Source organism: Manihot esculenta, chromosome 14 (genome assembly GCF_001659605.2).
Source record: "Manihot esculenta cultivar AM560-2 chromosome 14, M.esculenta_v8, whole genome shotgun sequence".
Taxonomy (NCBI): domain Eukaryota; kingdom Viridiplantae; phylum Streptophyta; class Magnoliopsida; order Malpighiales; family Euphorbiaceae; genus Manihot; species Manihot esculenta.
The window spans coordinates 10,938,831-11,083,009 of record NC_035174.2 but is presented as its reverse complement, the minus strand read 5'-3'; the positions used below and the strand labels follow the sequence as shown (position 1 = coordinate 11,083,009).

General features: G+C 32.5%; 8 protein-coding genes, 3 long non-coding RNA genes and 1 pseudogene across 15 annotated transcripts; 6 read left to right on the top strand and 6 right to left on the bottom strand.

Annotated features, from left to right (window-relative positions):
* Window positions 1-426: 426 nt before the first annotated feature.
* Window positions 427-15,182, top strand: LOC110599922 (putative clathrin assembly protein At5g35200). Of its 2 annotated transcripts, none has more exons than XM_021736543.2 (16): window positions 427-597; window positions 1,198-1,322; window positions 1,419-1,488; window positions 1,630-1,727; window positions 2,526-2,667; window positions 2,763-2,863; window positions 9,407-9,490; window positions 9,660-9,710; window positions 9,817-9,882; window positions 9,970-10,035; window positions 10,146-10,226; window positions 10,312-10,389; window positions 13,421-13,576; window positions 13,690-13,765; window positions 14,040-14,152; window positions 14,315-15,182. In XM_021736543.2, the coding sequence occupies exons 2-16, from the start codon at window positions 1,224-1,226 to the stop codon at window positions 14,687-14,689; spliced, it is 1,656 nt and encodes a 551-aa protein (XP_021592235.1). In that variant the 5' UTR covers window positions 427-597; window positions 1,198-1,223; the 3' UTR covers window positions 14,690-15,182. The 2 variants fall into 2 exon arrangements, with proteins under 2 accessions (XP_021592235.1, XP_021592236.1); XM_021736544.2 differs by having other exon boundaries at window positions 1,176-1,322.
* A 3,146-nt stretch (window positions 15,183-18,328) lies between these two features.
* LOC110600424 lies at window positions 18,329-23,588 on the top strand. The gene is made up of 3 exons (XM_043950530.1): window positions 18,329-18,998; window positions 19,581-19,765; window positions 22,742-23,588. The coding sequence occupies exons 1-3, from the start codon at window positions 18,461-18,463 to the stop codon at window positions 23,258-23,260; spliced, it is 1,242 nt and encodes a 413-aa protein (XP_043806465.1). The 5' UTR covers window positions 18,329-18,460; the 3' UTR covers window positions 23,261-23,588.
* A 32,514-nt stretch (window positions 23,589-56,102) lies between these two features.
* LOC110630923 (36.4 kDa proline-rich protein) lies at window positions 56,103-57,811 on the top strand. Its single transcript, XM_021778573.1, has 2 exons — window positions 56,103-56,741; window positions 57,565-57,811. Exon 1 carries the CDS (start codon window positions 56,168-56,170, stop codon window positions 56,729-56,731), a length of 564 nt encoding a protein of 187 aa, XP_021634265.1. The 5' UTR covers window positions 56,103-56,167; the 3' UTR covers window positions 56,732-56,741; window positions 57,565-57,811.
* A 1,977-nt stretch (window positions 57,812-59,788) lies between these two features.
* On the top strand, window positions 59,789-70,398 carry LOC110600489 (annotated as a pseudogene).
* LOC122721710 lies at window positions 62,374-64,890 on the bottom strand. 2 transcript variants are annotated; one of them, XR_006348436.1, is made up of 3 exons: window positions 64,072-64,890; window positions 62,776-63,999; window positions 62,374-62,691 (listed from the first exon to the last, which is right to left on the bottom strand). XR_006348436.1 is itself a non-coding variant. In XM_043950228.1 (3 exons), the coding sequence occupies exon 2, from the start codon at window positions 63,451-63,453 to the stop codon at window positions 62,779-62,781; it is 675 nt and encodes a 224-aa protein (XP_043806163.1). In that variant the 5' UTR covers window positions 63,454-63,999; window positions 64,072-64,607; the 3' UTR covers window positions 62,374-62,691; window positions 62,776-62,778. The 2 variants fall into 2 exon arrangements, 1 of the variants encoding a protein (XP_043806163.1); XM_043950228.1 differs by having other exon boundaries at window positions 64,072-64,607.
* Window positions 70,399-73,459: 3,061 nt separating the features above from the next.
* LOC110599729 (CCR4-NOT transcription complex subunit 10) lies at window positions 73,460-82,417 on the bottom strand. 2 transcript variants are annotated; one of them, XM_021736289.2, is made up of 6 exons: window positions 81,893-82,417; window positions 80,936-81,022; window positions 79,848-80,030; window positions 79,675-79,761; window positions 79,526-79,597; window positions 73,460-75,696 (listed from the first exon to the last, which is right to left on the bottom strand). In XM_021736289.2, the coding sequence occupies exons 1-6, from the start codon at window positions 82,106-82,108 to the stop codon at window positions 73,747-73,749; spliced, it is 2,595 nt and encodes an 864-aa protein (XP_021591981.1). In that variant the 5' UTR covers window positions 82,109-82,417; the 3' UTR covers window positions 73,460-73,746. The 2 variants fall into 2 exon arrangements, with proteins under 2 accessions (XP_021591981.1, XP_021591982.1); XM_021736290.2 differs by having other exon boundaries at window positions 79,848-80,027.
* An 18,074-nt stretch (window positions 82,418-100,491) lies between these two features.
* On the top strand, window positions 100,492-103,295 carry LOC110600651. Of its 2 annotated transcripts, XR_002485712.2 has the most exons (4): window positions 100,492-102,269; window positions 102,634-102,791; window positions 102,860-103,000; window positions 103,192-103,295. It is a non-coding gene; the product is annotated as an uncharacterized LOC110600651 (long non-coding RNA). The 2 variants fall into 2 exon arrangements; XR_006348437.1 differs by having other exon boundaries at window positions 102,634-103,000.
* LOC110600650 (serine/threonine-protein kinase PBL35) lies at window positions 102,869-106,114 on the bottom strand. Its single transcript, XM_021737525.2, has 6 exons — window positions 105,626-106,114; window positions 104,878-105,197; window positions 104,629-104,764; window positions 104,103-104,236; window positions 103,896-104,019; window positions 102,869-103,681 (listed from the first exon to the last, which is right to left on the bottom strand). Exons 1-6 carry the CDS (start codon window positions 105,744-105,746, stop codon window positions 103,227-103,229), a joined length of 1,290 nt encoding a protein of 429 aa, XP_021593217.1. The 5' UTR covers window positions 105,747-106,114; the 3' UTR covers window positions 102,869-103,226.
* Window positions 106,115-115,377: 9,263 nt separating this feature from the next.
* On the bottom strand, window positions 115,378-118,633 carry LOC122721711 (zinc finger MYM-type protein 1-like). Its single transcript, XM_043950229.1, has 2 exons — window positions 116,146-118,633; window positions 115,378-116,061 (listed from the first exon to the last, which is right to left on the bottom strand). Exons 1-2 carry the CDS (start codon window positions 117,970-117,972, stop codon window positions 115,495-115,497), a joined length of 2,394 nt encoding a protein of 797 aa, XP_043806164.1. The 5' UTR covers window positions 117,973-118,633; the 3' UTR covers window positions 115,378-115,494.
* Window positions 118,634-121,305: 2,672 nt separating this feature from the next.
* On the bottom strand, window positions 121,306-122,623 carry LOC110630759 (calmodulin-like protein 3). Its single transcript, XM_021778326.2, has one exon. It carries the CDS (start codon window positions 122,536-122,538, stop codon window positions 121,828-121,830), a length of 711 nt encoding a protein of 236 aa, XP_021634018.1. The 5' UTR covers window positions 122,539-122,623; the 3' UTR covers window positions 121,306-121,827.
* Window positions 122,624-136,175: 13,552 nt separating this feature from the next.
* On the top strand, window positions 136,176-138,588 carry LOC110600202. The gene is made up of 2 exons (XR_002485658.2): window positions 136,176-136,759; window positions 137,777-138,588. It is a non-coding gene; the product is annotated as an uncharacterized LOC110600202 (long non-coding RNA).
* A 2,709-nt stretch (window positions 138,589-141,297) lies between these two features.
* Window positions 141,298-142,174, bottom strand: LOC110600203. Its single transcript, XR_002485659.2, has 2 exons — window positions 141,757-142,174; window positions 141,298-141,399 (listed from the first exon to the last, which is right to left on the bottom strand). It is a non-coding gene; the product is annotated as an uncharacterized LOC110600203 (long non-coding RNA).
* Between the last annotated feature and the right edge of the window lie 2,005 nt (window positions 142,175-144,179).

The window sequence follows — 144,179 nt, the reverse complement described above, 5'->3', positions numbered from 1 at the left end:
AAATGTGATAAATCAAACTTTACTTATTATAGATAATGATAAGGTATTACCTTTTTCTTTATTTTTTTTTTGGAGGAAGAAGTTATTACCTTATAAATAAAAGGAATTGTTGTTTTAATTGTTTTAAATAAATTAATCGATTAAGTTATAAATTAAATTTTTGGAAAAAAAATTTACGAAAAATAAATTTAAATTTAAAATTTTTTAACAGATGAGAGATTATAGTGACGTGGCAAAAGAAGAAGAAAGGAGGAGTAGAAATTTAAAATGGGAGAGAATGTAGAGAAGCAAATGCCGGTCATTTTCACCCCTTTGAGGAGGCAATGCAGCTTCTTACAGAGCCGTATTCTGATTTCTGACACCTAAAAAATTAAGAAATTATTATTATTAATTATTATTATTTAAATAAAAAAACATAAAGAAAAGAATATAATTTGCCAACGACGCCGACGACCCAACCAAACCGAGCTCTCTCAACTCAATTTGGTCGACTTTTCTCTGGTTTCATTTCTTCTCTCCTTCACTGCCACCGACCGACCACTTCCCTCTTACACCATCATCTTCTTCTTTCTTCTTCTCTATTGAATCCACTCTCAGGTAATAGAAGCTCGCTGATCTTTATCTTTCTTTTTATGGGAGTGCTTAATGCAATCCTTCAATTGCTGAGGTTCTTATTCTTGTTCCTTTAAAAAAAAAAAATTATGTGGGTCGTTTTGGTTAGATCTTTTGGTGATTTGTGAAAGGTTTTATATGGGTTTTAATGGTGGTTGTTATGTTAGATGGAATTTTAGTGTTATTTAGTTATGGTATTTTTTACTTGCTTGTTAACGTTGTTTGCTTTGATGTGTAATTTCGTGGTTGATTTTATGTTTTTTCCGATAGGATAATTATGTGTGCTTTTATCTGTCTTATTTCACTTCAATTTGCTGGAAATTGGTTAAGTTTAGAGCTCATTTATTGATTTGATTTTTTTTATTATTTTTAATCACTCGATAATCCGTTTTTTTCTTTTTAGTGTTGATGTTAATGAGTTTTATGAATGGCTAGCTGATTCGATCTATATTAATGTCATGAAAAATCCCAATAGTGAGCTTAAGGTCAAAAGGCTTAAACCATGTAAAGGGTGAATTATGTTGTTCTTGGGGACTTGATAGTTTTTAAACAAACAGATGTAGATTGTTTGATGGGTGTTTGCAGGATTTTGTGATTGAAAGGGAGAGAGAATGTCAGGAGGCGGTACTCAGAAAAGCTTAAGGAAAGCACTAGGGGCCCTTAAGGACACAACCACTGTTTCATTGGCCAAAGTCAATAGTGATTACAAGGTAGGCTTAATCATGAGTGATTATTTACTTATGCCTAAGGACAGTACAACTTTGTTTTTATGTTTTCATCCTTTTGGGTGGTTTTCAATTTTTCAGGACTTGGACATTGCTATAGTTAAGGCCACAAATCACGTTGAGCGGCCTGCAAAGGAAAGACACATTAGAGGTGGATGTTCTCTTCCCCTCTGTTGCTCTTCTCAAAGATAAAAACCTTCTTATGTACCGAGCCCATAATAATTTTGGTGCAGTATATGGACAATTGAAGAATGGGGGAGCTTACGTTCTTGTTATATTTTTCATTTTGCAGCTGTTTTTTCTGCCATTTCAGCCACTAGGCCTCGGGCTGATGTTGCTTATTGCATCCATGCTCTTGCCAGAAGATTATCGAAAACGCATAACTGGGCGGTATGTGCATCACATTGATAATAGTCTATGAATTAACGACTATGATTATAATGACATGAAGGAAATGAAAGCTTTTTTGATGCAGATTCTCATCACTTTGGCTTGGAAATTAGGATCCCATGAATCCATTTTAGTACTTTCATGTTCCAAAATCAAAATACTCAAACTTTTATCCTCATTGCTTTTTACGCTGGAATAACATTATAGTGAATGCATAAATGGTTACAAGTGGTCAGACTTTTTCTCATTCGTAAATTTAACATGTTCATGTTCATCATGAACCTACATGGACAGTCACTGGAATGCTAAAGGAACCTCTCTAATAATTTGAGTGACTTTTTTGTATAACCGGCTAGAGAGATTGATGTAAATGAAAATACCAATTGAATTTCATGTGAAATTTTGATTCTTGCTAGCAATGAACAGAAAGATTCCTCCCTTTTCAAATGAAGAACAAATGAAGAATTTGGTGATCTGTTATATCAAATTTGCAAGTGAAATTGGTTATATTTCTTCCATCTGCCACTATGTCCATCTTGCTCTAAAACTTTATTTGAGGATTATAGTCGGGAAACTTTGAACACTTCAGATCATCTCAGCTGTGGTTTATTTCCACTTACTTTTAAGTCCTGTGATTAACTAATGAAAACCCATGTATCATTGGATGATTGCCAGTTATTTTTTAATTTTTAGAGATTAATGCTCCAATAAGTCTTATGATCATATGATCATGTAAGTATGCACATTGTCCTTGTGTCTCTCTGTAATATGCATGACTGACTGTTGGCTAGTTCATAGGTTGCACTGAAAACCTTAATTGTCATCCATCGTGCTTTGAGAGAAGTGGACCCCACATTTCACGAGGAACTCATTAATTATGGAAGAAGCAGGAGTCATATGCTTAACATGTCTCATTTCAAAGATGATTCTAGTCCAAATGGTATTCCTCTTCTCTTTTATAATTTTTTCTGTTCTCTTTGAATGGATTATTTATGTTAAATGATTGTTTAACATCTAGTGTTGTGTCCTGGGCAGCATGGGATTATTCTGCCTGGGTGCGCACTTATGCCTTATTTTTGGAGGAGAGGCTGGAATGCTTCCGTGTTCTTAAGTATGATGTTGAGACAGATCGACCTGTAAGAACTTTAATTTTCCTTTTTACTGGTACCTCTATTATCTTTTCTTTCAATTTGTTTTAATGTTCACGGAGAACTAATTGATGTTTTCATCTCATAATTTGATGATGTGATGTGAGCTATATGGATTTTCAATCTCCTGGATATTAGTTTATGGTCTGGTAAAAAAGAGAGACCCCATGGTAGGGATAAGCCAATATGAAGTGCACCCTCTAGATATGAATTTGTATATAACGAGCCTTTCATTGGATTATTACTTGGATGCATATTTATGAGATAGATTGCCTTATTTCTAAAGCAATTGTTATGTTATCTATCCCTGCTATGTGATGGATTTAATTTTATATTATAGCATCGTAAACCATTAAAATTTTGTCTGGATGGCCCACTTGTAACCTTTCATTTGCTACAGTTGCATATTTCAATAATTGTTTCTTTCACTTTTGAATTTTATCATATGTACTTATTTACATACAAAAGCACATATTTATAAGTTGGGAAATTTTGGTTTATCGAGCTGAGATGTAATTATTGCAACTTGATAAGCGGTTGTCGAAGCCGTAAAAAATAAACCTATTAAACAATCAACAATAAACTTGTAGATAGTGGCAATAGGGTCGAACCACAGGGAATTGACACCAATGATTTTCCTAATAATGACTAGGTCAAGTAAATAACAAGTAATTAAAAGAGGGGGGTTTGATTTGATGAATTAAAACTAAATAGCAAAAGAAAGCAATAATTTAAAGATGAGTAAATCAATAAGAGAAAAGCTTCTAGTTGAAGTATGGATCTATTTCAGATTGTTTAGAATTGATCATTGATTTTTTAACACTCCTATTTATTCCAATAAATTAGTTTAGGATGTGGAAGACGCTTCTCACAATCCAAATTCCTCCTTAGTTCTAGTTTGATTAGGAAATGTTCGCTAATCAAACACTAGTTAACAAGTTGCCAAGGAACGTCCTTGGGGCCTTTGGCATCAAACAACTGTCAACTGCATTAAGACTTAGAGAAACCTAATTCTATCCTTGCCAACCGCATGGTCAAGTTTAGATTATGCAATTTGATTTAATGTGTATTTGAACAACCTAAGCAATTACGGACCTAAATCATCCAAACAATATTACTTAAGCAATTTAAAAGCAATGGGCCCTTATTGATTCTAAAAGCAAAGTAATAATTATGGAAAGCTCAAATTGCATAAATATTGAAAATAAATAGAAGTTTAACAATGGAGATTTAAATCTCCCAATTCATCACAAAAATCTGAAATTCACCAACTTCAACTAGAAAAGAAGGAATTTAGCCACTCATGGTGGACTAAATACACAAAAAGATGAAAAGAAAAGAAAAGAAAGAAGAAAAGAGGCGGCAGAGTTTCTGGCGAGGTGAGAAGATGCTGAGTAGCTGATCAGAAGATGCCCCTTGCTGGTTTGGAGGCTGCCCTTTTATAGCTGAAGAATTCCATCCTTCTAGGGTTTTGAAATCCCTTTTTAATTTGGCTTGTGATTCCTCTTTTGATGTTGAATTTAATTGCAACTGGAATTCCTTAGGTGAAAAACTCTTTCGTGGCTCTTGGAATTGTGTTGGTAGTGATTGAGTTGGATTTGGGCTTCTGAAAATTCGAAATTTGGTTCCCTGCTGTTTTCCCGCCTCTGCTGTCAATTTTTGCTGTCAAGGTGATTTGGGCAGTTTCTGCGAGTGATTTGAGCAAATCACTTGCCCAATCTGCCCCAATCGCTCTCTGGGATTCAGTCCAGTTTCTGTCTCTGTCTCTGCGAGTGATTTGACCAGTTTCTACGAGTGATTTGGGCAAATCACTGACCCAATCACTTTTCTGTCTGTTGCCTCCAGGTTTCTGCTTCAGCTTGATCTGGGCAGTGATTTGCCCAGATCGTTGCCCCAATCACTGTCTGTGAGTTAATCCCAGTTTTCTGCTCCAGTTTGATTTGGGCAAATCACTGACCCAATCACTTTTCTGTCATTTTCTGCACTTTTTCTCCATTTTTCCAATTTCTTCCTTTTCTGTAAAAACAAGGTAAAAACCATAAATTAAGCTAAAAAATGTGTAAATAAGCAATGATAAACATAATAAAAATGTGGCTAAATTATACTTGATCAAATACCCCCACACCTAACTTTTTGCTTGTCCTCAAGCAACAAATAACTTAGTCAATCAATCTCTTTTTTCTTTTGAGCCTAAATACCACTTAATCAGCCCCCCTAGACTCCTAATTTGAAACACTACAGTGTAGGATGCATGTACTAAAGTTGTCCCCTTCTTTCCTTGTTTCCTATCACTCACCATGGCCAAGGGAAAGTTTTTGATTTGATCATGCTTATTATTTTATATTAGGTTTAATGCAATCCCTTAAGAGTGACTTGCCCTATTTTAAGCATTTTTAATTACCAGCACTTTTTATCCTTGCCTGAAAAAATCACCAACCTTTTTACGCGATGGTGCATATGGGTGATACACCCCCGGTTACTCAGTTGGTCACTTGTCCAAGTGGCTACTAGCTCTGTTCATAATCTTAGACCATCGAAACTTTATTTTTATGCTTGAAAAGTCACCAACCTTTTTACGCGACGGTGCACATGGGTAATACACCTCTGGTTACTCAGTTGGTCACTTGTCCAAGTGACTATTAGCTCAGTTCATAGCCTTAGATCATAGGAACAGGTTGTGCTTTTTGATTTGCTGAGTTTTTCTTTTTCTTTTTCCTTTTTATATCAATTTGGGCAAATCAACTCAAAGAGAATTACACTAACTTTTATTGCATGTATTTTATTTTCCTTTCCTATTGGCCACAGCAGTTTCAAGAACTCAATTCAAGAAGAAAAACTTCCTAAGTAAAGGCTACACACTGTGCATGATTCAATTTAGATTTAAAGGGTTGGATAATCAATGGAGTCATGAGATATGAAGCTCTTTTAACCTTGTTATCTATGCTGAGTAGAGCAAAAGCTAAGTCAAAATTCTGTGTGTGTGTGTGAAAAAAAATGTGTGAAAAAAGAAAAAATTTCGGTGTGTGTTTATGGGGCAAAAAGATGCAAAATGAAACAAAAAAGAAAGCAAAAATATAATGTAATCAATGCAAAAATATAACCTAGCAGTAAATACCCCCACACCTATCCCAAACATTGTCCTCAATGTTTAAACATAAATATGAAAGAATTAATAAGGAGAAGGAAAGAGACTGCCTGGGATGTGGGTGATTAGGCCAAGTGATTTGGGCAAATCACTGGTCAAATCACTGTCGTGGTTGGTCTGTGGGCAGAAAAATGTTGAACCAGCAGCTGCAACATGCTTTCCATGTGCTGCATCCTGTCTTGAGCCTCCACCGAATGGTCTTGAGGTGCCTTTTATGTCCTCCAAGGTCCACCTAATTGCTTTCTTGTGCTTCCTCAACACATCAAGGAGTTTTTCCTCTTCTTCTTGGCTGAGCTGGTTAGAAATAATTACTGGAAGTGTATTTCCAGCCTCCAAGTATGCATATTTGAGGTGGCTGGGTAAGGGCTTCAGATCTGGTGTATCTGCTGTCTGCTCTGATTTCTGCTGTTTGCTGTCTGATTTGGCTAGTGATTTGGGCAAATCACTGGTCAAATCACTCTCTGTCAAGTCTGTCTGCTCACTGATTTGGGCAGATTGTCTGGGTGATTTGGGCAAATCACTGCCCTGATCACTTTCTGGCAGATTTTTTTCCATGGCCTGTTTTTGCAATTTTTCAGCCCTACTGTCTTGCAGCTCTTTTCCACTCCTCAATGTGATGGCACTAGCATTTTGCCTTGGATTTATCTCAGTTTGGGAAGGTAGCTTTCCTTGTGATTCAAGCTTACTCAAGGATGAAGCCATTTGTCCCACTTGTTGCTTCTTTGCTGGCTGTTCAGGAGCTGTTTGAGTGGTGTATGTTGCTGGTTCAGCGAGTGCAACAACTTCTGGTTCAGTGGTGTCAATTTCTGAGGTTGCTGGTGTTTGGACAGCAACAAGGGATGTAATGGTGGCAGATTCAGCACTTGCTGATTTTTGGACAGCAGGTTCAGCAATTGCTGATGTAATTGTAGAATTTTCAGCAGGTGGACAGCAACTGCTGTCTCTATTTGCAGTAGGTTGGACAGCAGCAAAGTCTGAATTTTTTACAGTAGTTGCTGTCTCTTGGATGACAGAAGCTTCAACAAGTGTTGTTTGGGCAGTAGCTGGTTCAGATTCAAGTGTAGTGGTGATTTGTGCAGCAGACTCAACAGCTCGGTCTGTCTCTTCGTCATCGTCCCATAGATCTTGAAGCTCTTCCTCTCTTCTTAATATGTATGCGTCCACTGAGTTGACCGCTTGATCCACTTGCTGTTGGAGGATTTTCCCAGAAATTTCTAACCTCTTCACCATCTCTTCAAGTTCCATATTGGAGTTTTGAGGTGTTGCTTGGGCTTGATAGTTTTGGTAGTAGTCAGCCCTTGCATAGCCATAATTCGGATTGTCCCCCCAACATGGATTATATTGCAGATCTCTTTGGTAGTCATGGTAGTGGTCTGTCCTTGTATAGCCATAGCTCAGATTGTCTCCCCAACTTGTATTGTATGTGTCAAGGTAGGGATTATGTCTTGGCTGTCCATAGAATCCTTCAAATGCATGTGCTTGTTGAAGTTGTTGGGCTTGACCTATACCATAATTTCTCACCATAGAGGTTAGTTCAGAAATTTGAGAAGAGAGAAAAGACATACTTACCGTAGCCATGCTTGTAAGGTCTTGGCAGTGCGTTCAATTTCTGGATCGTAAAGAAGAGTTTCTTTACGATCAGCCCTGGTCATAAAAGGAAAATACGTTAGTTAGATCAAATCCCCGGCAACGGTGCCAATTTTTGATAAGCGGTTGTCGAAGCCGTCAAAAATAAACCTATTAAACAATCAACAATAAACTTGTAGATAGTGGCAATAGGGTCGAACCACAGGGAATTGACACCAATGATTTTCCTAATAATGACTAGGTCAAGTAAATAACAAGTAATTAAAAGAGGGGGGTTTGATTTGATGAATTAAAACTAAATAGCAAAAGAAAGCAATAATTTAAAGATGAGTAAATCAATAAGAGAAAAGCTTCTAGTTGAAGTATGGATCTATTTCAGATTGTTTAGAATTGATCATTGATTTTTTAACACTCCTATTTATTCCAATAAATTAGTTTAGGATGTGGAAGACGCTTCTCACAATCCAAATTCCTCCTTAGTTCTAGTTTGATTAGGAAATGTTCGCTAATCAAACACTAGTTAACAAGTTGCCAAGGAATGTCCTTGGGGCCTTTGGCATCGAACAACTGTCAACTGCATTAAGACTTAGAGAAACCTAATTCTATCCTTGCCAACCGCGTGGTCAAGTTTAGATTATGCAATTTAATTAAATGTGTATTTGAACAACCTAAGCAATTACGGATCTAAATCATTCAAACAATTTAAAAGCAATGGGCCCTTATTGATTCTAAAAGCAAAGTAATAATTATGAAAAGCTCAAATTGCATAAATATTGAAAATAAATAGAAGTTTAACAATGGAGATTTAAATCTCCCAATTCATCACAAAAATATGAAATTTACCAACTTCAACTAGAAAAGAAGGAATTTAACCACTCATGGTGGACTAAATACACAAAAAGATGAAAAGAAAAGAAAAGAAAGAAGAAAAGAGGCGGCAGAGTTTCTGGCGAGGTGAGAAGATGCTGAGTAGCTGATCAGAAGATGCCCCTTGCTGGTTTGGAGGCTGCCCTTTTATAGCTGAAGAATTCCATCCTTCTAGGGTTTTGAAATCCCTTTTTAATTTGGCTTGTGATTCCTCTTTTGATGTTGAATTTAATTGCAACTGCAATTCCTTAGGTGAGAAACTCTTTCGTGGCTCTTGGAATTGTGTTGGTAGTGATTGAGTTGGATTTGGGCTTCTGAAAATTCGAAATTTGGTTCCCTGTTGTTTTCCCGCCTCTGCTGTCAATTTTTGCTGTCAAGGTGATTTGGGCAGTTTCTGCGAGTGATTTGGGCAAATCACTTGCCCAATCTGCCCCAATCGCTCTCTGGGATTCAGTCCAGTCTCTGTCTCTGCGAGTGATTTGACCAGTTTCTACGAGTGATTTGGACAAATCACTGACCCAATCACTTTTCTGTCTGTTGCCTTCAGGTTTCTGCTTCAGCTTGATCTGGACAGTGATTTGCCCAGATCGTTGCCCCAATCACTGTCTGTGAGTTAATCCCAGTTTTCTGCTCCAGTTTGATTTGGGCAGTGATTTGGGCAAATCACTGACCCAATCACTTTTCTGTCATTTTCTGCACTTTTTCTCCATTTTTCCAATTTCTTCCTTTTCTGTAAAAACAAGGTAAAAACCATAAATTAAGCTAAAAAATGTGTAAATAAGCAATGATAAACATAATAAAAATGTGGCTAAATTATACTTGATCACAACTTTATTCAGTTCCTGTTTAACAAATTTGTTTGTCTGGTAGCCCTAAAGTTTTGTTGAATACAAAGGTTCTCTGGATATATATTGATAATAACTTTGATGCAGAGGATTAAGGATCTGGATACTGCTGAGTTGCTGGAGCAGCTACCAGCTTTGCAACAACTTCTTTTCCGTGTTCTTTGTTGTCAGGTAATCTGAATATGCACAAATGGTGGATTTATATGATAGTCGTATCTCAACGTTAAATGGAAATAGTGGGCCACATCATGACTAAACTTAAGCTTCAGGTCTCCATCAGTTATTTTATTTTATCTATTTTTAATTTTTTTTATAAGGAGTTCTTGTATCTTCTGTGTAGCCACAAGGGGCAGCAGTTAACAATTTTGTTATTCAGTTAGCACTTTCATTGGTAAGTGGGATTTGTATTATTGCTTTTCCTGCATGCTAGCTGGATTAATGTGGAGATTTTACTCATTTGTTATGTAATTTGTCCTACCATCATCTGTAAATAACAGGTTGCTTCTGAAAGCGTAAGAATCTATCAAACTATAAGTGATGGTATAGCCAATTTGGTTGACAAGGTAATCATTAATCAATCAACTTGGTCTTTAAGATAAGAATCTAGAACCATTAGGAAAATCATCTACTTGCTACATTACCTATGGCAGTTCTTTGAGATGCAACGCCATGATGCCTCGAGGGCTTTGGATATATATAGAAGAGCTTGTCAGCAGGTAATTTTTGGGGATAGCTGTGCAATGAACTAATGACTGTAAATAATCTGTTATTGTTGGTTAAAAAATCTATTTTCATGGGCATGCTTTTGAACTGTCTATGCGTTCAGGCGGAGAGACTTTCAGAATTTTATGAGATATGTAAAAGTATGGATATTGGACGTGGAGACAAATTTATGAAGATTGAGCAGGTTCATATTCTCACTCCTGGATTAATGCTTCTTAAATTATTCTATAAAAACATTTCTTATATACTTTTTTTTTATGCTGTTGAAGCCTCCTGCATCATTCCTACAAACAATGGAAGAGTATGTGCGAGAAGCTCCACGGATGTCCACAGTTCGCAAAGACCAGGTACAGAGAACTCTCTGTTTAATTAGTTTGTGTTGGATGGGAAAATCAGAGCAGCAAAATAACACCAGATGTGTTTATCATTGGATGCTATATAAATTGTTCAAAATAGCTTGTGGTCATATATAAAAAAAGCCTTTTCTAATTGGTTCATTGGTGTTAAATTCAGAGAGAGTGCTGGACAAATTATAGTTTAATCCTTTAACATGGGCTTATATAAATTCTTAAATTGTTTTGCACATCAAAACGACTGCTATTTTGTAATTCAACCATATATATTTACTCTTTTATTTTTATTATTTCCATTGTGGGATTTTTTCTCCCCAATACCCCTTGAATTGAAGTACAACCACATGGTTAGCACTTGACAATTAATTAGTATTAACTCCATATGTGCCCAATCATGCACTCTTATGGGCGGCTGAAACCAATAACTCTAACTGGGCTCTAATGCAACTTATTGGGGAAAATTCTTCTTGATAGGCAATGTGAAAGAAAACACTCATGGGCTTTACATTGCATGCGACCCAAATCTTTAAGGCAATAGGTTTTTTTTGGTTCTTTCTGCTTATATGCTTTTCACATTCTCTCTCTTTTTAATGTGAGAATTCTAATACTTGCATATTCCAACAATCTCCCTCTCAAATGTGAATTTCGTCAGCATTTTGTTTACTAACTCGAGTATTATGGCATTACTAAGAGCTCAATTACTCCACTGAGCCCATCTGAGTATGCACATTTAGAAGACACACTAGTCATTGCATGTACTGCTGTTCTTTAGAAAAGTGTCTTACTACTCCATTGGGCCTACTAGGGTCTTCTTTCTCTTCCATCTATGTGGCAGAGCACCATGGCAGTTACTGACTGCCTCTCCATAGTCCATACTTGTCCTTGACAACCATCGACTCTGATATCATGTTTAACTTGAATAATGCTAGTCAGATTACAATTTAATTAATTTTAATATGGGCTTATATAAATGAAGTTGCTTTACAAATCAAACTAGGCTAATTTTCATCTATAGTCCCTTAACTTTAGGTGTGTTTTCAATTCAGTTTCTCAATTTTAATTTCTTTCTTGAAACTCCTTCAACTTTAATTTAGACGACAAAAAACTTCTTTTTAACTGTTTTCTGTCATAAGGTCAGGCTATGCGATGACATGGACAACCCATGTGTATTTTTTAATTTAAATAGAAGTTTCTCTCCTACTGTCCTTAACCAGCTGCTAGTTCTGCCTTCACAAACCCACTTGAAGGAAACTCTTTCTCACCATCAACCTACATGCACAAAACTAGCTCCATCTCTTCCTTCTCGACACACACTGGTTGACATTACATCACTTCTACCGTTTTTCATCTCTTTGGTCAAACCTGTTCAGGTAACCACAATTCCTGCTTATCTCCTTCTCAATAAGAGGTACTCCATCTTGTTCCTTCAAAAAATCCAGCAAAGAACCATGCTTCCAAGAGAAACAAACCCATTTCCATTTCCTCAATTTGTATCAAAATGTTGCAACCGAATTAGAAACTCTCTGTTCCTTTGGGGGGCTTATTCTTGTATGATCTATTATATTGTCGTGCCAGAACCTCATTGAGTATAGTGATTCCTGGCATATAAATGAAGGAGTCATTGAAGAAACATATTGGAAGCTATCTGGGCTAAGCAACTCAATGTAGGGGATGTGATTTGTACTAAAATAAACTAAAATATAATGTATTAGATTACAAGCTTTATCGATAGGAAAATTACTTCTCTTGCTGTCTGAAGTAAAATTTTCAATACATATATATATTTGATGTACTTCCAAGGCGATAAACTAATTTGTCCTTCAATGTATTGCATACTTCAGATTCAATATTTCGAAGAGTAGTTTTTAAGAAGTTCAACTTCTTTCCCCTTCATGTCTTTTAGATCCTTCAAAGAGAATATAGAACTAAAAAAATCTGTTTTATTCACTAACCTTTCAAGCTCAAAGGTGCCAAGCCCATTTAAGAAACCCATAAAGCCATAACTTCCTTTCAGGATGAACTTCTTTTATACACAAGCAAAAAGACAAAGCGAGAACGTACTCAGGCTCTAGGAAGCAAAATGGATTATAGTATCACTTACTAAAATCTGCATTTTTGAACCTCCATAAAATAAGGTAGATTTTCATCGAAGGAATAAAAAAGACAGAGGGATAAAGCAAATAGAATTCATGGAACTTGGAAAGCAATATAAGTTATAACTTAATTAGCAGAAACAACATTATCTTTAATAAACAGGGGTTGGCCAGAAGTGGGTCTGGTTCAAGGAGCCGGATGGAAGGGATGGGCAAGTTACAAAGAAGAGAAAATGGGATGGAGTATTCTTGGGAGATGAAAAAAAAATGAGGGGAGGACAATATTTGACTGTGTATGCAAAACAAAATTCTTCTCTTTTTAGCACTTATATAAAATAATTAATTAAATTATAAAAACCACATGCTTACAAAATAAGTTTTTTATTTCTGAAAGGCCACATGGCATCACCGTGTTATCGAATTGCCGAAGCTTTTATCAGAAGATGGCTAAATGGAGCTTTTTCTTGTCCAGATTAAAGTTGAATGAGTTTTAAGAAAGAAATTAAAATTAATTAACCAAATTGAGAGCACACTCAAAGTTAAGCTTGAGAGGCTATGGTTGAAAATTAGCCCAATAAAATGACTAGCCAATTCCGTGCTATAACTCAACCATTCATATTTACCCTTTCATTTTCAATTGTTCCTGATGTGGGATATTTTTTGTTCCCAATAATTGGTACTGTGATCGAATATATTAAAAGAGTGAGCTACTGTTTTTATTGGTCTTATGCACAAGATGTTCTAATATTGTCATGAATGTGATGTGACTCGCTTTCCAAGGCATCATTTTATCAAATCTGTACTTTGGATATGTGCCATTCCTTGTAATAATTTGTGGTCTTATTTCCTATCCAGAGATAGCATATGTATTAGCAGTTCTGCCTAGCTTTCACAATAACTTTTGCTTGACAATATAATTTTACTCAAAGCAGGTTGCTGACAATAAAATTGCTGCCCCAAAAGAAATCTTAGCTATAGAGTACAAAAAGGAACCAGATGTGACGGTGAAGGAGGAACGCCCACCATCGCCGCCTCCACCTGAACCAGTAAAAGTTGAAGAGCCAGTTGTTGAACCTCCTGATTTGGTGGTAAATTTATTTACCTTTTCCTGGAATGCAGTGTAATTCTCTTGTCAGAACATCCATCCTGCACATTCTGTAGTTTCCTTACTTGCTTCTCTTTCCTCTCTTTTGCCTGGTAGACCTTGGATGATCCTGTTCCAGCCGCTTCAGAACTGGATGAAAAGAATGCCCTGGCTCTAGCTATTGTTCCCGTTTGTAAGTTATTTCAGTACATATCTCTCTGTTTCACATGTTGAAATATGGCCTAAATTCAGAACTCATCTCAGTGAATTCAACATGATAAAAGCAGCATGTATAATTTTTCTCGAGGAATATGTTGAAATTTAATGTTAGGAAGAGCAAATCTTCTAAATGTTAAGAAACAAAAGAAACTAAGAGCATGTAATAAGATTTGATAGGATTTAACTACATTAATAGTTTGTTTACAGCTGAAAAAGTACCCTAATTTTCGGTGGTTCTGCTATTGCAGCTGACCAACAAAGTACAACTATTGCAAATCATGCAAATGGTACAACGGGATGGGAACTTGCGCTTGTTACAGCTCCAAGCTCGAATGACAATGCTGCAGCTGCTAGCAAACTGGTACTGCTGCTACTAGTTATTCCTATTGCTTAATGTTCTTAGTAGAACAATATCAGTTAGATGTTAACTATTATAGACTTTTAAGTGCTTATATGCAGAAAAAATGTGGTTGTGTTTTTGTGATTGATGTTGGCTAACACAAATTTACTTCCATTTGACAAGGCGGGAGGGCTAGATAAACTCACATTAGACAGCCTATACGATGATGCAATTAGACGAAACAATCAGCCAGTGAGCTACAATCCTTGGGAGCCAGCCCCAATGGTTAATAATCCTATGATGCAAACAACTGCACATGATCCTTTCTTTGCCTCCAATGCAGTAGCTGCACCACATTCAGTACAGATGGCAGCAATGACCAATCAACAGCAGGCTTTCATGTTGCATCAGCAGCAGCAGCAGCAGCAGATGATGATGATGGGACCTCAACAACAGTCTTCAAATCCCTTTGCCAATCCTTATGGAGCTAGTTTCCATCCATATGGCTCAGGCATGCCAACTGCTCAAGCCTACAATCCCTATTCAGGCTTTAGATAGGTGATTTGTAAGCGAGACACATTCTTTATCCGGAAACATGGAGAAGAAAGAAGATCGGAATCAATGGACCCTCAGATTTTGAGATTGGGAAGACAAGAGATTTGTGTACAATATGCTTTGTGTATGTGCAGTAATCAATCAGAATGAGATTCTTCTTCAATAATTAGCAGGAGGAAAGCTTTGGATTAGTGATTATCACATTGATGAAGGTTAGTAATAATGCTTTTCAGACTATTATAGTTTCATCAACCTGCTTTATTGTTGATTAAACTTGAGCAGGAATTATATCTTGTTATTCTTTTTCCCTTATTAAGGTTTTCTCATAGATGATAGAAATCATTTGTAATCTTTGTGAGTATTACCACATTTATGTAATGAAGAGACAAACAGGTTTGATTTGTGGCTCTGGGATACCTTTTGGTATCTGTAACAATGTTCTTCACGTTTGGCTTTCATCTCCAATTTATTTGTTTTCCCATTAAGTTAATTCAAATTTCTTTGCATCCCAATTAATTTCAGCATATTAGATAGCAGAAGTTCAGTCTCTTTTTGCCTTGTTCATTATGTGGATGAAGTCTTTTGCCCACCTGAAAGGGATTATTAATATATAGACTGTTTGATTTATTAAGATATTCTGCTCAGTTAAAGCTTTTTCCTCTGAGCACTGTTTAAAAGTTGTTATTTCTTTATTTTTAATTTATTTTAGTATAATATATTGTGAAAAATGGGATATTTATATTAATGATTTGGCCTTTTGTATTTTAAAATTTTGATTATTTAGTCTATTAATTTTGCTTTGATAAATGTTTAAACATTGTTATTATTTAGGGTTCTATTTTTCAATTTTGTTTTTAGTTACAATTCTGCCCTTATATTAAAATGTTCATTTCTTTAACTCTTTGCATCTTTCCTTCTACCTATGTCTCTTTGGGAGGGGAGGGGAGGGGAGATAAAACGGTAAAATTAATAATTGAAATTATAAATAATTGTAAAATTAATTATCATTTTGTTTTATTTTCATGATTTTATAATTTTTTGGAAAGTTATTTTCCTTTACAACTTTAAATTACTTTCCTTCTAATTTTATCTTTTTTATTTTTTTTTACTTTTAATTTTATCTTTTTTTATAACTAAATATTTAAATGAAAATTAGTAGGAAATTTAAATGTTATATTTATTAGTAGATAATAATATATTAAAATTTTTATAAATTATATATATTTAAATAAAGAAAGATTAAATATAAATATTTTTTATATTTTATGATAATTTTTATTATTATTATAAAAAAATTATATATTGAGGATTATGAGAGTTTGAATATTTACTTTTTAGAAGTTGTTTTTTATTAAATTGAATGTTATATTTTAAATATTATATATATATATATATATTTAGAGTAGGAGTATTTATGTAATTTTTATAGTTACTTTTTATTTATTTTTTGAAAACTTAGCATACTAATTAAATATATTTAAATTATATTTTTTATATTTTTTAAAAAATAACTTCTCAGAAAATTAGCTTGTCTGAAAAAAAGTCATTTTGAACTTTAATAAATTCCTAAGTAGGCTGTACTTCTTTATTTCTCAGAAAATACACCTCCAAAAAGTTTTAAAATAAACTCTATAGTGGATCTAGTGTTGGGAAATTTATTATGAGATCTTTGAATTTTAATAAAATTCATTAGTTAATTTTTATAATTTTTTAACTCTAATTAAAATATTTTTCATGCTTTCAAAATACAATTATTATATTTTTATGTTAATAACGGTTAAGATATTTCATTAAATACATATAAAAAATTTTAAATACTCTTATCTAATTTTTAATACATAAATCATATTTTTTATCTCGCCTTCTCATTCAATCTAAAAGAATTATCGTTTTGATTCTCTCATCTCACGTACGTTGTGCTGGAGTCGATGGGCACTAAATCGACCGATAAAGAAGGCTTATTGAGTATTGAGCTAGTTAGTTTATTGATGGTTGTCGATTTTGCTGATTTAAAGTAGAAGGAGGATTATAATGGAATAAAAAGTATCGATATTATCTATCGAGATGAAAAGTGATTTTATTTTGGTTCAATTTAGAAAAATTGAGACGGAGAGTGGTTTTGTTTTGTTTCAATTTAGAAAATTGAGGAAGGTGGAAAGGTTGTGCAAGTGAGAGGTGAGTGATTTGAGGAAGAAGAGATGACATGGTGATAGAAAATGAGTTTTGAAATACTTAGAGATGTGGAGAATGAATGAGGGGTATTAAAATTAAATTTGCAAGGTTAATAACTTAATTTTATAATTTTTAAATATTTTCTTTTATTCAGACCGTCAAATTTTTTCATTTAACTATTAAAATTATTAATAGAAGGTGTAATTGTTGTATTTTGAAAATATGAAAAATATTTTAATTGAAATTAAAAATTAAATAATAAATTTAATTAAAATTCAAGAACCTATAATAATTTTCCCATAGTATTTACAGATTGTATAGTAATCTATTTTAAAATAATAACAAACAAATTAAATAAGATTATTTTCAAGATTGGTGATCAATTTGTTATTACTCGAGTGTATGGTAGAAATAAAATTATTTTCAGAATTAGTGGCTAAATTATTATTAATGATAAAATTTAAGGATTAAGTTAGTAAATTTGGAGAAAATAATCACTGCTACGGCACGGCACCATGAAATTATTAGAAGCGATGCTGACACGGTATCGTATTTGCCAAAGAAAATTAATTTAGTTCTTTTTTTTTAATAACTTGATTCCATTTTAATCACAGAAAATTGTTAATTGATATTTTAGTAACAATATTTTTATTTTATATTTTAATAATATTAAAATATTATATTTATGAATACTTTCATTACATTGTAAATATAATATATTTGTTAGGTATTAAAATTTCTTCTTTTTAATTTTATTAATTTTAATAATTTATTTAATAAGGAATTATACATATAAATCTTATATAACTATATAATAACATATGAAAATATTTCTTTTATGTAAATTCTTAAGTCAATGTTTGGAAGTCTACAATATCTGTTCCTTCTATATAGTTTTGTAACATTTTTCCTTTGTATAATTTCTTTGATTTGTTTATTCTTCAAAGTGCTTTATTTTGTTTTGGGTAAGAATAACTCTTCCTACTATTTTTCTTGCTGGCTATCCTCTATCAATGATGGATTGTTGATGGAGGTGTTTGGCTATGATTGTCCTATATTGATGGTGGTGTGTCAGTGTCTATCCTCTATTGAGTTATCCCCTTTTATCCTGCAAATTCCAATATATTACATTGTTCACATGTAATATATGATTTTATCTATCATATGTATCACTTTTAAAAGTATTTTCATATGATATTTATTTTCATTCATATTTTTCCTTTTATATATATATACATTAAAAAACCTTAATCCTATAAATTTACATATATAATATAACAATCTAATTATTAAATTTAAAATTTGTGTTTTATATAAATAGACAAATGATTAAAAGAAAAACTCGTATTAAGCAGTGATGATGCGGCAGGAGCAAGCCACCCTGGGAATGTAAAAGTAAATTTTAAAAAAAAAATCTCAATGATTGTTAAATGAGAATTAAAAAAGAAACTGAGCAAAGCAGAGCATGAAACCAAAAAAAAAAAATTCCAATACAGTAAAGGCTTCAGCTTCAAGTACCTAATCTCTCTCTCTCTCTCTCTCTCTCTCTCTCTGTCTGTCTAATGTCCTCTCTCGCAAATCCCTAATTCTGTTCCACCTAAAATGTCTTGGCTCTTCAAGCCTTTCCAATCCGAAGATCCAGATTCTTCTCCTTCTCCTCCGTCATCACCAGCAGCAGCTCCTCAACAGCAGCCCCATGATAGCCCCAACAATCATGGCGGCGGAGTTAAAGAGGACTTTTCCGTTATCGGCGAGTCCATCGGCCGCCAATTGCGTGGTGTCGCCAACTTTCTTGCTCCGCCTCCGTCACCACCGTCCTCCTCTACTTTAGATAATCCACTTCCGTCGGATGATCCTTCTTCTCCATCCTCTCAGTCTCAAGCTCTCCTTGGGATCCGGAATGATCTTGCTGAAATAGGAGGTAGCTTGAGGAGTGGTCTGTCTTTACTCTCCAGTAATAAAGCGGTTAGTGAGATCTCCAAATTTACCTCCAGCTTTTTGCAATTCCAAGGTGATGATAATGAGGAAAGCGATGAAGATGATTATGTGCCGGGGATTACAGAGGAGGTTATTGGTTTCGTTCAGGAGATTTCCACGAGACCTGAATGCTGGACTGATTTTCCGTTGTCACTAGAAAATGGTATTTTTTTTGTTTATTTAATTCACCTACATGTTTATAGAATCATTTAACTTGTTGCTACTTCAGAATAACATAACAATTCTCCAGGTTTGTCAATAACAGAATTCAGTAATGCGTGTGGGTAGTGCATCGCAGTTAAGTAATATAATATACTTTTTATTCCTGGGTGCTGGTGGTGGTTTCTTTTTTTTTTTGGGGGGGGGGGGGTGCGGGTGGGGTGGGGTGGGAGAAGATGCTTATCTAGGAAGGATTATGGAACTTTCCTTATTTTTTGCCCAGGGCTGCTGGTTCATCTTGCCGTTAGTAATACCTTATATGCATTATTTCTATGACCATGAATATGGGCATTTGTGCATTCTGTAAAACAAACAAGTGAATGAATTAAATGTAGCTTTTGAGATTGTGTCTGTGGATATAAGTTATCTAGCCAAATTACGCAGTTTTACTTTTTTATTGGGGGGAAGCACGTTTCCTGATACCTTTGATCATTGACCAAAAAAAGGAAAAAGAAAACAGCAGCAGCAGCAGCAGCAGAAGAAAGAACAGTTGAATGACCTTGAATCTGGTTTTATTTTATTGCAGATTTCAGAATGTCTGATGCTCAGAGAGAACATGCTTCAGCTGTTGAGCATATTGTTCCTGGTTTGACAGCACTTAGAGCTAACATTCATAGTTATTTGGAGGATGATCAATTCTGGATGATATATTTTATATTGTTACTGCCAAGATTGAATGAACATGACTTTGAGATTCTATCAACTCCCCAGGCAAGAGTTCTATTTTTATATTTTTTTCTCATTATTTTATTGTTGTTGTTGTTATTATTATTATTTACTACTTTAATGTATTGGTACGTTATATTGTTCCTCCAAAATTGTTGTGTGTACTGTGTAGTGAAAGCCTATGAACAATCTGCTATTGGCTAAAAATGATCACGTGGATCTCATCAAAGATTATTATTTTCTCCAAGTAAAAATAACAGCAGCTTGTTAAGCTTCACTGACCATAATGTGAATTAGACAATGATTGATGCTTGTTAGATTTGAATTGTGGAATATGATAATCTCCTATACAAATTATCAATACAGCTTGTTGATTTTGCTGTCTGTTATTTATTAAACTTACCACTTAAGTTTTGTTCTGCCAAGCATAAAGAAATAGTACATTAGTTAATTGCATGCAGTCTTTAGCTGCAACCAAGAGAAACTTATTAGGAGGTTGATGATTTCCGATTGTTATGTGTTTGTACTTTGTATGCTCACATATTTGAATGTCTGAGCTATCACATTTAAGGATTATGATGTTGATCTCCTTTAGGCCTGGCCTGATGATTGAAAATGTGTTTGATTAATGGTGAGCATTCGAACTGAACAGAAAATGAAAAATCGGAAAACTGATTCCTTGAAAAATGCCAACTGAAAATGAATCAAAAGAATAATGAACCAAATTGACCCCAACCGAATCGGTCTAGTTCGTTAGTTAGCAAATGAAACTAACTTTTTTTTTTTGGATACTTTACTACAACGGAGGAGAAATAAATTTTATTTCATAATACAGTTATTTAATTGCCATGAGTTGTGATTTTGTTTTTATATGATATTAAGAGTATGTAATTTTAATATAAATGGTATGAGACTATCCTGATTTCCCTCCATTCTCTGCAAATTGAAGAAAAATGTTTTAGGTTAATGAAGTGAATTTCGGAACTTTCTTCTCCTTTCTCCTCTTTTCTCTCCTCTATTTATTGTCCAAACAAGAGAAAGGCTAGTAATTCAATTTCTCTCTTCTCTCTATTTCTCTGAATCCAAACAAGGGGTAAAGGTTTTCACAATTTCACTTCCCTCTACAACCTTCAATAACCTAGTAGGCTAGTACCCAACACTAATTGTACTTGAAATCCAATTCACAAACTGCCGAACAACAAATTCATAAGATTTAAACAAATTATTACAGACAGAATCCTGAAACAAATCTAAATTTGAAATCCTCACAAGATTTCAACATTCAACAAATTAACTCGATATCCAGCACCATGTATTGCAGATTAAGAGTTGAAGATGCATGCATAGCATTTTAGAGGAGTTGAAGATATGCCTCGGATCAGAAGCCAAATGGAATAGAACACACCTGCATTCTAGCCAAGAGGAGTTGAAGAATCACCCCAACTATGGGGACAATGTGTTCAAAAGCATCAAGCATGAAGGAGGGATCCCAGGAAGAGCAGCGACTCTCGACGATGGGGAAAGACTTGATGATGGCCTATGGGTGAGTATAGTCGACGATGGAGTTGAAGGCGCATCACAGCTTTCATTCTTCAAAAGTGACAACAGCTGCACAGGAGTGGCTGAGACAAGAGAAAGAGGCTACCTACAGGGGCATGCGAAGGTTGGCTGGCTGGTTTGACTGAGATTGCTGATTGAAGAAGAAATGAATAAAATACAAGCAGAATGTTGGGGGGGGGGGGGAGAATGGAGAAGTGAGTTTATGGATTTTAATTTCAGGTGGCAGGTGGGTCATGGATGGGGGCTTGGCTCAGTTCAATCCCGGGCTTGAAGCACTAATTTACTAATGGCATATACTCTGTCCCAAAAAACTATAGTAACATATAAATTGAATAGTATAACCCTATTAATTTTGTCTTATTTCTAAGAAACCTTCTAAAATATCTCTTAGTATTTAATAAAGTTTAATGTATTTAAAATGGATATAATTGGGAAGTTAATAAAAAAATTATATTTCTTAATACGTGTGAAAAAGCAAGATGGATAAAAAATTATGGGACGGAGGAAGTAGATTTTAAGGGAGAAAGCTTAAGAGTTTCAGTTAACTCAGTTTCTGATTATTTAACACAAATGTACCAAACTGAAAACCAAACTTCTAGGAAATAGCTAATTGTAATCTGTAACAAACTGCATAAGCTGAAAAACCGAACTGATTGAACTGGTTTGTTTTGGTTTGGTTTTTGGGTTTAAACTGATAAGTGCTCTCCATCAGTATTGACTAGTCTTCTTTGGTGCCACTTACAAACTTAGAGATAATTAGAACGTGAAATCTGTTTCTATTGTTAAAGGGACTAGATTAATTCTCAACATTGTGTATGTTAAGTTATAACTGAAGGTCTTGACGGTTTAGAGGGCAAAAAAAGGAAAAAGAAAGAAAAAAGAATAGGGGAGATCGAGGGAAGGTTATGTCGGGGAATTTTAGCACACATATTTGGTGGCTTGGTCAATTGGACAATCGTGGTTTGGTTGAATGAATCTAAACTCAGCCCTGGTAAAGGCAAGATTTCCAAATTTATATCACAGAAGTTTTCTTTCTTTTTAGGGGGCTTTCTTTTGGTGTTCTCTATTCTTCATGATGGAATTGGGGTTTACTGTTTGTTTTATGTTTCCTCTAAAATTTGCTAAATGGTAATTTACTTAACAATTTCTTGAGTGCCACAATGATAATTTCTTGACAGGATCTAGGTAAGCTAGTCTGTCAAGCACACTCACAAGTGCTGTTAAATGCTGGTTTTATAGATGTTCATTTTTCATTTTTACAAGACTTGCAAGTTCTAAATGCCTGTTGTGGTGAATCAATGGACTGTTGATTGGATTCTTCATTTGAATATGTATCAGGGAACTTGAAATTAATTCATATGAAAAATATATATTCGAATTTCCACAAGGTTCCTTTGTGCAGTAGATTCACCATCTGATAATGTGGACTAAAAATGTTTTGATGACAATGTTGGCTTGCAGTTAGTTGAAACAAGAAATGTACTTCTGCAGCAGCTACAAAACAAGAGAAAAGCGGCGCCGGAGAGCTTTGAGAATTCTGCTACACATGATACATCTCAAGCGGGCATCAAAGTCAGCGAGAGACAAGAAGAGAACATCCAATCTAGAGAAAAAGGGGTAACTGACATTGTAAATGCAACTGGAAGGTTAGAAATTGACAATGATGAGAATGTGGATCAGTGGTTGAAAGAGACCGAGATTGATACCTGCAAAACCCTGGATAGACAGAAAAAGCTTGAACATGAAGAGGATGTGTCATTCAGTGATCTAGAGGATGATGATAATGATCTATCGAGTAGGCTATCCAGTTCTAGGCAAGCACAGGGCATTATCAGGGCTCCTTCATCCACTGATTGGGTCCAGCTGAATGAAAGTTCTGAAGTTGGAAGTGATCCGCAGAAAGCAAGGCAGTCCATCTCCCGTGAAAGAGATTCGGATGTTGAGTCCAATGATTGGCTTAAAGTTGACGACTTCGATTGAGGAATCCATCCACTGTTTATTACCGATTTATTGTAAAGTTTTCTCAATCTTTCTTCTTTACAATGTTTGGTTTCTGTCTGTATTTATGGAATTCAACCTGTTGCATAAGCATATGTTTAAACTGATACTTCAGTCCTTGCGAAGCCACTCTTAGTGAAGGATCATGGTGGCGGAGAGCTGTGTGCATGCGTCGGAAAACAGATGTTGCATGCTTGTATGCTTGTGTAAGTGGAACTCTCTGTCCTTGTAAATATTGAAAATTACCGGGAAAAAAATGTATGTTACTGCTTAAATATTCGAATAAAAATTTATTATGAACAAAGTTTAATTGATGGATCCAAATTACTTTCCTATTCTACAGATTGGCAAAAAAGGGGGGGAATTTCATGCTTCAAATACGGAAACAGCATGAATTCGCATTTTTTTAGATATAAATTATACAGTTGAATTTACCTATTAAATATATAATTAGCAAAAATATCAAATAAACCTTTTTTTTTTAAAAAAAAAGGAGAAATATTATTAATTCAAAGCGATCAAAGAAACTATATGAGAAGGGATATGAACCCAAATTTCTTGACCTGATTCAAAATGAGCCGATGTTGATAGAACATGAGTGACATCATTTGCAGACCTGTGAATAAAATCACATTTTGCTTCTTCATAACTGGATAGAAGCAATTTACAATCTTGAATCAAAAAATCAAAAGGTGATAAATCATCTAACGAATCATTGTTAATGGACACAACAAGAACCACAATCTTGAACCAAAAGACCAAAAGGTGATAAATCATCTAACGAAGCATTGTTAATAGACACAACAAGAACCTGAGCATCCGATTCGAAAAGAATTGGATCCCATCCGCACTCTTTAATCCAGCTCAACGCCTCTCGAAAAGCCATTGACTCAGTACACTTAACATCTATCTGACTGCAAAAACAGCCTGCTTTAGCCGCAATAAATCTACTATTAGCATCTCAGACTATACAGGCGAAGTCTAGTGAACTTCGTTGCGAGTTTAAAGAGGCACCAATATTAACCTTAATCCAACCTTGCGGTGGAGGAGACCAGACAGTCAAAGCCGACACAACATTGGTGCAGCTGGTAGAATCAGAGCAGGCCCCCTCCATTGCTGCAAAAAATTCAGTGCCATGAAGAACACACCACTCGCAGTTCGACCCTGAGCTTTCCAAACAATATTATTTCTGTTATGCCACAAAGCCCAACATATCATTAAAAGAAGGGAAGCATTCTCACAACGGACACATCAAATCAACCGGAACTCTCCTGGACTGAAGCAAAGAGAGGTAAGGAACAACATTAACTAAAGCACGCCAGCAGAAATTAAGCACTTTAGGAGGCACCTTTGTCTTCCAAAAACGAGTCCATATCTCACTACCTTCCTTGTGTCGAAACCCAGCAACCAGAGATCTGTAAGCACTCTTGACAGAATAGTGACCCTTAGACGCAAACTTTCAGCACCACGCATCTGGGTGCGAAGAAAGACTTAGAGGAATGTTCAAAATACAACTCCTATCTCTGTCATTGAACAACTGAGCTATTAAACTCTCATTCCATCTATAGCCGATCATAAGATCTGCAACAACAGAAAGAGTACAATTCGGAGGAGGGGGAGTAGAAACCAATGAGTCGGGCGCCTCTTTCAACCAGGGGTGAGACCAAATATAAACTGACCTGCCATTCCCAATTCTCCAATAAGCACCAGCTTTAACCAGACTTCGAGTCGCCCATATACTACGCCACAAAAAGCTAAGATTGTGGTCTAAAGAAGCTTCAAAAAAAGACGTTGTCGGAAAATAACGAGCCTTAAGAACGCGGGCCACTAAAGAATGAGGCCTGGTAATAATGTTCCAACGCTGCTTGCCAAGCATGGCTAAGTTAAACTCATGGAGCAATTTAAACCCCAACCCTGCCGTCCAATCTGTGCTTCGCCATTCTATGCCAACCCAGCCAGTGAATACCACGATTTTGATCAGCACCCTTACTCCACCAATACCGGGTCATCATACGCTGCAAATCAGCACATAAAGTCCGAGGCAGTAAAAACAAACTCATAACATAGTTTGGCAAAGCTTGGAAGACTGTTTTCAAGAGAACCTCTTTACCTGCTTGGGACAGCGCACGATGCTTCCATGAATTCAACCGCTTCCACAAACGGTCCTTAACAAAACTGAACACTTCCCTCTTGTTACTACCAACATGAGAAGGGAGTCCCAAATAATTACCCAAATCCGGCTTCTCCTCAACATGAAGCACTGAACAGATAGAATCCTGAAGAGCCACAGGAGTATACTTGCTGAAAGAAATAGATAATTTTTGAAAATTAACCAATTGCCCAGATGCGTTCTCATAGATGCGAAGAATACGCTTGAACTCCAACGCCTCTTGAACATTTGCTCTGAAGAAAATCAAGCTATCGTCTGCGAAAAAAAGGTGGGAGATCTGCGATGATTAAACCTCTTAATTTCTCATCGATGATTAAATCATTTTAATTTTTTATCGAATGTGTATGCGATCTAAATAAGATTTGATCAAATTAAACATTATGTTTTGTAATTTTTAAATATTAAAAATTATATATTTATTAAAAAATCTAAAAATGTATTATATTATTGAATTAAAAAAAAATGAAAAATAAAAGAAAATCTACTCCAAAATTTAAGAATTCAAAGCCCAAAAATTCCAAGAATTAAATAATAAGTATGTAATTTCAAGAAAATAACTTAAGATGTTTAAGATTCAAATCCACAAAATTACACAAATTCAAAACCTAGTCGAACACTAAATCATTTGCTATAATTTCAAGCAGAATAAAACCTGAACAATCACCTATTTTTCAAATTTCAACCAAATCTCTAAATCTAAAAGAAAATAATAAAAAAACAACGAAACATATAGAGAAAAGGGTTTTTGTATTATTTACTGAACGTATTACAGAAATTTATATAATACAAGTCTAAATACAAGATAAGTATACAGCTATAACTCAAATACTAAAAATAAGTATACAGCTATAACTCAAATACTAAAAATAGATAAAACTGTTATAGTTAGTCTTTATCCTTAATATCTACAACTAACTAAATACAAGATAAGTATACAGCTATAACTCAAATACTAAAAATAGATAAAACTGTTATAGTTAGTCTTTATCCTTAATACGCCCCCGCAAGATTGAGGCGCCATTGGAGACTCCAATCTTGGTTCTAAAGTAACAAAACTGAGTTCTTCCCAAAGCCTTTGTAAGCACATCAGCAACTTGATCTTTTGAACTTATGTGAAGAACCCTTAACTGTCCAGTATTAATTTTCTCGCGAACAAAATGGTAATCCAGTGCAAGATGCTTCATCCTAGTATGATAGATTGGATTGGCGCAGAAGTAAGTCGCACCAAGATTATCACAATGAAGGACTGGTGGTTGTGATATTGGTGCTCCCAAATCTTATAATAAACTTTGAATCCAAAATACCTCTGCTGCAGCATTGGCTAAGGCTTTGTACTCAGCCTCTGTAGAAGATCGTGAGACAGTCTTTTGCCGACTAGATTTCCAAGAGATAATATTAGAACCAAGATATAGAACATAAGCAGTTGTAGACTGCCCATTATCAAGGACACCACCCCAATCAGAATCAGAGAAGGCAGACAGAGTATGAGTGGAATTTCGATTGAGAAATAAACCATAATGTATGGTTCCTTTGAGATATCACAAAACACGTTTCAGTGCTTGAAGATGAGTTTGCGTCGGTGCATGCATAAACTGTGACAGCCGATTCACTGCAAAAGAAACATCAGGACGCGTAATTGCCAAATATTGAAGAGATCCAATAATTTGGCGATATACGGTGGAATCAGTCGAACTAGAACCATCATTTAAGATCAGCTTGTCTCCTGTAGACATAGGAGTATTCACCTCTTTAGCTCCAGCCATATCAAATCGGTCTAACAAATTAGCAATATGTCGATGTTGCGAAAGAAATAATCCTGCAGCTGTAGAAATTATTTCAACCCCCAAAAAATGATTTAATATTCCCAAATCTTTGATAGAGAACTGAGCAGATAGCTTCTGTACACAGGTATTCAGAAAATGATTGTTATTACCTGTAAGTACAATATCATCAACATATACTAGAAAATATGCAATAATCCCATTGGAGGGAAAAATAAATAAGGACGCATCAGCATTTGATTTGCGAAAACCAAGTTTGAGGAAAAAAGAAGTAAGTTCAAGATACCAAGCTCGTGGAGCCTGTTTCAAACCATAAAGAGACTTCTTCAGTTTGCAAACATAATCAGAAAACTCAGGTTGCACATATCCTGGAGGTTGCTGCATGTAGACATCTTCATAAAGTGTGCCATGTAAAAAGGCATTATTTACATCCAATTGCCTTAACTGCCATCCTTTAGAAATTGCAAGAGTAAGAACTACCCGAATTGTGACCGGTTTTGTAACCGGACTAAATGTATCAAAATAATCACGCCCAAGTTCCTGAAAAAATCCTTTGGCAACCAAACGTGCCTTGTACTTATCAATAGTACCATCCGGTTTACGCTTAATCCGAAACACCCATTTGCAACTAATAAGATGATATTTGTCTCTCGGAACCAACTCCCAAGTTTTATTTTGCAAAAGAGCATTGTACTCTGAATCCATCGCCTGCCGCCAAAGTGAACTTGCCAGAGCTTGTTTAACTGTTCTTGGCTCGAGTGTATCCTGTAAAGGATATTTAGTTGTAAGATTAACAAAAGAAGAATTAAAATACTTTGAGTTAGGCTTCCTTTGTCGCTGCTGCCATTGTATAGGAGCTGGAACTGAGTCTTGTGAAACAATCGGTAGTGGCAAATCTAAATCAGCAGTAGAAGATTCAGTCATCAAAGATTCAACTTGTTGAGTCTCAGTACTAATTAATGGCATGGCAGATTGATCAGATTCTGCTGATAATGCTGTAATAGATTCTGAACCAGTACTCGAAACCAACAAATCAAAATCACTTGGAATAGAAATTGCCAATGGAACTGAAGCAACTGCAGTTGGTGCAACAGGTGATGAATTTTGTTGTTGTGCCGAACCTGTACAAGAAGCATCTCGAAAATAATCTGTAAATTGATGAGAACTAGTGCAAGTTTCAGATGGAAAAATATGCTCAACAAATTGAACATGACGAGACAAATACAAACGATTAGCCTTTGGATCGTAACATTTGTATGCAGATTGAGTTGGAGAATATCCAAGAAAAATATAAGGCAATGAACGACACTGAAGTTTAGAATTATTATATGGCCTTAGCCATGGAAAACAAAGACAACCAAAAGATTTCAATCTCTTAAAATTATGAGACATACCAAACAATCTAGAGAAAGGTGTTTGAAACGAAATAGCGGACGAAGGCAACCGATTGAGCAAATAAACAGCAGCCTGGAAAGCATGAGACCAATAATTAGAAGGTAAAGACGAAAATTGTAACATAGCAAGACCTGTTTCAACTATTGAGCGATGACGACGTTCAGCAGTACCATTATGCTCTGGCGTATGTGGAGGTGTTGTATAATGTGAAATACCACAAGACAAAAAATGATGCTTAAGCTTTTGATACTCCCCACCATTATCAGTGAACACAGAAACAATTTTAGTGTGAAAATAATTTTCAACCAATTTCTGAAAGTGGATAAACAAATCATGAGTATCAGATTTCTTCTTCATGGGATATAGCCAAACATACTTAGAATAGTGATCAATAAATGTAACGTAATACTCATAGCCATCAATAGATTTTTGTGTAGGACCCCAAACATCGGAATAAACAAGTTGCAAAGGCTTATTACTAATAAGAGAATTCTCAGAAAACGGTAATTTATGACTCTTGCTCATAGAGCAGGAAGTACAATGAAAACTAGAAACATAGTTAGACATAGACTGAAGACCAATATTTCGAAGTACTAACAAAAAGACTTTATTGTTGGGATGACCAAGCTTGTGATGCCATTTAGAAAGCAAAGACAGACACCGAGTAGTAACATTCAGCTGAGGACGTTGAGAATTAACTCTGGAAAAACTTGCACAGTAGATATCATCAATGTTCTCTCCCCGTAGCAGAGACGCCCCCGTGTACAGATCCTTCACAACAAAATAAGATGGAAAAAATTCCACAGAAACATGATTAGTGCGACATAACTTAGCAATTGAAACCAAATTCTTGCGCAGATTAGGCACACATAACACATTAGGCAATGATAAATTCTTAGAGTAAGCAGGAATTTGCACAAAACCAGTATGTGATACAGCAAGCGTTTTACCATCACCAAGTTGTACTTCCTCAGGACCTCCATAGTCAGAATAGCTTTGCAAAGAAGCTGGATTCGACACAACATGATGAGAAGCTCCGCTATCAAACAACCATTGTTGTGGAGAAGAAGCAGCCATAGCAGAAGTAACATTAACTGCAGCTATCGGTGCTAAAGAATGAGAGGTATCAGTCTTCAAAGACATATTATTCTCCTTAAGAAAGCGAGCCAATTTGCGACATTCGGCAGTAGTATGCCTAGTATATTCACAAAATTGACATACCACATCAGGTCGATAAGAACCTCGACCTCGACCACCAGAGTAAGAACCATGACCACCACGTCGATTTCCAGAATAATTGTAGTTTTGTGGAGATCGATTATAATTGCCATTCTAATTTTGTGAACGCCCTCTAGAACGTTGAGTGTAATTGACAGTAGCAATCACTTGTGACGTAGCTGAAACAGTTGTGGAATCTTTTTCTTGTAAGGATCGTTCATGTTCAGTAAGTTTTTCAAAGAGATCAGAAAAGGTTATTGGGGTTTCACGAACTTTTAACGCAGCAACTATGGGACTGTAATCATCTTCCAATCGCGTGATAATATAAATAATTAAATCATCATCACTCACCGGATTCTGGGTAAGAGCAAGCTCATCTGCAATAGCCCTCATCTCATTGAGAAAAACAACAATCGGTTTGGTTCCCTTAGAGTTCTGTGCTAATTTAGTCTTTAAGGACAAAATTCTAGAACGAGAAACATTAGCAAAACTCTGGTGAAGCCGATCCCATGCTTCTTTGGCAGTATTGGCTGAAGAAATCTGTAATACCCGGCTCGAGTCCGGCATCGAAATTCCTGTAGTCCGGTGGAATCTCGGGTGTTGGAACCCTCGAGAAGGGCAATGCATATGTTTTCCAAGGTAGTTTCACTTGTTTTCATGTTTTGACGTGTTAAAAGCATTGAGTTTTGAAAGAAAAGCAACAAGGGAGAAATGCAAAGGTTCGGCCGCCGAAGGTCACTTTCGGTCGCCGAACATTGCATGGTTGCGGCTTCACGTTCGGTTGCCGAAGGTGGTCTGGCCAGCCACCTATAAAAGGGCCAAGGGTCGGTGGAAGGAGGTTATTTCTCCTCCACTTGCAGCCAGAGGTGAGTTTCAGCCTCTCCCACGTTGACTTTCATGTTTTCCATGATTTTCATCAAATCTTTCAAGAGTTTTAAGAGTTTTGGTGACTTATGAAGGTTTTGAGCAAAAGAACCAAGGTTTGAAGCTTGGAGCGTTGGAAGAGCTTTTCTTCATATCTCCACGTTAGGATCCTTCATCCTCAAGTTGTGTAAGAGGTAAGTGAAGATCCTGAGCTTCTTTGATGATTTTGAACGGTTTTAGGAAGTTTGTATGGGTAGTATGCATGTGTAGGTTTAGGAGAGGTTTTTGGTGATTTGTGGTGTTCAAACATGTTTTTATGTGCTATGTTTGTTTGGGGTTTTAGGGTAGTTTAGACCCCTTTGTGCATATATATGTGTATATGCTAGTTGGGAGTAGTTGATATGCATGTTTGTAGGTTTTTGGGCAAAGTTTGCATGAAACAGAGCAGGGTTCTGCCCTTCGGGCAAAACCAGGTTCGGCCGCCGAAGGAAGGTTCGGCCGCCGAACCCCTTGTGGAGGCAGTTTCGGCTGCCAAAGGTTGCCCCCGAAAGCTAGGCTTTCGGTTTAGACAGAGACTTTCGGCCGCCGAAAGAGGGAGTTCGGCCGCCGAAAGTGTGTGAGTTTCGTCTCTGGACGAGACCTTCGGCCGCCGAAGGTGCCGCCGAACATGCATGAGTTTCATCTCTGGAGAGGGGTTTCGGCCGCCGAACTTGCCGCCGAAAGTGCCCTGTCCAGCTTTCTTTAGCATGTTTTATGTGATGGTTTTAGGATTGTTTAGAGGGGTTTTGGGGAGTTTCTGAGAGATATTCTTGAGTGAGTTTGGTCCCTCATTTGAGTCCACCTGTGTAGGTACGGACCAGAGGAATCAGGGAGGTCAGCAGTGAGTCCAGTGTCTGAACCTGCAGAGTCAGTTCAGAGATAACTACAGGTGAGTGGAACTTAACTTAAGGTTTTAATATGAGAACTGAATCTTTTATCATGCTTCATGCATCATGCATATGCTATAGGGTGAGTGCATTAGTGTACACAAAGCTGATGCATTGCATTTATCCTTGTACTTGGCACTGCTCCTTGTACATTGTTTCTATGAGACGGCACGGACTTCGTGAGGATTCATTAGCTCTCAGAGGAAAGACCTGGAACAGCCCTACGGGGATCAGGCACATGGTACTCCGGTACCCCAGATGAGATAGAGGGAGTTTTGGTCCGTCCGGCCGAGGTGATGTGATTATGTGTTGCATTCCATGAGAGCATATTTTAGCACCTGTGATTTTCTTACTATTCTACTCACTGGGCTATAGTAGCTCATCTCTCTCCCCTAACTCCAGTTGTGCAGGTTCAGAGGTCAAAGAGAATTCAGCAGGGTACAGGAAGAGTACCGAGTAGTGTAACAGCTAGTGTGGACATGTAAATGTAAATGTAAATGTATAGAGATAGTGTATATGGACAGTGTATAGAATAGTGCTTGACTTATAAGAGTTGTAATCCCTTTGTGGAGTCACATGATCAGTTTATGTATGTTTCTTTATTGTTGTATGTTACCAGGCTTAACATTATGAGTTTGATCCGCCTAGAGCCATGAGGAGCTCTAGTAGGGATTAGTAGAGAACAGAGAGAGTGCATGCACAGGTTAAGCCTTGGAATGAAGTTTTATGTTTTTACAGAAAATGTATGATCATGTATGGGATTTCACAGGTATACAGACAGGATAGCAGGCTTACTACGGGTCTCGGCGACCTTAAGTCGATCTGGATCCTAGTGCCGGTGGCAGTTCGGTTTCCGGGCTGTTACAGATTGGTATCAGAGCCCTAGGTTCACATGGTCGGACCTATGAGAGAGAGTTGGGCTCATAGAGAGGTTTATCAGGTCAAGCACCATAGGAAAAACATGTCCACGAGGATAGGATGTTATGTTATGCATGTGCATGTTTTTGATGTGTTGCTGATGTGTTATGTGATTTGTTGTTTTCCAGAGAGGGAAGATGCGAGGAACTCGTCGATCCGCGAGATTGACTGGAGTCCCACCTGTAAGTGAGGGTACAGCTGCTCGTCCACCTGCCTTGCCAAGGGCAAGATCTCACAGGTCAAGCAGGGAAGGAACGTCACGAGACCCTAGAAGGTCTTTTGACGAGAGCAGGAGAGGAGTAAGCAGAGGGGGAAGGTCAGTAGAAAGAGGTGTGCTGGAAGAGGATCAGAGTAGAGATGTAAGCATGGGTGTAGGAAGGTCAGAAGAAGGTATGGGGGAGTCCCAGGGAGGCGTTCAGGCCTCGGGGTTTGGCTATCCACCCTTTCCTCAGGGCCCAGAGTATCCGATGGGAGGCACGTCGGATTACTCCAGCTTTGCCCCATATCCACCCTACATGCCATATATGCCCTATCCTTCCTTTTATCCACCATATCACATGTATCCACCCCCACCTGGTCATCCAAGTCCAGTACAGCCTGTAGTGAGGGAACCAGTGCCTCCACCACCACCTTCTGAACCAGTAGCCCCTGTTGTGGAAGCACAGCAACCCAGTTCTTTAGGGGGAAGTAAGGTGAAGATGACCGAGTACTTAAAGTTGGATGCTCCTAAATTCAATACAGGAGATGATCCCTTTGAGTATCTCAGTGCAGTCAGAATGATAACAAGTGAGTTGGGAGCAGATGACGGTAGAGCCATTGAGATGGCAGGGTTCACTTTAAAGTGCAAGAAAGCTAGAGAATGGTTCAAGAACTATGTGGACCCGAGACTTGAGAGTATGACATGGGAAGAGTTCGCCAACGAATTTGCTGGATGGGCTTTTCCTGACAGTTCCAGGGAACTAAAGGTTGTGGAGTTTGAGCAGTTGAGACAGACGGAGGAGATGAGTGTTGATGAATATACAGATAAGTTCCTGGAATTGTTGCCCTATGTCGGTCAGGCATATGATACAGATCAGAAGAAGGCAAAGAGATATGCCACAAGGCTTCATCCCAGGTATTTCTCTTTGATTCTTCATGCGGAGAAGGAAAGTTTCCACTCTATTGTGGATGCTGCTAGAAAGATGGAGGCCAGTGCCATAAGTCAAGGGGTAGTCAAGGCACAGTCTTCTGGTGTTAAACCAGGTTCCTCCTCACAGAGTACAGCAAGTGCAAGTAAGAAGAGATGGGAGAAATTCAGAGGAAAGAGAGGCAAGTTTTGGAACAGGCTTAAGTCGGGTCTGGGAATGAGTAGTGGCTCCAGTTCTGGCGCAGATTTTCCAGTGTGCAAGAGGTGTGGCAAACAGCATAGAGGAGCTTGTCAGTTGGGATCCACAGCCTGCTATAGATGTGGGCAGGAGGGACATTATGCACGGGAATGTCCTCAGGCGACTTTGGTTGCACCCTCTCAGCAGATGAGTGCAGGCAGTGTAGTACAGCCCGTAGCTTCAGCCATACCACCAAGCAGTGGCAGAGGAAGAGGAAGAGGGGCAGCCTCTTCATCAGGGATGGGTTCCCGAGGTGCAGGTCCGTCAGCCCCAGCACGGATTTTCACCCTGACTTAGCAGGAGGCAGACACGTCGAACACGGTGGTGTCAGGTACTCTCATCATTGGGTGTTCAGAGGTGTATGCTTTAATGGACCCCGGTGCTTCTCACTCTTTCATTTCTTCTCGAGCTGCAGAGAGGTTGGGTCTGAGGGTGTCTGAGTTAGAGTGTCCTCTATGGGTCAGTGGACCCAAATGTGATCCATCTTTGGCAGAGTCAGTCTGTCGGTTCAGTCCAGTGTGCATAGAGGGTAGATACCTTCCAGCTGACCTGGTGGTTCTAGAGTTGACAGATTTTGATGTCATTCTAGGGATGGACTGGTTATCTACGTATGATGCAACCCTGAACTGCAGAGACAAGGTAGTCAGTGTCAGAGACCAGGATGGGTCAGAGTGTGTGTTCAGAGGAGATAGGAGAGGGACACCTAGGGGTTTGATATCAGCCCTCCAGGCTCGTAGGATGTTAAGGAAGGGGTGTCAGGGGTTCCTAGCTTATGTGAGAGAGCTAGACAGTCAGGTTAGGGAACCATCCTCAGTACCAGTTGTTAGAGACTTCCCAGACGTGTTTCCTGAAGAGCTTCCAGGACTACCACCGGAGAGGGAAATAGAGTTCGCAATTGAGTTGATGCCCAATGCCAGACCGATCTCTATTCCTCCCTACAGGATGGCACCAGCAGAGTTGCGAGAGTTGAAAGAGCAGTTACAGGATTTGGTAGCTAAGGGTTTCATCCGCCCGAGTACCTCACCCTGGGGTGCTCCAGTATTATTTGTCAGAAAGAAGGATGGACCTCTGAGACTTTGTGTCGACTACAGACAGTTGAACAAAGTCACTATAAAAAACAAGTATCCTTTACCCAGGATCGATGATCTATTCGACCAGCTGGCAGGAGCAGGTTGTTTTTCTAAAATAGATCTGAGATCCGGATACCATCAGTTGAAGATCAGGGAAGGAGATGTATCCAAGACTGCTTTCAGAACCAGATATGGGCATTATGAGTTCCTTGTGATGCCGTTCGGGTTGACTAACGCCCCTGCAGCATTCATGGATCTCATGAACAGGATTTTCAGGGAGTACTTGGATCGTTTTGTGATCGTCTTTATTGATGATATCTTGGTGTACTCCAGGAATGCAGAGGACCATGCCCAGCATCTGCGGATAGTGCTGCAAACCTTGAGAGAGCATGGCTTGTATGCCAAGTTCTCCAAGTGCGAGTTCTGGCTAAGGAGCATTTCTTTTTTGGGACATGTTGTATCAGAGGAAGGCATAGCAGTAGATCCCAAAAAGGTAGAGGCAGTAGCCAACTGGCTTACACCCACTACAGTGACAGAAATCAAGAGTTTTCTGGGTTTGGCAGGCTACTATCGGAGGTTTGTTCAGGACTTCTCGAAGATAGCTGCTCCTATGACCAGACTGACCAGAAAGAATCAGAAGTTTGTGTGGTCAGAGGAATGTGAGGAGAGTTTTGCAGAGTTGAAGAGACGGTTAACTTCAGCACCGGTGTTAGCGCTGCCGATCAGTGATGAAGATTTCACAGTGTTCTGTGATGCATCCCGAGTGGGATTAGGTTGTGTGTTGATGCAGAATGACAGAGTGATAGCTTATGCTTCTAGACAGCTGAAGAAGCACGAGCGCAATTACCCGACACACGATCTGGAGATGGCAGCTGTTATCTTTGCACTTAAGATGTGGAGGCATTACCTCTATGGGGTAAAGTGTGAGATCTATACAGATCATAAGAGCCTGCAGCACATCTTAAGTCAGAGAGAGTTAAACTTGAGGCAGAGACGGTGGGTAGAATTGCTCAGTGATTACGATTGTAAGATCCAGTATCATCCGGGCAAGGCTAATGTTGTCGCTGATGCCTTAAGCCGAAAGTCACTTGGCAGTTTATCCCACATTGCAGTAGAGAGAAGACCGGTGGTGAAGGAGTTTTACAAGCTCGTGGAAGAAGGGTTACAGTTGCAGTTATCTGGTACAGGTGCTTTGATCGCACAGATGAGAGTGACACCAGTGTTTCTAGAGCAAGTGGCTCTGAAACAGCACGAAGACCCCGAGTTAGTGAAGATTGCCAGGACTGTTCAGTCTGGCAACAGTGCAGAGTTCAGATTTGACGGTGAGGGGATTCTTCGGTTCGGTAAGAGGTTATGTGTACCAGATGATAGCAGTTTGAAGGCAGACATTATGAGGGAAGCTCATAATGCGCGGTATAGCATTCACCCGGGAGCCACCAAGATGTATCAAGATCTGAGAAGGGTGTATTGGTGGCCAGCAATGAAGAGAGAAGTGGCACAGTTCGTGTCAGCCTGCGAGACATGTCAAAGGGTGAAGCTAGAGCACCAGAAGCCGGCTGGAATGCTTAACCCACTGCCAATTCCAGAATGGAAATGGGAGAACATAGCGATGGATTTTGTAGTGGGGTTACCGGCGACGTCTAACAGATTAGACTCCATCTGGGTGATTGTGGATAGACTCACTAAATCTGCTCACTTCATTCCAGTCAGGAGTAACTACTCTGTGGACAAGTTGGCGCAGGTGTATGTAGACGAGGTAGTAAGGTTGCATGGAGTTCCAGTGTCGATAGTATCAGATCGAGGACCTCAGTTCACCTCCAGGTTTTGGCGGAGTCTGCAAAATGAAATGGGCACAAGGTTGGATTTCAGCACTGCTTTCCATCCACAGACAGACGGTCAGTCAGAGAGAACCATCCAGACCATTGAAGATATGCTGAGAATGTGTGTGTTAGACTTTGGCGGTTCTTGGAGGCAGCATCTACCGCTGGTGGAGTTTGCCTACAACAACAGCCATCATGCTAGCATAGGGATGGCCCCTTATGAAGCTTTGTATGGGAGGAAGTGCCGAACACCTGTTTGCTGGGAAGAGGTAGGAGAGAAAACTCTTGCAGGGCCAGAGTTAGTTGAGCTAACCAGCAAGTTAGTGCCTATCATCAGAGAGCGGATCAGAACAGCTGTAAGCAGACAGAAAAGCTATGCAGACATCCGTAGGAAGCAGATAGCATTCCAGGAGGGGGATATGGTATTGCTCAAGGTGTCTCCGATGAAGGGCGTGGTTCGGTTTGGAAAGAAGGGTAAACTGGCCCCACGGTACATTGGTCCCTTTGAGATCTTGCAGAAGATCGGGCCTGTGTCGTATAAGCTAGATTTACCGGCTTCTATGGAAAGAATTCACCCGGTATTCCATGTTTCTATGTTGAGAAAGTTTGTGTCAGATCCAGAGAAGGTTCTTAGTGAACCTGAGGTGGAAATCTTAAGTGATCTCACCTATGTAGAGCAGCCAGTGCAGATCCTTGACACCCAGATCAGAAAGCTGAGAAACAAGGAGATACCAATGGTGAAAGTGCTGTGGAACCACCACAACCTAGAAGAGTGCACTTGGGAGACTCGGGAGTCCATGCTCCAGCAATACCCATATCTGTTTTAAGGTTAGTTTTTCCCCTTTTCTATGTGTTTATGTTGTATTAGGGACATTCGGGGACGAATGTTCTTAAGGGGGGGAGAATGTAATACCCGGCTCGAGTCCGGCATCGGAATTCCTGTAGTCCGGTGGAATCTCGGGTGTTGGAACCCTCGAGAAGGGCAATGCATATGTTTTCCAAGGTAGTTTCACTTGTTTTCATGTTTTGACGTGTTAAAAGCATTGAGTTTTGAAAGAAAAGCAACAAGGGAGAAATGCAAAGGTTCGGCCGCCGAAGGTCACTTTCGGCCGCCGAACATTGCATGGTTGCGGCTTCACGTTCGGCTGCCGAAGGTGGTCTGGCCAGCCACCTATAAAAGGGCCAAGGGTCGGTGGAAGGAGGTTATTTCTCCTCCACTTGCAGCCAGAGGTGAGTTTCAGCCTCTCCCACGTTGACTTTCATGTTTTCCATGATTTTCATCAAATCTTTCAAGAGTTTTAAGAGTTTTGGTGACTTATGAAGGTTTTGAGCAAAAGAACCAAGGTTTGAAGCTTGGAGCGTTGGAAGAGCTTTTCTTCATATCTCCACATTAGGATCCTTCATCCTCAAGTTGTGTAAGAGGTAAGTGAAGATCCTGAGCTTCTTTGATGATTTTGAACGGTTTTAGGAAGTTTGTATGGGTAGTATGCATGTGTAGGTTTAGGGGAGGTTTTTGGTGATTTGTGGTGTTCAAACATGTTTTTATGTGCTATGTTTGTTTGGGGTTTTAGGGTAGTTTAGACCCCTTTGTGCATATATATGTGTATATGCTAGTTGGGAGTAGTTGATATGCATGTTTGTAGGTTTTTGGGCAAAGTTTGCATGAAACAGAGTAGGGTTCTGCCCTTCGGGCAAAACCAGGTTCGGCCGCCGAAGGAAGGTTCGGCCGCCGAACCCCTTGTGGAGGCAGTTTCGGCTGCCAAAGGTTGCCCCCGAAAGCTAGGCTTTCGGTTTAGACAGAGACTTTCGGCCGCCGAAAGAGGGAGTTCGGCCGCCGAAAGAGTGTGAGTTTCGTCTCTGGACGAGACCTTCGGCCGCCGAAGGTGCCGCCGAACATGCATGAGTTTCGTCTCTGGAGAGGGGTTTCGGCCGCCGAACTTGCCGCCGAAAGTGCCCTGTCCAGCTTTCTTTAGCATGTTTTATGTGATGGTTTTAGGATTGTTTAGAGGGGTTTTGGGGAGTTTCTGAGAGATATTCTTGAGTGAGTTTGGTCCCTCATTTGAGTCCACCTGTGTAGGTACGGACCAGAGGAATCAGGGAGGTCAGCAGTGAGTCCAGTGTCTGAACCTGCAGAGTCAGTTCAGAGATAACTACAGGTGAGTGGAACTTAACTTAAGGTTTTAATATGAGAACTGAATCTTTTATCATGCTTCATGCATCATGCATATGCTATAGGGTGAGTGCATTAGTGTACACAAAGCTGATGCATTGCATTTATCCTTGTACTTGGCACTGCTCCTTGTACATTGTTTCTATGAGACGGCACGGACTTCGTGAGGATTCATTAGCCCTCAGAGGAAAGACCTGGAACAGCCCTACGGGGACCAGGCACAAAGACCTGGAACAGCCCTACGGGGACCAGGCACATGGTACTCCGGTACCCCAGATGAGATAGAGGGAGTTTTGGTCCGTCCGGCCGAGGTGATGTGATTATGTGTTGCATTCCATGAGAGCATATTTTAGCACCTGTGATTTTCTTACTATTCTACTCACTGGGCTATAGTAGCTCATCCCTCTCCCCTAACTCCAGTTGTGCAGGTTCAGAGGTCAAAGAGAATTCAGCAGGGTACAGGAAGAGTACCGAGTAGTGTAACAGCTAGTGTGGACATGTAAATGTAAATGTAAATGTATAGAGATAGTGTATATGGACAGTGTATAGAATAGTGCTTGACTTATAAGAGTTGTAATCCCTTTGTGGAGTCACATGATCAGTTTATGTATGTTTCTTTATTGTTGTATGTTACCAGGCTTAACATTATGAGTTTGATCCGCCTAGAGCCATGAGGAGCTCTAGTAGGGATTAGTAGAGAACAGAGAGAGTGCATGCACAGGTTAAGCCTTGGAATGAAGTTTTATGTTTTTACAGAAAATGTATGATCATGTATGGGATTTCACAGGTATACAGACAGGATAGCAGGCTTACTACGGGTCTCGGCGACCTTAAGTCGATCTGGATCCTAGTGCCGGTGGCAGTTCGGTTTCCGGGCTGTTACAAAATCAAGGGTTGAATAGTATCGGAACAACTTCCTAAAAGAGCACTGATCAAGATTTGATCTTGTCGAAACCATAAGGCAAAAGCTGGGTTGGCTGTTTTGTCTTTTTCAGAAAGAAATTGTGATGGTGCAACCCATGAACCATCAATAAAATCAAGTAAATCAAGACCAATTAAGGTTGATTGGATCTGTTTTCTCCAAACAGGAAAATTCTCGTGAGTAAGTTTAATAGGAAAATGCGTTGGAGCATTTAATTGAATAACAGTAATAGATGACAAAGCCATTAATTAAAGTTTAAGAAAATTGGATCAGAAAACTCGTGAGAGCAGATTGCGGCTCTGATACCATATAGAGAAAAGGGTTTTTGTATTATTTACTGAACGTATTACAGAAACTTATATAATACAAGTCTAAATACAAGATAAGTATACAGCTATAACTCAAATACTAAAAATAGATAAAACTGTTATAGTTAGTCTTTATCCTTAATAAAACAATCCTAACACGACAACACAAAATATCAACGAAACGATTTTGCATGACAGTATAAAATATAAGTCAATGCTAAAAAGAAGGGGAATCAAGATTAATATACAGTGAAAATAGTGGAGACGAAACGATCTTAATATAACAGTACAAAATATAAGTCAATGCTAAAGAGCAGGGAAGACCAGATTAATACAGTGAAAATAGTAGAGAGAAAACTTGAGAAAAAGCGACATAGATAAAAAGAGCAAATGAGAGTCAGAATCTCGCCGATAGCGTTAGACTTTTCTTCCATTGGATTGAGCTCGTTTGTTATCGTCGGTTTGTATAATTTCTTTGGTTATTTCATTTTTTGTTTGTTGTTTTGTTTAGAAGAAAGTTTTTTAGAATTTTGGTATTGGTTTGTCGATTTGGTTTTTTGGTTTGGATTTGTGATGATATTTTTACAAAAACAGTATTTTATGCATTGAGAGATTTTTCACGGCTTTAATTCGGCATCTCGAGGATCGCATTACTGCGTCTGGTGATAAATACTCCCGTCAGTCTTTTAGCGGTCATGAGCTCCGTCGAGCTGCCTCTCTATGCATGAGTTTATCGAAATTCAAAGGCTTATGTTGCTGGATTTGGGTTGTGCAAGGTCTTGGTTCTTCTACTCATATATCATTTTTCTGGTCCTATTGGTTTTACATGCCCTTATTCTTCTTTAAGTGTTGATTTTTTGGACATGCGATTGTTCACTTGAATTTCGATGGTTTCTACAGTAGTTGAAATGGAAAGCTTGATTTTTTATTTTTTTTTTGCAGTAGTTGTCTGGTTTGCTTTTCAGAGAAATGGAGTGGGCTGAATTTAGATGAGGTGTTTTGTTGGCTTAGGTTTAGATCCTTGGTCTTTTGTTTTTGTAGTTGGTTGCCCTATAAACTTTTAGCGCAAATTATTGTATGATAATATTAAATATAAAGAGAACTAAAATTTAATAGTTATTAGAATAAATAAAACTTTATTAAATAAAATTCAAAATCTCAACAAATATACAAAACTAATTATTTAAAAAAAATAGAAAATTTGAAATATGGACCACTAATCAGTCTTTTTGGGAATTTTATTACAATACATCCTTAAAATAAGAAAAGTTTGCAATATAACCATTTCAATACTGGGTTCATTCTGATTTATCATTCACAACCTCTACATATCATAAAAATAAAAAAAAACTATATATATATATATTGTCAATTGCTCCCTTATATAAATCTATTGATAAAGAAGAAGAAGATAAAGAGAAAAGACATATTAAAAAAATAAATTTATTTTATTATGGTTATTGTTAATATTATTTTATTTTAAATTTAATGTTTTATTGTTACACAACAATTATTTTAAAAAAAATCAAGGCATTATATATATTTGTTTTTGTAGAAAGAAGAAATTGGGGGAAGCCACGATCCCGCTGCGGACAAAATACGAGGAGGGGCGAGACATGAAGTGACAACAATGAGGCCCGATTGAAAGTTCCGATCTGGAAATTTTTAATTTTTTTTTATTTACATTAGACAATTATTCAAATAATTTAATAGTATAATTATAATATGATAAAATAATGAATATATAAAAACTGGCAGCAGAGAATAGAATCATTCTGTTTTCACGTGAAATCCATGTGCAATGACTGTGATCGTATCATTACCCATTTCTACATGAGTCCACAAGGTCTAGATTAGTGGCATCACACTAATGATTAGTCAAGTATTTTTTTTAACCCCTAAATATTATTAATAAATTATAATTTACTCATATTTATATATTAATTTCAATATTTTTAAATTTAACATTTAAATTTTTATTTAAAATTAATCTTTATATTTTTTTTATAAATTCATCTCTAAACATTATAATCACTAATGACTTTTTATATTTATAAATTTATTTCTTTATTTATTAAATTTTAATATTTTATATATGAAATAATAAAATAAATACTTTTAGTCTCATTAAATAAAAAAATCTCTAAAAAGAAAAAAAGTTATAAAAAAATTATTCAAACTTACATCTAAATGAAAATTTTTTCTAAGATGTTAAAATTTAATAAGCATATGGAAAATTATTTTGTAAAAAATTTTAAATATTTATAAGTAATTATAATATCTATAGATTAATTTAAAATATATATAGAAATAAATTATAATTAAAGGAAAATTTTATTAATACAATAAAATTAATAAAAATATATAGATTAAATTATATATTTTATTAAATTTTAATAATTAAAATGTAATAACATTTATTTTTAATTGATTTTAGGACTGCTAAAAGAAAACGTTAAACCAGGGTAGAATTTTTATTATCCCAAAAAAAAAATAACTTCAACAAAGCATAGCCACAAGATCACAGCCGACGCAGATCTGATAAACAGCGAACAGGACATCAATCAGTCATTCATGTCCGACAGAATATCTCAACCTTTGGATTTTGCTTTTCTATCTTTTGTTCGGATAGCACCGGTTGGATATTATTTGAATAATTATAATTAAATTTTAAATGGATTTGATTTTAAAAATTAATATTTAATATTTATATATTTTTATTTAAAAATTAATTTTTTTTAAAAATAATTTAAATAAAAATATTTTATTATATAAATTATTAATTAAAATATATAAAATTCGACAAATTCAGATTTTACTCCCGTGGCAATAATCGAATTTAATAGATTTAAATAATTTAAAAATAAATTTAAATATCGATAATATAATCCTTTGGTGGGAGTTAGAATAGAGAATTTTTCGCATGTGGCCGTTTACATCCTACCGAAATTCCGACATGCACTCATGTGTCACGTGGTAAATATAAAAAGGCCTCCGGCTGACAGTTTTGTTAATAAATCAATAATTATAATATTTTAATTACAAATATTTAACGTGAAGCAATTATTTTGCATCAACTTTCAATTTGGATAATTTCAATTGATTTTGTTAAATTTATAAAATTTTATTTTAAATTTTAAATTTTATTAGTTATAATTTTATTATAAAAAATTTTAAAAGTATATTTTAATGTGAAATTTCTAATTTCTCAAAAAATAATAATATACCAATAATTATTAAAATTTTAATTCCTATTACTATTTTTTTATAATAAAATTTTTATTTTTTAATTGCTGCATTCTTATAAATTATTTGTAGTTAGTTCAAATTCTTCAATCTACATATTTAGATATTTCTGAAGTGAATTTGATTTTGAAATTTTTATTGAACTCTAAAATTAATATTTTTATTATGTTGGATCGTCGTCATGCCATTCTAACTACTCATACTTTAACTAGAGAATATATTAGGTATTTTTTTTTATTTGATAAAATTTTATTAATACAACCAGTAGTTTTGTTTTATAAAAATAACATTAATTAATACTTTTATAAATTTTAATAATATATAATTAATATCTAAATAATGTTAAAAATGTAAGATTATGATATTTATGTAAATTGTTAGATACTCTATAATAGTATTTAAATATTTAATGATAATTTTTATTAACTGATATCACATAATTCACAGACCGATAACTATAATTATTAATGCTTTGTTTGATTTAAAATAATTTACTTTTAAGCTTTTTTTATTTTATAAAAATATATTTTAAATATATTTTAATATTTGAAAAAAATTAGTTAGTAACAAAATTTTTCTAATTAAAAACAATTTAAGTCATTTGCTATATTTTTCAAATTTTTCTAATACTATTATATATAAATTTGTTAATTTTTTATTTTTTAAATTAAAATTAAGTAATAAAAATAAATTATTTTATTAAAAAATATTTTTTATATAAAATATTTTTAAAATATAAATTATTTTCTGTAAATAGTTTGATGGTAAATTTTTATATTTTTGTATAACCGAGTAGAGGTTTAATATTATAAATTTTTTTAATTTATGAAGAGGTTTGATATTGATAATTCTTGATAGATTTTGAAATAGTTAGAAATTTATAAAATAAAATAAAAAAATTAATTTTTAATTTATTAATAAATTTTAAATTTTTTTTATAATTATTAAAAAAATTAAAATTTGTTAATAATTTATGAGAAAAAATATTTAGTATTTAATTTATTTCAAAATTTGTCGATAATAAATTTCATGTGAAAAATCACACATTTTTTAATTTCAGAATTTATTTCTTTTTTATTATTATTTTTCCTACGTTTTTCATGTCTTTTTTTTTTTATTTTCTCTTGATTTCTTCACTTTTTCTCATGTTTCCTAATTTTGTCTCCTTTCTCTATTTTTTTCTATAATTATTTTATTTATTTTTTTTTTTTGAAAAGGAGGGATAGAGCCCTTTAATTTATTATACGATCATGAAAAATATTCATACAGTCAGCATCCAAGAGGAGCTTAATACTAGATGAAGGCAAATCAATAAGACTCATACCAAAAACTTCACCATGCGCACTATTCGCAAGATAACCAGCTACCATATTAACTTTCCTATATATTTGCACGACCTTAACCTTCCATTCCCGCCGGATAAGAGCTCTGCAATTAATAACTAAAGACTGCAGTCTATAAACACCACTGCCTTGACCTTGAAGAAGCTGAACAGCAATTTGAGAATCAGTTTGAATAATAATTTTCCGCCATCCCCTACTCCAAGCCACATTCAAAGCATGATATATGGCCCATAATTCTGCCTCAACCACACCACAAACTCCCAACACACAACGAAAACCAAGTAGCCATTTACCAAAACTGTCTCGAAAAGAACCCGCACAGGTTGCAGCTCCTGAATTTTGATGCACACTACCATCTGTGTTGATTGTAATCCACCCTATAGCTGCTGGTGTCCAGGCCACTCTAATCACTCGACATTGACGTTGAATAGAAGAAGGAAAATAACCATTCCATGCTTGATATATTTCCTTAGCCTTGCCCAAGATTAGTGGGCGAGAAACTGATCTTTGGACTCCAAGATTGAAGGACCGTTCATTGCGAAATTTCCAAGCCCACCAAACTGTAACCATAAAAACTACAGGCCAGGGAAGCTCACCAATACAAAAAGAGCTTTTAAGACACCAAGACAACCATTCTCGGATATCAACGAAGCCAAAAAAAGGTTTAGACTTCACTAGCAGGTAATAAATTAAGCCAGCAACTCTTAATAAAGTTGCAATCTCTTAAAACATGTAGCACCGATTCAGACTGAGTACCACAGCTCATACACAAGTCTGAATTAATCCATCCTCTTCGAAATCGCTGAACATTGACCATAATTTTCTCATGGGCAACTTCCCATAGAAAAACCCGCATCCTCTGTGTGCCAGGTGCTTTCCAAATAAGCTTTCATAATGGTAAGGCAACTGGTAAACCACATTTCTCCACTAGAAGAGAGTATCCCGTTTTAACTGAATACTGTCCACTAATGGAATGTCTCCATATTATTCCATCCCTTGAGTTAGCATCATTATGTAGGCAAATGGGGAGTAAAAATGCTAAAACGAAATCAGGTAGCCATAAAGACAACCGATTCCAATCCCATCCATATCCAGGGATCCAATAATATCTCACAACCACCTCTAATTCCAAAGGATCAATAGGAGCAGAAACCAATCGGAAAAGAGGTCCAACCGAAAGCCAATCATCTTGCCAAAACTTAACATCAGTACCACTACGAACGTCAATAGAAACACCATTAGAAACTAATTGGAGGCCCCAGCATAAAGCCTTCCAATTCATAGAGGCACCAGGAGGTACTCGAAGATTCCAAGAAATTCTACCATTATTATATTTCCAAAGAAGACATGAGATCCATAAGTCAGATGGGTTCATAAATGCCCGCCAACATAATTTACCCATCATAGCTTGATTCATTAATCCAAAATTTCGAATGCCCAACCCACCATTTTGCTTTGGATATAGCAAAGTTTGCCAATTAATCAGATGAACAGCAGAATCCCCACTGTTACCATGCCAAATAAAATTACGACAAAGCCGCTCCATTTCCTTACAAATAGACACCGGCAATTTAATAGATTGCATAGTATAAATAGGAATAGAGTTCAAGACTGATTGGACCAGCGTTATTCTCCCTGCTCTAGAAAGTGCACCCGCCTTCCAACCAGCAAGCCGGCTTCGCATATCATCAATCAATCCACGAAATTGTACCTGAGATACTCTACCATGAAGAGATGGTACACCCAAATAACGCCCAAGGTCAGAGACCAAAGGAATTTCTGATTTAGAGGATAAACGAGAGATTGTAGATGTACTCACATTCGGAGAAACAAAAAGGCTTGACTTTAAAAAATTCACCTTTTGTCCAGAAGCATTACAAAAGACAGTTAAACAATTAATAATAACATCCAGCTGTTCTTCCGTAGCTTCAGCAAACAACACCATATCGTCGGCGAACATGAGATGTGAAATCAACGGACCATTGTTGGAAATAGGAAGTGGATGCCACTCCCCTTGTTCCACCGAATGTTTAATAATATTGGAAAGTTGCTCCACACAAAGCACAAAAAGATAGGATGATAAAGGGTCGCCTTGCCGAACCCCACGAGTGGGCAAAAAAGACTCCAACTTCTCATTGTTCCAAAGAACTGACATAGTAGCAGAATGAACACAATGTCTCACATTCGTTCTCCATAAACTGGAAAAATTAGCTTTCTCCAAGCTCCAATCAATAAAGCTCCATTCCAGCCTATCATAGGCTTTTTCTAAATCAATTTTCAAAGCCATAAATCCATTGCCACCGTTCATTTTTCCCATAGTGTGAAGAGCCTCTTGGTAAATGACTACATTATCCGTGATTTGCCGACCCGGAACAAAACTATTCTGCTCTGGTCCAATTAATGAAGTAAGGACTTGTTGTAACCTGTTCACCAAGACCTTCGTAATAAGCTTATAAAGCACATTACAGAGGCTAATTGGCCGAAATTGAGTAATAAATTCAGGGGTAGCCACCTTCGGTATCAATACCAAAACCGTCTCATTAATCATGCTTGGGAGCTCATTGCCTTGTAAACAAAAAAGAACAAAATCAATCACCTGAGTCCCAACTATTGGCCAAGCCTTCTTATAAAATTCAACAGTAAAACCATCGTCGCCAGCCGCTTTACCACTCGCCATCTAGTCCAATGCTAGCTTAACCTCCTCTGGAGAAAATGGTCTATCAAGTTTTGTAATTTGTGTCGTGGAGAGTACAGGATGGGCATATTGGAAAGGAATATCCAAAAGCTCACCCAAATCAGAAGTATACAAATTGCGGAAAAAATTGATGGCCATACCTTTAAGAACCGACGGATCAGTAACAACCTCCCCCAAATCATTCTTTAAAGCAGAAATACAGAATTTTTTCCGTTTGATAGTAGCTGCTAGATGATAGAAATGAGTATTCCGTTCGCCATTCGCTATCCATTCCTCTTTTGATTTCTGAAACCAGTACATCTCCTCTTGGCGTAGAATCTCTTCCAATCTGCGTTTCAATTTAAATTCAAGCTTTACAAGGCTCCTTGTCCGGCTTTCAGCAAGATCTCTCTGAACACCACCTAACCTGCGTAAAAGCCTTCTCTTGTTAGCAAAGATATTACCGAACTGAGTCCTATTCCACTATCCAAGCTGAATTTTTAATGTGCTCAGATTATGAATTAGGGAACGATTTGGATCCCAAGAGCATGCAACTACTTGATCAAACTGAGCATGTAGTGTCCAAGCTGTTAAAAACCGAAAAGGACGAACTCCAAAAGCTAGAACCCCTTGACATTTAATCACAATTGGGACATGATCTGAATGCAATTTAGGTGGATGTTCAACAATAGCATCAACATAATCCAGTCTCCAATCAGTAGATACAAAACATCGATCTAACCGAGCAGCTTGATAGGGGACATTTTCGCCACTTCTCTGCCATGTGAAACCACTCCCAACAAACCCCAGATCAATAAGAGAGTGCTTGAAAATCCAGTCTGAAAAATCCTGAGCTCCTGGAGGATTAGAAGAAGAATATCCACTTTGTTCAGATGAGTCCACTACAGAATTAAAATCACCCGCGACAATCCATTTAGAAATGGATAGACTATTTTCTCCAGAAAGAGATTGCCAAAGCTTCCTCCTTAAATAAATATCAGGGCTTGCATAAACTACACTAAACAACCATTTCTCTCCAGTAGAAAAATTAATTGCTACCGTAATGAATTGAGGATCGGTAACAACTAATTCAATTCGAAAACCATCTTCTGACCAAAGCAACCAAATACCACCACTAAATCCGACTGCCTCAACACGGATCCAATTTTCATACCCCAACAAACCACAAACTTCATCAGCCGCTTCTCCAGAAATACGAGGTTCCACTAAACAAAAGATGTTAGGATGATATAGCCTCTTGTATTCCTGAAAAGCGTTGCGAAAAGTAGATGATGCTGCACCATGACAATTCCAGGTTATAATTATCATTAAAATAAATATTAAAAAGAGCATCATCAGATTAATCTCACAAGGGTATCACATACGCTGTTGGTGCTCCAAAGGAGCAACCAAACTAGCAGAATTCGCCTTATTCAACTCATTCAAAATTGTCCCAGCCACAATCAATGTGACATCATCCTCACTCCCATTGACTGTCTTCTGTCCAGGGACAATATTCGGGCTAGACGGATGAGGGAAAGATGGGTTACGAAAACCTGGTGGATTTGGAGGCACATGATTCAAGACACTCAACCCCACCTGATCTTCAGAAGAAACAACCCAAGATTCTACCCTCTCCTTCCCATTACCAACAACTACAGTATGCTCAACCTCTGCCGCTGCTTTCCTTGATAATCCAATTCTAGTATTAGGTCGTACTTCCCTAGAAGTCGTAGCAGAGGATGGAATTATCTCGACATTAGCATTATTAGCCACAGCCTGACCTCCTCGTCCTCCACGAAACAACCCTCTACCACCACGACTCCCTCTCTGGATTCCACCTCCCCTAGATACTACATTATTTGCCCGGTTGCTAGGACGCTCATCATGGACAGCCATGTGAATCTCCTGAGTGCCCAAACTACCATTATTATGCTCCTCTGGTATGACCTCATCCTCTAAATTAAGTAAAGAGTCAAAACGATTTCCCGTAGACCCATCTGCAACTACCCTTCGAACCTCATCTCTGTCAACTCTCTTAGGCCCAGGCCTGATACTTTGACGATTATCCCTACGTCGATCCCTCCGAACCAACATCCAATCCCCAAAATCCTCAGTAGCAGCGGGATTGACAGGCAAACTCTCAGGCATTTTGTAAGTCTCACGGTTCAGCTCATGACCAACAACAGCACCTTGCTGATTAACAGAATAAGGCTGATTAACCTGCATTGGTTTTATACTAGGACAATTTTCCTTCATATGCCCATACTTACCACACTCAAAGCACACCATATGCAAACCCTCATATTCAATCCGGCGAACTCTACGGTGTAGCTTGAATTTAGATAGAAGGGGCTTAGTCAAATCCAATTCCACACAAACTCTGGCAAAATGTCCTCGAGTCACAAGGCTAGTATTAGAGTCAACTTTAATAGGCTCACCTATTTTACGGGCAATGCGTAACAAAAGTTCCTCATCATAATATTCAATAGGCAAGCAAGGGAAACGAACCCATACAGTTAAACGTTCTAACACATCCTGAAAAGGGTCAAACTCCGGGCACCATTGACGAATAGTCAAGTAGTGGTCAGCAATAATCCAGGGTCCCTCCGATCTAGCAAAGTCCAAGTCCCCAGAATTAGCGAAACGGACCAAAAAGAAATTGTTATCCAAAGCAATAACATCCATTGGAGCAGAAGGTTTCCAGAGTTCTTTCAATCGTCTACACAAATATGTATAGCCTATTGAACGTCCAAAAAGTTTCACAATAAGGGAATTTTTCCAAGGTTGACACAATCGACGTTTATCCACACTCGAAAGTCTAATCACAGGGCAACGATCATCCTCATCATCCTCCTCACCATCCGAAACAAAATGAAACTCATCGTCTTCAGGAGCCATGTCACTCCCAGAAGCTCCCTGCAGTCCTGGACCGTTTCTATTCGTCACTACATCCTTAAAAGAAGGTCCATTAACAAAACCAAGGTTCACAGGATTATTCTCAGTCTCTATCATCGGATGGTCAGCTGAAGAATCAGGATCATCACAAATCTCATTCAATGAAACACCCATCTCACCATCTTTACGTTTCCTGCGTACACTACGCTGGAGAAGATCATCCTCTTCCATCGAAGTCATTATCCTCTAGCTCGCGAACGACAGAGCAGCAAGCGATTGCGGCTGGGTGCGGCGTGCGGCGTGCGGCGTGCGGCAAACAAATGGAATTTGATTCCTAAATCAATATTTTTTAGTTTAATATTTCATAAAGTAAAAATAAAAAATAAAAAGAATTTCAAAGTTTGGTGAGGTTTTCCGTGTGCTTCAGTGAGCAACGATTGTGACAAAAAAAAAAAAAATTAATTTCTTTTTCCGTTTCCGTGTGCTTCACATCAATTCTTTTCTTTTTCTCTCATTTTCTTGTTTTTCTTTTTATTTTATTTTATCTTCAATCATTTCCTTCATTTTATAGTTTTTTTTCTTCTCCATTTTAATTTCTACCATTTATTTTCCATTTTTATTATTATAATTTTATCCCATTTAATTTCTTCATCTTTATTTTTTTCCTAAATATCATGTGTAATCATAAAAATAAAACATTTTTATAATGCACAGAAAAAATTAATCTAAAAATGATAAAATTTATTATTTAATTGAAATAATTTTTAAATTATTAATAAATTTTAAAATCCATTAGTAATTTCAATGAAAAATTCCGTAAAGTAAATATTTCAGAATAAATATTTAGAAAAAAAAATTATTTGTCTCAGTGATTTTTATGATATCTTAAAATATAAATAATAAAAATATAATAATAATAATAATAAAAAGTCTCTCTCTCAATAATGGATATATATGATTGGTGTCCTTGAAAGAGAGAACAGTGATTTAAATAATGAGAAGATGAAAGGGAGAGAGAGAGAGAGAGAGAGAAAGAACAATCACGTCAAGGTGAGGAATGCAAAATCACGGATGCACAACAAGACAAAACAATCCAGCCTCTCATTCATATGATCACACTCCACAGCTTTCTCTCTTCTCACATGCTTGCCTTAGCTGTAATTGCCTCCTCTCTCTCTCTCTTTTCTTTTCTTTTCTTTTCTTTTCTTTTCTTTTCTTTCTGTTGAGACATCTATATATTTGTCTTCAATTATCTATCCCCACACTCCATCATAATGAGGATCTCTACCAACAATTGAAACCCTAATTTATCAATCTATGATACATCCCATATGCTCAATCTCATATATTCATTACTTAGTTTCTTCATTATACAAATACAATATTAATATTTATATTTATATTTATATTTATATTTAACGAGTTAAAATATTTATTAACATAATATTTATATCGAATACGAATAAAATATAAAATTAATATAATTACGATTAAACTGATTATAATTTAATTTTTATTTAATTAAATCAATATAAAATTAACTTTCTACTACTTTTTTTTTTTTAAATAAGAGCAGTTAAACGTAACAATATATTAAAAATAAATTCACATTTAATTTACTTTAAAATTTCAAAGGGAGAATGACTATCCCACTTGCCTCTTCTTTTAGGTCCATCACTTTTAATGCTAAAATGCTATATTAGATCTTTTGTGGTTGATATTTTATATATAAATAATTTTTATAAATATGTCACTATTGCACTCCCAGACTTAGCCTGATGGTAAGTGTATCCGGTTAAACCTGATAGATCTCATGTTCGAATCCCCCATTCCCCATTTCAAAAAAAAAAAAAATGTAATTACAAATAAATAACAAATAAATAGTACGTGATCTTTTGAGTTAAAATGAATAAATAATAATTTTTATATTTTAATTTATCTTACACGATTATTTAGTTTATGAATAACAAATAAAGATAAATAGAATATATTAAAAACTGTTATTTATGTAATTGCAATAAAATTCATTTAAATTAAGAAATATTTTATTTATTCTAGGCTAGTATCCCGAAATTTTTGTGTAAGTAAAATGAAATTAACAAATGAGATTTGAAATTTCATTTAATCAATTAATGCTAATAGATAAGAATTAATATAATTTAATATTACATATATTTTTATATTTTAAGTGTTAAATCAGGATATTTGTGATTAAAAAATATTACTTATCACTTCTGACTTTTTGAATATTTGAATAGTTTTAATATGTTGATGGATAATGTGCTTAACCTTTAAATTAATTAATTAATTAATTATATTTATTATCAATATATTTAAAATTTAATGAATTATCCACATAAAAAATTATATGGAAAAATTAAAACAATAAGTTAAATAAGTGGAATTTATTTGAATATAAATTGATATTAGAATAAAATTATAATTTAAAAAAATTATGATTTTTATCTAATTAATTAAGTAGAGATAATTAAAATTATCTAAAATTTATATGACCTATTTATCAAAATGCTATACTATAATTATAATTTATTTAATTAATTAAATAAATATTATTATACTAAAATTTGAAATTATACTTCTTAACAGAAAAATATTTTTGAGAGTCTAGAATTTATGGAAAAGATAGAAAGTTAGTATTCAAAATATTTTTTTCTCTCAAATCATTAGAACGATTTAAAAATTTTCAATTGTCATTCGATGTGAATATCATATAAATATTTAGACGGTTTATAATTTATCACAATTCAATCAAAATGATCACCGTAAGAAAATAAAAAATATTTATTTTTTTAATATTATTATTATTTTTATTTAAACGTGATTAATAAAAAATTTTATATTTTTATTTTTTTTTACATTCAATCCGATTGAAATGTCAAAAAATATTAAATAAAAAAAATTAGTGTGTTAACTAAATAAAAACCAAATTTTGATAAATATATATTAGATTCCATTTAACCAAATTATACAATTTCAATTAAACATAAGATAATGTGTAGTCATATTTCAGAAAGCCAACATATTGATATGTCTTCTTTTATGTGGACCCACATATTTTTTTAAAAGGAAGTATAGGATTCCTCAATTTCAAATTTGATAATCTAATCCTGGCATTAAAAATGCTTAGCCTATAGCTTCACAGCTTGACATGTGGTGGCTCCATTATTTTAAACTCAAAAATAGATAAGCTTGAAAAAAAATATTATTATTTAATTATATATTATATAAAAAATTAATATTAATTTATTTTTTAATAATAATTTTTTTTTTGAAAAAAAAAATTACCGTCTCCTATTAATTTCTCCATGAGTATGTCAAAAACAAATGGACAACAGGCCTCCATGCTGTGATAGGTTTGATAGTGAAAGTTTGACAAAAATTATGTATTGAAGGGAGGAAGAACTAAGGTTTCCTGTCAGGGAAAGTTGCTCGATATTTAAATTAAAAATTAATTTTAATTTTAATTTATTGATACCGTAATTGTCTCCGTATCTACGAGATCTTGAGTATGAATTTCACTAAAAAATCAATTATAAAATTAATTTAATTTTAATTAAAATTAAAATTTTATAATTTTATAATATTTGTTTTAAAAGCAGAAATTTTATCATATTAAAAATAACTTTAAATAATGATACTTATAAGATAAATCTTAATTAAAAATTAAAAAAATAAAAATTAAAAATTTTTAAATTTATTCAAACAGACTCACCACCACTCTTTGAGTTTATTAAATTTGAAACTTTATCAGTCATAATTAATTTTCATATATACGCTTCTAATATGACTAATGATCAATGTGAACATTTTGTAAAGAAATAATTCAAACTGCGTATATTTTAGAAATTATTCCATACACACATGCACACGGTACTGTAAAATTTGCTGCCATTGTTTATTGCAAGCGAAGCACCTGGGCCTGAAATGTTTTGTGGTTTGAAAGATCAGAAGAAAGCAAAAAGTGAAATGCAACTTGGATTTGGATTGAAATTTCCTGTTTGTCTTGTGATGCTGCACATAGTGATGGTACATGTATCACTTTATTTTTTGAATAAAGTAAAATTTACTTTATGTTTATGACCCATAAATTAAAAAAAAAATCTGATTTTATATTCAAAAAGCAAAAGCAAAAATAAAAATATTTCAATCGAATAACACCATAAGACCCCATATGATAATTTTTTGAAACAAAAAGTTATTTTTGAATAAATCATTACAACTATTTTGAACATATCCTCCAAACTCCAAAGAGCATGGTCATTGCATCTTATTACAGTGGGCAAGGATCCTATGAGCCCCATCCTGTGATGTTCCAAGATTGTTCTTAATCTCAATCTCATCCTTTCTTGGTAAATCATCTGTCTCAATCTTTCAATGGAGCATCTATTTTATATTTGTGAGTTGAGAGTGACTTTAAATTTAAAATCAAACCTATGACAAATACCTTATAAAGAAACATTGTAAGAGTTTTATAATGCAATGTAGAAGAATTTTCTCTTGTCAGTAAAAAGAGCACACTTAATGCTAGTGTTTAATATTATGAGATTTAGAAAATAGAATTTACAGTAGTTGTGTAAATTTAGATGGAGAGAAAAACGTTTTTTCCCTTTTATTCTTTTCCCTTTTGTCCTCTGGTGATATCTAACTGCCTCTCTATGATGACGCCACTTGTCTTTACCACTCAGGTCCGTACGTACAGATGTGTTAGAGTCTCTCTACACGCCAGGCGGCCATTTAATTCCTTTCAGCGCGCATGCAAGCAGGGTTGCGAAGTGACTGAGTCTACCCTCCCTACCTCCTGTCACGTCACCGGACTAGGCTTTTAGAGGATGGAACTGTGCATATGCCTAATTCGGCCTGTTTCATGTTATCGGATTAGAGCGCTCCGTGTGATTTGATTTGTTTATGAGAAAAGTTTGATGGGTCTTTGAGCCTGAGTTTTCTCCTAAGGCTTGGCTTTGCCGTCAGGAGTAGGATGCCCAGCGATCATCAGTGTTTATGCAACTGCTTGAATAATCATCAGTATTTATGCCAACTGCTTGAATTATAATTTTTAACAGCAAGTTAAAATTGACGCAAAATTTTAAAATTAGACTAGAATTAATAAAAATAAAAAGATTATAATTAAAAAAAAAAGGTTAAAGTTGGACTTCTCTTAGCATTTGACCTTTGGAAACTTTCAAAATGATTACAATGAAACTAAATAGTAGTGAGATTAACTAAGGTGAACTTAATCAGTCAGAAAATAAGAATTAATCACTTATTATTAAGACATATAAGTACAATTTCAACACTTGAGCTAAAATTTCTGTCCTATTGTTATAAAGTGATAGCATATATATTATAAGTGGTTAGTCAATAGTTTATATATGCTTAACTACATTTATACAAAATTTTCTAGGTATCCAATCAGAAAACATTCTACCTAGCTATAGCTTTTTTAATTAACTTGGTGTGTTTCACCAATCCCATAATTAACTAATCCTAGTAAAACATAAATAAATTAAGAATAATGGGTCTGATATGGATTCATGTATTATTATTTGTAAGGTAGTTGCCAACTTGCAAATTTTGGCAGCTGCCTTCTAAGCCTAGCCATCGTTCACGTGGTGTGCTCTAGGGTTTTTTTTTTTTTCTTTTTTCTTTTTCTTTTTGTTTTCTTCTACTCCTCAGTCCTCGCTATTGTTTAATTTGCTATATAACACTCAACTCTAACTCCATTATCACTCACTCTCTCTTCTACTTCTTCTTTGCTTTCAATAGAAAAAGCAAGAAGAAGATATGGACTCCTCCAAGATCTCAGCTCTTCTCCTCATTTGCATTCTTTGCATTTCCTCCGCCACCCCAATTTTTGGCTGTGGTTATTGCGGCAAGTATCCACCAAAACATAAGGGCCACAAGGGAAAATCTCCTAAAGGTCCCATTACTATTCCTCCCATTGTTAATCCTCCAATCAACTTGCCACCAGTTATTCCTCCTATTATCAAACCACCAATCACTATCCCTCCTATTGTGAACCCGCCGGTGATCACTAACCCACCAAAGGGAGGTAGCACTCCATGCCCACCACCACCAGGTGCTAAGGCTACATGCCCAATTGATACTCTGAAACTGGGTGCCTGTGTGGATCTTCTTGGTGGGTTGGTGCACATTGGTCTTGGTGACCCAGTTGTGAACGAGTGCTGCCCAGTTCTTCAAGGACTTGTGGAGCTTGAAGCTGCAGTCTGCTTGTGCACCACTCTCAAGCTCAAGCTTCTCAATCTTAACATCTATGTCCCCATTGCTCTTCAACTCCTGGTTACCTGTGGCAAGACACCTCCTCCTGGTTACACCTGCTCTCTTTAGACGACCCAAGTTAAGTGTTTCAACCTAATTTTCTTTTTTATTTTTTAATTTTTATTTTCCTTTTTGGATTTAACACCAACTTTCATTACTTTATTTATAAATCCAAGAATATAACTAGTCTTTAATAATTTGGTTCAAATATAGACTATAGTTATATAATGAGCCACCTAATTGCATAAGCCTATTTAGTAATATCAAATTTTTCTTGGAAGGAAAAGAACTAGATTACGAAATTTAAAGTGACTACTACAGAGTCTCACATGTCCAAAGTTACCAAGAGATTTCCACACCTAGATTCTTGGAAGTTAGAATTTCAGTCCAAGCTAATTATATAAAAAATAAATAATTTTTACTAAAAATTTTTTTAAAAAAATTAAAAATTAATACTGTCATCAAATAAATCAGGCATAGACAAAGTCATGAGGTCAATGCATTATGTAAGCTGGTACTGCTAAATGGTCGAAATATTAATATTAAAATTATTAATAAAATATTTTACATCGATATTTATTTTGATATTATATTAATTAATATATAATAACAATATAAATAATTGTTGTTAAGTCAACATAAAAATATATAGTAACACCTAAAGTTATAAATATTACTAAAAATTAGTTTTTAGTGATAATATTAATTAATATTATTATAATTATAATTTTATAATAATAACATGTAATAATTATATTTTGCTGCTATTTATAATCGCCATTATTAGTTAATATAGTAATAAAATTAATATTATAAATTATAATTAATTATAATATTTATCGTACTGGTAATTTAAGAATTTAAATATTAATTTTATTTTTTTATTTAATTTCTGTATGCAGGTTGGCAGAAATGATTGAAGGACATCGAAATCGACATGAGAGGATGTCGATCGAGCCTTTTTTTTCTTTATCTTTTTTGTTTTTTTCTTGATCGGTAATGGTGAAGATGGATGCTTTGGTATATTAATTTGTAAAACATTTAATTTTTAAAAAATTGTTGCATGTGTGGTTTGTCAGCTTAGACAAGGATGTAATCAAGAGATTTTTATCTCTTATCAGTATTAGATTGCCTTTTGATTTGAGAACCTTTTTCTTTCTTATGCATGTGAACTCCTAAATACCCTTTATATCATAATTAATCATTATTTAAATTAAAATTTTCATTAATAATTCATTCGTATCGAAAATAGCATATAATTCTTGGTTGTACTGTATTTTTAAGTGTGTTTAATTGAGCTGGGATATATAATTAAGTTCATTATCCATAGTTAATCTCATTCAAATTCAAATCCCAGTTGGGGAAAAATCCACCAAAACATGCATGAGAGAGAGAGAGGGTGGTGGTTTTTGGAATTCCAGTGGGCTATGATTGGTGTCCTGTGAAATAGAGCTTTTATGAATGAGAAGAAACATTGTGAGAATTGTGTGGGTGAAGAGTGGAGACCAACCTTAAATTTGTGTAGAACAGCTTTACCACAAATAGTGAGTGATGGAGACATTGAAGCAGCAGCTTTCAAATTATTTGAGAGAGAAATTTCCCAATAGGTTTCAAGAAATTTCTATATCAATACTGTACACTTTCAATCCCCACCCACTGGTTTAATGGAATCTTGTCTGGACATCTTGCCCTGTCACTCTCATTGGACACTCTATTTTATCCTTATCATGATCTAGACTTACCGTAAACCCACTCCCAAATTCACTTTAACCATTTAACAGTATCTCCTCACTGCAAAATAAAAAATAAAATTTGATAATTTAATTACTAATATTTTAAATCTCGGATAATATATTTATTTAAAATTTAATCGATAAATTTTATTTTTATTTTTATTTTTTGATAATACTTCTCTTTTGTTCACTCATTTACAATTTAATTTAATACATTTATTATTAAATTAAATTTATAAAATAATTTTTAATTTAATTCACTTAATGCGAAACTAAAACCTCTATTAGTGCAAATTAGCTTATTAGTATGATATCATAATTAAACAGACTTATTATCATGTACTAATTAAAATACTATTGCTTTACCAAAAAGCTATTAGATCTATTGTGGTTTTCTCCTGAAATAATTGCAGCATTATCTAATTAAGTTGATGAAATCAAGCCAATCTCCCCATGTGTGATGTGGGCCCATCACATTACCATAAGGACTCACTCACAGTCCATTCATCTTCAAGAACACGCGATTACAAACTTAACCAAATGTTAAATATATTTAAGTGGGAGTATTCTAACGGTTTGATTTAAAATCGAATCAAATAAATTGAAAATTAAAATTTTAATATTTATAATAATCAAATTGAATCAATTTTGATTAGAAATCAAATCAATTTAATTCGATTTGATTTGATTGATTTAAATTTTTAATAAATTTTTTTACTTTTTAAATTTTATTTTTAATATTTTAAAATTTAATTAGAATATTTTAATATGATCTAATTTCTAAATATTATTAAAAATAATCATTAATTAGATCAGTTTATTTTTTTTAATTTTTTTCTAATCAAAATTAAATTGAATTGAAATAACTGAAATTTTTAAAATTAAAAATTGAATTAAATTGAAATAAATAAAAATTAAACTAAAATTTTAAATTAATTCGATTTTATCAATTTTTACGATTTAAACTAATACTACTCACTCCTAAATATATTTAAATAAATCTGATAAATCTCAAATTATACTCCAAAAGTTATAAACTCTAGTAAAAAAAAAACTTTGAAAACACAAATTGCTCGACTTAATAATTAAGCCACTAACAATTACACATATATCTTTTTATTTTTTATAAATTTATATATTTATTAATAATTTTTATTATAATTTTATATTTAACTGCTAATTTAATATTTATTTTATAATAAATACTTTTTTTAACCGTTGTTAGCTACTAATAAGCTAATATATAATTATTAACAGCTATTATAATAAGCAATGACTATTCAAATCGCTAATAAACCGAACCAGACTATAATTAGATTTATCATTTTTAAAATTTTTATTTTAATTTTTAAAGTAAAAGTTTTGAAATCTTCACTAACCTAATCTCCATAACCATTCTTTCATCGTCTTCATGGCAAGCATTGTAGCTTTAGCCATTTTCACATTTTGTCTCTTTTGTTTAGTCTCCATTGATGCTGCTTCTGAACCGGGAAATGGCTTTAGTGTAGAACTGATTAACAGAGATTCACCAACGTCTCCCTTTTACAGACCTGAAGAAACTCATACTCAACGCTTCGCTAATGCTTTTCGTATATCAATAGGTCGTGTCCATCATTTTAACCAAGAGAGTTCTTCGGTCTTTCCCACGATGGCGGAGTCTAAGGTATTCAATAATCAGGGGGAGTATCTAATGAAAATTTCACTTGGCACACCAGCTTTTGAAATTTTAGCCATAGCTGACACGGGCAGCGACCCTATATGGACAAAGTGTCTCCCCTGTATCGAATGTTATCAACAAGATGCTCCTATTTTTAATCCAAAATCTTCATCAACTTATAGAGACCTTTCCTGCTCCACTCGTCAATGTCGAAGCCTATCTGAAAGAAAATGCAAAAGGAATCAATGTCATTACTCATATTCTTATGGAGATGGCTCCTTCACTGTTGGAAATCTTGCTGCTGAAACTATTACCTTGGGTTCTACAAGTGGCCGCCCTGTGGCTCTCGCTAAATCTGTATTTGGCTGTGGACATAACAATAATCACTACAAAAATTTACCGGATTAGTAACGGAAATTTCCGTTACTAATTATTAAAAAACCGTTACTAAAATTATTTTGTAACGGATTTGTAACGGAAATTTTCCGTTACAGTGAACCTCGTTGCTAATGCATTAGTAACGGATTTTCTAATCCGTTACTAAATTAGTAACGGATTTGTAACGGAAATTCCGTTACTAAATTTGGTTCCCTTTTGATTGGTCTTAGTAACGAATTTTTTTAGTAACGGATTTTTCCGTTACAGAAATCCGTTACTAATTATGAAAACGTATTAACGGATTTTTCCGTTACTAATCCGTTACTATTTATAAAATTATAATAAAATATTATAAATTATATAATCTAATGAGATAATTTAACCTGTAAATACACTCACATATTACAACTCATCTCAATAACAAAATGTAAAAACCAAATGTCATGAATGAACTCAAATCCAATATCATGTATTATGTAAATCAAATCAAACATATATCCAAACATATATCCAAACATCAAGTTGTGCAATTTTAAACTAAAAAAATTAACAAATTATTTATTATCCTAGTACATATGTGTAATGAAAAAAGAAACTATAAATGAGTAGTGTCATCGTCCTCGTCCTCATCACTAGTTTCATCTGCTTGATCAGGAGGCTGTGCAGGCTGTGCAGAAGTTCCCTCACCGGGAGCTGAAGGCTGGTTCCCTTGTCTTTCACTCACAAGCTGCATAAGTAAATCCTTCACCTGTGAGAGCTCAGAGGTAATCCGCACATTTTGCTCAATCAATGCTTGTTCATTATCCTCACGCTCCTGTAGCTTGCGTCTGAGATCAGCCATTTCATCTTGAAGATCCTGATTTTGCTGAGCTGATGTGAAGGATGTATTAGCAGAAGTCTTGTTTGGGAAGAAAACTGAAGCCTGTGATCCAAGACCGTACACCCTTCTTTTTTTCTCTCCACCTACTGCCTCAAAGTATAACTGAGCCTCATCAATGCGGGATGCCTGACTACTGTCATTATCTGTCTGTGATGCTTGCTCTTTCAAAGTCAGAAAGCGGTCCTTCAAAAAAAATACCATGTGATATAACAGTATAAACTACAAATCAAATAATTTACTATAAATTTATTTAATTTCTCACATGAATGGCCTTTGAGCGTGCATCAACAAACTCTGAGGAACCCTTCTTCTTATGCGTAGCCTCAAATAACTCATGAGGTAGAGGATCTCTGCCTAGTCTTTCACGCTGCAAGTAAAATATAAATAGTAATAACATGCTTCAATATAAATTCACAATAAATTGGATAAATTTAAAGTATTTGAAAAAATTTAAGTGAGAATGAATATTACGTACCATCTGTTGTTGATGCCTATACTGAGATATGGATCCTCCACAATGTCTTGATGGGCCAGCGCCTTGCCCACCTGTTTCACTCTTTCTGTTATTTGAGAATTTTTTGCATTTCTCTTTATACTCAGTTGCTCCCCAAGCGGATTGCCATGCATCCATTACTCCTTCTGTCAGTGATAGTCTCTTCTCCTTCCCATTCCTTACGCTACACATAAGGCTACGATACCGCTCGGCAGCTTTCTTCCTCCAAGCTATCTTCATAAGCTGTTCTATTGCCTCCTCCCATAAGAAGTATTTCTGTAATTACTCACATTTAGCTACAAATAATGCACAGTTAAAATAATCACATGTACAATATAATTTGTATTACCTTAAATTCTTGCCAATAGAATTCTTTAACCTCTTCTGGTACATTCTTCCAACAAAAGCCATCTGCTACTAACTTTTCCTTGAAGATCAAGGTAATCCGCCTAGCAATCGGATCAGAAGGCTGCATGCTGTAAAAGAATAATTGACAAAAAAATTATTTTGAAATAAGCAAAAAAATTAAATGCATAGTTAAAAATACTTATAAATTTTACTCACACTGGGTTTACTAAGGAAATATGTGGTCTGAGCCCTGTAGGTCCACAACTACCAAAAGCAGATGCAGATGCAGATGCAGATGTAGCCGTAGATGCAATAGGTGGCAAACCTATGGGAGCTGAGGCAGTAGCAGATGTGTGCACTGAAGCAGGAGTGGATGATGCAGCACCCGGTGTGGATCTCTCACCCTGGTCTGGTCTAGGAATCAAAGTAGTGTGTTGTACCAAATCTTGATTGACATTTTCTGATTCAGTTGTGTGGACACTACCCCTGCCATGGTCTCCTCGACCTCGTGATGAAGATCCGCGTCCTCGTCCTCTCATCCTGTACAGATTTACATTAAAAAAATCATATGTAGTTAACATATTTAATAACTAAAAGTAAAAATAGATATCAATTATGTTATACCTTCTATTCACTATTTACATCTAAGTCATCATTATCATCATCATCATCATCATCTGTTTCTGTTGCTATTATAGTTTCATCTTCATCATTTTCTTCACCATCATCAATTTCAATAACATCCCCAGTTGGATCATTTAATTGTTGTGTTGAATCATCAATTTCTCTAATTATGGCAGTGTGTTCCATTTCATCTTGTTGAAATGGTTCATCAGCAGGTTGTGTATTTTCTTGTGTTGGAAGTTGAATTACAGAACGTGCTTTGACTTTTATAGCAGCCCACCATTCAATTTTATCTCGCTTTAGGCTAGGATACGGAGTATATATCACTTGTATTGCTTGTACTCCCAGCACAAAAGGCTCATATCTATTAAAAGATCGTTTATGATTCACATCGACAAGTTTATATTTACTATGGATCTTTGTGCCTACATTTGGAGTGGGGTCAAACCAATTGCATTTGAAAAGTACAACTCGCTTGATTGGAAGACCTGGATACTCCAAACGTATAACTTCAAGCAATTGTCCATAGTAATCGCTTTCTTCGCTGCTGTAATTTGACCCCTTAATACACACCCCACTGTTCATAGTTGCTCTACTTGCACAGTATGACTTCGATTGAAACTTATATCCATTCACCATATATCCATTGTATGATGTCACACTTCGTAATGGACCCATTGCAAGCGATGTGATAAACTTGTTGGATATGTTATTGCACGAATCATGAGCAAAATTGTTGAACCATATAGAGAATTCACTCTCCAATTTAATGTCAATCTGAGAATCATTGACCAACGAATCATTTGAGCGCAATTGATCAATGTAAATGCTGGAAAAACCTCAACTCCATTAGAAAAGGTAATTACTTGAACATAATATATAAATCACTTATTTATGATAACTTACTCAATATAGGGTTTCACTTCTGGACAATTTAATAATATGTACACTTGTGCTGCTTTATACTCATCCTCCATAAGATATCTGGTTGTCCCTTTTCCTATTGGTCGACCAGACTGCATGAAGATTGATAGATTGCCTTCATAATTTTCAGTACTTTCTGAAATATCAACATTCCTTGGCACTTTTCGATGTCTAGTTTGGACATGCGATTCAAAGTAATGTGCACAAAATGAAGTTGCTTCTTCTACTAGGTACGCATTACATATTGATCCTTCGACTCTAGCTTTATTTCTGACATTATTCTTAAGCCGTCGCAGATATCTATAAAATATATGACCGATATTAGTAAACATTATTAAATAACTTAATTAAAGAGAAGTTAAAAGAACTTACCGTTCAAAAGGATACATCCATCGATATTGCACTGGACCTGCCAGCCATGCTTCATATGCTAGATGGACAGGGAGGTGTTCCATACAATCAAAGAAGCTTGGAGGGAAAACACGCTCAAGCTTGCATATGATTAAAGGAATTTCACCATGCAACCGCAACATATCACTCTCACTTATAGTGGTAGATGTTAACTCCTTAAAAAAATTACTCAACTCTGTTAAGGGCTGCCACACATTTGACGGAAGCAACTCACGAAATGCAATTGGCATAATCCGCTGCATGAAGACATGACAATCATGACTCTTCATCCCAAACATCTTCAGCTTCTTCATATCAATACATCGCCCCATATTAGAAACATATCCATCGGAAAACTTTAGATTTTTCAGCCAATCACATAACACTTGCTTACTTTGCTTATCTAGAGTATAACAAGCTTTTGGATATCTCCCAGTGACTTGATCCATTTCCATCTCTGGCCGATTGCATATCACATTTAGGTCTGCCCTTGACTTAGCATTATCCTTTGTCTTTCCCTCAACACTCATTACAGTGTTGATTATATTTTCAAAGAAATTTTTCTCAATGTGCATTACATCAAGATTGTGCCGAATCAAATTACTTTTTCAATACGGTAAATCCCAGAAGATACTTCTTTTTCTCCAACCGCATTGCTTTGATAGACGGGAATTTATTTCAAATGCATCTTCATCTATAACTCTCTTAAACCCCAATTCGTCAATCTGTTTCAGTACTTCTTCACCAGAAATTGGTGGTTTAGCTTTCTTAGTAATAGATACATTATTCCTAAAAGCTGTTTTGTTTCTTCTAAAAGAATGGCTAGGAGGTAAAAATTTACGATGATTATCAAACCATGATTGCTTACCTCCTCTTGTCAATGTGAACGCATCACTATCTTCCATGCAATAAGGACAAGTGGTCCGTCCTGCAGTGCTCCATCCAGATAGCATAGCATAAGCAGGAAAATCACTTATAGTCCACAGTAAAGAAGCTCGCAAGTTGAAATTTTCTTTATTGAATGCATCATATGTTTCAACTCCATTATCCCATAAATCTTTCAGCTCAGTTACTAGGGGTTGTAAATACACATCCAACTTATCTTTTGGATTTCTAGGCCCTGGGACAAGTATAGTGAGAAACATATACTCACCTTTCATGCATAACCATGGAGGTAAGTTGTACGGTGTCAGTATGACAGGCCATGATGAATATTGCTGACCAGATTGTCCAAAGGGTTGAAAACCATCGGTGCACAGTCCTAGACGGACATTACGTTTCTCAGCACTGAAATGAGACCAATTGTTATCAAAAACCTTCCATGCATGCGAGTCAGATGGATGATGCATTAAATCATCATCAGTCCCATGATTGGCGTGCCAAGTCATATCCTTGGCTGTAGCATTAGATGCGTACAACCTTTGTAGTCTAGGTGTGATTGGCATGTAATACATTTTACTATAAGCAACTTGGGTTTTACTAGAGCTCTGACTATCTCGCAATCGTTTATACCTCGGATGATCACACACCTTGCACCTGAGCAATTCATTATCCTCACCCCAATAAATCATACAACCATTTAAGCAACTATGAATCTTCTGAATTGGTAATCCCAAGCCTTCAAGTAATTTCTTTGTAGAGTATAAATTATCAGTAAACAAATTATCAGTAGGTAAAATTTCTTTGATGAATTGGCAAATATTATCAAAGCAACGTTCAGACAAATGATGTTCAGATTTGATATTCAATATCCTTGCCATAGCTGACAATTGTGAATGATTTTCACAACCTGGCCACAATTCCTGATTAACAGCGGCCAACATGTCATACAATCTCTGAGTAGATTGATTTGGAGGCTCATTACTAATTGATGGGGAGAAACTAGGTCCTGCTGCATCTACAACTAGTTGTTCATAAGCATTAGAGAATTCACCATGTTGATATTCCACATTGTAAGTGTTGTCAGTCGAATCATTACTTCTCCCATGGACCACATTGTAGTTTTGAATTTCGCCATGCAAATACCATACATAATAGTCTCTAACAAACCCATATTTCATGAGATGAAACCTAACTGTACTCTCATCTTCAAAACTTCGATTTTGGCACTTAAATCGATTACATGGACACCTAATTAATTCTCCATTCAAACAGTCTGGAAACTGTTTGGCAGCTGCTATGAATTCATTTAATCCTTCAAGGAATAAAGGATTTAGTAGACCATCTTTTAGTCTTGCATACATCCAACCTCTATCAGAATGCATATTGTACTTATTGTACCTAGAATATATAAAAGTAAATAAAAAATTGGTCAGAACGACATCCTAATCTAAAAAAATTGAAATCAAGATATTAGCTCTATTTAATATCTAAATGACATGAGGCGTAAAAAATTCAAATTAAAATCCAAACAAATTAGTACTAATTATGTGAAGGATGGGCAAAGAGTGGGATAGAAGCAACTCTTGAGCCTTGTGTCTACTCAAGGGGCATCCAGGATTCAAATAGCAGAAGCAACACTTTTGACTTCCTTGCAAGAGATGGCACCATATATTGTTGCAAGAGAAGATAATAATAAATTAAGCATATCATTCATGGAACGTGAGAATTAAGAGTGTAACTTTTGTCTTATATCCTTTGACTTCATGTGCTAGTCTGAAATGGTGAAATTGTTAGCTGAAAACAACACCAGCTGAGGTGAAAATTATAGTTATGAAGTGAAGTGTAGTACCCATGTGTGAAATTTCAAACTTGGAAAGGCAAGGGAGAGAGAGAAAAGGTGAAAAATATAGTGGAGGGAAGATAGAAATTATTGATTTTATTTGCCCTCTTGAGTCTTTTCTTGCCAAAAACAGTGAAAACTCATGAAAGTGTAGGACTTTTCAGGTCATCTTCTTCAATCAAAGAGGACCCATCATTTTTTTTAAAGCTTAGTTTGCCTCTCTTCCTGCTCATGGATCCCAAGGGCTCAAACTCAAAGAACCCACATGAACTACCTAGCTTTTTGACCTAACCTCCTCAAACCCTACAACAACACCAAAACCAAAGCCAACAACAGCCACAGAAGGCAAGCATGGGAGAGAACAAACCAGCAGAAATAAAAGATTTCCAGATTGTAATTGCAGATAAAGAAGATCAAAAGAAGCAGTTAGCACCAAAAAGAAGCTCAAACAAGGACAAACACACAAAGGTTGAAGGTAGAGGAAGGAGATTAAGGATGCCAGCTCTTTGTGCAGCAAGAATCTTTCAATTGACCAGAGAATTGGGTCACAAATCTGATGGGAAAACAATTTAGTGGCTGTTACAGCAAGCAGAGCCTTCCATAATTGCTGCAACTGGGACAGGAACAATACCAGCCTCAGCCTTGGCAGCTACTGGTGGATCAGTTTCACAACAAGGTAATATCATTAATGATTATATAAATTAATGATTTTATTTTTTGTTAATTCTCACGTTTGGAATGGAAGAATTAGTTCTTTTTACATTAAGTTTTATTATTATTATTATTATTATTAAAAATATAAATAGTGCAAGCTTGTGTAAGAATTCAATTGAATTATTTTCTTGTAAATGATTTATTCCAAATAGCAGGAGTAGGATTTACCAAGTGGAATTCTTACTTGAAATTATTCCCTCCCAGTGTCCTAGCTTTGCTTTCAAAATATCTAGCCAGAAGAAGGGAAAATGGGTTGAAACTTGTTGCTCTCAGTCGTCTATAGATTCTCTATTGCTTATTTACGACTAGCAGGATTCACAGGAACCATCTGCTTGCATATGAAACTTGGAATCTTTGATGTGAATCTTAGGACGCTTGAGTGTGAGAATTTGGTAGATTGGAGGTTTTATATGCTAGTGAGTTGACAATAGGATGTTGTATGTAGTTTTTTAATATTTGTGCATTACAGTAGAATAAGTTTTCAATCTGCAAAATCCCAAAGGACTTAATTCGAGGGGGTTTCATCACATGATTGTATGAACCTATGGCATATATAAAAGTAAGCTTATGCTGGATTTTGTTTGAAATATTCTGGGTTAAACCTTTTTGAACGTTTAAAACATGGAAGGAATTGTGAGTTAAGACTTGAAATATGACAAACTAAAGGAGTATGGACTTGATGTAAGAATCCAATCTTGTGGCTTCTGTGCATTTTGAATGAGACAGATTTGTTGGCTGTTAAAATTTCATCATGCTAGCTGAAATTTTTTTCTAATGTGTTATTTAAATTTACTTATTTATTTTTTCTGTGCAGTGCCACAATGGGCATAATCTTTGTTCAACTTGTAAAACAAGGGTGCATAACCGATGCCCCACTTGTAGACAACAACTTGGATACTGGACATGCTTAAGACAATACGTTATGGGAATGCTTTCAAAGGAAGAGGAAGAAACAGACAAGAAGTAGAGCCTAGCATTCAAATAAAATGCCTGATTTGTTTGTGATCCATCACATATAGATAAACTGATTTGTGAAAAAAAAAAAAAGGAGAAATCTGACTCAAAATTTTCAAAACATTTGTAAGTTAGGAACAAATGAAATCCTGAAACTAAGGACTAGTACTTGGTTTTGGAGCAGTTAGACAGTTGAAGTTCATAGGACTAAGCATTGTTATTTCTTAACCCCTGAGATTGGTGCAGCCCCACATGCCTTTTTTGACCTATTAAATCTCAGAAAATCAAGTTACTCCCTACAATGAAAAGTTAGAAATGGGAGTGCTAAACGATATCTGTTCTGTAGTTTTAGAAACAGCAAGAATGTTGTAAAACAGTAAGCCTAAAGCTGCTTATGAACACTGGGAAATAATGAAGGCACAGGACCACACTCAAATGCACAGCAACTACACTCAATTGCACAGCAGATCTTGTTTTTTTTTTTGGGGAATCCAAAATAAAGTAGAATAACAAATCTAAAATACGAGCAGAATAACAAATCTAAAATAACAAAAGTCAATCTTAAAGGCCCACACTCAAATGCACAGCAACTACACTCAAATGCACAGCAGATCTTGTTCTTTTTTAGGGAAATCCAAAACAAAGTAGAATAACAAATCTAAAACACGAGCAGAATAACAAATCTAAAACATTAGCAGAATAACAAATCTAAAATAACAAAATTAAATCTTAAAGAATGAAAATAGAGTACCTGGAGAATGGAAAATGCAGATCTTGAAGAAGAGAATAATAAACAAGCAGTGGATGCGATGTATCGACGGGAGGGGAGGGACGACAACAGTGCCTTCAGGAGGGAAGCTGGGATGTACCGACGATGATGGAGGGAAGCTGGGATGTACCGACGGTGATGGAGAAGCTGTGATATACCGATGACGACGATAAATTTGGGCGATGTACCAACGACGATCAATTTGGGCAACGATGTCAATGGGTCCAAGAGGGAAGCTGAGATTGATGGGGAGAGAATTAGGGATTTTGGGGAGAGAAAGCTCAGAAATGTGAATAACGGGAGGGAGAAAGAGGGAAATCGTCAAATTCATAATTTTACTTTAGTCACGGATCTAATCCGTTACTAACTGATCATTTAGTAACGGATATTACAATCCGTTACTAAAATACGTAAACAAATTGCATTTCAGTAACGGATTTGGATATCTGTTACTATACAATGAAAATTAAAACCATTTAGTAACGGATAAGTATCCATTATAAAAATTAGTAACAAATTAGTAACGGATTTGGTAATCCGTTACTAATTTGTTTCCTACACTAATATCCGTTACTAATCCGTTATTATTTAGAAATCGATATTATCCGTTACTAATTTCCGTTACTGATCCGCTTTTATCTTGTAGTGAGTGGAGCGTTTAGTGGACAAGTTTCAGGCCTTGTTGGCCTTGGAGGTGGCTCCATTTCCCTCATCTCTCAACTGGGTTCTTCAATCGGTGGGAAATTTTCCTACTGTTTGGTGCCATTTTTCTCCAGAACAGCAAACTCAAGCAAGTTGAACTTTGGAAGTAAAGGCGTGGTTTCAGGTGAGGGAACCATGTCTACCCCATTAATCCGCAAAAATCCTGACACCTTCTACTTTCTGACACTGGAAGCTATAAGTGTTGGAAAGAAAAGAATAAAATTTCCCAGTTATTGATTCTGGAACCACATTGACATTAGTCCCAGAAGAATTTTACTCAGAACTGGAATCAGAAGTAGAAAGTGCTATCAATGGAGAACGTGTCTAAGATCCCACCGGCACTCTCAGTCTGTGTTACACTGTTGAATCTGATATAAAGGTTCCTATATTGACAGCACATTTCACTGGTCCAGATGTGAAGCTCAAGCCTCTACATAAACATACATAAACCCATAAACATAACAATAACTTATCATGCATTTCTACCCATAGATCTTCATAAAACTAGTTTAAAACATGCAAGAAAGGTTGGATCTAAGCTTACTTCTTGAAGATCGAGAGGAAAGACGATTCTAGCTTGGAGGTAGGGAGAAATCCACTCTTTGGTCTCCAAGCTTCCAAACTTGCTCTTTTTGCTCAAATCTCTTCAAATCAACACAAAGCTTGTTAAAACATGAAAGATTGGAGGAAAAACATCAAAAACGAACCAAAGGAGAGCATGAACTCACCGTGGCCGAAAATGGGGAGAAAACTCGCTCGTTTCGGCCATGGAGCTCTTATATAGGGCTGGCAGACCACCTTTCGGTAGCCGAACGTACCCCCACATCTCATGCAAGTTCGGCGGCCGAACCTTTGAGACTTGCAGAAGCCTAACTTGCCCCCCTAAACCATCCCACGTTCGGCGGCCGAACCTGGAAATGCCTCCTTGGTCCTTTTCATTTAAAACTCAATTCATTTCTTACTTAAAATCATTAAATACATTAAAACATTTTATGAAAATATGATTTTACCCTTCTAGAGGTTTCCGACATCCGAGATTCCACCGGACGGTAGGAATTCCGATACCAGAATCTAGCCGGGTATTACAGTTGGACAGTCAACTAATAAATTAGAGCCAGTTAACCTATAACATATTTATTGTGTACGTTACACCAATATGTTTTGTCGCATGCGCGTTTATGATTCTGGTGATGTACTGAGGGGACGATAAGCATGTCGGAGGTCAACACTTTACTATGGTTTCATCATGTCGTATCTGGCTCACTCGACTTATACAGAGATAGATTTCTTTTGGTCACTGAGATTGGTTACCCTCGCATTCAATGTCAAGTTTTGAAAAGATTTTTCCATCCGCTTCAGATTTTGGAAGGGTTAAAAATGTTGATAATCTAATTCTTGTATCTTATAGGTAGGTTTTCTTTTACTTGGTCGATTTCACACGACCCTCTTATACATGTGTCATGATCATAATAGACTCTATTTTTTATAGACCATAAAAAGTACAAGAAAATTTAAGTATTTAATTCAAACTGAACCGAAACATTTGGCCAAAACGCAAATTTGATCTATTTCGATTTATGATTCAAAAGGGACAAGATCACCGGTCTGATGTCAATTCAAACTAGGAGTAGAATTAGAAATTCATTTTTTTATGGGACAAAAATACAAAAAAAGTTTTAAAAAATGAAATTAAAAAGTTAAATAAGAACAAAGCTGAAATAAAAATAAAATAAAAATTTACTATTTAATCTTAATAATATATGGCATATAGGAAAATCAATTAGTTAATCTATTTTTCAAAATATATTGTTTTAAGTTAATGGCGAGCACTTCTTTATAAATTTTTTAAAATTATAATAATATTTTAATATTTTTTTATATTATAAAAATTAAATAATTATTTTTTAAATAATAATTAAGAGCAAAAAGTGTTTTCTTTAATAAATACACTAAATTTTAAAATTTTTGAAGGATAAAGAGGTACTCAAAACAAAAACTGAATTTACATTTAAGAAGATAAAATGGCCAAACTTGATCTGAACTATACAATAAATATAAAAAATAAAAAAAAAATATTTTAGTTAAAAATATCTCTAAATTATAATTAAAAATTAAATATATTCAAGTAAAATTAAATTAATCGAATAAAATATAACTCATGCCTTCGTATTATTATAATCACGTTATTTGACTTTTTAATAATAATTTAAAAAAAATTTAAAATTATAAATGAAATCTATTAATATAATTGGGAGGTAAATTTAACTTTTAATCATTAAAAAAATAAGTTTTAAAAACTCCAGGCGGCAGCAGCCCTCAATTCACAAAACGACTCGTTGCCGGAACAACCTCAGAGCGGCCAAATTTAATCAAGAACACCCAGAATAGTTAAACCTTCCATTTCCCAAAAATATATATATATATATATATAGATAAAAAGGATACAGCTTTGATGCAATAGCAGTGGTAAAAAAAGGATGAAGCACGTGGGAACATGAATCTGTGCTGTCAGCTGTCAACATTACAAATTCTTGATTCTGAAATATCCACAAGACAAACTATTCATTTGTACCGATTCTTTCCTTTCATTTTTACCTTTCATAACTCACACCGCCTATCTTCCATTTTACTAGGATCACATCACTGTTAGTCTGTTATTTCTTCACTATATTTTTTAATAAATAAGTTTATATTACACTTTTTTTGGTATGAAGATTAATACTATTCTTTTTTTTAATTCAAAAAAAAAAAACAAAGAAAGCTTATTCTACAGCTAGTTACCCTTTTTCCGCTCTGCTTTGTGCGAATCTAGTATGTACTATACATGCAAATGAGTAGTTGATAAAAAGCCACAAGGCATTTAGATCAATGCAGCAGCCAACATCTCCAACCAAATTTTATTTGCTGAGTCGATGATTGGAATCTTGAATCACTTCTAGTTTTTATTTTTTTTTTAAAAAAGCCTTAACTAAGGCTTTGTCTGTTGAGCTATTGAACTGATAGTTAGTAGCAGATAGTTATTTTATTAATTATTAATTATTAAAATAACTTTTTAGAATTCATTACTCCAATCTTTAAATATTGTTCAGAGCATTAAACATAGCTGTCCAACAAGGCCTAAATACCATCTGCATTGAGTGTGAATTAGTCCAATCTTCATTGGCAGGGGAACTCGGACATAATGTAAAACCCACACAAAAAATAAAAATAAGTATAAAAGAATGTTAGAAAGATTCCACTGATTGGCTCGGCAGTAGCAGAATGTTAGAAGGCAGTTGGAGCCTCTATCCACTGGAAAACATTGCTCACTGTAACAAATAGCATTCTCTGAAAGTTGGAGCTGATTTGGAATTTTAACATGTAACCCACACAGATATTAAAATTCTCTACTACTAAGCACACAGTTGTTATATAGACTCGAGGCTAGTTGTTTATTTTCCTCATGAGTTCAGCCAATCCATGAGCATGCATCAATCAGAACTTTGCCATTGATCAAATAACACTTGAAATAAAATTGAAATCTCAAGAGCACTTGATGAATAATTTCTTTTCTTCTGTTTTCAAGGCACAACTAAATTTGAAAGGTGGGCATCAGCTCTATCCAAAACACTCTGCCACACCAATTAATGAACCCTAGATATCAAAAATCAAAAGGGGAAAAAAATTAACAGAAAATTTATTCTCTTAACTGAACTATATATATGCTACAAATCCCCTATTAAAGGATTGCTGATCTACCCACTAACTATGACAGATGAGCCAGACACAAGAATTAGAAGCCACTCTGATACAGCCATCAAGATTTATTCAATTGTACATGGCTTGGAACGAACTTAACCCGACTACAATGTTTTAACTTGGAAATAGCTGCTTGTGACTTACCGAGCACGAGGTCCACGTAAACTGCTGTCAAAGTGACCTCTGGACTGTCGGGTACAAGGGACAATGCTTGCGTCACAAAATGGTGGGCCCGTTCAAGCTCACCTTGTGCCGCATACATGGTTGCGAAATTGGCATAAAGGATACCCCGTGCCTCTTCTGGCTTGTGGAACACAATACCTTGCGATTCCTCAGGAGAAGAAGTCTTTGCAACTGATCCTCCATTGGAATCTTCACAATCGAAAGTTTTCTCCACTTTCCATTGGTCACAGTCCTCCTGGCTGAAGGGCAACTCAACATTACTTCCTCCAGACACATAAATTGACAAGTGTTCAGCAGCTTCCTTAGGCTTGTTCAGCAAGCAGAGGGCCTCTGCTGCATACACATGACCAAGAAAAACATAAATTCTTGAGCATTCTGAAAGTTCCAAGAGAGAATTTGCCGTGGACAAAGCCTTCTCGGGGTTTTCTAGTTCCAACTCTACATAAGCCAAGTTAGCAAGAAGAGCTTGCTTAATCATCTGATTCTCTCTCCAACGAGTATCTTCAAAGTAAGAGATGGAGTTATGCATGTTCTCCTGGCTTGTTGCTCCCTTCTGCTCCTTTGCATCCCCATTTGCATTAAGCTGACCTAAGCCCACAGATAAAGTTGATGCTTTGGTATCTAGGCCAGTTAAACCCCTGTGGTATGAATTCTTGACCGCTTCTCCTTCACTTGATTCATTTTCTTCCAAGGAGATACTGGAGGGTAAACTGGACTTCAAATCTTTCATACCAGCACAGTCCAACAAGTGCAAGGCATTGAGGAGACACTGACGGGCAAGGGACACAGAGAGCTTCAGTTGCCTTTCACTGCCCAAAAACAAGTCCTCCCTTTCAACAAAATCCAAACATCCATTTCGTGAACTCCCATTTTCTATTGCAAGATGCCTCCATTTTCCCTTGCCAACAACATGGACTATAATTTCTGATTTCCCTGGCGTTCGACCAACTTTTATAAGTCCCTTCTCTAGGGCCATCAGACAACACTCAGCAAGCCGTAACCACAAGATAGGAAGGTTGTAAAATATTAGACTTGCTTTCTGGAAACAGCGAGCAGCCAGCAAGGGCTTCCCACAAGATAAGTGCTGTATGCCACAATTGTAGATAATGAGGAGAGATTTATCTTGGAAAAAAGTTGACAGTTTCAGAGGCTTATCCTTCCGTACTGACGAACTACTAGATAGTGCCTTGGAAAAGAGCACAGATGATGTGTGGTATTTATAAAGCCGAAAATAAATGCAACCAAGATTGTTGAACATGCTTGAAATCCCCATCTCAGCGCGGTTACTTGATGCCATCAACAACTTGATGGCTTTACGATGATTCCCACGAGCATATTCAAGCTGAGACTTCAAAAGGAGAGCCGTGGACGAGTCTCTACCACGTGCAATGTTCATGGCAAGCTTGACTTCACGCTTCGCTTGTTTTAAGTTCCTTGTGAGAAGTAGAAATCGGACCTTGTAAAGCTGCAACATAAGCTTTAGATCAATGCTAGATATACACCTATCAAGTTGGATCCTAGAAAGATCATTAGAAGATGGAAAACCAGATGGTCTTGTCAAGTTCTGTCCACTTATGTCCAACGAAAACATGGTTTCATACTCCAGTGACTCCTCTGATAATGATAAAGTTCTCGACAAAGAATTTTCCAAGGCATTTCCACTTGGTGCTAAATCTGAATTAGATGCATCCAAGGCTGATGAACCACTCAGAATAGAGGATGATTTTGCAACTAGATTTGCAGATTGTTGATTTGTCATGCTTGCATTATCACCTTGACTTGTGGAGCTGACACCAAAAGCTTTTTCTAGATAGATCAGCACATCCTGATCATGGAAATAAGAGAAAGGTCAATTGGAACATCCTTCTACCCAAGCAAATTAATAATAATAATAATAATACGGCAGAAAACAAGACATTATATGTCAAAGCATGCTGATAGTAATAGATAAGAATCTCTGATCATTTGTGATAATAGAAAAAACTACACGTGTTATATCGAGCGTTTATGATTTCCATTCAAGTCCCCTCAACTTGAACTCTTCAGGGAATACGACACGAATGGGGTAAAGGCACTTAGGAATTGACCAACTTCTTCTTTCCTTTTTTTTTGGCTGTAATTTAGAATAACTTGAAGTGCTGTCAAGTGCCAGTAATTTTAACATAATTGCAGTACAAAGTCCATATACTTATAAGAAAACCACAGCCCACATGGTCCAAGGTTTAGACTTTTCAATCACAATAGCCAAACTAGAGAAACAAAAAAAAAAAAAAAAACAGTTCTTTGTTAGATTTACTCCAAAGAACAGATAGTTTTTTAGAGAGTGCAGGGAAAGAAAAGAAATCAACCATTTCTAAACATAAAGCTTTCAACCAAAAAAGCTTCTTCAGATTATTACTTTTATTCTGACCGGAAAAGCCCCACACTCCGAATCAACTTCAAAATTTTACCGGAATGACAATGCTAAGCCCAAATTTATCCAGACTTTGCCAACTTAATACTTGTGCACCAAAGAGTTTTACTCTTGATCATATTGCCTGGAACAGGATACATATTGGATCATGGTATGGGTACAGCAACAGGCACAGGCACACACAGTAAGCCACTTAGCTAGAAAGCAAGAGGCTTAGTTGATATACCAATTCAGAATGTGGTATTTGTTTGGTTTGCAATACATGAGTTATATTTAATTAGCATAATCGCCAATTTTAAAAAAAGCATATAAAAAATAATTTTCTGTTCTTTGTTATATTTTATACATTTTTTGTGAAGATTAATATTAATAAGAAGAATTTACTAATTTTTTATCAATTAAATTTAAAAATATAATAATAGCTTAAAGATAATGAACTTCTAAGTTCTAACTGAACTTTTAACTCTTTAACAGGCCATATTTGGGGCTTTATGAGGGCCATATAACTTAGGGCCAGGATTAGTAACATATTTTTCATATCATGATCATCATTACTACTATCTGTCACACCAACATTATAACAGCCACTGCAACCACATAACATCCCCTATCCTTAGGGTTGAGCAGTTTTTTGTCTATACCAAAAAACCGAACCAAACTGATTTAGTTCAGTTCAATTGGTTCAGTTTTCTGGTCTGATCAGTGCAGTCCGGTTTTTTATTTTGTTTAAAAAAAAATTGGTTCAGTTCAATTTTGTTTTTGGTTAAAACTGTACGACCAAAATCATATCTAAGTAGAATCTTTTACAACTTCACTCAGCAGTTACCAAAGTTCTCTTCAGCCGACCCTAGTATTTTCTTTCATATCTCTTCAGAACTTCTTAGTCAGAACCAAGCCAACAACAACCCAACCATTAGCTGCTTATTCTTCTTTGTTCTTGATTTCTACCCCTCTTCTAGCTCAGATCCAATTCCCAATCAAAGAAGCATCCCCCTTTTCTGTTCTGCGCCCAATTCTTTCTTCTCCCAATTTTTCCTTCTTCCATCTATCCTTTTGCTGTTCTGTGCCCAATTCTTTCTTCTTCCAATTTTTTCTTTCTTCCATCCGTCTTTTTGGTCACTCATAGCCACAAAAGATGTGTGGCTGGTGACTCATCAAAGAATCATCATCATTGCAATCTAAGATGCAACCACCAAAGAAGCATTGTTTTTTATGTGCCTTCTAGGTCTTCTGGTTTTGATAAGCGTCAGGTTTGATGAGCATTGAATATTTCTTTTGATATTTGCTTTTGATGTTCTGGCTTGTGGGTTCTGAGTCTGTGTTGCAGAGGATTATTCTGGGTTCTTTGAGTTGTGTATCCGTGGGTTGGATTCTTCTGGGTTTTGTGAGCTGTGTATGCTCATTGCTTAATTAATTTGTGGGCAGGGCTTATGGTTGTCTAAGCATGGTTTTTGGTTCTCTTGCTTAATAGAAGGGAATGGTCTATGTGTATTACCTTTATTTATGTTGATGTTTAAATGAAATTCGGTTTGTTGTAAACTGAATCGATATTTATCGGTTTGGTTTGGTTTGGTTTGGTTTAGTTATTTCTCTATGTTCAGTTTTGATTTTAATGTCATTTGGTTTTTTTGGTTTTCTTAATTCAATTATGTTCAGAATTGAACCAACCAAATGTTTTCCCCTATCTATCCTTGCTTTTATGAATTACTCAGCTGCCACCATCAGCAATGTACTGCCTCCAAATCCATAAACTTTTCTTTTTCATATTTACTTGCAGCAGTATCCAGATTTTTTTTCTTTAACTTTGCACCCAAAAGTGTTCTGAAACTACTTTTTAAAATAAAAACAATATAACCAAAAAGCTGAACCAAGCACTGACATGAAGATTTGGGCAGCTTCTTTTTGTTTATAAAAATCACATCAGAACTAAACTCACTAAATTTCTTAAGGCCAATGACCATAGCCCACTACTTCAAATATCTTCCCATGCGCCATTGGGTGATTCAATTTCAAACCAAGTTGATGTAGTACAGGACCTCTTATAATTCAACGGAAATGTCATTCTTATCACCAACTTGTGGCGTTTCCAGTATTTTGCTGTAAGGTTATGTTTTATGCCAAGCCATAGTCCATGGAGACCCCAGGCACGAGCTGTAAAGAAGAAAGAATGCACAACCAATGCAAAGCCCTAAAGAAGAAAGAAACCTTATAAATCTAAGTATCTAACATGACTTGTCTTCTGAAAATGGCACTGAACTTGGCATCAGCTAAATAGGTCTCCCAGCTAGCATTGGGTTTTCTAGTTGGCAATTTTTTCCTCATTTTTCATTTGATCAGTGTTAGATGGAACCTGTTTGCATTTTCCACAAACTTAATTCCAAGAAAATTGCTAACTAAGAAATGTTTTGCTCAAAGTCATTAAATTTGCATGGGAAAAATTGATTCAGCATAAATGAGGTCTTCAACCTTAAGAAAAATTTACTTCCACCAGAAATCAAGACACTAATCTTGAGAAAAGTAGACACAAGCATACACTTCTTATTCTGAATGATCCCAGACATACTAAAAAACAGCACAGTGCAGGCAGACATGATTAGCTATAATGGGCGAAGAAAATCATTTAAGGCTAATGAAATTAATCTACTGATGTCTCCTGCTATCATAAATCACCAAGAAGAAATTATCTTTACGTTGATATCATTCTGCATTTGACAAGACCAATCCTTAAGATAGATCAAAGTTAATCTTATTGATAATGAGAAACAAAGGAGGGATATAACCTTTAAATGTCTTCCAAATTTTTCAATGCCATCAAGAAATTCCATAACTTTCAAGCTTTGTCATACTAAATGGCTCAGCACTATAAAAATAAGAAGAAGAGATTCCCTAATTTGATACTTTAAGTAAAACCCACAAAAAAACGCAGTTATGCTAAGAACACTCAAATGCTTATTGCTTGCATGCCAGAAAGCTTTTTACTCAAGTTTTATCTTTAAATGTAACCTGCAGCATTTAGAACTTACTTTCTCAGGGAAGAATTTTCAATGCAATTGTTTAAGGAAAAAAAAATGAGATGGTAATTCTGGTGACAGCTTCTTAGAGATTTCACGGCTAGCCTGAATTTATCAAGGCTTCTTTAGTTCCACAGGAAGTCACTTGTCTTTCAAAATATTTATGGGGAAATTCTTTCTTTCAAACAAAAGCAAAATAAGTAGCAAAAACCATTTTGCTTTGCACTTACAGCAGATTTTGCCGCATCCTGGCAGGCAAGTGCAACATCTAGCAACAGAAGGCAAACATGGAGAGCAGTTGTCTGCAAAACAGAATGAAGCATCAGAAGATGATAACAAAACCAATAAAGAAAAAGAATTAAAAGTTAAGGGTACATACCTCATCAATGGGCTCAATATTGTTATACAAAGGTTCCAGAACTGATAATGCTTTAGTATATTCATGAAGATGAAACCAGATAATTGCCTGTAAAAGGACAATTTCGATGTCATACTGCAGAGCAAAACCATTAGCAAGCCAATAAATACACCAGAAATATATCAATGACCTACAATATTTAATGTTACAACTGCCGAGTCAAAATCATCCATGTAAACCAAAGTCGAACTATTTGTAGCAGAAAATTGATGTGCCATTGTACCACTTTCTTTAGAGCCTGAAATAACTCTATTTCCAGCATTGCTCCCAGCATCAACCTGCTCACCAGAAGCCTGAGCAAGCTGCTCGCTTTTCTTCTACACCAAAAACATAGAAGAAAATATCACATTAGTTTCCGAACAAACTACGTGTATATATATGTATGTTTGTATGTATGTATGTTTCAAAAAGTACAAAAACACAGCCCAACAAAACATTCCCAACAGTTATCAAATCCTTCTATCCAGTTGTATAATAAATTAACAATAAACCAGAGAAAAAATCAGAACTAAACAAAGTAACAAACTCCTGAGCTAGAAAATTATATAATTTATATCGTTAACAATAAAATATTGAGAGACATTATTTGTGTCAATAAATAAAAGAAAATAAAATGGAACATCTTTCAGTCCTTTGTGCCAATCTGCACCATTTAGGATTGCATTTCCTCATTCTACCGTACTTCTAAGTACTACCATGTACTGCCAAGAAAAAACAATTTATGCTTCATCTCTTCCTCCATTTTTTTTCATCCTTCTAATTATAAATCCGTTCAACCTTGAATGAGTGAAGGAACTTTTAATTTAAAGGCTATTATTATACACATGATTCGTCAATAATCATCAGGACATCTGTTTGTACATCAGTCTAAACAAACATTAGGATTCAGATCAGCACATCAAGTTAAGTTTGTCACTGTATAAAATACAATTTTGAAAACAACTAGCAGGTTGAAAACCTCATAAAAAGAGAGAAAAAAAGAATAAGAACAAAATGCACGTCAACACCCCCATAAATCAATTAAAAAAAGATATGCATATGCTTTCGGGAGAGAGAGAGAGGGAAGTCCATAGTTCATTTACATTCCAATCATAATGTTTAAACTGCAAGTTTGTAATTATGGACCCATGAGAAAGCAGTAGGGTAATTATTGGTGTCTATGCTACCATCAATCCTGGAAGAATTAAAAGAAAATAGAAGGATGAGATTAAAAAAACCATACCTTGACATTATTAAGTACTTCAAGCAACTTTCTTGGATCTGAACAACCATCACGAAAGTATTCCGCAATTGCAATATTATGAAGCACCTGATAAACATTAGCCACAGATTGAAAATGTGCAATGTAGGGCAAACGAAAAGGAAAATATTCATAACATAGAGCAGAATAAGTCATACAACTCAGCAAAGTTGCAAAATCCAACTATGCCCTAACGATGGACTACAGTAACAAAAATAGGTCAGAGTTAAGATGATGCCGTCATAATCAGATCAATTAAGCAGGTATTTAAGATAAGCTAGAGCTGCAGCCTATACGAACACAGAAAGATCTGATTAATCAATGAGGATCTGATCACAAATTAAAATACACAATACTATTTGGACCGGTAGCATTGTATTTGTATTGTACCAGTCGGAAGCCATCAATGACATGACATAGCTCCCAGCCTGAATCCAGAACTAGTTTTAGTTATCCTTTCTAACAAGTGAAAAAGCAATAATTGGTTCAACAACTTCATTCAAAAAATTTCATGGCTCTGGTAGAACCGTCACCCTAACAAAACTACTAAAAGTAATATGGTTCCAGCTTCAAAAAACGCATCCCTTGCTCTTTCCTATCTAACTATCGCACATACAGCCGTTTGTGGGCATTCGTTAAATCTGGACTAACTCAGATAAATGAATAAAGATTTCTACTCAACCCAAGCTGGTTATTAAGCAACACTTGCTCAATATAAGTAGCTCTAGATTAACAGTTCATTAGAACATTTCCAATAAACAACTCTGAACAAATGAAGAAAAACTGAGAGTGCCAACATAACATGTCTAACTTAAAATCTACATGCTTAAAGTGCCATTCCCACATAAAAAAGGAAACATGTACATTACTCAACTAATTGCAAATGATTAAGAATTGAAATGCAACCATAACAATATAATAAGATATACATGTAATTACTTTGGGATCGTCTTCTTTCTTTAACTTGAGCTGATGCAAAACAGCGAGACACTCAGCAAAACGGAGAGATTGGAAATGGAGGGCGGCGTCCTTAGCAAGAGCAGCAGTGACAGAAAGAATGGCATCGTCCTCACCGGCAGTGGACGATGAAGCAGCAGCAGCATCCCGAATCGCGGAGGGCGTCGACTGCGACGAAGAAGAATCTCGCGGGTCCATGATCAGATCCAAGAAATCAGAAGGCAAGAATTCTTTACACCACTATCTAGTATCCGAAAGATGTCGAAATGTATACTTAGGAAATGGAAACCCTAACGGAAAAGAAATCAGAGAGGAGAAGAAGAGGAGAGAAGTTGGAAATTGAAGAGGGAGTGAATAGGGGAGAAGGAGACCCTAGGGTTTAGGGAATTGCAGAGAAGGGCAAATGAAAGTTGCAGAGACAGGAGATTAGGGACGAACAATGGATAGCGGGAGAGAGGGGGAAGAAGCAAGTCCGAAATCAGAAACATTGAGCATGAGTTTTGATAGGGTGCATCGATGGGGTATGTAAGTGCGTTTTATGTTATTTTGGTTTGCGTTTTGTGCTTTTCTTGTTGACGGATTATTTTAGCTCATGTGAAATTTCATTCAATCTTATTAAAATATCCTCAATACAAAAGGAAAAATTAAAGACTCTATTTAAAAATTATTTTCTGTGTAAAAAATATTTTTTAATAAAATAATTTATTTTTTATTATTTAATTTTAATTTTAAAAAATAAAATATATTAATAAAATTATATATAAATATTTTAAAATATGAAAAATAATTTTTATTTTTATTTTTTAAAATTTTAATAGCTTAATTTTACTTTTGACCGATAAAATAAAACTCCTTCCAATTGAATGTACTAAAACTAAAACATTGCTCGATGGATCAACTTGGCCACAAATTATCTGGACTGTTAGAAGATTATCACTTTCAATACATATCTTCTCAATTTTTAGTTTTCTTGCTAATTTAATTCCTTCCCAAATAGCTTAAAATTCTGCCTCAAGAGCTGAGCACCTCCCCCAACAGGCTACAAACCTATGGACCAACATCCATTGGCATATCTGATAAGTTCTTCACCAAAAACCATTAAGTTTATATCCAAGATCATGCCATCAGTATTCAATTTAAACCAACCCATCGATAGAGGCTTCCAGCTCACCCAAACATCCCTCTTACTTCTCCGACATATAACTAATTGATTATACACTATAAAAACCTCATCTACTATAGCTTTAATTTCATTCACAATAGAGGATAATCCAACAACCCCCTCCCCAAATAATATCAAATTACGATGATTTCAAATCTTTCAAGTTGTCAAAACAAATATTTCAGACCAGCTTCTCTTATCAGATAAGGGACCCAAAATACATAAATTTCTTAGAGCCCGATCTTTTATTCCAGAAAAGCTTTCAAAGAATCAACCTCTTACCATAGAAGGAAGGAATAAGATCATTCCACATAGAGTACACCCAAGAATAATCTCAAAGTACATGCATACTTGTTTCCTCATAGCTCAAACACATCAGACAAGCCCCAGATAAGCTTAAATGCCTTATTCTTCTTTCCACATTCGTCAATAGTCGATCATGAGAAGTTAGCCATAGAAAAGATCTAACCCTCTGCTGGCACTTCAACTTCCAAATCTTTCTCCAAACTAGATCGCTTGGAACACCTTTGTCCATAAGTATATTATATGCAGACTTAACCAAAAACTCACTTGAAGAAGTAAATTTCTAAAAAACTGTGTCTGGCCCTCCATCATAAGAAGGAACAAGGGTAACTGCAATAGCCATTAGAGCATCAATGGGGAGAAAGCTGCTAAAGCTCTCCTATTCAAATACCATCCGAGCTAACAAAATCAGCAACTGACAAAGATCTCATAGAAAGAGGCACCTCACCCACAACCTTATCAATAAGCCTAAACCCTCCACTACACCAACAATCACACCAGAATAAAGCTCTCCTTCCATCCCCCAATGCCTAAGCAATCCCAGATCTCAAAACTTTCCAATTCTCATATAGGCCCCTCCAAAGCTTAGAACATCTGGCTGGTGATGAAGCCACTTCTAAGCAATCATTTTAAACTTTGTATTTTGAACGTAAAATCCGAGCCCAAAAAGCAAGAGATCCATAACAAATAGCCCACCCTAATTTCATAAGAAAAGTTCGATTCACCAACCCAGAATCATGCAAACCTAAATCCCCCGCATCCTTCTCCTGGCACACACAATCCCATTTAACCAGGGGAATTTTTCTCTTTCCATTACTGCATCCCCAAACAAAATTCCTACAAATTGAGTCAATCTCCTTGCAAACAGAAATGGGCAACTTTGCAGTTTGCATAGAATAAAACGGGATAGTAGAGATCACTGAATGAGGCAAAGTGATTCTACCTGCTAAAGATAATTGTTGAGTATTCCAACCTGATAATCTCTTCCTAACCTTTCCCATAATGTAAAGATAAGTACTCTTGGATACTCTGGCTTGAATAATGGGACTCTTAGATATTTTCCAAGCTCCTGCACCTATTAGAGACCCGCATTTCTACTTATAACACTTCCCAAGCTAGATACCACATTTTTGAAAAAGAATATCTAAGATTTTTGAAAATTAACTCGCTATCCAGAACATATACAAAAATCCTTCAAAATGTCATTTATTATACTAATATGATCTACCAATGGCTCAGCAAATAATACCAGATCATTCGCAAAGAATAAATGGGAGATCGGAGATCCCCTCTTGCCTAAAACCATTGATTTTCATTTATTCAGCTAACAACTCTACTCAATAAGATGAGATAAATGCTCCACACACAAAATAAAAAGGTACGGGTACAAAGGATCTCCTTACCTTAAACCCTTAGAGGCCTAAAAGAATTTGTAGCACTTTCATTCCATATGACTTGCATAGAATAGGAGGAAACACAATACATTACTATTTTAATAAAACTTATTAGAAAACCTACTTCAAACAAAGTATTATACAAGAAATTTCATCTAACTCTATCATACGCCTTCTCCAAATCAAGTTTAATGGCCATGAATCTTGTGTTGCCCTTCTTCAAGTGCATAGAATGAAACACCTCTTGTGCAATAACATTATTGTCTGTAATATATCGTCTTAGGACAAAACTTAACTGCATAGGACTAACAATGGTTGCTAACACCACTTTCAATCTATTGGCAAGAACTTTTGCAACCACCTTATAAATAACATTGCATAAACTAATCGGTCTGAATTGAGACAAAGAGATAGGGCACTCTACTTTGGGAATCAAAGCTATTAGAGTTGAATTCATATCAACACTTAAAAGACCTCCTGCAATAATCCTCCAAACCGGACCTCCCTACTGTCTCCCACTGAGATTGAAAAAAACTAATATGTAACTCATCCGGCTCAGGAGCCTTCCAAGGCTTCATATCAAACAAAGCCCGCCAAATTTTCTCATTCAGAGCCACTACACTATGTTTACAAACCTCATCACAAGTTGGAAAGCAATTTCTTAAAGGAAAAAGAAGAGCAACCATCACATCCTCCATGTACAACTTAGAAAAAAAGTTTACAACATTTTGTCTTAAAACCACTTGATCCTCCTCCCATCCACCATCGTTATTCTGAATATGTTCAATCTAATTCTTCTTTCTTCTCTGAACAGCTTTCAAATGAAAAAAAGTGGTATTATGATCACCTCACCTAAGCCAATCTTTATGAGCTTTTTGTACCCACAACACTTCTTCCCTAGCTTAGAATTCCTCCAAATCTTTTATGAGTTGTTTCTCTAATCGAACTAGAGGCTCAATAAACCTCCTAGCTAGAGCATATTGAATGCCATTCAAATGAGCTAATAAAATTCTCTTTTAGCGAAAAATATTACTAAAAATTTCATTGTTCCACACTTTAACTTCCTTCGAAAAATCAATATTTAAGCCCATATCCCCATTCTTATCCCATACCTAAGACAACAGCTTTGAAAAATCCCTATAGGTCACCCATACTGCTAGGAAATGAAATGGTATGTTTTGGCAATTCCCAAGCTGGAAGTTGCATAAGTTTATAAGAATTGGGTAGTGATCAGTGTTAGGAAACCCAAAGATTACTGCAACCCAAAACACACAATGAAAAAAGAACCTATGTTTCCCTATCAAGATTCGAGTGCTTCGTTTATTTCGAAATGAAGAATAAGAGACTAACCTATTAGACTCGATGAGAAGATACAGTTCCAGACTGATGGTGCTACTTTTGAAATGAACACCTTCTATGGTATCCATACGAGCGTTTTTTATCCTTCTAGAGTGTTAGCTCTATCAAAGATGGCTAAGCTATGTGCTCCCCAATCCGTTAGACTCAAAAATGATTTCTCCAAAACTTTACTCTCACACTTTGCAGAAGAAGTTTTATTCATTTTTCAGTCTTTTATTTTCCCACACTTCTTTTATGAAAAGAGTTGTGTATATAACCAACTATCACAATTTCGCAGATCTTCAAATATCTTATGTGATAGTTTATTTTGATAAGGAAAACCGAAAAATATCTTATCCGTAACAGTTACAGATAAATTGTAGATCCTTTAAATATTATTATATTATAATAATAAATAATTAATATTAATAATAATAACATATTTATTATTATTAATTATACTAATGGGCTTTTAGCCCATTAATATGACATAACACATCAACAACGTTCTTTTGTGTGTGACCCAATAGGCTCACATTAATTGGCAATAGGTCCAGTCCCACAAGACCCATAAATCATAAGCGACTTCTAGCAAGACATTATGACTACCTAACTAATATGAGGATCAATAGTCCGATAAACCCTAATAAATAGAACATGTATTAATCCCTTTATCATACGATATCTAATTTGAACATAAGTCATGGTTAATGTCAAACTTATAATGGTCAAACTTATAATGTTCAAACTTGTGATTTCTCGATCTCTAAGTAGACTGATAAAATCAAATGATATTGATTACACTATCAAATCATTTGAGCACAGCCATGCGTTTCTCAGTCTCACTTATCGAGTGGTCCATAAGATATCTCTCTCAAGGAGAGAGACAAATTCTATTTTGATTGTTCAATATCCTCTACATAATTTCAATTATGCTCGATCATAACCTTTATGATTATTCGATTAAAAACAATGTTTAGTTATGTCAAAACATAACAATTCTTATGTTGGAAACTATAACAATCTCAAGTTAAAGGATTAAGATATAACTACTTTGAGATTCACTTATGACAATAACCCGTGTAGTGATCTCAATGTGGGTCCATCCAATACTTTGTTCTCTAATAAGTATTTATGATTATTGAATTATATTAACATATACATAATCATCTCATGATTATCAATCAATAATCATACTAGTCATATTTTATTATTATCACCATAATAATAAATAACCAGGGATGTTTAATCATTATTATGTAACATGCAAATAAATAATAATGATAATAAAATATCTTTTATTAATAACCAAAATGACATACAAAAAGGTCTAAGATAATGGCCTAGGGCAAGTACACTAACAATCAAAGCCCACTCACTAGAGATGCATCACCATCCAATCTTTCAAACAAATTCCCTTTACCCCAAGTATACCTACACCCTTTAAAATGAAGATCAATCATACCAGCACTATGAAACCAATCAATAAACAACTTGTAGACTCTAGAAACATAACAACTACCTCCAACTCTGTCATCAGAACTCAAAATAGTATTAAAATCAACACTTAAAAGCCACGGGCCTATTATACGACTTGCTAACAACTCAAGCTTGGGCTAGAGAATAGATCGCTTACTTTTGTTGGGATACGTATAAACTGCCTTAAAATTCATCACAAAGGAGTTTTGCGAGGAAATCTGAACATGGATAAACTGGTAATCATTTATCACAATGCCAACTTTCTACTGGTCCCTCCACAACAACCAAATACCTCTTGCAAACCCTATAGCCTCCACTCTATATGAAAAATGAAAACTAAGCTTAGCAATAACACGATCTGCCTTGCAACCACTAACTCTCGATTCAACAATTACCAACATTGAAATTCTATACTTATTTGTAATCATTTTCGCTATACGAGGAAAAGAAAGGCATGCAGCCCCTTGACAATTCCATGTAACAATCATCTTAAAACCAAAAACCAAAAAGAAGAGTCCTTAATCCCAGAGAAAAAGGATCAAAATGTTCTTCCTCCTTGAATGAAAGCTCATCCTCAATAACACCAGCATTACCATCAACCATTACTGAATCCTCTTCAAAACTAGCAGCTCCCAACTCTCGCAAAATTCCTAACCTCTGCCCATACACTTTTTCCAAAAGCCTCTCATCTCCAAGATCTGGTGGTCTTCCATCTTCCCTCCTAACCAAATCCATACTACTACTCCCCATCTCTCTTTGAATCAAAAAAGAAAAGGGGTCCTTAGACTCCTTAACAAAGCTACTATGAACAATACTATTACCTTCAACCACCATCATTACTGAGTTATGATTGGTGTCCAACTTAGAGGACAATTGAACCACTTGCCCACCCAAAGAAGACCCTCGCGAGGAACTACCGCTCAAACCCTCTAAACATTTAGGGTGCAAAAAAACCCTATTCTCTTTTTCAACCCCCAAAAATGACACCATAAAAGAACCCTTAACAATTTTTCGTTTTCCTTTTTGTACACTCCCGCCTCCCTTAACCACCTCAACATTGCTATTAAGATCCTTTGGTTTTAGTGCATTTTGTACCTTGGTATAGCCTTTATCCTTATGCATGCTACTATTTAGCACCTCATCATTTTTTTGTTGGCCCCTATGATTCCCTGGCCCTACATTCTCTAGAGATCCGTTATCATGCAAATCTACAAGAATCTCAAAATATAAGCCTCCTCCTTCAACAACTTGATTCCCATTGACACGTGTCTTCCTCCCTTTACGAGAAGCAACCATCCACGGGCCAAACAGGTCCACCATTGAGTCACTATCGTTCAGTTTTCCAAAAGCCACAAACTCAACCTCAGCCGTAGGCACATGCTTCCTAGAACAAAAAGCTTCACGATGACCTACAAAGCCATAATTGAAACAGACTTCCAGCAAGCATTCGTAATCCACCACTTGAACCTCTCCATTCAACTCAAATTTTGACACTAAAGGTGCCTTAAGATTAATAGAGACTGCTAAACGATCAAATTTTTCTCTCATCATATCACTCGTATTGCAGTCAATTTTAATCACTTGCCCTAACACATCCCCAATTGCACTAAGAACCTTCTTGCTATACAGATGTAGTGGCATGCCATGAAGGCGCACCCAAACAACAACAGACTCAATCTCCGACTTCACCAATTTGAAATCCATGGACCAAGGTTTCACTACCAAATAGCTCTCAACCAAAGTCCAAGGACCTCGAGAAGAGTACACTGAAAATCCAATTCAAAGGAAAAAGACACTAAAAACCAATCATACCCAAGATCCAATACTCTCAAATCTCCCTTATTCCAAAACAATTCCAGCTTGGAACATAGTGTTCGATAGCCAATTTTTCTGTCTAATAACTTCACCACTACTGATTTACTGAACCGTTGTGCCAGATCTTATTGCAGGCTTTGAGATATCATTACTGAAGGAATAACACTTGATCTATCGATAATAACATTACCCACTCCTAATTCTCTCTCCTCTGAGTCAACCCAATCAACCATCTTCTCATGCTTGTCCAACCCCTTCGAAACACTCTCCCTAAAGGAACAAGCTCCTTTACCCGCTTCTAAAGGATCCTCATAGGAATCCTTGAACTTCACCTTCTTCGACAGGCGATCTTCATGACCAGAAATAGGCGACAACTGCTTAAGGGGAAGCCTATTTTCTTCCATTTTTTTGAATTCCTCAATTCGTCCGCTTATAAGATATTTTTAATCAAACATATCAATTTTCATTTAGTACTTATACCAAACACGTAACAGCTTAAAACTTAAACTAGCTTAAAAGTATTTGATACTTATAAACTGAATTTCGTAAGATAAGCCAAACACCCCATTAATTTTATGGCTTCCGTCACTTTAGGACTACCGAAAAGGATCTCAAATTGTTATAATCTATATTTTGAAATATATGAACAAATAACTCCACTTTGATGAAATGAAGGCCACTAAAAGTATATTTATAAAAAAAAAAAACCCAATCCGCCATCGCATTATTAAACAAATCAAAATGAGAAATAAAATTAATATGCAAATACAAAAATGACTAAATGTTGAAATTTATATCTATATTTATTGAGAAATTTAAATTTAGTATATTTTCCTTCTTTAAAATTGTCCAAAATTTTCAATTTATAGTAAATTTTAGAACAAAAAAACTAAATTTCTTTATTTAGGCTAAACTTTTCATGATTTAGCTCGTAAATTAAATTTTTTTAAATTTTAGAGTTAAAATAAATTTAAATGGAAATGTTTAGATTAATTTAAGACAATATGTCCATATTCGCTCCTATACATTTTACTAAGTATTAAATAAATTAATTTTTAACCTTTTTACCAAATAAGCCCACAACTCCACATTAACAAACTAATTAGGTAATATTATATATTTTTTAACTGGAATTAGGTAATATTATATTAAAATATTAATATTTTACTGTAAAATATAATTTTTACAATTTACAAATATTTATTTTTTAATTAAATAATATTAAAAATGATATTTTTATTAAATTCTTTTTTATTATTTTTATTTTTAATATTATTTTAATTAAAAATAATATTTAAAATTATAAAATTTTATTTTATTATTAAAAGATTAATATTTTAATATGATAGAATCTAATTGACCTTTAATATAAAATTGTTAATTGATTTAACAAAATAATTTAATGAGTTTATTTAACAATTAGTAAAAATAGGTCTATTAATTTAAATATTTTTATTTATTACGTTAATATTCTAAACTTTTAATTTTTGATAATTAAAATGTGCTACTGAGTTCAAATCAATTTTTTAAAAAATATATGAAATTATCATTGATCATTCAATGTGACTTTTTTTAATTGAAAAAAATAATTTAATATTTTTTATAATTTCATTTCTCGTCTCATAGAAAATTCTTTTTATTCCCTTTTAGGAGTATTTTAATTTAAATTTTATTTTTTTTATTGTAGTCAAAATTATAAAAAAATTTATCAATTTAATTTTTTTCCTTATTGATGTCTTAAATAATAATGCAACGGCTGATCTTATAGAATTATTGATGGTTATATTCTAAAATATTTAATATTAAAGAATTAAAATATAAATATAAATTTTCGAATGAAATATAAATATGAATTTATAAAAATATTTAGAGTATTTTATTAATTAAATTAAAAATATAAATTAAAAAATAATAAAAATGTCAGTAATTTAAACTTATTTCCATGAAATCAAACACTCCCGTTGACCGACACATTTTATAAGCAAGGCCTCGTCCAAATGATAATAGATATTACAATTATAAAATTATTTTAATTATATTTTTAAATAATTTAATTATTTTTTAAATTTTAGTAAGATGAGAGTTTTTTTTTTTATATAAAATTTGGAGTTGAAAATAAGTATTTGGAATTTTTTAAATAAATTCTAATTTAATTTAAAATGCTTTTTAATAGGATTATGAATTTATTTTAATTCTATTTTTAAATAATTTAAATATATTAAAAAAAAGTTGTACTTTAATTGGACCAAATTGATTCTAGTCTGATTTAAAGTCGAAGAGAGGTAGGAATTGGGACAGACTTCTCAGATAGTTTCAGAATCAGATCCAGGCCCAGCTGGAACTATGGCCCACTATAGATGGCAAAATGAAATTTGGGCTAAGGTTCACATAGGATGGGCATAAATCAAGCTATGAGGAGTCCATTTATTTTATTAATATATAATTTTGAAAATATAATTTTTATGTCTATATAAAATAAATATGACAACTAGCTTAATTATTATTTACAATACTTCTATATTTAATCTATTATTTTTTATAATTTTAAAATAATTTATTGACACAAAAATTTAATTTAAAAGATAAAATATATAATGCATAAATTTTAAAATATATAATTTAAATAAAAAATAATTAATCAGCTATCTTATGCTTAAATAAAAAAGCAGATATAGCAAATCTTAAACCTTGCTATTAATTTATAATTATTATTAAATTATATAAAATAATAATTTATTACCGCTACTTTAAATATCTTTATGTAGTATTGAAGTAGTGGTATTTGCAGTACCAGAATTATTTGCTGTATGTAAGTTAAGCCACAAACATTCCCAATTAACATGTAAATTTGACTGTTTGATCAACATTTTCTTCAAAAAGCGAGCCAAAAAATTTTTTTAATTATCCTAAATATGCTCTTACAGGATTTATATATATATATATATATATATATATATATAAATAATCTGTGCTCTATTGCTTGGGTCCTGATTGTCTTTTGTCTTCAAACTTTTGGAAGACAGTAAACTTTGATGGTTTTCTTTTGGTCTAATGAAAAGAACAGAACTCCTATATATTGATCCCAGCCCCTCCCCATTGATAAAGTCTTAATCATTTGATTTTTCCATTATGATGTCTGATGCTAAACAGACCAATGCTGTAAGTTGTTGGGATTTAATCTGATTGAATATAGTAGAAAAAATAGAAAAATAAAATTTTTGATTAATATCAATCATGTTTAAATAATAATAATAATAATAATTAAAGAGAAAATAAATACTTTTTATTTTTTTACAATAAAATAAGAGATCATTCGGCTTAATTGGGTTGTCACAAATAAAAATCGTACAAGTGTTCGATTTCTAATGATATCCACATAATAGCAATCGAAAAGCCTTAGAACAGTTCTAAGAAATTGAAAAGGGGAGATGTTTGAAATACTAGTTCTCTACCTTTCCTTTTCTGTGAATTCTGAAAATATTTTGGCCAAGAATGAGCACCGGTTATAATAATATACCCTTTTATAATAAAACCCTAGTATTTATTTATTTATTTAACTAATTAAATAAATAAATTACATAAATAAATTACAATTATATTCCAAAACTTTAATAAGTAAATCATATAAATCTTAAAAAAATTTAATTAAGTCTCTACTTAATTAATTAAATTAAAATCGTAATTATTTTAAATTATAATTTTATCCCAATATTAATTTATGTGCAATCAAGTCTTATTTGATTTAATTTCTCATTTTATTTTCTCATGTAACTTTTTATATGTGATCTATTAGATTTTAAATATATTGTTAATAAATATAATTAACTAATTAATTAATTTAAAGGTCAAGAATAATAATATCAAGTAGGACTTGATATTATTATTTAGGAATATGTCAAGACTACTCAAATATTGTTTAGAAACATGCCAAAACTACCCAAATATTCGAAATGTCAAAAGTGATTTGACTTAACCTTTCAGTACATAATTTGTCAGTGTAATTAATATCCCTTCATTATAAATATTCTGATTTAACATTTGATACATGGAACGTATATGCAATATTAAATCATATTAGTTCTTATTTATTACTCGTTGACCTATTGAATGAAATTTCAAATCTCATTTTTGCTAATTTCATTTCATTTTGCATAAGACATTCCCTAATTTAACCCAGAGTGATAAATTCTATCTCAATCTCATAAATACTTCATACAATTTCTAATATATCCAATTTATCCTCGTTGTTTACTCATAAACTAAGCAAAATATAAGATGAATCAAAATATAAAAGTCTCTATATAAGATTATTTATTGATTTCAAGTCAAATAATACTTACCCAACCATCACTTAAGTAATCCATAGACACATGTTATTACACATATAGATTTCTCATGTGGGTCACTTAGCCTCTACGTATTAGTTCTAGATATCTTAACATATGAGATCAATTGTTTCTTTTGAAAGGAAATAACATAACATGTACTGATTTTAACAGTTTTAATCATTGTCCAATTATGATAAGAATATCGACAAGAAATATTTGAAAACGTTACTTAAATGTAATAGAAATCTCATAATTATAATCACATTATAATTTTTTTTTCACATTAATATAATTTCATGAACTTTATCTTTAAGATCCAATTAAAGTAATACTAAATATAAATAATTATCTTTATAAAATTATATTAAATACTTAAAATATACGAATAATAATATCCGACCATAACCAATAAATTAGGACATCAACCACTAAATTTGAACTTTATATTTCTCTGCTAATTAAGCAACTTCCAAGCAAGTAATTATGAGCTTACAGGAGAATTCATTTTCCTCTACCTTTGAATATTAGAAAACTTCTAGGAGCCATAATACTCAAGTATACATGCTACAAATTCTGACAGAGATATGAAACATGTTCATTGTGTAGCTTGATCCTACACTCAATTATGTAAAAATTTTCAGCTGGGCATGCAGGCTGTGTCTCTGAAGTGGGATGAGCTTATGACTCATTTCTGGGTCAATATCTTTTGAAAAGTAAACTTCTTTCTATCCACTCACTACCTTGAGAATATTTTTGTGAGGTTCTAGGAGAACAAAATGGCCTAAATTTATGGACAGAGAAAAATTAGTCTCGTATACGAAGTTTATAGAGAGAGTTTGTGGAGAGGTAGATGTCTTTCTTGTCTCCGCAAGCTGACAAGTGAGTTTGGTCTAATTGCCATGCACGATTGAAACCCATCAACCATGCATATTGTAAAAAGCTTCAAGTGTGTACTTAAATATTCTTGCACACTTGATCCGTATTTTATGCTAAAATTGCATGCTAAGAGCATCAACCAACCCGCTCAAAGCCTGAAAATGGTGCTTTTTCTTCGTAGATTCAATTCCATGGATGGTCAAACTGGTCGATTAAATGCTCCAATAATATTAAAAAACCATGAGTAAGCTGAATGGATAGAGAAAATCAATTAGACCATCTTCTGATTGGTGGCAAGTATGTTTGATTTCATGATTTATTTATTGATTTTTTTTTTAATAAAAGAAGAACATGGCCCATTAAAGCTTCAATAAATCTGAGTAGGAATAGGACATGGGTGTTTTTTTGTCCACCCCTTTAATCAAGAGTCTAAAGACTAACCATTTGACCTTGGAATTTATCAACTTTCATTTGTTGCTTCAACTGTGCATCAAGCTAAAAACATACATTCATAGATGTGCAATTCCATCAAATACACTTTTGTCTCTTTTTATGTGCAATTACACATGTTTCAATTCCCACATGGGGCTTTCAACTTACATGCTCAAAAACATCATTTTCATCACACGTTACAAAAGCCAAACCCAAAGCCAAAGTTATGGTTGTAGCTTTTGACTCATGAATCCTAGTCTAAAAGAAAGAGAAGCAGATGAAAATGAGAGAGCAAGTCCTAGGATCTGGTGATCAGAGGAAAGTAAATGGTTTAAGGCGTGGGGGAATCTGTTTGGGTTAGTGGCACGCGAACTTATCGCCTCAAATCATGAGTAGTAAGTATGAGAGAGACAAGGCAAGGCCACAAAGAAATAGGGTTTAAACTTTAAAGACACTTTTAATAAAAGGGCTCTTTTACCATCCAAAAATCTTCAAAGTGAAAGGAAGAGAAGAAGAAAAAGAGGGTGATTCCACTTCAGGGATGATAATATTTTGTTGAAATTAAAATAATCGATCAAATTGAATTAATTCAAAAATTTGATTCAATTTTATAATATTTTCAGTTTGATTTTGAGTTTTTAAAAATTCAGTTATTTCGATTTGATTTTAATAAAATAATTTTAATAGAATTGAATTGAATCAATTTGTTACAATACTATATTATTTTAATAATGTAGAGAAAATCAAACTCTAAAAATAAAGTTTAAATATTTTAATTAAAATTTAAAGTATTAAAAATATGACATAAAAATAAAAATTTATTAAAAAATTCAACCGATCGAATTGAACCAAACCGGTTTAATTCAAATTAATTTCTGTTTTAATTTGATTTAATTTCAATTTCATAAAAATTAAAATTTTATTTTTAATTTAATTTAATTTTAAATCCAACTCAACAAATTAATACTAATTTTCCGGTTCCTTTCCCTCTTAAAATAAAAGAACAAAGAAAAAAGAAAAGAGCAAAACCCAAGAAGTGTGTTCCCTAGTGCAGGCCCAAGGCAGGACTCCTTTTTCGCCGGTGTCTCCGCTTTGTGGTGTTGCCTATTTTTGCCTATTTGCTTTGCTAATTGCTAAGCGTTCGTGATATGTGTGTGTGAGACTCTGTGTATGTGTGTTGAAAAAAAGATGAAGCAACTTTTGTACGTACCTTCCCCCAAAATAAATAAATGAAAAAACGAACCTTCTTTCTAGACAATCCTTTGCTGACATTCTGCACTCCTGTTTCCAAGATTCTTCTCTCTCTCTCTCCCCTTCTTAGAGAGACTTTCACAAATCTAGCTTTTGGTTTTGACTCTGCCTTTAATTTCTACATATGGATTAATTCTTAATGGGTAGCTTCTTATTTTGTACACTACCAAGTACCATTCTAGACTAATGGATTCTACCCTTTTTTGGAAAAACAATAAAGAAAAATATTAAGCCATAATTCTTACTAATTATACACAAAAAAAAAAAGAATTTTCTGGTGAAAATTCTTAATAAATATCAAAAGCCTGTGAAAAACGCATTCAAACTTCCAATTCCAATACTAAAGGAGAGCGTTCCATGTAAGCCAACTATCTTATTCTCTTTTGGCTCTATAAGGTTAATAAATTTATTCAATGTAAGCATGCAATGTATAAATAAAATAATTATTATAGAAAGAGAGAAATCAAAAGGAGTTGTTTGGGGTGTGTTTTGGTGGAGGAATATTTCAGGTGCATGCGCCTTTGATTTTGTTGAGTACAAACTAAGCATGACAAACCCTAAAAGTAAGTTGCTCCCTTTGACATCATTCCACTCACCTTCTTCACCTTCACATCCCGAGGCAAAATCTACCAGTATACATTGTCTGCCTCCTCACTTCTCATCCTTCAATCTAATCCCTCCCCCCCTCTCTCTCTCCCTGCAGAGAGCTTCTTACTATTGTCTTCTTCAATCTTCATAACCCATGTAAGATTTACTTGCCTCATGAGTCTATCATCTTCTTTAGTTTACATCTCTAAAACCCTAATTCATGTTTGCCAGTACAATCTTTGATGTCGATCTGATATTGGTTCTCTTTCAATATTCTTGACCAGAGTTGATGGAAGAGAAATAATGATTTAGAGATCCCATTACTTCACTGTAACCACCAACAAGACCACTACCTCCACCTCCAACTCCACTAAAAAACCATCCTTTTCCCTACCAAGAGTTCAAAAAATGATCAAATTATTGTCCTTTGATGCTATTCAACATGGGTCCGTATCTAGTTTTCTTTATTCAAGTACACTTTTAGCTAATCAGTAAGTGCGTGTGGTACCACTCAGCTCAACTCAGCTCGATCCCAGATCTTTTTAAAAGCTAAAACCCCAGTTCAAAATCTGGTATATGTGTTTCTGCTAGGTTCCATTCATGGTGGTGACTATATAATATAATTATTATTAATGAATTGTTTCAGCTTTATATTACGGGAGAGAATCTTGTTGATGGATGATGGATAGGGAAGCAAATTATTAAGAAAGCGATGTTGGTGAGGTTCAATCCGAAGACGGATTTACATATTCAGAATTGTAAAAGACGATCTCAGATTGAGCCGCGCCAATATCACTTTCTCCATTACTATATATATATGTATTGCTTTCCCTTTCATCTCAATCATCCTCATCACCTTCTCTTCTCTCTATATATCTTTATACATATATATATATATATAAAAGTTCAATTAACTCATCAGCTTCTCAGTGGAGAGAAACTGAAGTCAGCTCTGGTTTTTTTCTGATTCCGTAGTACTTCCAGGGAATGTTCTGCTACTACACAAGGTATGCAACTCTGCTCTCTCTTCTGCATTATAGCTCAGTCTAGTGTTTTTAAAAAAAATTTTTTTTTCTAATTTAATAATGTTAAATGTTTGAAAGTAGTAATCTGCATAAAGCTCTTTATTGGGTGACTTGCAAATGTTATAATCTCAGTATGTGTATATAGAGAGAGAGAGAAATTCTAAACTTGTCTCATTTTCATATGACATCCAACAACAGCTTAAGCAGTAAGTACAAGTTCTTATTTTAAATTGTTCTTAGCAGAAAAAAGAAATATATAGGCTAATAAGATTTTCCTTCCGTTTTACCCTATAGTTAATTATAGACCAACATGAAAAAAAAAATCACAGAAGATCATTTCCTGAGCTAATGAAATAGAGAAGAGTTATGGAGGGGAGAAAAAGGAAAAAAACGAATGATTTGAAGTAAGGTGATTTGCTGGATGCCAATTAGTGAAGCTTCTAAAGTGAGTTGCATTATAAGCTATAGTGCCAAAGTACGTACCCCTGTCGGCACATTATTGTTAATGCTTATTTTCTTTTCTTTTCTTACTGCTATAAATTAATTTTCTTTCTTTTGATCCATACCCGCATGATTGTTTCTTCTTCTTTTCTTTTTTTTTCTTTTCAAGAATAGAATTATTATTAATAGAGATTTTTCATTTAACACCCTGGATTCAGTTCACATTTCTGTTTTCTCCTCTTGTATTTATTTGAAGCTAAAGCGAAAGAATGATAAAACTTTGCATGCCACCTCTAGTCGGCTAGGGTTTCTTACTAGTACCATGCTTGAGGGTTAATGCTCATTAATGAATACAAGTGATTGGAAAGCAATATTCCTTTTGAAAATTAAAGATATAAAATGTTTGCTTAATTTCTTGGAGAAACACTATCTCATAGTGATATGATGTTTATAAATTTGTAGGGCAATGGATGCTTGGCTGGTTAAACTTTGAATTCTGTTATTTGTTTTTGCTTTTTGATGCATGTACATACCAGCTATAGAATTATATCGTACTTTTTTAATTAATTCTTTCAGTTAATTATATATCATAATAAAAAAAATATTTGTATAAATCGGATCTACGGGGACTCATAATATAAATTTACAGTAAATTCCGATTCATGTAAAATCAAACTAGATAAGATAACTAATGATCTATTAGGGGAAAACCAAAAACTTAACAATTACTTGTAAATGACTTGCTAAACATAATTTTCTAAATTTTAATTGGTTTGGCGTATAAATGCATCTTGACGAATATAAGAATTTTCCATCCAAAAGGATTTGCTTGGAAAGCCAAGCCAAACACTAAAAAAAGTTATTTGTCTCTTACCTTATGTGTGCAAGCTCGTCATTCTAATATACTTACATTTAAACTGAAACCCTAACCCTAACCCTAAGTTATTATAGGGCGAGTTTGTTCCTTATATTAGAAGTTGAAATACTTATTTGAATATACAAATGAGAATCGACTCATCATATTGACATTTTGGAGTAGTTATACCCGATCACAAAAGATTTAAATGGTATATAATTAAATTTTGAACTGAGAATTAATATTTGGGATCGGATAAAATTTAGATTTTATGTATAAGATATTTATTATTCAAATATTTTATAATTTAATATAAAATATATATTTTATAATAATTTATAATTTTTTATATATTTTAATTTAAAAATAAAATTTAATATTTTTAAAAATATTAATTTTTTAAATAAAAATTATTAATAAAAATATTTTAATATAAATTATTAATTAAAATATATAAAATCACCCGATTTCGACTATTATTTAAATAATAATGATCGATTATTATATAAATAATAATAATTAGATTTGAAAAAATTCAGATAAATACTAATAACTTTTGTTGGTGGGAAATTACTTAATTATAAATTTGTTGGTTGTTGTTAGAAATGTTTGTAATTATATATAAATGTAGAAACTTGGATCTTACAACCATATTAAAAATTCGTTCTTACGTTAATTTAACTACTTCCTTTATGTTGTTTTATATTGATGAGGTATATTCACAAACAGCAAAAAAACAGGTTTTTGGCTTTTGATTTACTCCTTTCATTCTATAATTTTTGTTTATTTTATTTTTTTACATATATTAAAAGATATATTTTTTTATTAACTTTTTAATTATATCTATTTTATTTACATTAAATTTTATTAAATATTAAGAGAGATTTTGAGAGATTTTTTGAAAATAAAATAAAATAAAATAAATTTATGACATTAATTTATATATTATTATAATATAAAAAAATTGACAATAATTTTAAAATAATTAAAAAAAATAAACAAAAAAGTATACTATATTTTGATATTTGCATGGTTATAGATGCAGGTGCATGTGTATGAGTCAATTTTGCTTATGGTAGTTCTCCCTTCTGGCATCAAGAACGGTGTTTCTTATTTACTTAAATATATTAGTTATAAAACCTTATTATAAAATAACGTTTGATTATTTTAGTTATAAATATACTAGAATAACAAAATAATTTGTTTAAACTTTTTTTTATAAACATTTAAAATGACTTCTTTTTTTAAAAGCACTTTTTAAATTTTTTATATGATAAATTTAATATATGAAAGTAAATTTCTCAAATAATAATTTTTAAAACGTAACATTTGAAATTAATAAAAATTATGACATTTGTCTATGCTAGTCTATCAAGGATTATTATTATATGTTGTTGCATGGTATCTCTAGGGTTTTTGTACTATCGACAATCAGTATTGGCTAAACCCAAAGGTTAAAAGAGAATGAGATTATTAAGAGCTTTACTTTGCACCTCCTCCTCGGCCGATGGTTCGTTTCTTTGATTTTAAGGATTTTTGGCTTCCGGTGGAAGGAGGATTGAGATTTCGATGAAATATATATTCCAAGCTAAAAATTCTTAGCAGAAGGCTCGATTTGCCTTCCTAGTTAGTTCCCTCTCTTTTTTTAGTGATGTGGATTGCTGACATATTTATGATTTTTCAAAAGTCACTCTGTATTTTTTTTTTTTTTTTTTAAAAAATAGCTCCTCGGTGTTATTTAGACCTTTAGGCTTTTTCCTCTGTTTGGTTGAGCTAGTAAACACTTGGGCCTCAGTTGCTCATGGCTACGTAATCTTGGGCTTCAGCCTGTTCCTATCAATGAACTATTATTTTTTATTTTAAAAAAAAAAAAAAGAAACAAATCCTAGAAATTTTGATTGCTCATGCAAAAGCATGGGCAAAAATATTCGGATAATATTACCAGCTTTGAGTTTCTTTCCTTTTGAAAGTGATTATTTATATATGGAAGAGGAACACAAATTTCTACGGACAAAGGCCTTTAACAGTAGTACATCATTTGCTTGCAATATTACAGTTAAAATTTAGTACTGAAGTGGCTGTTGGATGCTTACTATTTCAATTTCATCTGCCACTCATTTCTTGCCTTAAACTAATCATTTCTTTCTAGTGCAAACAGCTTTATTACATCAGGGATTTAGCAATCAAAAACAGTACTCCTGCAGCCAACCGACAAGAAAAGGAACAACTTATGATTCCAAATGGATGGTAAAATTCCTCAAGTAATTATAAAAAAGATAAAAATAAAATAAAATAATCAAATGATGAATTGGGTATAAGGAAAATTGGAAACTTGGATCATCCTCTCCATGATATGCTGGGGACAAGAAATTGAAATGCTTGAATTAGTGCCAAGGCCACAAAATATAAGGGATTCAGTCTTCATTTAGAACTGCTGGAGAAAAATTTTGAACCATTCTTGAGAGAGTTTGTAAGCTTATAGTCCATATGATAAGCTTATAATCGAACTATGTGGATTCGATCCTATTCCATATTTCTAAGCAAAAATGGAAAAAAAAAATGGAGGAGGAAAGGGAAGGAAAGAAAAGAAAAGAAATTCTGCTGTTTTTGTTTCATGAATTTTAAGAACTTTATGTTCCCAGATAGCTAAAGAGGAAACAAGTTTGCCTGAGCATGAAACTTTATTGACTGATGTGAAATTGCTTTTACGGTACTCCAGTTTCAGCTGGAAGAACATGACAGGACAATACAGAACAAGAACACTAACCGAAATATCCAAGGAGAAGATGATCTGCAATGGTTTAATATCAACTACAGGTGTATAGATTTAGCAGAAGACAAGAATTAAGCTGATATATTGAATGTTATAAAATCATCTGTACTTCTGGTTAATGAAATAAAAGGTATCTCCCCAGTCCGTACTATCTAATTATTCTCGAAGCATCGACAATGACTTTATTCTTGTTTTAAATCTGGTGCCTTGAAAAGAGCCAAGGTGTTCTGTTACAGGGAAAAGATGGAAAAAGGAGGACAAGTTGGTGAAAGAAGAGACATAATGTTCTATGCTGAAGGTAGGTATATTCTTTAAAGCAGATCTGCTGTACTAAACACCCACAAACACAATTCTCACAGGCAAACAGAGAATTTCTCTGCGTCAATTGTGGAAATGATTTGCATTTTGAGCTAAAGTTACATCAGATTCTAATATGATTGTGATAGAAATGCAATTGATGATAAGATATGTACATCATGAGAAACATTTAGGAGGGGGAAATGATTTGCAGAATAAGTTAAAGCTAGATGAGATTCTAGTTTGAATGTAATATAAGTACAGCTGATGGTGAAAGGCATATTGTCAAAGATTTTTATGCACTAAATAAATATGCTTTGTATCTTCGTCGACAGTATATGTTCTAATTTTTTATTCTGGTGGAGGTTGCTTGTCTCGGACAAGACTTGTGAAGATGCATGAGATTTTATAGCCAACCAAGACAGGGCCTGTGCTCATCCTTGTGCCGGAGCCAATCTCGGTGTGCTTTTTGTTCAAGTGCAACCACAAAATATCCATGAAGGTTTCAATAGCAAAGCAAGCTGTAAGTAGATAATAACTGTAATTTTTGGTTCCTGGAGATGAATCAACCTTGTAAAATGTACTGTGCAGACAAAACTACATGAGAAAAGCATAATGTGATTCCAAAAGCTCAAGTAATTGACATTCAGATAGCTGCTACAGCAAATGGAAGTTTTCTTTTAATCTAATTACAAGATATCTCAATTACAACACGGGCAAATCAAAAGGAAGGTACACATAGATGGTTAGCTTTCTATTGTAAGGTTTTTCATAGGAACTGGCTTATCTTTTCTCTTCTGATACCTTTCTGGCTCGAGCAAAATCTTAAAACAAGTAAAAGTTCTAGCACAAGCTTGAAATATAATCTGTTCGCATAACCAGTATGCAGAGTTGGACATAACAATCTTTGTTTTGTTTCACAGTTTGAGCCAATCAAGGAGACTGAGTTGATTATCCATCATCTACAACGCTGCTTTCCAGTATTCAAGGGAGAATCTCTTATGCTTTTAGATGAGGCATTTCTGTGCTGCTGAGTTCCTTCAGATTTCTTCTTGCGCCTTGCTTGTTGAGACAAACGAGAGTGATAAGACAAAATGACAAGATCATTTAGATCTTGCAATGGAATGAGAACTTTCACAACTTCATCCATTGTAGGGCGGGACTTAGGGTCCCTACTGAGACAGTTGTAAGCTAATTGAGAAACTTTCTGGACCCCTTTAAGGGAGTAATTCAGCTCCAAACGGGGATCCACGAGCTGGTACAGCTTTCTCTTGTCAGCTAAATAAGGCCGAGCCCATGCAACAAGATTCTGTTCACCACTGGGTCGCTTCTTGTCCATTGATCTTCTGCCTGTCAAAATCTCAAGCAGCACAACACCGAAGCTGTAAACATCGCTCTTAGATGTCAAGTGTCCTGGGAAAGAAGCAAAGAAGCAAATCATTTATCAGGACAATTTGTTGTGAAGTTCTGATTCCCCTATGGTCAATGGTACAATTTAGATGCTTAGAGAAAGATTTACAAGTTAGTCGATCATATTCATCTACAGTTATATAAACCAGTTCTCTCCTTGACTTAAATTCTTCATTGAATCAAGATCTATATATGAAAAAGGTTTCAAGGACTATACCTGTCATCACGTATTCTGGAGCAGCATAGCCGTATGTTCCGACCACCCTGGTAGAAACATGGGTTTTGTCTCCTTGAGGCCCAGCTTTTGCTAGACCAAAATCAGAAAGCTTTGCATTATATTCCTGTTGAAGAGATCCTTGTATTAGGATTCAATTAAAGAAAACTATTCAAACACTGTCTTGCACTGACATCAAGTATCACATACTGAATCAAGTAAGATGTTTGATGCCTTAAAATCTCTGTAAATTACTGGTTCTGGACTACCATGAAGAAAGGCCAAACCTTTTGCTGCCCCAAGTGCAATCTTAATCCTGTTGCACCATGGAAGAGGTATTGTCCCTTCAAAAGTTGTGATAACATTAGCATTCGCTTCAAATATCTTAAAGGTGTACTAGCATAACAACTAAAAATTTAATAAAAGAAAAAAAAAATTCATGCAAAAGGGTTGATTTCATCAGCTTGAGAAACTACTGGAAAAAATTAATAAGGAAAAAAGGACAGCTCTTTTCACATTTTGAACTTCATTTGCAGCTGATTTTGTATATCACAAAGTTCATCGAGAGAAAAATACAGTCCACTTGAGAAAAGATGTGCAGAAATAGAATTCCTTCATCAATAAAATACGCTAAAAATGTGTGATCTTTCAAAAAACCAATAAGGTAGATAGTCTAAATTTATTGAAATGGAGACCTTGCATAACATAGAAAATGCAACTAAAGCTCTAAACTCACTTCTAAAAAGATGATTTTCGAGACTTCCCCGCGTCATAAATTCATAAACAAGCAGCCGCTGATCATCTTCAATGCAATACCCAACAAGCTTAACAAGATTAGGATGGTGAAGCTGTCCAAGAAAATCTACTTCAGCCTGCAACATAGAAAAGTTGCCATTATATTAGATCCCTCACTTGTTACCCTCTAACAGGACAATCTCCTTCAACAGCAATCTCCTGAACCAAGAAAAGCAGGTATTGTACTAACCATCCATTCTCTATGGCCTTGAAGACCATCTGGCTTTAAACTCTTTACAGCAACAGTGATTCCTGATCCTGGTTTTGCTGGTGCGGTCCCATTCTCCTCTATCCATCCTTTGAAGACATATCCAAATCCACCCTCTCCAAGAATGCTATCAGGCCTAAAATTACCGGTTGCTGATTTTAGCTCTTGAAAGGTGAATTGGAGTAACTGGCATGGAGATTTGTTACCAGTTGGTGGTGGATCAGGATTATCAGAAGATAATTGTGCTTCATTAGGAGGGCATAACTCTCTATTGCTAGCATTTAGGTATCTTGTCTCAGTAGCTACAGCAACAGAACTGAATGTGAGACCCCTTTATATACTTTACACAACTATTTTACGCATTTTAGTTCCTTTATTTCCATTTTTGCTTAGTATTGAGCCTTGATGAAGAGCATTGCAACAGAGGTTCAGCTTGTGACATACACAAAGAAAAAACCTAAGAAACTTGGATTTTCCACAAGTTGGAAGTTGAGTCTGATACCAAATTCTAAATCAAATCACACAGTCTATATTGAAGATACTAACAAGCTTGGAGCGAGTGAGAGCAGAAAGAAATCAATGTCACATAACAAAGACAGAGGAGACCCTTATGCAGAAACACATGGAGCATTTTGGAAGATAACTAAGAATTAAAAAGAAAAAGAAATGAAAAGGGTAAAAATTTCAATCAGACATTAAAACAAGCAACAAGAGGGGAATACAAATATACCTGCATCATAAACAAGACTAGTGCGAGGGATAGTCTTAGCAGAGTTTCTAGAGGCAGAAGATTTACAGGCACCTCTAACACCCCATTTTAGAAGAGCCCAACACCCCCACTTGTTCTCCATAGCAAGTTTCTTTTTGGGTTGTGGCTCTATCAGTCTAACATGGGCTGCCACTATAATTGAATGAGATATGATATGGAGGTGAGCAGAGGTCGATCATGGTTATGAGTAAAGAAGAAAAAAAAAACCAGAGAGCAGTGAAAAGGAGAAATTGGGAGAAGTATGAAGAAAATAGAAGAGAGAGAGAGAGAGGAATTGGAAATGTTGTTTTTTGAGCTAGTGTTGCTGTTGCTGTTGCTGTTGCTGTTGGAGATTACAGGCATCATCACCATCACCACCATCGCAGTGTGTACAAAAAGAACTTTTTTTTTCCCACCACCTTTTTGTGGGGATGGCCAATGTCTCCCTCTCTCGCGAAATTCTCTACTTATTAGATAGTTATCCTCCGTACCTCGAGCAAAACCCACCAAATATCTAATAGGAAATTCTTAGTTCAATCTGATCCACTGCGCTCAGTACACAGCAAGGGATCCTCTCTAAAAATAATAATAAAAATAAAAATAAAAAATATTAGATGGTATTTATATTTTAAATGTACGGATGAAATTTAGATAATTTTTTTCTATTTAATTTATATTTATTAAACAATTGCTTAAATACTGTATTTCACACCAATATTTATTGAAAATTATCTAGTTTAACTTATTTTAATTTTTTTTATTTAAATTAATCTAGGAACTTCAATATAATCTCAATTTAATTTCAACTTAATCTCAACATTAATAATGTGAAGCTATCATGCTATTACATTAAAAGGTTAAATCTGCTCATAGATTATATATGGCTAGAATATGAATTTTATTTTTCAATTTAAATTTAATAGAATAAGTCTAAATGAATGAGAGTTCTAATTTATAAAGAAATGTGATACATAACTCAATTATATATTGACAACACGTTATTTACTTTCTGCTATTTTCAAATTATATTAATAAATTTTTAAATGATGTGTTATTTGATTGCTAATAGAATATATATATTAAAATACGTGTAAAATTTTTTATAAATATTAATAATATATTAAATTTAATTTATTTAGAAAGTTTCATGTTGCTCCTCCACGACCTTACTTCACGGTGAATAAATTGCACTAATTTAAGTTATACTATTTCCAATTCATAAACTTTTTATTTTTTTATTTCATAATTTTTTTTATATTTCTTTTCTTTTAATTATTTCAAAATTATTATTCATTTTATTTTTTTACACTATATTAACATATAAATTATCTATTATAATCTTATTTTATTTTATTTTATTTTTAAGAAATTTTTCAAAATAGCTATTTAATATTTAATAAAATTTATTATATGTAAAAATAAATATAATTAAAAGTTTAATTAAAAAATTATTTTTTTTAAAAAATAAAATGGATAAAAATTATAAAATAAAGATAATATAATAAAAAATTGAACATAATTTAATAAATACATCATATTTATATTTAAAAAATAAAATTAATTAACAAGATACAAATAAGTAAATTTAAAAAAAAAATTAAATAAAATATATTTTATGTGTATTGGATTTATAATACATCAAATCCAACGAAAAATTTCTCTAGAAAAGACTACTAACGGCAAAAGAATTATTACACTATGGGCTTAGCCCTGTAGCAATTCTGTCAAAGTTAAATAAAGAGGGTTTTGATTCAACTCCCTCAATTCTGCTACCACTCGTTAAAAAAATTAGCAATAAAAAGGGTTTTTTCTATATATATATAAAAAAAGCAATGGAAATTTTACAGGCTTGCCCTTTAATTTCCATAACATGCATACGTACTCCTGATATGGCTTCCAATTAGGGGTGAGCATTCGGTCGGTTCGGTTTTAAATCGAATCGAATCGATATGATTCGGTTTGATTCAGTTTGATTTGATCAGTTTTGATTTTTAATAATTTTTTATTTTTTACACTTTATTTTTAATATTTTAAAATTTAATTAAAATATTTTAATCTTAATATGATTTAATTTCTCTATATTATTGAAAAAATATATTATTATCACTAATCGGTTCGGTTCGGTTTTTTTATTTTTTTTTTATCAAAATCAAACCGAACCGAAATAACTAAAATTTCTGAAATTAAAAACCGAACCGAATCGAAATATATAAAAAATCAAACTAAATTTTCAAATCAATTTGATTCAATCAGTTTTTTCAGTTTGAACCGAATACTGGTTGCCCCTACTTCTAATACACCAATTAAGGATGGATTATTAATTTATGGGAAAATTACTTTGTAGTCCCTCAGGTTTAACGTAATTAACACTTCTGTCCCTCTATTTTGACGACCCAACACTTAAGTCCCTCACTTTCTCTTCCGTCCAAATTCGCAGTCCTTCCGTTCAAAATAGCCGTTTGGGACACGTGAATTGACAAAATTAACCCTCTTCTTCTTCTTCTTCTTCTTCTTCTTCTTCTTCTTCTTCTTCTTCTTCTTCTTCTTCTTCTTCCTACCCAGCAACTTCTTCTTCTTCTTCTTCTTCTTCTTCTTCTTTCTTCTTCTTCTTCTTCTTCTTCTTCTTCCTCCTACCCAGCAACTTTTTCTTCTTCTTCTTCTTCCTACCCAGCAAATCTTTCTTCTTCTTCTTCTTCTTTTTCTTCTTCCTACCCAGCAACTTTTTCTTCTTCTTCCTACCCAGCAACTTCTTCTTCTTCTTCTTACCCAGCAACTTCTTCTTCTTCTTCTTCTTCTTCTTCTTCTTCTTCTTCTTCTTCTTCTTCTTCTGCAACGGGAGAAAGCATGAAAGAGAAAAAAAAAAAAGGAATTTCACATTAAGAGAAGGGTATTTCTGGAAAAAATTATCACCTCTCACTTTTGACTCTTTGACCAAACGGTTTAAATGAACGGAAGGACTACGAAATTGGACGGGAGAGAAAGTGAGGAACTTAAGTGTTGGGTCGCCAAAATAGAGGGATAGAAGTGTTAATTACGTTAAACCTGAGGGATTAAGAAGTAATTTTCCCTTAATTTATTATACAAAGAAAATTTTTAAATTTTTTTAAATTCTATTGATATCGTGCGCTTTTTACTTAAAAAAGATATAATTATTTTTTTATATATTTTTTTAAATTTTATTAAAACAAATAACTTTATGCAAATAAATATTCTTTCAACTCAACATATATCATCAAAAAGATCTCGCCGTATGTAAGAGATTTGGTATGGGAAAGATTTCCTGATTGAGGGTGAAAAATATGATTCCATTAAGTAAATAATATTCTTGGCGTGTACTATATTGTGGTCAAAGCCAATAGGAAAGATTTGGTCAAAGAGCATATTTGAGTGAAATCCCATCACACACACTCCCTGACATTTTTTTTTCTCTCTCCTTTTTCTTTTTGCTAACAACTCACTCTTTTATATCTATTCCTACAAGGATGGAAGTATCATTAACTCTCTCTTTTTCTTTTTTTAATTTTTAAATCATAAAAATCGACTTTTTTTTTAATTTAAAAAACCAAATCCATTGTCCCCACGATGTGTGTGGGTCCCTATTAAGTACCCCACTCCCCGTATAAGCTCATAAGAGAAAGATTTTAAAACATATACTTGTGTTGTGTGCACGATTTGGAGTATTTAGTTCAAATCGAAAAAATTAATCGAATCGATTTGAAAATTTAATTCGATTTTTTATATATTTTAGTTCGATTCAATTTTTAATTTCAAAAATTTTAATTATTTTGATTCGATTTGATTTTGATCATAAAAAATTAAAAAAATCGAACCGAACCGATTAGCGATAATAATATATTTTTTCAATAATATAGAGAAATTAAATCATATTAAGATTAAAATATTTTAATTAAATTTTAAAATATTAAAAATAAAATGTAAAAAATAAAAAAATTATTAAAAATTGAAACTGATCAAATCAAATCAAATCGAATCAGATCGGTTCGATTCAATTCAGTTTCTTACCAAAATCAATTTGATTTTTTATAAACACTAAAATTTTAATTTTCAGTTTGTTCAGTTCGGTTCAGTTTTAAATCAAACCGACCTAATACTCACCCCAAGACTTGTGAATATGGGCAAACAAGATATCCTATTTTTGGAGGTGTAAAGTAAAGGTGGAAACCCATATAATTGGAGTTGCAGAAAAGGAAAAATTATTATGTAATTTTTATATTATAGATAAATTTATTAGTTAAATTTTTTTATTTTAAAAATATATATTAAAATATTTTTAAAATTTTAAAAATATATTAATTAATTTTTCATTAATTTTACTGTTAACATAAAAATTTAAAATGCTTTCATAATGTACTAAATTATAAATATTTTTATAAAATTAAAAGATTAATTAATAAATTTTTATATACTATATAGATTAAATAAAGTATTTAATAGTTAAAATTAATGGATGACTAATTGATAAATTTTTTTAAAATTTTAAAAATATTTTAATATATTTTTTAAAATCGAAAAATTAACTAGAGTATATGTAGAATAAATATTAAAATTTTCCACAAAAATAACTTGAGAGATAGAGATGGAGAGAGGGAAAATAGTGTACTTTTTTGAGATGGACCATTTTGTAAATGGACAGACATTGGACATCATATTAACAAGAGGGACCAAAAGATCAAAACTCCACAGACAAATCAATCTCATTTCCTCCCATGACCAAACACAAAAGCTCACTATTTATAATTTTTGGACCAGTAGTGATTGCTTGCCAGGAAAATTTATTTTCTTTCTTTGATTGTTTGATGTATGCTACACAATTGAACCACTTGTGCAAGATGGCTCCATATTTGGTATCAACATCATGATGTGGTTGGAAATATTTTATCTTATGAGAAATTTTGATTGATTTGAAAATATGCGTTTAGTTTGACCGGTTTGCCTTTTATTTTTTTCTTTTCTTTTGAGTTAGTTTTTTAAATAAATTAAATTTAATTTAAAATATAACATAATATCAAAATTTTTATTGATATTGGACCTCCTATAATTTAAATTATAACCGATCGATTAGTTATAAGTAATTTAAATTATAACCGATTGATTAGCGATGGCCAATTTGAATTGGACCCGATAAAAATGAGAGAAGTAATTAAAAGAAATCTGAGAAAAGCAGAGCATAGAGGGAGAAAATGGATAAGTTTTTAGTTTAAGATGTTTAAAACCTTTCAAAAAATTTTTAGATACAGTAATTTTTTTATTAGGATTTTAATTATTAAAAGTAAAGATTATTTTTGTATTTAATAAATCAATATTTCTTGTCATTTCATAAGTTTACTAATACCTTTTTGTTTTAAAAAGTTTTTTTTATCTTCAAAATAGTTTAATTTTTCTTTAATTTGGGAAAAATGTTTTCCTTTTAAATTATTTTTGGATTGCCTAAACACTAAAAATATAAAAATACGTTTTTCAAAAAATATTACTTTTTTAAAATAAATAATAAATTAAGTTACACATACTATTTAGCCTTTATAATTTAATAAAATTATCTATTTTAATTTTTTTATTTTAAAAAATAAATTAAATAATTTTTATTTTTTTATATTATTAAATATTTAATATTTTTATTAATTATAAAAACTAAATAATTATTATTTTAAAATTATAGAAATTAAATAATTGTAATTTAAAAATTATAAAAATAAATAATTATGATTTTAAATTAATATTTAACATCCGAAAATAGATTTGAACTTAGTGAGTTTTGATAAGTTTTTTCTGATTTCCTTTCTCTTCCTTTTATTTCCATTTTTTCTTGTCCTTTTTGAGTCTGCTACCACTGTCTTGCATTTGTATTTCTCTATTACACTCATGCAGACAGTGTGTATATGCATATCGCGTCATATTAATTTCTTCTGATATTATTTGAACATAATCTCAAATATTGCAGACTTTATCGGTTATTTAGGTCTAATTGACCCGAGTCTATCCAAGTCTTACTCATGGACCGGCTTGAACCGGCAAAGGACCTATCATTCTATTATGTATTGAGTTGTCGCCCTAATTCTCTCCTTTTGGGATTGCAATGGATCTAGTGATCTAAATTCGATAGTAACAAAAAATTATAGATATTAGAAACAAGAACAATTTAATCATTTTTTATACTAAAAACTGGAATAGACAAAATTAGTAAGAGTAAATGGCTAAAAAAATTTATAATTTTAATTTTATTGAAATTACACCTATATTTTTATTTGCCAATTAAAATATAATTTTTTAAATTTATTTCAATTATATTCTATTGTTTTATGTGCCTTTAAAAATTAATGAAATTACTATGTCACCTACCACATAAACGCCATGTCACCATGCCATGTCAATACCATGTGATCATAGCATGCGAGCAAAATTTAAAATTAATCATCAAAGACCTATGTATTTTGCTTTTGTGATAATTTTATTCTATATTTTATTTTTTTTATAATTAAATTTTAGTTTTTTAATATTTGACCAAATACAACTTACCATTATTTGTATAGTTGGAAATTTATAAAATTATTAAATTACTCTTTCTCACTATTAAATATATTTAAAAATTTATTATTATTATTTAATTTTTTTTAAATTTTTATCAATAATTTTATAATAGTAATAATTTATCTTGATTTTATTTTCATTAAAATCATTATCAATTGATTTTTTTTTAAATCTGTCTAAATTTATCTAATGTACATACTATTTAGCATTATTTTTAAAACTATTATTAAGAAAATAATTTTATTAAATATATTAGTTATAAAGTATTAAAAAATAATTTAAAATAATATTTAATATGATTTAATTTAAAAATATTAAAAATAATAAAATATTTTTAAAAATATTTTTTAATTATTCTTTTAACTCTCAAATATAATACTAATCTATTATTTTATACTAATATTTAGAGTGAATTTTTTAAAAAATTAATAAAATAAATAATTTATAAAAAAATTCTAAACTTTTAATTTTATTGCAATTCTATTCTAAAGATTATTATTAATTTATTTTTAAATTATTATTAATTTTACTTTGGCATTGTGGTGAAGAAATAATTTCATTAGTTAAAAAATAAAGGGTATAATTAAAGTAATTTTAAAAAATTATATTTTAATTGATAAAAAATATAGAATATAATTATATCAAAATTAAAAGTAGAGATTTTTTATATTAATTATAATTAAAATTAATAAATAGTTAACTGTTTAAAAAAATAAGTTATTTTTTTAAAAAAAATAATTAATTAATTTACTAATTTATAGGACCTAAATCGGGCATAGACAATTATGGAAGCCGAGTAGAGGAAAGTATAGTAGAGGAAATGGAAACCCTCTCTCCTTCTCTACTTCTAATTCGCAGACTGATTTATGAAATGAATTATGTACGGGAAAAACCCTAATTCCATCATTTTCAGTCCTCAAATTTATAAAATTTCTTAAATTTTCAGATAAAGCGGTTCAATCTGAACAAAGTATCGAAGGAGAAAATTTTCTTTCTTCTCCTTTTATTGAATTTTGGTAGGTCAATCGATACGATAGGGGAAGAGAGAAATGGTGAGGGTAGAGAAGAAGAGGAGACAAGGAGAAATATAAATTGTCTGCCATAATGTGCAGGAACAGATCCTTTTTCCAAGAATTAACAATGATAAGCCCGCCCGTTTCCAAGCAAATCCGTTGTTCCTCTTCCTCTCCTGTTCATTCCTCTCTTCCAAGGTCATGCGACGCCGTTTTTGTCTCCTCTGCCTCCTCCAATCAATCTTCTTCACTGTTGATCGGGAAACTCATTGCTTTTTTCCCTTGCATGGACAGGCAGGTTCCATTCTTAATCTACACATGTATATGTTTTATATAATTGTTCATTGATTGATCGATGCATTGACAGATTGGAAGCTTTGATGGAATGACTGTTGTGAAACGCAACGATATTGTTATCAGGAATTGGGTTTTGTTTTTTCTTCGAAAATTGAAAAAATTCCTACTTCTGTTTAATTTACTATTTGTTGAATGTGATTTTTTGCTTATGATACTTGGTTTAATTGGTTTATATCTTCGTTATGATGTTGTTTTTCCACATATTCCAAATTCGTATGGCATAATAGTATGTGATCATTTCATTTCCGTTTGTTAATTTAGCTAGGGACTTTGTTAACTGTTTGTGTGTAGTTCTTGAGAAAGTACTTGAAGGATGCGGTGATGATATAGATTCAGCTATCGGAAGTTTGAATGAACTTCGTTTAAGTTAGCTGACAACAACGTGGAACTCAGGGAGTTAGATATGATTACTCCTCGATTCTAATCTCCAACAAGGTATGCATGGGAAACTTTTGGGATCAGCCTTATATCTTTGACATTTCAGTTGTTTTTGAATGGGCTGAGATCAAGTTAGAGTTCAATTGGCTGAATAAAGAGAAATACTGTAAATTTATCCGTTTGATCAGTTTTCCTGTGAGCTTAGGTGTTAAGCTCCTGTGTGATGAGGAAAATTCAAGATAATGAAGGTGAAATTTTCCTTATTGCACGAAAAAACCTTTTTACATTGTCTAATACTCAGAATGAGTTGTTCCAATTTGGTGCATTTATGTGGTCTACATACTCAGACTTTTGAAATGCCTGATTTTGATGCATTTCTAAGTTCTCATCATCTATGCGGTATTAGAAATTATAAAGCTTACTTTCTTGTTGAATTTATGTGAGAAGCTCTGGTGTCCTGCTTTATTGCTTGAACGCTTTTTCATCTCTTTTGTTTTTCCCGTCTCCAAACACCCCATTTGTTACACACCTCTAGAACATTTTTATTTGGGTGGTTATGCCTCTGTGCCAGGGGCGGAGGGACGGTACGGCAAGGGGGGCACGTGCCGTACTGGCGACCGGAAAATGCTTTGAAGGGGGATGAAGGTGCCGCAGCGGCGCAGCCGGTGGTGCCACAGCAGTGCAGTTGCAGCGTCCCCCCTTTGAAGGATGAAGAAGAAGGAAGGCGGCTGGCTGGAAATAATAGAAGTTTGAATGTTTTATTTTTTTTTTTTAGGGTTCTTCAAAACGACGTCGTTTTGAAGATTTTATTTAAAAAAAATAAATAAATTAAACGGCGCCGTTTTGTAGCCTTAAATAGGAAAAAAAAATAAAAGTTAAAACCTATATATACATATGCAGAACAGCAGAAGCCTAAGTTCAACGCCACAACACAAGGCCACAACTCAGCCTGCCTCTGCCAGTCTGCCTGCCTGTCTCCTCGCCTGTGCTACTGTGCCGCCGGAATCCGCCGCCGGTCAGGTGAGTCTGCTTTTTTTTTTTTGTTTTGTTATTTGTTTAATTAATTAAATGTTCAATTTATTAGGGTTTATTCAATTACAATTAGTGATTAATTATCAATTTGTTGAATAAATTAGTTACAATCATATTATAATTGTTGTGTGTTTTACATACTTTTGAAATTGATGTTAAATTGTTTAAATTTGTTCAATTAATTGAGTATTTAATTTAGGGTTTATTAAATTAAAATTAGGGATTAATCATGAATGTGTTGAATAAATTAGTTACCAATCATATTGTTTAATGTTTATGTGTTTTACATACTCTTGAAATTGATGTTAAATTGTCAGTGGCGGAGCCAGGAGCATCCCTTTGGTAGGGCACCACTGGCTTAGCGCGACATTAATAATTTATTGAAATTTTAGCAAAACATCCCTAAAATATGGACATTTTCCAAATGATTTAACATGTTTATCCAACACAATAGATCCAATATAATTTTATAGATAACAAATCCAATATTTTTCACCGAACAAAATAAATCTATTATTTATACATCTAACAAGGATTTGGTCGACGAATTTTTAGTGGTCGCAATTGGTTTCTTCTAGACGCCAAGTTTTGAAAAGATTGCATAATCACTTCATCATCGATACTTCTAAAAATTTCTTTCTCAAAGTAACACACCAAACAGTCTGATAGTAAGTCATCTCCTAATCGGTTGCGTAAATCAGTCTTCACCACATTCATCGCCGAAAAAGTTCTTTCCACACTAGCTGTTCCAACCGGCAATATCAAAGCTAACTCGATTAGTCGGTAGACTAAAGGGAAATAAGTGTGGTAATTTATCTCCACCATCTTCTTTGCAAGATCTCCAAGATTGGAAATATTTGAGAATATCTCATTTGATCTCATATCACAGATATAATTTTGAAGTTGATGGTCAAGCTCAATTATATCAGTGGAACTAAAATCATCTGAATACAACTTAGCTAGTTGCAATAAGCGGACATGATCAAAATTTGCAAAAGAATTTGAAGGATCCAAACACATCACACATCTAAGTAGCTCTGTATTTGCCTCAGTGAAGTGTTTATCCATTTCCATTGCAATAACATCAATTACCTAATATCATATAAATTAAAGGTTGAATTATATTATATAATTAAATAATTATCAATGCTTTTAAAATAAGGTAAAAGTAAATACCTTTATGAAGATATCGATCCGAAAATGATGAAGATATGTCATTGGTTCTCCACCCTTAAGCCTTTTTCGAGATCGACCATGAACAAAATTCTCCATATTAGGCACATCAATAGAATGTCCTTCACAAAATTCAGTTACTTCTTTCAATAAATTATCCCAATCATCTTCCCTCAATTCTTGCAACTTATTTTTCACAACATTAATCATATTGAGTGCATATCCTATATTTTGATCTCTTGCTTGCAGAATCTTTGATAGGGTATTTGTAATTCCCAAAATCTTCATCATGAACTTTCCAATGAAAACAAATTGAAAACAATCCATCTTATCAAATACACCCCCAGCAGACTGTCGGATTTTAAGACTTTCACCTAGTTTGTTTATTGCCAACAACACTCTTTCAACTGAATTCCACATGTCAAAAAGTCTAACTATTGTTGTGTAGTGAGAACCCCAACGTGTATCACCAGGCCGAGCTAAACTTATTTCTTGATTCTGACCTCTTCCAGTTGAAATCTCACCCATCTCCACTTGATTCAACACTTCCTCATTGTGTATTTCTCGAAGAGTATCCTTTCTTTTGCACGAAGCTCCAATTGTATTCACTATCATTGACAATGTTTCAAAGAAATCACCTACACTCTCTGATTCATGTGAAGCAGTCACAACAACTAACTGAAGTTGGTGGGCAAAACAATGAATATAATGTGCATTTTTGTTTTCTTTTAGAATGAGTGTTTTTAACCCATTAAATTCACCGCTCATGTTTGCAGCTCCATCGTAACCTTGCCCTCTGAGTTTTGCAAGTGATAAATCATGCTTGGCAAAAAAAGTATCAATAACATTTTTTAGAACTTTTGCAGAAGTCTCATTCACATGAACCAATCCAAGAAAACGTTCCAAAACCATTCCTTTGTCATTAACAAATCTCAACACCAAAGACATTTGCTCCTTTACTGAACAATCTCGGGCTTCATCAACCAAAAGAACAAACTTCTTCTCCCCTAGCTCATTCAATATGATCTTTCTCGTTTCCATTGCACAACATTCAATAATATCCCTTTGAATCGTAGGAGAAGTCAATTGATTATTTCCTGGAGCATTCTTTCCCATCACTTTATTTACATTTTCTTCTCGCTTGCATACCCAACTAATATGTTCTAGAAAATTACCTTGGTGGAGTGACTCTGCAGATTCATCATGTCCTCTAAAAGGCAAACCTTCCTCTAAAAGTATTCGAGCAACACTTACAACCGTTGACAATCGAGTGCGATAATCATCTTCCATAGCAGCAGTTTGTCTTGCCAATAGCTGATTCACATTCCCTCTTTGATTACGATATTGCCCGACCTTCATTCTACAACCACTATGTGAGCTACCAGGACTTCCTTCATGATTGACAAATGCACGTCTTCCATCTTTCCAGTTATTAAAACCAATCTCAGTAAAAACATTTCCCCCACTTCTATTGTTATTTGCAAACAAATAACAATATAAACAATAAGCTTTGTCTTTAGATACACTATACTCTAACCATTCATAATCCTTGAACCAAGCAACTTGAAACCTTCGATTCTTTTCGCGAATAAGAGTGAATGGAAATTCATGCCCAACTGGTTGACAAGGGCCTTTAGCTAAGTATCTTCTCCTCAATGAATCTCTAATTTCAAATGGGTAACTATCAATTGGTTTTCGCAGTCCAGGATCACCAATAATATCATCATCTGATGCAAGACTTTCTTTCTCAACAAAAGCAACTTTCTCCTTTGGCTTTGAATTTAAAGGTTCTGAATTTTTTGGTAGTTTGGTAAAATATTTGTCGATCATTATTGTAATTCCTATTTAAATAAACAAATAAAATATCAAAATCAATTACACATTCATCAAAGACTATCAATTTAACTATTTAAGTTTCTTATGTACTTGACATAAATTCGTCAGTGGCCTACCAAAATTATACAGTATATTCTAATTAAAATATAAAAGGTTACCTACTATTAGTAATTCACATTTAATTAGAATTTATTTGTTGTTTTGATTCTACTGTTTTCAATGAAGTAATTTTCTATGTGGAGTTGGGGTTTTACTCGTTCTTGGGCAGTGAGAGTGCTCTTTATTGGTACAATTTTCTTTCTGTTATTGTTTTATTTTTGAACTTTTGTTTGGTTGTGGAATACTAGAAGTATACTAAATAAGCATTCCACAATATTCTCCTTTATTGTATTATGATTTCTTCTTTTCTTGAAAAAAATTAAGAGGGTTTAGTAGATTAGGAATTAACTTAACAATTAAATTAACTTAATAGTTTGTGTATAAAATTCAATTTAAATTTCTCAATATCTAAATTTAAATAAAACCTAAATTTATGTATAACACACAAACATACATAATTAGTATCATAATTAACAATTTAACATCAATTTCAAGAGTATGTAAAACACATAAACATTAAACAATATGATTGGTAACTAATTTATTCAACACATTCATGATTAATCCCTAATTTTAATTTAATAAACCCTAAATTAAATACTCAATTAATTGAATAAATTTAAACAATTTAACATCAATTTCAAAAGTATGTAAAACACACAACAATTATAATATGATTGTAATTATACACAAAATCATATTTATAAAATTATATTGGATTTATTTTGTTCGGTGAAAAATATTGGATTTGTTATCTATAAAATTATATTGGATCTATTGTGTTGGATAAACATGTTAAATCATTTGGAAAATGTCCATATTTTAGGGATGTTTTGCTAAAATTTCGATAAATTATTAATGTCGCGCTAAGCCAGAGCTTCCCTACCAAAGGGAAGCTCCTGGCTCCGCCACTGCTCTGTGCCATATTAATAATTTAACCAAATAATGTGTTGTAGCCTATCCTTCTCTATTTGTTGTATGCTTTTGCATGTTTATATGTTTGTATCCACATAAGCAAATCTATTGTACATTTGAGCTTCCTAGAAAACTATCTTGTTTGTTGATATATGAGCCTAAAATTCAGGGTTCCTTTGTCAGGTTCCCCTCAACCTGGAACATAGTAACATGTAATGTAGATGGATCAAAATTATTTTTTTGGATTATGGTTGTATATAAATACATAGATAAATAGATATATTTAGATCAATACTATAGAGGCATCAGGGCACATTATTATTTTCAAGTTTGACCCCTTGTGTTCTTGCCGTCTCGTCTTTGCTCTCTCAACTTTTTTATGTTTAAAATCATCAGAAGACTAATTCATATTCTTTCCAATACTGTCAAGTTACTGTCTGGATTTAATTTCTAAAATGTGTTGAATGTACAATAGACATGTCACATCTTGGTCTCTATCTATTCAAATTGACAAATCCTGCTTTGTTAGAGTAGAAAGGTCTCCTTTGGGTGTGGTTAGATGCTCTTTGCTTCTTATCCTGGTAATAATCGCTTTTATTTGATGTTATTAGATGGGGTAGTTATGGATGATTATGGCAATTTTGTAGCAATCTTTTCTTCTTTTTTTTTTGGGTAATTTTTACTGGATATCACAAAATCTTTAAGCTAGTAATTGTTACAATGAAAGATCGGTTTAAAAAATTGTAAAATTGTGATTTTTTTGGACCAATAGGTCTAGAATAAATACATGCTAAAAATACTTTAGCTAGTGGAGAGACCTAATGCGAATAATAGTTTAGTTAGTGTTAGTATAGTAGAGCTAAATATACTTGTGGTTAAAAAAAAAAAAGCTAATTTAATTTTATTGTAAGGAGTTTTGTTATAACGTTTAAAATACTTAAAGATAAGTTAAATTTAGGGCTTTTTGATTTTGGACTTGTTATTTGTATTCTTTCTCTCTTGTGCTTATTGGCCTGTAACCTCTGTATGTGGGTCTTAGCCTTGTTTTCATCTTTCTGGAACCAGCCCTTCATTCATGGAATCAACAAACTTATACGTTTCAAGAAATCAAGATGGGTTAAAATTATTTATTTCACTTCTTCATTAAAAACGAAAAACAAAAGAAAAAGGCTTTATATATACATTATATTTATAAGTCGGATTATAAATATATTAGGGTTAATCACATTTAAATAACAAAAACATAGTATAATGAAAGTATAATCATTGGAACGCATGTATAAATCCTACAAATGAGAAATAAAAAGGTTCAAAATGTGTCATATATAAAGATTGAAAAATATATTCTTTTATTATTTTTAGTTCTATTGTTAGAATAATTATTGTATGGTTTAAGGTATTTATATTTTTAATGAAACTCTAATATAATAATAAAATTTAAAATACTATTAAATTCTTTAATACTTTAATATTATATTAGCAAATAAAAATTACTAAAAAATGAGTTTAATGCATTATTATCTTTTTTATTTAAACTGTAATTATAAATAAATAGTAATGATTTGAAATTACTATATTTGTTATTTTGTTATTATAGGGTAAGACAGCAGTTTGTATGTATATTTTTTAAATTATAATTTTATTAAATATAAAATAAATTATTTATCAAAATATATTATTATAATAAAAAATCAATTTTCTTTACAACAATTTGAAATTGTTGTCAAAATATCATTTTAATAATATTAAAATAATAATTGTATAAACTCTAAAATATAATATTGAAAATAAAATAAGAATAATTGTATTTAAAAGTTATGAGTTAAAAAAAATTACTTTTAAAAAAAAACACATACTTACAATGTACATACTATAAGAAGACTAATTTTAATTTAAATAAATTTTAGAGCCTCATATTTTCATGATTTTTTTTTTTATAAAAAAGGTGGGGCAAGTTAATTAAGATGCTTTCATGGTGGGCATCCACAGTTGTTTTGATGGCAGAAAATGAGAGAATATAATTTCCTTGTGGAGAAGGGAATATTTCTTTCCACGCAATATGTAGAATTAATCACACGTGGAAGCTTTTGTTTTGCCCCCACCTTAGCACCTTCCTTCACAATCCATTTCTTCTTAATCAATGCCTTTGAATACTTTTTCTATGCATCCCAATATTTCCCTCCTCTAATTGATTCCACATTTTATTCCTTCTCACCACTCATCTATGCTTCATATTAATCCCATCTTACCATTTCTCCTGCTCTACAAATTGAATTGCTTACTATTTTCTATTTATATATTTATATAATTAAATTGACGAGTAAAAGCACACACAAGTGAAATTCAAGGATAATGTCCAATATATACAAGTATATTAAAGAGAGTAAAAGGCCTTAAAAATATTAATCTACCATATATATGAAAAGCTTCAAGCTTTTTGGTTTTTTTTTTTTTTTTTTTTTTTGGGGGGGGGGTTAGGTATTCGAGAGGGGAAGAGGACTTGAATCCTAATCAGTAGAGGATTCTTAAACATGTCTTGTTAACCCATCTGGCAGATGAAAAACTTCAAGCTTGCTGCATCTCTCACAGATGTTTAACATGATAATAATAATGCCTTCTGGTTAGGTTAGATGATATGGTATATGGTATATGCAAGCTTCCCTTTGTAGCTGAACTGGGGTTGGTTAATTAGGCAGCAGGAAACAGGAATATATAATTAAGCTAGCTCCTGTTCATTCAAGCAAGTAATTTAATTAATTATATTGGACTTACCAGAGAATTTCTTATAGAATCCATGCACATGGAGAAGGAGAAATTGGAGATGAAGAGTAGTTCTTAGCACACAGAGATAAGATTGGAGGTTCCATTTCTCATCATCCTCTTGAATTCATCAAAATTAACCATCCCATCTCCATCCATATCAACTTTTCTAATCATTTCTCTGCAATCTTCTCTTCTCTTTCCTTCCTTTAATCCCAAAGAACACAACACCAATCCAAGTTCTTCCACTGATATCAATCCATCTTTATCTCTATCAAACACATCAAATGCCTCCTTCAAATCTACTTCCGCTTCTTCTTTTCCACTCTCACCGTCATCCTCCAATCCTTGACCACCACCGCTGCCGCCGCCTCCCAGGGAGTAGTCACACAAGAGGCAAAACTCTTCATAATCTATCAGCCCATCTCCATTAGAATCAAACTTTAACACCATTTCCTCAACTTCCTTCTCAGTCATGAAGATTCTTATGTTCTTGAGCGACTCTCCCAGCTCTTGCTTTGTTATAAACCCATCTCCATTCTTGTCAAAGGTAGCAAACACACTCCTCAGCTCTCCCATGTTCTTGGCATTGCAAGAACTAGAAGTATTACAAGTCCTCTCAATCTGTGGAGAAACTTTGGAAGAAGCTGCAGGATTGTTCTTGAAGAGAAAAGATTGGAACCAAGAACACAGCTTCTTGGAAGGAACGTAGAAGTAGAAATTGAGGAGACCAGCGAGGAAGAGGAGAAGTAGAAGAAAGAGCTGCATCGCAGGTGATAAGACCATGTTTGGGTGAAATGAAAGAAGAAAGATTGAGAAGAGAGAAGCGATAAAGGACAAATGAAATGGTAGTTGATATCTTTTAGGTTCAACGCGGCATTTGTTGTGACGTTTTTATCCAGAAACCGCGTGGATTATTATTAATAGTAAACTTCATTTAATTAATTGTGCTTTAGTACTTTCAGGTGACACTAAAGTTCCATGTTTTTTTGGATGTTCCCGTGACACTTGTCCTACTTCTGTCTCTGAAGTCTTGCTCAATTTGGGTACTAAAGAAAAATAATTATTCTTCTCTTTTATTGACCTTCCAATTTTCTAATTTATATTATAAATTATTCCTTTCGTTTAATAAAAGTTATCAATTTTAATATATACATAATATTTTATCAAAAATTAAAGTGGTTAAATTATTATTATTATTATTAAAACTATTGAGTATTTTTATGTTTATTTTGTGTAGATTCAAATAATTTTTCAACTTTTATATTCTTGTAGAATAAATTTATGTTATTGATTTTCTTCCTTGATAAATGGTATTTTAAAATTTAAAAAATAAAAATTTACAGTGTGGAATTTTAATCAAAGAGAATTACGTCTCAACTCATTTATTCTTTTTTTTTTATTCTATAATAACGTATAACTGCTTTTCTGCTACAGTCCACCTGTCTCTATCACTTAAATTGTACTTACAGATGAGTCAGAACACCCCTTCATGCCAGACGACTATTTAATTTTCTCCGACGCGTATACTGATAGTACTGCAAAGTGATTGAGCCGACTATCTTCCCTCACATCATATCACTGGGTTAAACTACCTTCTGTTATACCTGCACTCATAACTGATTCAGCCTACCTCACATATTCGGGATAGGGCTAGTGGTATTGAATCGGTCTGTTTGGAGGACTCACATATTCGGGATAGGGCTAGTGGTATTGAATCGGTCTGTTTGGAGGATTTGATAGATTTTAAACCTGTATTCTTTTTTAAGGTTTGCCCTCACACAGTTATCGGTAAGATTTATTTTTTTTTTGTGAGGAGTTATAAAGTTTGGTATTTCAATTTATATGATATGATTATTAAATGTATAGCATTTTGTTATTTGTGGAAGAAAATTAAAAATTAAGGTTTGTTATTTGTCAATCTCATAAAAATATTTTTTTATAAAAGAATGAGAGATTAAAATATCTTAAAACTGAAGAGTTGGTAGATTTTTATTGAATGGAGTGACCATATTCTTCAAATTTTGAAAATTATTAAAGTTTTTATATAAAAGAAGACTTGGAAAATCACCATTTTCAATTTTCTTGTAATGGACACAGCATCAGATGCTTACCTTTATTTCCTTACATCATTCTCCAGTTTTGTTTGGAATATATTATATGCAAGAAGAATATTTGAGACTTTATTTTTCTTTTATTTTTTTAAATAACATTTTTAATTATTTTTCAAATATTAAAATTAATAAAAAAAATTAACTGAATTAAATGGAGAGAAATAGAGAATCAAATTAAATGGGGTTTCCTTAGTGGATTAGTTAGTTGGGCATATTTTAAAAGTCCAATCATTATCAATTCATAAAGTTTCAGTTCAAATTTCAGATAACAGTTTTAGCCCAAAGTCTCTCTTCTAAGTTCTAAACTTCTATAAGAAAAAGGCCCACTTACCTTCCTCAAAGCTTCATTTGTTCATTATTGCTTCTACTTAAATCTCAATTTGTTGTTTCTAAAATTATGCCCATTTGTTTTTTTTTTTTTATCAAATATATATTTATAGAAACATTAATTAAAATTTTTTAATTATTTTTATCAAATTTTTTATAATACTAAGACTATTTTTATTAATATTAGTTGTTTTAATATTGTTTATTTATTTTAATAGCCAATAATTATCTTAATTGAATTAGCTAAATGCCGTAAGAAGTAACTTTCATTATCGATTCTTTTAAATTTTAAATACTAATATTTTAATTAAATTAAAATAATCAACATTATTTTTAAAATTATTATGGAATATAACTTAAATATTATCTCAATTACAGTTGCTGTCTCAATAAGTATATAGAATATTAAATTTTATATAGTCATTGAAAGAAAATTAACTATAACTAATTTAAAATTGATTTTTATTATTAAAAATAAATTGGAGAATGCATTAATTAATAAAAAAAATTACTCTTTAATTTTTATGATTTGAAAAATTCAATAATTAATTTTTTAATTTTAAAAAATATATTAAATATTTTTAATATTTTAAAAAATTTATTAACTAGTTTTTTCATTAATTTTTTTATTAATTATTTTATTATTTAATTTTTATAATTTTAAAAAAATTTATTAATTTATCTCTTAAATTTTTAAAAAATTTATTAATTAATTTTTTATATTAAAAATATTTTAAATTTTTATAATACTTAATAATTAAATTTAATTAAAAAATTAATTAATAAATTTTTTAATATACTTTTTAAAATTAAAAAATTAACTAGTAATTTTCTCCTGTACAAATACGAAGTAGAAATTCTTGCTAATTAATATTAATGGGAGGGAGAAATGGATGATGATTGACAGAGGGCCCATCTTTGCTGTTGATTAAAAGATATAGCCAACTGCCAACAGCCAATAGCTTTGTTTTTTTGTAGTAGAGATTAGAGCCATAGGGGCAGTGGGGTGGGTGGGTTTTGCTGGAGTTAACAGGCTGTTATAGTGACCCACAACGGATACAGACAAGCTTGGCTTTCCTTTTCAACCCCGTCCCGTTCTCACGTACCATTATTCTCATCACATGCTCCTAATTTTTTTCATTAGAATGGTCCCTATCCTTTTTTTTTTTTCATTTCATTCTCTTGAAGAATCTAAAACATAAGCATTATATATGTAATTATTATTATTATTTTAAAATTTTAATTATAATAATTATTTTAAATTCAATAATAATTATTAACAAAACAGTTTTATTATTTATATTTCACTTACATAAATTTTATTTATTAAATATTAATAGTATTTAAATTATAATCCTATAATAATTTTTTTATGGTAAATGTAATCTTAGAATTTTGTGAGAACACGGAAAGAATTAAAAGTCATTGTGTTGTCATTTTTAAAATAAGAAATAATTTTTTATTTTTTTATTTTTTTTAAATAAAAATTAAAAATTAGTTGAGTAAAACTTAAAGATTTCATATTTACTCATATACATTTACTATCAAATTAAATCTGTAAGTGTTTATTTTTTAATTAATTTAAAAACTATACTAATTCAATTTATATCTTAAATTATCAATTATTCATATATATTAAGTTTTAAATTTTATATTAAAAATTATTTCCTTTTTTGTGCATTTCAAATCATATCACTCTCTTTTTTTATAGCATTTTATTTATCAGCTTCCTTCACTATTCAATATTTATTGATTTTTTAAATTTAAATATAATTTAGTAATAAATAAAATAAGTGAAATATTAGAAAATATATTAATTATATTAATTAAATTTATGTGAAAATAATAATACAATTATTTTTATAAAATAAAAGAAATAGTAAAATTATACAATAAAAAAATTTATAATCTCATTTGTATAATATAAGATGTAAATGAATGAAGTTATTTATGAGTTATTCATGGGTTATTTGAGATTTCGTTCGTGTCAATAAAAATTCTATTAAATTGAATTATTTTTTATATAAAATAAATTCAATTTCAAATTTTAAAATTATTTAGTAAACAAGTTGAATTTAAACTTCATAAATTCAACTAATTTTTAAAATCTCTGTGTATAAATTTATTAAATAAGTTGAATTCAAATTTTAAAATTATTTAGTAATTGAACTGAGTTTAAATTTTAAAATATTTAACTCGTTAAATATCATAAGTTGAACTCGTTTTTAATTTTTGTGTATAAATTTATTAAATAAGTTGAATTCAATAATATAAAAGAATTAAATTTAAACTCGAGCTTTATAAATTTGTATAAGTTAAATTTAAATATTTTAAAATTTAGATAAGCTCAATTTTATACACTTTTAAAATATATATAAATTAGCTCAATTTTTATAAGTTTTATATATATATATATATATATATATAGGTATTTAATTTAAAATTATTAATTTAAAATTAAATTTTATTACAGTCAGTAAATAAATTGAATGGTTTGTAATTTATTTAGGATTAGACACTATAACTCTTTAAAGTCTAGTTTACGCTTCTATTATTATAATATTACTTCAAAATATATATATATACAAATTGTTTTTATTCTATTTTATATATTATTTTCTGAGTTTAAAAATATATAGGAATTAGTGTTTATATAAATTAAATTAATTTAACTATTAGAGTAATTTTAAGAAAGTATTATATTAAATAATATATTTAAGATAAAAAAATAAAATAAAAAAGTAATTTAGTATTAGGAAGAGAAAAAGAGAGAATAAGATTGAAATAGAATAAAAAAAGAGCTAACATCAATCATCCAGTAAGAGAAAGAAACAAAAGTAGCTGTCAATTTCCACATTCGAATAGCATCAACATAAATAAATAAATAAATATTTTTAAAAACTATTAAAACAAAAAAAAAAAGAAAAATAAAGAAGAAGATGGGAATGAAGGAAGGAGTGAAGGGGGGAAGAGTACAGTTGAGAGGTACGAGGGGCAGATGGATTGGAGAGATGGTCAGAGAGAGGCAGTGGTGGCTCGTGCAACTTCACTTGTCACTTTTCGCTCAACATCCCCTTTTTTTTTTTTTTATTTAATTTTTTACTGTGTGGGTCCACTCCTCTCCCTCTCTCATTTTGTCCTTTCTGGCTACGGCCCCAGCACCCGCCGGTTCCTAATGCCATTTATTATTTTTTTTCTTTTTTACTAAAAAATTAAATTTAATAATTTATTTTAAATTAATTAATGAATTACAACAAATTATTTTTTTATAATTTTAATATCAATAAATTAAAACTCACCATTACCATTTATATTTTTTTAAGGTAAGGTAAAAATCAACACTCAGTAAGTAAAATAAAATAAAATTCTAAAAATTTTAAAATATATATGATTTTTTTAAAACCACCAAAGCAGTAGATTAAAATATATATGATTTTAATATTTTAATTCATTTAAAATCAATTAAAATATATCCTACTATTCAAAGAGGTTCCAAATCTAATTATTATTATAAAAATAATATTCCAACCATTTTAATTTTTATATACTTTAATTAATAATTTATATAAAAATATATTTTCCATTAATGATTTTATTTAAAAATTTTAATATTACATAAAATATTTATATTATATTTTCTAAATGAAAATACATAAAAGAAATTATACATTTTACCATTATATATATATATTTATAATTATTTATTTATTTATATAAATAGACTCAACTAAGTAATACCCATAAAATTTTAAATTTTTATATTCAATTAAATAAATAATTTTTTAAACTTAAATTGGGTAGTTGATTTGGATAATATGAGGTTTTTTGTCCTACTCTCTAATTTAGAGAGAAAAATAGAAGAGACAGGCTGAAAATATTGGTATTGCAATATAAAGTTAGGATATATTTATTTTTCTTTTATTTTTTTTTATATTTTCTACTTATTCAACATAAGAAGGAGGTTTTTTTTTTAAAAAAAAAAAATTAAAAAAATTCGTTAACTAATTTTACTTTCTCTCCCATAAATTATTAAGTCCAAAAGCAGAAGAAGGAATACTACAACTCAATGAGAAAATGCCAGTCTGAACAGTATAATAAAAGGGACTTGGCATGGAAATGGCAAAATTTTTTTCATCATTTATCATTTTCCATCATGCTTTCTTCCTCAGACTTGTACTGCAAGTGCTAATCAAGTAGCCACAGCTTCTCTATTTTTTTTTATATATATATAAAAAAATCAATAGAAGTAGAAGTCAATAACTTATCTAAATCTTATTGATTTAAATTCTTATTTATATATTATAATTTATTACTTGAATTTTTTTTTTTCGTTTACAAGTTGGATATTTGCAGCTATTTTTTGAGTAATAAGGTGATTTTTTTTCATCGTATATACTTAATTTTTATTTAAATTTATAAAATTAATTTATTTAAATTTTATAGTTATTTTGTTTATTTTTTTTTTAAATTGAATCAGAGTCTCATTACATAAATAATGATTTAATGAAGTTTATGTTTTATTAAAAAAAATAAAGGGAAAAAGAAAAGGCATGAAATGCGCCGATGGACGCGAGCCATGAGCAGTGGTATTGAGCAAATACGACACCGTGTCAGAGCCTCTCTCGTGGACAGCTGCTGTGCTATGGCAACATATCGGACAGTGACAACTGAGGCATACTGAAATCTTCTCTATGTTTCGGCACAAAAAAAAAAAAAAAAAAAAAAAAAAAAAACAGAAAGAAAAAGGCCCACCCTTTGCCTTTTGTATTTTTTTTCTTCACTGATTTCATTTCATTCTATATCTTTAAAATTTATATCCTAATTAAAATTTAATAAAGCTATTCAATAATTAAGTTATTAATACCATATGGAAATCTCACCTTTATTACGGGATCCTAGCTAATAATATGATATACGTAATCTTCCAAGAAATTATATCAAAATCTAAAACAGTATTTTTGGTAATATTAAAATTTTAATGAATAAAAGGAAATATAAAATTAATTTCTTTTTTATTTCACATTTTCTTATGAAATTAATTGAATCTTGAACATATTTGAGAGAAGTTGCACCTTCGTGATTTCTCTTGCTATAAATTTAGTATAGACAGGATATGGGCAAAAATTACTGTGACATTAATTAGGTTAAAAAAGAGAGTTAGGGCCTGAGAAGGGTGGGGTCAGGGTTGGGCTGGGCTAGAAAATGCCAAGCCTATGGTTAAAGATAGCCCATGGCTATGGTTGCAGAATTGGGTGCAAGATGTGACCTTGAGAAGAAAATTTTTGTCAACAAGTGATTTCGGCTTTCTTTACTTTTTATTTTTTTTTTTTATTTTTATTCTTACAATCATTCATATTCATGCATTTATGACTCTCGTTTTGACATCTGATGGCCCACGTGTGCCTTCGTATGATTCCATCAAAAAAAATTTTTCAACTTTTTTTTTTTTTTTATTTCCTAATAATTAATTTCCAACTCAAATCTAATATTACTATTTTTACCATTGTTCAAGTAAAATTTTTTATAAAAATTTAATTTAATTTTTTTAAAATGAAAGATTTTTTCTTATAAATTTTAATTTTAAAAAATAGATTTACATATGATACTATAAAAAATTATTTACATTTTTTTATAAAATGAATTATATATCAAAGAGATGGTTACTGATTAATTTAATTAATTTTTTATATATAAGTGGTATTTAATTCTATTAAATAGATCATTTAATAAATGAAATTAAATTTTATAAATTGAAAAAAAAATTAATTTGATATGATATGATTGGAAATAGTTCAATAACTTATCGATTTGATTTGAGATGCAGCATTACTTATTCATACGGTAAGTTTTTTTTTTTTTTTTTTAAATTTATAGATGTTTAAGATCGATAGGCTTTCTTGTTCGTATTCTTTTTCTTTTTTCTTTTTTTGAAAAAAAAAAAAAAAACCAGAAACGGGCATGCATATTCGTGTTTGGCATATACGGCTAGTTTATTTGTTTGTGAAATTTTCTATTTCTGACATTTATGAAATATTTATCTTGTGCACGAATATTTGTTATATAAAAAAAAAGATGTTGTGATATTTGATTATTTTGGTTAATTGATTTTTCAAATTTTATTACTTCCTCCAAATATTATAAAAGTTATGTTCAGTATTTTATTTAAATTTATTCATATAAAATTAAATTTAAGAGACTGTAAAAATCAACAGTAAAATAATTGATTCAGAATTAATTTTATGTTAGTTAAAAATAAATTAAATTAAATTAAAATATTATTGTAAAATAAATTAAACGTTTTAAATATATTTATATATTAGTTTATTTTGTATTAAAATTATAAATATAATGCCTATCATAATTAAAAATGAATAATTTTATATAATATTTTTAAAGATGAGTAATTTTATATTTTTTAATAGTATATTAAAAATAATAAGAATTAATAATTTTATTTACCACATTGAGATAAATGAACTTAAAATTTGCGATTTATATATAGTTAAATAAAACTAATAGAGCATGGGTGGATGATGGTATTATTATTATTAATAGATAATATAAATAAATTATTAGTGAAATTAATATTAAAGTTAAAAATAGAAATATAATAGGGATATGGTCTGGTAATAATGGGCCAGCATTCCACGTTTTGAGTTAAGAAAATGATAAGAGTGTTTGTATTATTTGTGGAATGCATGCAAGTCATGTCAATTTTCCAGTAGGGGCCTATTCATCATTTTGCCTCTTCCTTCTTCTCCCCACCATACCAATATATCGCCAATACCAGACAATAATAATAATAATAATAACAATAAATATTAAAATATAAAATAATATGAGGTAAGTTACTCAACTAATCTTAACATTTAATTCTATTAAAAAAATCAGTCACATTTTTTTTTTGGTTAAATTAGTGAATTTCTATAATTAAAGGTAAGAGATTATATTTTATTTTTCTAAGATTCACCCTTAGCTTGACCGATTAGCTTCATCATTGACAAATTTCGCTCTTCTCTGCTCTTATGTCCGTTGAAAGGAGAAAGTCATTTAGCATGCATGTACTCCGCTCTTTTCTCGCGCTTTTCTCGCTCTTTTCATAGGAGAAAAAGTATATATTTTTATTTTTCAAACTCTGATTCTCTTTTTAAACTATTTGATTTTCCTGTGAAAATGCAAGGTAGTGATTCCATGATTGCTTTGTAAGCACCGGTCAATCGAATTATTTCGAAAGTGATAAATTATTTTTCTTATTATTTATTTTTATTTTTATAGAATTAATTATGATTACTTAATTGATAAGTTTGCTGCAGATCTGTGAATTGATTTTTAAATTTATTTATTTTATTTTTTTAAAGTTTGTGGAATTAATTGTGATTCAGCATTTTTTTTTTTTTTTGAGATAGATTGAGTTGTGATTGTATATTAAGAAAGTATATTGCAATACCCATAGAATTAATTGTGATTCAGCATTTATTTTTATGGAATTAATTATTTTTTTGTATTAAAGTAAGGTTGACAATGAAACAGTATATTTTCGAATATTCAAGTCTATTAAATTTTAATAAGATAAATTTAAATATAAAAATTAATTTTTATGATGAATTTAGATTGAATTTAAATTTTATATATTAAAAATTATTGAATGTATTTATATAAATAATTAATTAAATATAAAATTTATATTTTTAAGCAATTTTTATAATTAAAAAATAGAAGTTGCGTATAATTTTAAAATTATTCAACCAATAATAATTAAATTTGATATAGAATCAAATAATTTAAAATAATTAAATTAGAAATGATTTTTTAATATTGAAAATAATAACTTGGTTTAAATTTAGATGGGAATTAAAAGTGGGAAAAAGACAAAAGAAAATGAAAAAATAAAACCACATGAACGATGTTTTATAAGTTGGCTGCAATGATGTGACTATTTGGACAAAAACAGTAATGTCGACGATGACCTTTCCAATTTTCCATTTTATTTTCATATATTTTGATTTTTCTTTGTCTTTTATGGTGATTTCAATTGTTGTTATTTTTCTCATTAAAATATTTATTTATTTATAAAAAAAATGTTCAAGCTATATTTCTTTACATTTAAAAATAATAATAAAATACGAATAAATTATACTCAATAATATTAAAATTCTCTATAAAAATGTAAATTCTTTGAGTGAATTGAATGAATAAATTAATAATGATAGTCTTTTTTTCACTTCTCCTAATATTATTATTCAAAATTATATATAAATTAGACCAAATAAGATTAAAATTTTGATTAATAATTAAATTAATATTTTATTTATCTTTCAGTTTTCAATGTTAATTTTGACTAGCATAAAATACTAATTTTTAATATTATATCGTATGACTCAAATTTAAATGATTGAATTATAGATTAGATATTAAATTAAGTGATATTTTAAATTCAATTTTCTTTATTTTAAATAATATTAATAAATATTATTGTGATAAATAATATATTATTATTAATTGATATTTTAAAAATATTTTAAAAAAATTAAAAAATATTATATAATTTTATTTATTTTTATTTTAAATATAATAATATTTTATAATATAATTTCTACAATCGAATATTATTTACTACTGATTGTATTAACAAAATTTTATCAAATAAAAAGAGATATCATCCTAAATATAGAGATGATTATACCTTATAGATTATTTAACCAAAGTATGAGTAATTATAGTAATATTATGATGAATATATCTAACCAGCTTTAGAGTTTAATAAAAATTTATAATCATTCAAAATCAAAACCCTACATAAAATAATTTGATAAAAATACTTCTCAAATACTTGTCTAAACCTCTATATAAGATAATTTGCAACGATACTTTTATTTCTTTCTCATCTCTCGAGTATAAATTATTAAAATTTCCCGAACAAAGCCATGAAAGGGAGTTTCTATAAAATAAAAATCGAATAAAGTTTCAAGTCTGACTTTCTCGTTGCGATTCCGAAAACTATAATAACCAGTAATCCTCTATTGAACATTACCTTATGAAATAACAAAATCAATAAAATTTGAAGAAAAACTAACCATAAAAACAAACCAATAAGTCTTCCACATTAATAAAAAATCTCATCTCAATCTTTATCTATTAACTTAGAATCAACCATCAAAATATAAAAAAATTATAAAAAAATTTTATACAATAATTAAAAACTTTTATTTTCATAAAAAATAAAATATCCGGTTTGTAATTAAGAACTAAATTTTTCAATACAATAACTGTTCAAGAACTGCCGCCATAAATCTGTAAAAAAAGTTTGTATATTCTTAAAATTAATTGGATTGTATGTAAAAAATATTCTTACCATATAAAAATTATAAGTAATTATCAGAATATCTCTTGAACTATTAATAAGGATAATAATATCTTATTTTTTATCGATAATCAATTAACGTAGGTCAATTTTTATGAAAAAAAAAGAAATTAAATTTAAAAAAAAAATAAAAGTGCAAGTATTAAATAAAAAAACCACATAAAAAATTTTGTATCGAACGTTAAAATTTATTTCAACGGTATTTATAATTATCATGATTTATTAATATAATATTGTAAAATATTATTTAATATAAATTATATTGACAGTATTTATAATTATTATTATTTATTAACGTAATATTATAAAATATTATTTATAAATTATAATATTAAAATAATTCATATATATTTTTTGTGTGGTGTACTTGTGTGAATATTTTATTTAGAATTAAAAATAAAAAATAAAAAAGGGAAGAGAGAGAAGGTAACGGTGGGGCAAGAAGGAGGTGGGTGGTGTTGGAGAAGGTGGGGCCAAAGTAATAATAAATAAATATAAATAAGAGAGGTAAGACTCGTTACCGTCAGGTCCACCAACACAGTCTCCTCACCTTCCTTCTCTCACTTCATTTTATTTCATTTCAGTACGGCGCAAGTGGGCGGCGGGCTTTTTTTTGTTTTTTCAGAAAGAAAATCTAATTATTTACAATAAATAAACTTCAGTAATAATTATTTACTTATAACATATAAAAAAAAAATCTTATTTTTTTTAATGATATTGCAATCTGACAATTACGTATCAGGTACAAAATTCACTATTTACTCAATAGTTATTATTTATCACATTATGAACTTATTTTTTAAATTATTATTATTATTATTATCGCCTCAATTTAATGCTTTAAATATTTTTTTAATTAATTACCAAAACTCAAATATTTTATAGTTAAAATGATTATATTAATTTTATTAAAATATGCACATAATGTAATTTTTTTTAATATTCATAATATTATAGTATAGATAAATTTATTTGTCTAATTTACTTAAATTACTTTATTCATATTAGAATAAGAAAATTTGCAAAAGAAAAACACCTCCTTAATTAACACACAATTTTCTAATATTAATTTCTCATTTTATATTCTTTTACAAAATCTTAGATTTATAATTGAAATATGAAAAACTCCTTAACAATTTCTTTATTTTTAATTTTACAAAATTTATTAATTTATTGAAATCCCTCCAAATTCCTAATACAATTTGCCATTTCTAGTTTGTATTTTTATTTAGGTACGAATTGTACTGGGTTTAAATTAAAAAAAATTAATGGAACTGATTTAATTTAAAATTTTAATTTAATTTTTTATTTTTTTATAAATTTTAGTTATTTCGATTTTAATAAAAAAATTAAAATTGAATCAATTTATAAGTAATACTATATTATTTTTAATAATACTGAGAAATCGAAATATAATCAAAATTGAAATATTTTAATTGAATTTTAAAATAATAAAAATAATATATAAAAACCAAAAAATCTAAGTGATCAAATCCAGTTAAATTATATTAAAGCAAATCAATTCAAATTAATTATATTTAATTTTTATAAATATAAAATTTCTAATTTTTAATTGATTTAATTGATTCATTAAAAAACGAATTGCGAAATAATTACTACTGATTCCATCATCTTCGTTTCTTGCATTTTCAAAGGGACATTAATACTTACCTCACTAAGAGAACATCATCTTAATTATTTTTTTTACTCCTTAATATTCTCTCTGGTTATTCCAGACTTTTAATGAACACTAATTTTTCTACTTCTTCACATCTCTCATTCTTTTCAATGTCATCCGTAATTTGAATACTAACCTTCCAAACTTCTCACACTTGCTTCTATTTCTTCATCAACATTTTTGCCCTAGTATCTCAGGTTCTAGCATCTCAACTGAAATCGAGATCACCCATATTGTGGATTTTTTTAAAAAAAAAAAAGAAAAAAAGCACAATTAACAATAGACCACAGAATGCTTCACCGCTAGAGCTACCATCTTAATTTCACTTATAAAATTTTAAGAACTTTTTCGATAAAGTTTAAAAGTGTAAACATAAATTTGGTTTAATTAGCTAATTTTAATAATAAATAATTATAATATTACCTATAAAAATTTATTAAAAATAATTTTTAACTATAAATTTAAAAATTTATGAGTAGTTTAAGTAGGTAAAACATAATTATCAATTAATTAGGTCAAAAGAAAGTTATTTTTTACATATAATGGCCTAGAAAAAGTTAAAAGAATAGAAAAGAAGGTATAGTAAGAAATTAAGTAGGAAAAATTAATCCAAGTAGAATTAGTGTAGTCTAGAAAAATCTTGAAACATGGACAATGACAATGATGATATTGATAAATGGATTAATTAATGTAGAACAAAGGAAGAACATAAGGATTGGGGGACCATAAACAACCCATACCTTTACTTACCAATAAAATAAAAAAGGAGATCTTCATCACATGCCACCATGTGATGGGGATGGGGTGCTCTTGTAAATTTCCCACCTATTTTATTTTATACATTTTTATATTATGTAATTATTTTTTAAAAAAAAAATTCTTCATCTATTTTCATCTCAAAATAATTTAATTTAATTTTTTTTTTATCCCTTTACCAATCTGAACTGTTTTTGTAATGTACCCCACTGCGCACTCACTAGTAAAGTATGCCTTTTCTGAGTAAAATGCGCTCTTGTGAGTTGTGAAGGAAGTGAACCCTACTCTCCCCTTCTCTATAAAGCTGCTTGCAAGATTATATATGTTAAAGTGGTCCATGAGTTTTTGTATGGGCATCATCTCTCTCACTATATTTTCAGTGCAAAAAAGAAAAGAAAAGAAAAGAAAAGAAAAGAAAAGAGAGAGAGAAAGGAAAGGGATGTAAGTGAGATCTGAGAAGAATTTGAAGATGGTGTGTTGTTCATTCTTTGCAAGTCCTGGTCATGCTATTCCACAGCTTTCTTGAACTTTCTTTTACTGCCTTTTCAAATCTCTCTCTAGATTCAATAGGTAGAACTTTGGAAGCTCAAGAAAGCTGTGGGAGAACATGGCATTTTTCAGGATTTTTTTTCCTTTCTTTTTTCTTCTTTGGAGTCTGTTCTGCTATTTCTTGGCTCTTTCCTGGAAAAAGATTAAGGATCTCTCTCTCCAATAGTCGATGAGAAGAATTGAAACTGCTTCCACCATCTGTGTCTTTCTGCATGAGTCAAGGTAATTTTCTGATTTCTCTTATAATTCAGACCCATTTTTGGATATACTGTTTTTTTTCAGTTTTCACTTATTTTATGAGGTAATTCTTGAGAATTCTATGAATAAAAGCTGAATTGTGATGTGGGTTTTCATCCTCCAACATTTTCATCCCAATAAAATCTTTCATTACTGTTCTTCTAGCCATGCATATTAGGAGAAGAAAAAAAAAATCCAGAACATGAACTGCCAGTAGAAGATTACAAAGAAATGATGAAGAAATGGCTCGATAATTGAACATGAAAATAAAAAATAAAAATAAAAGAACAGTGAGTGAGAGAAGATTCCTCTCCTTTCCTTTTTATCGTCAATGATGATAGTTCTTCCTGTTGGCCTTTTGGTTTAGCTTCTAACATGATCTCCTACATTTCCGTGAAAAAGGTTAAACTTTGTCACTTTGTGACATCATTTTTTTAACTACTCTCCTTCAAACTGACATCAGTTTTTTTTAATTAATTAATTAAACATTATTATTATTTTTTATTTTTATTTTTTACTCTGTGATTCTGTGCTATAGTCCTTTATATTGTGGTGGGATCTCCACAGTGGTAGTTGAGGATTTATACAATATAAAATAGAGCTATCGTATTATGTCATAATTGACATTTCCTAGCTGTCTAGCTGATGATCTTAACTGTCCATCCAGCACAATTATTCTTCTTCCTTTTCTTTTCTTTTCTTTTCTTTTCTTTTCTTCCTCTTCATCTTACTCAAAATTAACCCTGCATGAGCATTTGATGGAATGTATTAATTTTCAGCATTTTCTTATAATTTCAACAAAATTATGAATAAGCATGAAATTACAATTTATATAAATTCTCTTTTTATGGAATGTATTAATTTAATTTTCCTCTTCTACATTTCTTTGATGAAGATAATTAACCTTATATATCTCTCCTCTTAATTGCTATGACTGTATCCATTTTACATTCATTTGAGTCCAAGTTATTTCATTAATTTTCATCAGTTAAGTGTACACAGTGCCAATTTTCTGTTGCTGCTGTGACACTTCCTTGGCAGGTTATGATGAAATGGGTATATAAGCAATTAATGACATTAGGCAGCCAAAGGAAATTAAAAATTTAGCAGCTGCATCACAAGCCATTTCAACTAAACTTGTTATGCTTTGTCAAATAGCTTTTGAAAACCTCATCATTGCAGATGAAATCAATAATGGGGCTACGATGAGGAAATGCTATTTTCTTTTCTTTTCTTTTCTTTTCTACCCACAATAATTTAAAAAGTATAGAGAGGTCCTGTGATGAAAGAAGATGAATGACCAGACCAGGCTATGTAGTGGTGTTTAAATGGATGAAATGATGATTAAAGTTGGAGGAAGAAAAAGTACTATTAGAGAAAAATAATGTAGCTTTGTTTAGGGAATCTTTCCTTAATACAATTGATGAAGTGAAAGCTCATGGGCTAATGTTTAGCCAAGGATATGTAACAATATATGCTGATGAAGGGCTAGGTCCACAAAAAAAAATTTAAAAGAAATAAAAAAAAGAAAAGAAAAGAAACCTAGTTTATAAAATAGGTCAGACAGTGGAGCATGGCATATCTGTACACAGTAATAGAGATAGAATTCAGTGAGTGTATTTTGCTAATATTAGACCCTTAATAGTTATCTCTCTTTCAGGATATCGCCTATTCTATTAGTATCCAATGATGCAACATGAAATTCAAGTACCAAACAGCCGCTATTTGATATTTAGGATAGAATAGAAAAATAATGATAAAAGGTAAAAACCCACAAAGAAAAAAATGGAAAAAAAAAAAAAGAAATTATTTCAGTGAATGTATGTTTTGCAATTCGGAAATATTGATCTTGCTTTTGAGGTTAAAAGTTGAAGAAAGCTTTTGTTTCCAAAAACAAGAAAAGAATCTCTGAGTGCTGACCCAACCATTGGAGAATCGTCCAAATTTCTATAGTGGGTTGGCATTGGCATGCAGGTTCTTTCATCTGCCATACGCCATTCAATCAAGTCTCTTTCCTGTTTCTTTTACCCCTCCCTCCACCCAATCTATTTTATTTTCCATGGAATTTCATTTGGATATTTGAGAATTTGAAATGAAAAACTATACATTTAATTCACTTTCAAATAACTATTTTAATATTTTATGTTAAAATATCCAAACCCATCTTCAATAAGATGAACAACTACCCAGAAATGGAATTCAAAAGCAATGAAATCAATTTTTTTTTTTTTTATATTTGTGAATGATTCATGAAAAAGAAAAAATAATAATAAAAAAAAAGACAGCATTCGACATATATGTCTATGGAGGGACCTAGCAGTTTAATCTGAACCTATCATTCATCAAATACTACAAGGGACTGTTAATGCAGCTGGAGAAAGAAAAATATTTTGGCAACAGTGGCCAAGAACCTATGGACAAACTGAAAGGGAAATAGCAGAAGGAAGCAATAATATTGATTGCTGATTCCATGTGGTGGGGAAAAATTGGATCAGTCACATCGCTTTTGAGATGAATCCATTGCTTCTCATGTCTCAACTCTCAACTATTGGAATGAACAATAAGATACAAACTCAAAAGCAAAGGTCTTTTACTTGATGTGAGACTGCACACCAACGATAAATGGCAACTTAGTTGACCCTCAAAGGAATGTAATATTTGTACAAACACAAACACAATATATCATATGTGTTTTTTTACAGCTTTTTATGTCCATATGGAAACTTGCAATAGACACACAGACTAGCCATTATTGCCATCTATGGTTATAAAGAGTGATTCAGTGCACGAATCATCTTACATTTGTAGGTTCTAAGGAGGATTCAAACATCCAACTTTACCTCAGACTCTTCTAAAGAGGCCGTTCTTGCGGCTCGAACACGTGACCTTCAGATCATAAATGAAATAACTTTACTGCTATAGCATAATGTCAGCAGTTAATAGTTCGGAAAAACCTCTGTATTAATCCGTCCATTAAATTAAACAAAGGAAAAGACAAGTGAGGCATTAAAGTACTTGTCTTTGTGCAAATTCTATCCTTACCAGCTTCATCCCATTTGCTAAAAAACAACATTTTTTTTCTTGCCTGTACTCATAATGAGAGTGGATCATGCATAAAATACAGTTGGAACTAAGCTGTTAGGCATGTGTGAGAGCTTGAGCTTAAGATGAAAATAATACTTTTTTTATAAAAAAAAAGAGGTGTATTAAAATGCAGTGCTTGAGATGCAAAAGCCTCTTGATGATCAAATGGGTGTCAACTTTTATTTTTAACCTTTTCTTGTCTCTAAGCAAAAGAGAGAGTTAAAGCTGATCAAGCCTATAAAATAATTGACATGATTACCAGATTAGATCAAATAATTTTAATCAATAAGACAAAAGTTACAGCACTAACCCAATACCAAAGAGAAGTAAATATAATATAAATTTTACACCTCTTTGATCATTTCAACTTTTTTTTTTTTTGCATCTCTGTTTTCACGATCACAAAGCACAAGGAAATCTAAGCTTTTTCCAACCCTAATATCTTTTCTCCTTTAAAGGAAACCTATATAAATAATTAAATCAGACAAACAGATCCCAACCTTTTGACTTGGATGAACGGTAGCAAATAAATCAGCCCCATATTAATCTAACCTAAATTAATCAAACAAATTTTATGATCCAACATTGGTTATCTTTAATCGTGCAAGATTAGTGGAACTAATGAGCATGTGTCTCTAAAGTGAGGACAACCATGTTAAAATACAATACATTCAAATTCAAGCACTAAACAAAAGTAAGAAAAACACTAAAGTAGAATCTTAAAGAAGATCAAAAGATCGGCGATTATAGTTATCTGTGTTCGATTAGTTGGCAACATAAAGAAATGTACTAAGTAGATAAGAGAAGTGCAATTAAAGTTATCTGTATAAAAGAACAGAAAAGGTGACCTATTAATGGAGATGGTTTCAGGGGTCAGGAACCCCGTGAGTGTCTCAAAATCCGGCTAATGAATTCATTAAAAAGCATCCATGTTAATTATTATTACACTATGAACAGACACTTAATTTCATGGGAGATTAGACATTAACGGGTTATTAAATATTATTGTTATTACAGTAACACGGCAACCCTAAGAAGACAAGACCATTTCTCTTCGTTGTCCTTAACTTTGTTTGTTCATTAAGAAAGTGAAGGAAGAACCCTAATTTTCCTTCATGAGAGCTTCCTCGGGCATTGTTTTTGTCAAGCTGCTCTATTCACAGCCGATTTTTTTTCAGTTTGTGCATATATCTTATTAAAGGTTCACCTAACAATTTAACACTTGAATTAGGCTGTGGTCCATGTATTCTAATTACAAGATTCATAATTGGCCTCTAAGACTAAATTGATTTGGTAATTTTGATCAGGGTTTATAATAGAAGAAAACAGCAAAGCAGCTGACAGAACGCTAATATACATCAACCTTCGAGGTTTCTTCAGATGGAAAATTAGCTGTTGTTTATCAACAGATAAGGTATGGATGCAGATCAATGGCAATATATAACAAATAATTTCAAATATATAAATGTATATAGTTACAAACTTATTTAGAAGTTGGAACCTCCACCACATGGGTCACCATAAATCTTGTCTGCCAAAGGCTGGTAGAAAAATATCAAAAAACACAAGAACTGAAATGAATTACACTCACAAAAGAAAAAAAAATCAATAATGATTATTTCTTTTTATTTATAGACTCCTTGGGAAGGCAGAACATTCTGTTGATATTCGGGTTGATACCAGAAAAAAAAAAAAAGAAAAGAAAATTATCCGAAGAAGAAAAAGAGGGAGAATCAGGAATATTCGTGTTGATATTGAAATTCAATACAGCAGAAGAATCTCATAATTAAGCATCATCAATCAAGAAACGTAAAAATCAACAGATCCAAGAAATCAAACTGTATTAATTAGAAGAAATCTAAAGAATTTTTCAGTAAGAGGAATAGATCAAAGTATACCAACAACACAGGGATCGGAGAAAGAGCAGCAGCATCCTTGACCCTGTCAGTATCTTCCCACAGCTTTATTGAACCGCAACAAAACAAGAAAACAAGAAGCCGCTTAATTGGCGAGCCGTGGCATGCAATAACCACAAGCTTCGTTGTAGAGATGCAGTTCAAGAAAGCTGTGGAAGAATACGAAGAGGGCCATTCATATATGCATAATCAACATGCAAAAAGAAGCCCATCATTTTGAAACCCTAGAAGAAAGAGAAGAAGAGATGGGATTTGCAGAAGGGCCATGGAGATAGGTGGAGAAAGGCGATGGTGGGGTATTTATAGGAAGATTGAGAGTCTTTTTACAGCCAATCCCAAGAAGAATATTGGGCCTAAGAGATTACTGAACTGACCCCACCAGCTTTTTTTTTTTAATTTTTATTTTATTTTTTGGTTTTTGATCTTCTTCGGCTTTGCTTCACCTAATACTATAATAACTTCGCAAAAGCTGCCTACGTTTGTTTGATCCCATTAACCCTAGCAACAATAATATTAATTAAAATATTTTTTGCCCATCAATATTTGTGCGGCTCCGATGCAACCTGCCGGATCTGACGGTTTCTGTTACCCTAGTGGGGCACACATGTGGGTCCCACCTCAGATCTGTCCATACTCTCAAGGAAAAGTCTTACTCCCACCCTACTTTTTGAGCGAGTGAACTTTACTGTATATTTCACGACTCAGGAGTCCGATCCGCTACCTTCAACTCAACTCGGGTAATTTTTATTTTTCCTCTATGATAAAATTTTTCAAGTAATTGGAGTTTTTTTATTAAAATTAAAAAATTTTTGATCCCGTTTTTGAGAAATCTTAATTTTTTTTAAATAAAATTTCTTGAAATTACTTTTTCAACGTGATGGTGAATTAATAAATTTTTTATTATATAATTATAAATATTATTTTATTCATACGAGTGAATTCATTAAAAAAGAAAATACACTCAATAATTATTTATTTTGTTTATAAAAGTAAAACAATATCGAATCACGTTTCTAATACACATTAATTAAAATACATTAAATATTTTCAAAAAACTTATTAAATTAATTTCATATTCATCCCTCTCATAATATTTATTCACTTTACTTTTTTATATATATTTAAAAAAATAAATTTTTATTAATTTTTTAATTATATATGTCTTAAAAATATTAAATTTTATTAAAAATTAAAATGTATTTTAGATATTTCTTGAAAATAAAATAAGATTAAGTAGAGTTATATTAGTAAATTCATATGTTAATTTTAGTGTAAAAAAATAGATAATAATTTTAAAATAATAAAAAAAATTATGAGCTTGTAGGAGTATAATAAAAATAAAAATTGAAAAATAATTCAAAATCTTACTTTATAAAATATTATTTTATGCTATGTAATAATGGATTCAAATTGATTCAAATAATTTTTTTTTGAAATGAGATTCAAATAATTTTTAAATTTAATTTTTTAATTAGTGTAAAATGGTTAATTCAAATTATTTAATAATTTTATACTGGTTATTATATATAATTCCAATTTCAATATTTTAACAATGTGAGACGTTTGCTTCTTCCTTATTCAATTTTTCGACGTTCTCATCGCAATCCTATCGTGCTAATTGGGCATAATTACTAAATCAGCACCATATCATCTTCGTTGCAATTCTATCGTGCTAAATTGGATACAATTACTAAGTGAGAACCACTTTTGAGTATTATAATTTGCTAGTATTTCGAGTAGTTCCACATTTTCATTTGATCCAAAATTGTGAACCTAAATTTTTTAGTAGTTTCATACTAATTATTATATATAATACCGATTTCGTATTTTAATAATATGAGATGTTTCATTCTCCTTCACTCAATTTTTCAATGTCCTATCGCAATTCTGTCATCCTGAATTGGATGCAATTGTTAAGTTAGGATTAGATCCTCAGATATTATGGTTTGGACGGTTTCACCTCGTTCTATATGGATGGCTCTTTTTTTATAAACTCACTAGTTTCACATAATTTTTTTTTAATTTAGAATACTTCTGATATCAATTCTTTTATTCAGAGTGATTTTGAATTCTGTCATCCTGAATTGTACCGTCCTGAATCGGATACAGTTGATAAGTCAGGATCAAAATATCGTAGTTTATTAGTGTCTTGGACGGTTTTAACTCGTTCTACACGGATGACTCTTTCCTAATAAACTCACTGATTTTACATAATTTTTTTTAATTTAGAATAGTTTTGATATTAATATTTTTGAGTTTTTATAAATTTTTTATTTTAAATAAATGATTAAAAAAATTAATTAGACATATAATTCTGCAATATTTAATTAGACAAATTGATGAGAGGGAAGTGTAGGAGCCACAATAGAAAAAAGTAATGGAGTGGAATCCCTCACAACTGATGA

Bases quoted from the DNA above. Each gene is read 5' to 3' on its own strand.
- LOC110599922 (XM_021736543.2), top strand. From the start codon at position 1,224: ATGTCAGGAGGCGGTACTCAGAAAAGCTTAAGGAAAGCACTAGGGGCC. The intron at 9,711-9,816 runs GTAAGTGGGATT...TGTAAATAACAG, and splicing joins TTCAGTTAGCACTTTCATTG to GTTGCTTCTGAAAGCGTAAG. The intron at 10,036-10,145 runs GTAATTTTTGGG...CTATGCGTTCAG, and splicing joins ATAGAAGAGCTTGTCAGCAG to GCGGAGAGACTTTCAGAATT.
- LOC110600424 (XM_043950530.1), top strand. From the start codon at position 18,461: ATGTCTTGGCTCTTCAAGCCTTTCCAATCCGAAGATCCAGATTCTTCT. The intron at 18,999-19,580 runs GTATTTTTTTTG...ATTTTATTGCAG, and splicing joins TCCGTTGTCACTAGAAAATG to ATTTCAGAATGTCTGATGCT. The intron at 19,766-22,741 runs GCAAGAGTTCTA...GTTGGCTTGCAG, and splicing joins AGATTCTATCAACTCCCCAG to TTAGTTGAAACAAGAAATGT.
- LOC110630923 (XM_021778573.1), top strand. From the start codon at position 56,168: ATGGACTCCTCCAAGATCTCAGCTCTTCTCCTCATTTGCATTCTTTGC.
- LOC122721710 (XM_043950228.1), bottom strand. From the start codon at position 63,453: ATGGGTCCATTACGAAGTGTGACATCATACAATGGATATATGGTGAAT.
- LOC110599729 (XM_021736289.2), bottom strand. From the start codon at position 82,108: ATGGACCCGCGAGATTCTTCTTCGTCGCAGTCGACGCCCTCCGCGATT. The intron at 81,023-81,892 runs GTAATTACATGT...AATGTTTATCAG, and splicing joins AGAAAGAAGACGATCCCAAA to GTGCTTCATAATATTGCAAT. The intron at 79,762-79,847 runs GTAGGTCATTGA...GTCCTTTTACAG, and splicing joins CAGTTGTAACATTAAATATT to GCAATTATCTGGTTTCATCT.
- LOC110600650 (XM_021737525.2), bottom strand. From the start codon at position 105,746: ATGGAGAACAAGTGGGGGTGTTGGGCTCTTCTAAAATGGGGTGTTAGA. The intron at 105,198-105,625 runs GTATATTTGTAT...CTGTTGCTGTAG, and splicing joins TAGTCTTGTTTATGATGCAG to CTACTGAGACAAGATACCTA. The intron at 103,682-103,895 runs GTATAGTCCTTG...CTTCTTTCCCAG, and splicing joins TCCAGAATACGTGATGACAG to GACACTTGACATCTAAGAGC.
- LOC122721711 (XM_043950229.1), bottom strand. From the start codon at position 117,972: ATGATCGACAAATATTTTACCAAACTACCAAAAAATTCAGAACCTTTA. The intron at 116,062-116,145 runs GTATTTACTTTT...ATATGATATTAG, and splicing joins GGATCGATATCTTCATAAAG to GTAATTGATGTTATTGCAAT.
- LOC110630759 (XM_021778326.2), bottom strand. From the start codon at position 122,538: ATGGTCTTATCACCTGCGATGCAGCTCTTTCTTCTACTTCTCCTCTTC.